General features: G+C 24.1%; 2 protein-coding genes across 2 annotated transcripts; one reads left to right on the forward strand and one right to left on the reverse strand.

Moving 5' to 3' along the window:
• Positions 1 to 16446: 16446 nt before the first annotated feature.
• Positions 16447 to 113987, forward strand: LOC129611059 (protein kinase 4-like). Its single transcript, XM_055523983.1, has 3 exons — positions 16447 to 18988; positions 69475 to 70422; positions 113884 to 113987. The coding sequence occupies exons 1-3, from the start codon at positions 17276 to 17278 to the stop codon at positions 113944 to 113946; spliced, it is 2724 nt and encodes a 907-aa protein (XP_055379958.1). The 5' UTR covers positions 16447 to 17275; the 3' UTR covers positions 113947 to 113987.
• On the reverse strand, positions 20908 to 21834 carry LOC129611060 (uncharacterized). The gene has a single exon (XM_055523984.1). The coding sequence runs from the start codon at positions 21816 to 21818 to the stop codon at positions 21069 to 21071; it is 750 nt and encodes a 249-aa protein (XP_055379959.1). The 5' UTR covers positions 21819 to 21834; the 3' UTR covers positions 20908 to 21068.
• Positions 113988 to 144179: the final 30192 nt, after the last annotated feature.

Raw genomic sequence — 144179 nt, forward strand, 5'->3', positions numbered from 1 at the left:
ATTAATTTCAGTTAGATCTTTCCCAGGCCCTGATAGAATTCCCGAGATTTTTCAGTGATTGGTGTTTTTTCTTAGTAGATCCTCTAGCTTTTATGGAAAGATGCTTTTATTAGAACAATTCATAAGAAAGACAGTAAAAGTGATGTGGCAAACTATCACTCTATTGCTGAACTTTCTCCACTATTTCAAAGGTTTTTGAACTAAAAATGTATGATGACATCAATACTCTCTGTATTTCTTTCTTTTTAAAAAAATATCTATGTTGACTAATTTGGTGGAAGATATATCTATTCAACTAAAAAATATGGAGAAATGCTTTCAAATGGATGTGATCTATATCGGCCTTCGATGTTTTACCCCATGTTGTAATAATTTTGAAGTTTAAAATATTAGGATTTCCAGATAATTTTGTAAATTGAGTTAACTCTTATCTTTTCAGTTTCTAGTAGGAAATTCATAGTTTGTCTTTCATTCGTCAGTGTCAATACATATTTTGGATTGCAGCGCAGTATTAGTTTATGCTTTATTGATATGAAAATGTCAAAAATAGTTTTTATGTCATCCGATCTCTTTAAAATGAATTAAGTGATAACTGTTACGGATTATATGCTAGTAATAGCTTGAAAATTGATGTGATTAAGTGTTATACTATATATGTTATTACATATATAGACTGAGACAGCATGTAATGTCAGATTATACAAGAGTCAGATGACCAAAGTCTTACAAGAGGTAATTCATTTAGGAACGTGATTGTTTGCTTTGATAGTAAATTGACATTTGCTAATCAGTATAACTACATATATGATCGGCATATCTAGTTTCATGTTGGGTTTTTATTAAACGTTGGTCTAAAAGGTTTAATTTAAAAGGCCTTTATCTGGAATACGCTTTATAGGTTTGGTCATCATTATGGCATTCATATTAATTAGATTCAGTAGATTCAAAATAAATTTCTTAACATTTACACTTCGTCACCTACTTTGGGAGAATCCTATTTTCCTCCCATCATATGAGAATAGACTCAAACTAATTAACTTATGGGTATTAAGAAACAGACGTAGTGTCGCGGGTGTGATGTTCATCTTTCAACTTATGAAAGCTGAAATTGTCCCGGTATTTTTAACATTATCATTTTAATCATCGTTAACACTAATTTTAAACCTCGTTCTCCTCATCGTTTTGTTGTCCCTTCTTAATTGAAATCCTTTTAAATTTGCCTCCTATAATATATTATATTAAAATTTTTAATTTAAGTTATATAGTACCCATTTTGTAGACTAGATTTAGTACCCAAATATAGACTCTATATTAAATAATATTTTCACGAAATTTTATTTAAAACTCATATATTAATTACTTCAAGAAAATTATTAAAACGATATATAAGTTTTTCAAGTTCATTTTTATTTAGCCTCATTCAGTTCATTAAAAATAACGAATGTGAATGAAGATTTCCATTATATTTAATATTATTTATCTTAAAATCTATACATAAAATAATCTATATATATAAAATACAATGTTATTTTTTTTATTATATACGTCAAACAAAATAACAGTAAATTTTCAATTATATAATATAATTGATTGCATTATTATTGTTATCTTAAAAGCATTTATAGAGAATATGATAGTACAATTTGTGTATGTATATATGTCTACATAATGTATATATATATTGAACATAAATAATATTATTGCATATGTGTTTATTTTCCGATTTTTGTACTATATGTGGAAATAAAAATGAATAGATTAAATTAACAGCTGTTAGTATAATCTACTGACTAAAAATTAATATTATTGAGTGTAATTATTTTTTTTTTCATTTTTTCTTATTATATTATTATTGTTTTCACGTAATTATTATATTTAAGTTCAAAAGGTTCATATGGAAATATTTCATATACATATGTGTGTGTTAAAATGTAAATGGAAAATGTAACGTGAGAAATTCGCAAAAACAAAAAAAAAGTTTTATTGGAAAAATCGTAAAAATAGATTTTCAATCAAAAATAATTAAAATAAAATTTATTTATTTTTTTTTTTTTTTTAAATTTTCATTTAATATTCTTATTAAAAAAAAATACACAATAAAATATTTTAAATGGATTTTCAATTTGATTTTCCATCAAATATTTTTTTTTTATAATTTTAATCACTTTTACTTTATAATTTTTTTTAATATCAAGATTTAATTATCGTCTCGTTGTACCGGTGTGATTTAAAGCTTTACATTTATTACATAATACATTGTTGAGATTAAGGGTAATTGAAAATTATTTTAATTTAATTATTTAGTTGAGATTTTAGATTTTTTCGAATTAATTAAATTTAATAATAATAAATAATAGCCTATATACAATATGTGATACCAGTTAATACTGGTGAAAATTTAAAATATTTACATCAGTACGAACGTATGTTCGAAGTATATTAAATTTGCCTTATCGTTTGACTTAAGAGTATGCTTTTGATCAGCAACCAATTCTGAGTCAATTTAACTATTCGCCAGTTCATCTAACGGTAACTCAGCTGTCCGTTTGTCTGTCTGTCCGTCCGTTCATTCGTCCCAGGGATAACTCAAATACTAATTGATAAATGTTTTATAAAAGTAAATACCGGAACCCTATATAAATTGGATGTGATCAAGGCAGTGGTTCAAGTAACCTGCGCTACATCTTCAAAAGTTATTTGGATTGATTTCCGAAATTATAATATCTAAAAAAATTCGCACAAAAAAATATTTTATTAGGGCTTTTATATTTGATAAAACTATTCAAAATTAATTCAAAACTATTCAAAATTAAAAAAATTATAAAATTCCTTCTTGTAGTCGTTGTTAGAATCCCTTCAAAAGATTTGTTTCGAAGATTTGCGTATTGTTGTGTTGTTAGCTACTGTATTTTATGTAGTATACTAAAGATGTCAATGATTTATGTTCCTTGAATCGAGCTTTCAATGGACATCTATTTATGGAGAAAAAGGAATATTTTTCGTGATGCCTTTTTCTCTTTTGTTTGTTTTCACGCGTCTTCGTTCAAATTTCGGATGAACTAGCATTAATAAAAACTTATGACAATGACTTGAGAGATTTGATTAATTGATAATTTTTTTGTGTAAATCATTATATAGAAGCTGATTTTATATTCCATTGAGTACGCAAAATTTTTTAGTTTCTATAGCATTTCCAATGGAAAATCCATTTTTCTTAAATGCCATAATATAGTTATTCTATGAGACTTAATACCATAATAATTTTTATACTATGTTAATATAATACGAACTAATTTTAAACATCCACAATTCGGCAAAAACAACCTAAAAAGGTTTGAGTTCGATACCAACAAAGTAAGAAATGATTTAAAACTGTATGATTGTTAAATTGTTCGGATTGTGTGTGCATTTATTATAATAATAAGTTCTAATTCTATTTCTTTTTTGTAAATAGGATGTACCTGAAAATTCTTTTGAGACTCGGAAGAAGTATAACTTGGTTGTGCTAGTTTATTTGCATTTGTTGATATTTTTAGTTTTTGAAAAAAAACTATCTTCGAATTATTTTCTAATTTGTAATTTTTTTGTTTGTCCCTTTAATTTATTTTATTTTACATTCTTGTGTTTTTTATTATTTCTGGAATATTATTGGCTTATTGTAAAATTGAAAGGAAAAAACTAAAGAAAAGCGAAATTTATTTATTTATTGAATATCTACATATTCAATATAATGGCGGCATTTCGGTTTTAGACTTTTTTTTAAATTTTCATCATTCTTAATGAAAAAAAAAATTAATTCTGGTACAATAAAGTAAAATTTTATTTAATATTTATGATAAGAGTCAAATATTTTATTCTAAGGTGCTTTTAATTACAATTGGGAACGGTTAGTTGTTTACAACTCTGCCATCATCGTTTGATGATGGTATGAAAAGGCAAGCAGGTGATTATTTGTGAGAAAGTAAAAATTGGAGGGTGTGGTGGGGGGGTTATGTTCAAATCTTTACTTCATAAAGCAGATAACTTATTGAATTTCTTATTTTCCTTGCGAATAAATGTTAACAGAACGCTGTCGGTCATAATTTTAAATAAATTTCAATTTCATTTTGAACTTAACATGAAATTTTACAATTTTTCTTTAAAATATTTTCTACGAGTATTGCATTCTGGTTCATTTATATAAAGTTTATTGTACATTGGGTATAAAATAATGAAACATAAATTTTATAAGTATTTTTAAGAAGAGATAAGCAAAGGTATAATAAAATAATCTCAGGTTCATTGCCTTTTTCCTCCTGTTTATTATTTTTATTGCTTTTACAGTTATTCTTTTCTTTTTGGTCAAAATCCTTATTCCTAGCGTTAATTAATAAAAACAAGAGCAAGAAAAAAAAACAGGATTCATTTTCTCTTCATTCTATGTGGTTCGTTGGTAATAAAATACAAAAAAAAATTAATTTTCAATTGACGTTGTTACAAGATGAAATTTTTATGATCCTTTTTAAGTTTGTTTTTCTTATTATTGTTTTTTTTTCGTATTTCACACATTTATACATAAAATATACATATATAATTATACAAAACAATAATTCACTCTGAATTCATTACAAAAAAAAAAACAGAAATTATAAAAGAAACAAGAACAAAAATTTTTTTTATCACCATTCCGGAAGGATAATAAGCACAAGGAAATCATCATAATCGAAATATAAAAATTAATCAAGTAATTAACGATAATTTTATTTCATTATTACTTTGTATTCATATTTCCTTTATACATTTTGTATATTAAAATATAAAAATCATAAAATTATTCATTTAAGTTATTAGATAATTTTTAATAAAACGGAAATGAAAATGTCGTAAATTTTAATTTCAAATTATTTGCAATAATCTTCGATTAAAATTATTTTTTACAAATTATTATTGCACCAACTATGTGAAGTAGAAATGAAAAATTGAAGTACTTAAATAAATTACAATATCATTTTGGAATATGTGACGTGCATATATGTTCTTTTATCTTACTTATCTGACTTGTCATATTAGTTGCGCGTCATTTCTGATATTAATGACCGCAAATTGGTTGTTAAATAAAAATATTTATATAAAAATCAATCAGCTTTCTAGTGAAAACTGAAAAGGAGGAATTTATTAAATTTCATGGTACATTTAGAAAATTATTTTTTTTTATATTTCCCAAACTAATATAATTAAAATGTTATAAACCACTTTTATTACTTAACACTTAATGAATTTAAAATCTTAAAATATCTTTTTCTTAGCCTTATTTTTTGCGTCTATAAAACTTTTTTACACTTACCAACTTCGTGGTGTCTGAATCGATTTTGCAAATACAAATTCAATTCTCAGGAGTTTATGCTTAAAGGTCTAGTTAACATCACCTAGATATGTTTCACACAAGATTTTATTTTAAATTTCTAAAGTGCTTCACGCTTCCAAAAACAGGAAATTAAAAAATTTTTCAAAAGCTTTAAGAGTCATAACACCGTGTAACTTAATGTCGGCAGTGTTCCTTAGCATTACTGTAAGCTATCATTCTACGGTAATACCAATATTAACTTACTTTATATTTTTTTGATTATATTTTAATCAAAAGAAGCAAACCTTAAAAACAATGGACTACAATAGAGCTTTAAATTAAAAAGTTGAACATTTTCATCCTATTACCCAGTTTTTGATCCATTAACAGAGAATTTCTCTTTATTTTAAAATCTATTGTATCCTTTTGAGATATAGATACAAACACGCAAAAACAAAATTACCATACTTATTATATATAAATCAATAATATACAAGTACCTCTTATTATTTGAAAAATTTATGTGTATGTATGTTAAATATTATTTTTAAACATAATATTTGCATTTATTGTAACTATATTTACACATTTTGTGCCCGGATTATCCTGGGCCAATTTTCTTAAATATGATTTTAGTTTTTTTTTAGAATAATCATAGAAAATAACCACCATAAATATCAATCCACGTGAATATTATCCTCATTTAAAAAGGAACGTTTTTCGAAATGATAAAATTTTGTGTACAGATACGTATATATTGGATATACATACATATCTACATAATAATTATATACATAATACACATCGTAAATATATTACACTAAACATAGAGTACCGCTAAGAAATAGGTACCTTCTAATAAAAACTTATAGAAATTTGCTTAAATTTCTGCTTTTTATTACGAAAAATAATATTTTCGTATCGCGAAATCAATTTGAACTATACGATTACGTAAACAACACACGAATAAATTTAGTAACAGTTCTATACTTTTACAAAAAAAAAATGATAGAAGCGAGTTCTTTTGTTAAAATAGAAAATAGCAATTTGTTTTGCTCATTACTAACTACTATAATTTGCTGTTAGTCGGTTATTAACTTCAATCAAAACCATATTTGCTTGTGATAATACACTTTGTACCTATCCCATTCTTCAATTTTTAATTTTGGGAAAATTTAATTTTATTCGATTGTAGATTGTAAATTTGTACAACCGGAGCAATAGCGCACCGCAACCACGTATAAGGACTTATTGTGCGTCCCCCCTTCCCCCCTCCTTCCCCCTTGCCGGCTCTACAACACGTGCCTCTTGAAAAACTCAAGCAACTTGTAAGGCCCTGAAGGTATACTGAGGCCACCCACAGAATATGCAAGTGTTTCCATTTTCCAGGACCACTCAACTTAGGTTGTGGTCATAATCCATGACGTGCCGCAGCCCCGGCGGATTCCTGCAGCGTTCCCACCGCTTCCTCTCAGATTCCCTTCTTAGTTCCCAAATTTTATTCGATAACAATTAATATTTAAAGTTCACCAATTCAGTCCTTCGAATAAGAGATTCGAATTACAAAGTCGGTGACATCGACTATAAAAATCTTCTCCTATTTTTATTTATTTATTTTTTTTTTTTTTGACTATTATCAATAAAATTATTTAATTTAAAAATAAAAAAAAAATAAAACAAAATGAGGGTAAAAATATAAAAATGGGGGGAAAAAATTCGAAAAGAATAAATTGTTATTGTTACAATACGATTATTAAAGTTAAACTACGAAGAAAAACATAATAAAAAAAAAGTGGAAAAAAAACGTATAAGAAGATAAAAAAAAATACAAATAACCAAGTCGCGACAAGGATCTCTCTTTATTACTTCTCTATAAGTCTATAATCTCTATAACTAAATACACATATAAATATTTAGACTATTAAAACATCTACACATGTTCATTATTTTTATAAGAGCACATAAATATAGAAAATTTTTCACAAAAAAAAAATAAAAACAAATAAAATAAAAAGAACAAAAACAAAAATAAAATACAGAAAAATTGGATCATAAATATTTTTATGGTCTAAAATTTTGTATTGTGGTAGATTTATGCTTACAGCAAATTTACCATTAATCATAATAATATAATGAAAGTTTTCACCTCAAGACAATGTTGTAATAATAATATGATAAGTAGAAAATTGTTTGTATTTTAATAGTATTGTTGTCGTTGTATAGAGTTTTAAAAGGAGAATAACAGAGTAAAGCGAAAAAAACATGAAAAAAATAATAAATCAAATATAAGGAAAATATTTAATATATTTGCAGGAAACCATTTTCTTTTTTTTGTTGTAATTTACCTATTAAATAATCATTATAATTGAAAAGTTCAAATTTAAATAATTTTACCCAACAAATTTAAATAATTTTGATAAACGGATTCATTTTTTATAATTGCATTGCAATATCGACAATTGCAGCTGTTGAAAGTTCTTTTTGAATAATACTCGCAATTCAATATTTATAGTTATTATGATAACTATACTCGCAATTCAATATTTATAGTTCAATATGAAATTAATTTTCTAATTTTCTCATTACCTTTATTCATAAAATCATCAGAGAAATTTGTGCTATTTATAGTAAGATTTAAGAAAACTACATATGTAAATGATGTGGCAATTTCTAATCTGGATACTAATTTAGGTATTTTATTTTTTATAAACACAACAATTTTACATTATAAGTTTCACGAATTTCATATAGCAGCAATTTTAGTTAAAATTTTGTTTATTATAATTAATAGTACCTTTGGTACTAAATAATTTATACGATATTTGAAAAAATAAAGGAATTTTTATTTTCGGAAGATGTAAGTAAAATTTGAAGAAGAAAAGCTAGAATTTTTTTGTTAAGAGAAGTATCCGAAAATATGGGAATCGGTAACCGAAATATGAGAAGTAAATAAAGTTGGGCCAAACCAATAGTTTGTATTGTAGTACTTTTCCCTTCAACAAGTGAAAATACTGTTTTTAAATACAGTCTATAGTTATTATGAGTGTTCCATACCATACTCTTAAAATTATTTTCAATCAATACGAAACTATTATTGCATATATTTAGGATGAACGATTTATGCAGTCTTTGAAATAAAGCAAATACGTAGATATCTACTTGGGTCATATTTTTTATAGTACTAGCGAGCGAATTTCCAAATTTAAATTTCTTAAAAAAAAAAAATTAAAGTAAAAAGCACTAACAATGACCTTGAAACTGGAACAAATATTTAAACCACTTGGAATACATACAGAACTGGTTGAAAAATATAAATTTCGAAATTAAAAAAAAAGACTTGACAACCAAAAGTAGACTATGACACCCTGTTATCTTCGATTTTTTATTTAAAATATTCTTTATTAATCTATTTAATAATAAAAGAAAAAAAATTTTTTTTTTTGAAAAAAAAAAAATAATAAAACAGAAATCACATAAAAAAGAACTTATTAAAAATTAATTAAAAATAAAATGAATAAAAAACAAAAAAAAAATAAAATAAAACAATAATAGAAAAAAAAAAGTTCTGAAAACTTTTAACACTTACTATGGAGGAGAAAGAGAGTATAAAATTCTCCACCCACCACAAAAATTCTCCAAAAAAAAAAAAACAAAACAAAATCATGACAGAGTTTTCTTTTTTCTTTTTCTCAAATGAAATATTCAAACACATACTCACAAACATATAACTACAATATTGCTTATGTCCTCACGTACACGTAAGGGATATTGTAGGGATCTACACATATACAAAAATTCAAATGAGATTTTCAAAATAAAAAACGAACAAAAAGGAGCAGTCTAAAACAAAAACAATAGTACTAAAAGACCTGTAATTTTTCTTTTTCGTATATGTGCTACTATTCTTCTGTTATACATGTCATTCACAGATACGTGTGTATTTATATAACAGTTTTATTATTCTTGCTCTTGTATAACAGCAAATATAAAATTTAACTTTAACTAATTGCAAACATACACTTAAAATAAAATTTAGACTTTGAATAATGAGAAATTGAGGAAAAAACAACATTTTAGGTTTTTTTCGCATATAAAAATGGAAAATAACAGTATATTACTTATATTTTCGTGTTGTTGTTATATCTGAAAATGTTTGCAAAAATTTCCTTCATGTACTTTTTTTGTTTGTTCTTATTATTACGGTTATTACTGTATAATATTCTTATATTTAATTTTAGCAAAATATCGAACGCGTGCGCTACAATTATTGATTTTTATACGTGTAATTCATATGTGTATCTTTAATAAAATAAGTCCATACACATAATATATAGGTGTACCTACATGGACATAGATATGAAGGAATTATATAAAGGAATTTATGTATACTTATAAATACATATTTTTATGATATTATTTACTTGTATATTATATTCATATTTATGTCCCATTAAAATTATATTAAGAAAATTCTTTTAATAAAAAGCTTTTATAAAAGAAGTAGGAAAAACACAAACTTTTTGAGAATTTTCATAAGCTTTTTAACTTATAAACTGAAAGATAAGAAACACCAAAAAAATCCCTTACTTGTCTACAAAATAAAAAAAATTATATCTAAAAATTATTTATCGAAATATATAAATAGTGAAAATCCGGCAGAATTACAACTTAACACGACAATGTTGTTGGTTGTTGTAAGAAGAGAGAACAAAAATATATGAAAAATTTGTTTTTTTTTGTGTTTTTTTCTGTTATACTTGTTTCTTTTTTTCGAAGTTTTTCCATCATAATGAGAGAAATATTAATATTATAATTTAAAATTTTTAGTTTATGAATTTTTTTAAAATTTACTAGCCGGAATAAAATTTAAAGACTAGCTATATGAATACTTTACAATTCAATGAAAATATATAATACAATAATTATGTATGTATATATGTATATGTGTATGTATATCTATAGTTCTTGCATATTTTATTAATTATTTTCAGCAATTTCCCGATAATTTCTACAAACAAATTGTCGTTTTGTTTGCTATTTTAATTTCAGTTTAATTTTGTCACACCTGAAAGTATGCAATTTTTTTGGATTTTTATATTTTCTAAAATTTTTGAATTTGATTTAAAGTGTGGATAAATTAGCTAACCAGAAATAAAATAAATAAATAATTTATATTGTAAATATTCTTTTATAAGTATAATTAATAATTCGTAGAACCTTATTACAATTATAACAGAAAATCTTTTAGAAAACGTATAATATTTGTCACCAAAGTTCTTTTATATCATAATTGTTGTTTAATTGAGAAGAGTTCAAAAAATGAATGATTTTTGTATTTTACAATAAGAAATTCAATCCTTCCATAAATTTCTTTACCTTATTATTTTATTTAACAAATCTATTATTTCTCTTATCAATGTTATTCAGTTGTCTTGCTATAAAAAATACTTATGTATGAAATGAAATTTTCAACAAACAAAATATCATCATAAAAATCAAGTAAAGTATAAAATACCAACACGAAATATTTTAATCCGTTATCAAGATTATCATTTTTATTTTCAGCACATTATTGAAAGGAAGAAAATATTAAAGAGAATAATATGTAAGAGAGAGAATAAAAATGAAAATGAGAATAAAATTAATTTAAAGAGAAATTTTATAAGCGAAACAAGAATTTTCTTTTTATTGCTTTAAGTGATAAATTTTGTATAACACAAGTTTATGTGTTATAATTTAGTATAACACTTATAATTTTGAGAATCAAAATTTAAGTAAAGCTTTTTAATTTCTTGTTTTTTTTTTTTATTTTTATTTTTGAAACCAAAATGTATAATGTGATAATGGTGATGGGTTTTTCCTTTTTTTCCTTCCTTTAATATTTTTTTTTTCAAGGGAAATTTGCATTTTCCAACAAAATTTAAAGGATGGGGAAAAATATACATAATTTAACAATTTTTCTAAGTTTTTGAAATTTTCATATATATTATAATATATATGTTCCTAATATATATTTATATATATATATATATATATATATATATATATATATATATATATTAATATTGGTTTTATTATTATTTCGTCTCTGTTACACAACTTTTTAATCACTATGGCTATATAAGATTTTTTTTTTTGAAACAAGCTAAAAGTTAGTAACCAAATTTCAATTGCTTTTTAAAAATATCAAAAAAAAAATATTCCAAAGTAATCAAAACTATTATACATTATGATATACATTATAATTTAGTACACAGTATGTATTCAGATGTATGTATGTATATTAGTACAAGTGTATGTGTACATAAATTTTGTGCTCACAGAAATATGGTTTCGTTAAGTTTGATTTAATTTTCCAAAGCGCCATCTAGATCATATTTAGTGCCATTTGGGGCCAACAGACGAGAAGAAGCAGGGTATACGGTGTATCCTGCAATCGCGCAAACGTTGGTCGTTTTTTATTTTTTCATTAAAAAAAAAGAAAAGCAAAAAAAAAATTAAAGTTATATATTAATATCTATAAAAAAAATCCTTTAAAATTAACATAAGCAAAATAAGAATATTATTAAAAAAAAAAAAGATTTTTAAATAAAAAAAAAGAAATAGATTTAAAATAATTGAAAAGTATGGAATGAAAATTTCAAAGGAAAAAAAAAGATAAAAGATTGAAGTTAAAAATTTTTTTATTAAAACCATTAAAAAGTTCTATGTTTTTTTTTGTTTTTAAAAAGATGGTGTAAGAATTTTTGAATAAAAAAGGAGCACAAAAATTAAAAAGAATAGAAAATACAATTTTTTTTTCTCTATAAAATTTTTTTTTTTATCTTTTCGCTATTTGTTTGAAAACCCTTCCTTAAAGAAAGACTTTTCTGTGCAAAAAAAAAAAAGTTTTTTTTTTTTTTCTCGAAGCAAAAGTAGCAAAGAGAAGAAAAAAAAATTAATATTTTAAATTTCTTTCTTTTGCTTTAGAAATTTCAATTTTGAAGAAATTCTTTTTTTTTTTTGCTGTCCTGTCATATTTTACATACTTTTAAGGTGCATAATTTTTTTTACAGCTTGTAATTTTAATAATTAATAAAATAATTCATATAATCAACGAATGTGTATATAATATGAAACGAACGAATCTACATATATATATCTATGCATAAAAATATTTCTTATAGAAAATATAGGTATATATATATATGTGTATGTAAATAATATATGATAATATTATGTATGTACATGGAACAAGGATAATCACAAATGGTTGACGGATCGTTTTCTAAACATATATATATATATATATATATATATATATATATACTTATATGATATATATATATATATGTATATTTATTTTTCATAAGTGCAGGATATATATATATATATATATTTATAAATTTTTAAAAGAATATATATACATATATATGAATATATGAATATAAGAATTAAAAATAAAATACAAAAATTCATTTTAAAGAGGATCAAAACTGAAACCATAATTCTTAATTATAATTTTATCAAAAATTTATCATTTTCCTATTCTTATAAATTTTAATAGAATTGCGAATTTGATTTCATAACACTTTGAAGAAAAAGAAAATTAAATTGGAAATATTGTGAAAATAATATTGAAATTTCATCCATTTCAAATTTCGCATAATAAAATTTAAAATAAAACTATATAAAATTAATAAAAATAAAAAAAAATAACTGCTTTTGATTAAATTAAAAAAACTAACAAATTTTCTTTAAAGTATAAATAAAAAAAAAACAACAGAAAGTGAAAAATTAACAAAAAAAAGAACTACTTTTGGAAAATGATCATGAATTTTCTTATTGTTTTTTCCCCGTTTAAAAATTTTTTATTAATGGCTGAACAAAAAAACAAGAAAATTTCTTAAATATTAGATACCTACAAAATCACGTAATCACTCAAAAAGTTTGCATGATATTTTTTTTCTTTTTTTTTCTATAATAAGGAATATTTATGATTTATATTTAAATTTATGTGCATATAATATTAATATGAATAGAAATTTGTATATATATATACTTAAATATGTACTTAAGTAGTCATTTCAATAATGATAATGAGAAAAAAGAAAATTTTATCATAAAAATATAATATTATTTAAAAAAAAAAATTAAGTGAAAATCCCAACGTTTCTTTTTTTTTTATTTGTCTTATTCTATACTTTCCAATTTGATGTTTGTTTTTGTTGTTTCCTTTAGTTTTTCTTTGGTTTTTTTTTTTGGAAGTGGAAAAAACAGATAGAATAAAATGATACATCTACATTTATATATATATAATTATATATATAATTATATATTAATGTAGATAGATATATACCGTAAATAGAAGCAAATAACATTTTGTATTATACATAAAAAGTAATATTATACACGATATATACATGCACATGTACATCATATGTATATTAAAAATTGTATAAATAATTTATATAAGTTATAGAATTATTTTTAAAATTATTGAAAAAAGTTTGTATAACAGTTTTGTATAACAGTTTTTATATAACAGTATCAGTATAATACTTTCCATTTTCTTTTTCAAATTTCCATATGAATTATCCTTTTTTTTCTTCATTAATTTTTTATATAATAATTTTAATTCTTTTCTCTGTGTTACTATTTTGTAAAATGTATTTTAATAGACCAAATTCATTATGTACATACCTTTTAAATTAAATTGTGAAACTAAAATTCATTAAATAATTGTAAATAATTTTTTTTTTATGTTCCATATAATAATTAATTTCTTTTTATTATAATTTTCGCATATAACTTTAAAATAATGCCATACTGTTATATAAGTTATGATATAACGGTTTAATTTAATTTTATGGGGCAAGGAAATTATATTTTATTAAAACAAAATCTAATTTATAATATAAAAATAATTTGATTTTCATAAAATATTTTCTTATGAATTATATTATTATTAATGTCGATCATAAATGAAGCTTTGCCGGACATTCAATTATATAAGAAACGAGAGAGAGAAAAAAAAGAATTTATTGCAAAAAGAAATTTCCAGAGTAGCAAAATTTCAATATAAAACTGATTATACTAATACATTTTGGACAATATTACATAATTCAAAGCACAGAAAAAATCAGTTTACATTTAAATAAACCGTACATGAATGAAAAAAAGTGTACTCTTATGTTAAAGGGTACCATGTTTATTTAAATATCAATTCCTCTTAAAATCCATTTCAAATATTTGAAATATTTAATACTTAAATAAAAAATTTTTAATTTTTCAAAATTAGTTTAATTTAACATTGTTCATTTTTAAGATTTTAAAGAAAATAAAATGATGAAAAGTTTTTTTTTCTTTCTTTTTTATCAATGATAAAAAAAGACGAATACATTTATTTGTTTGTATGTATGAGTAAATATGTAGTTAGTATAATTCCATACGTTCGTATTTGTGTATGTGTGTGTTGCTATCAAAAATAATATTATAACACACATATACACAAACTTTTAATATTTTACTTTTTTTATCTGTACTTTATTGTTGTTTTCTTTTTGTTTTTCTAATGTATGCGTGGGAGAATAAACTATATACTTATTATTGTAATGTGTACATTTATGTATTTATATGTGTATTAAATAATACCAAATATAATATTTATGCTTATCATAAAAAACTATAAATATATTTTATACATTTATGTTTATATAATATAAGTGTAAATGGATATATATCAGGTGTTTAAATGTGTCTGTAATATAATATTATATTTTACTTTTCAAAATGGCTGCGCGGTTTTACACCGATTTTTTCTTATATTTTAATAAATTTTTAATATGAAATATTTAAAAATTATATTGTGATAATTTGTTTAATTAAAAAAAAAATTCATATAATTTATTATAGTTAAAGAATTTTAAAATTTAAATAGTCATTTGACTTTAAAATTTAACTGAAAAAATTTTTTTTTTAGTTTTTTCCTCTTATACTTTCTTATTTGGAAAATAAAATAATTTTATAAAATTATTTTACGAAAAAATATTAATTAATAGTTTTTCTCTTATATTTTGGAATATTGTGGAAATTATGTAGATCATAAAAAACTAAGAAAATATATTTAAAATCAAAATTGAAAAAATTTTAAATATAAAATTTAACTGTTATAATTTATTACTTTTTGACAGAACAAATACATATACAAATTGGTACATGTCAGTTGTAAAATGTATAAAAGTTGTCAAAATTTTTTTAACTGTGAAAAAAATGGAATTCTTTGGTGAAAATTTTAAAATATGTTAAATAAAATTATAAAATTAATAATTTATTTAAATTTTACTTTAAACAAATTTCTATATTATTTATTTAAAAACGAATCTTGAAAATGTTTTTGATATACCATTAGAAAAGTCCCTCTGATATTTAAAAATAATTTGATTTTTATTAATAAATATGAAAGTGAATTGAAATTATTATTAAAGAAAACATAATAGCAAATTTCAAATAATAAAAATTAATGCATAATTAATGCATTGATAGTTATTATTTAATAAAACCAGTGTATTACAAAAAATATTTAATTTTAAATCTGTTTTATTTAAGAATATTGAACTGAAAAATTAATATATTTTCGCACAAGTAACTAGTTATTTAAAAATTAAAAAAAAAAAGAAAGTAAAATATGTAAAGTGTTATACAAATGTTATATAAAACAAAAAAGTAAATTTTCTAAAGAAACCTAATTGCATTTATTTCTATATTTATATATCAGTTTTCAAAATTCAAGGGAAAAAAAATATATAAGAAAAGTAAACAGATATTTGGAATATTTAAAATAAATACCTTTTTTGAAATAAAAAAAAAATATGTTAATTTTACAGAAAAATGAAAATTTTTATTAAATAATTAAAGAAAAACAAGTGAACTGATCAAATTTATAAATGAAATTATTAAAATAATAAAAAATAAAAAAATCAATAGAAGATTACATAAATAAAGAAATTATATACCATCCTGTTCGTTAATTAAAAAATTATGTTATTAATTAGATAATAATTAATTTTATTAATTATGATTAATTAATTAAAATTTTTTTCAGTGTAAAATATGAAATTTGTTTTTGTTCATAAATATTTAAATTTCATTTTGCCTTCTATTTTGGCAGAATTTAATATAATATAAATTAATAAAAAAAAAAAAAAACAAAAAATTTATATATCTAAATTTTCTAATTTCATATTTTGGATTAATATAGTTGCAAAAATCATTAAAAATTTAATATTAATAAAAAAAAATTGGAATCAAAAAGGATACATATTTAATATTTGTATTTGTTGCATAAAACTGTTTCAAACATTTATAATATAAATACATGTGTACTTCGAATTTTTTTCGTTCCGTAAGAGAAAATGATTACCTGTACTCTACCGGCCGTAAAAAGCGCGAAATCGGTTTAAAATATATTATTATTACATTATAAATTATCGTAACATTATATAAGCTAAGATACATGTATTTTAGAACATAGTTGTTATTTAAAAAAAAAAAAAAACAAAAAGATAATTGTAATAAAGTTAATTTAAAAAATTATTATTGTAGAAAAGGATTAAGCTAACCATAAAACGCACAAATTTTCAACAAGAAAATATTTAAAAAATTAAAAAATAAAAATTATTTTTTTTTTTCAAATATCGAATTAATTTCAATGAAAATTAAAAAGGGCAAATAATTAAATTCGAAAAAAATATCGAAAAGCATAATAATATTATTCTAAAAATTAAAACAAATTGTGCAAATATAAATCAAAATAAATAAAAAAACAAAAAACAAAAATAAAATAAGAACAAATTTTATTTAAAAAAAATGATGATGGGGCCATGAGCCCATCATATCCTCAAATCAATTGGAGTCGCAAGCGCGTCTCAAGCGGGCCTGCACCATGCTAGCACCGCCGAACCCGAGGTCAATATGCGGCCAGGACCCGGGCTGGTCGTGATGGCGCTTGCGTTTATTTCGGGGGCTCGGCGTGGCAGCAGCACCAGTCAAACATCTACGCAGTTATTAACAACAACAGCAACAACAACAACAGGAACAGCAACAACAACATCAACTATATTAACAACAACACAAGGTATAGATACAATTATACCATCGACAACTTCATCAATAATATCAACAATAAGGGATACATCTTCATCATATCCTATACCAACAACTATATCAACTACGTCAACATTCTCTTATCCAACGTCAACATCAACGGGAACAAGAATAAAAAAATTAAATTCAAAAACAACAATTCAAGCAACAACAATTGCAGAAGATATAAAATTTTCTGCAACAACATCAAGAAATTTAGAAACAACAAAAAATTATCATACAACTACTACAATTACATCAGATAACATTGGAAGTAGCAGCAGCAGTAGCAGCAGTAGCAGCAGCAGCAGTAGTAGTAGTAGTAGTAGTAGTAGTGGTAGTGGTAGTAGTAGTAATGAAATTTTTTCAAATAATAATAATTTCAATAATGATGAAGAATTTATAACAAATTATCCAAATAACTATAATTATAATAATAATTATTATAATAATAAATACGATAAAAGCCAAGAGCAAGAGCAACCAAATAATCCATCGAATTATTTTTATAATCCGCCATTTACGCCCAATAACCGTTATTATAATTCAAATAGTTATTATAATAATTTATTTATAAATAATTTATTTGAAGATACAAACTATAATAGCAAAAAATTGGGTTATAATAGTGAATATTTAAATAAAAATACCCATAATAGTAATAATAATAATAATAGCAAGAATAATAAGAAATTAGGTGGTTATACAAAAAGAAAAGAATTAAATAATATTATTGATTACGATAACAGTATCAGTATTGATGCTGCTGACAACAGTATTGATGATAGTAATGTTTTAATAGTTAATGATGGTTATAACAGTGAATTACTTAGTGAAAATAATTATAATGAAAATAATGCTAATATTAATAGCGAAAGTTTATTTAAAGAAAATCATCAACAGCATCAAAAGATTACAAATAATAATAATAATTATAATTTATACTTTAATCAAAATAATCAAAAATTTAATAACGAAGAAGAACAAGAACTGCAAGAACGACAAAACTATAATAACAAAAAACAAGAGCATTTGCAATTGCAAGAGCAGCAACAGCTACAACAAGAACAAGAAAAAGACTTGCAGCAATATAATAACCAGGAGAAGGAAGAAAAACAACAAAAACGAAATAATAATCAAGAATTTAATAAAAACATAAATGATAATAGTAATGACGAACTACAGTTAAAGCAAGAAGAACAGAAACAATATAGTTTAAAAAATTTAATTAAAGAAACTGAAGAAAAACAATTATTATTATCATCGTCATTATTATTAACTGAAGAAGTTAATTATAATCAATATACAAATAATCAAAAAAATAAAGACAATAGTGACGGTGGTGGTGGTCGTGGTGTTGTTGATAATACTGGAAGTGGTAACAGTATTGAATATAATAATATATTTGGTGAAGGTGATAATAATAACGATTTACAAAATAGTATTAGTACAACAGAACAAATTTCGGCGCCTTTGCGACGACTTAATCCTTGGTTATCTGCTTGCGATCTGGAACCAACAAATCAAACACCAGATCTACAGGTACTTATAATAATATTAAATAATTTTTTTTAATATAATATTATAAAGTGTTATAGGATTACAATTTAGAAATGCCTGAATCCTCTTTAACTTAAATTGGTTTGAAACATTGCCGTATTAGATCAGAATTTTGTTGACTATATCTCACAAATTACTGATTTTGCAGTAATAAGATTTCGAAAATATCATAGAAAAATTATAAGATTGTAATGTTAAATATAGTTTAAATTTTAAAGATTGTGTAAGTCTTTATGGTAGTCAAGATCATATTGCAAAGCAAATACATATTTTAGCTGATTTTGAGATTACATAAATTTAGAGCTACAGCCTGTTCCAAAAAAATTGACTCATATTTTTTATTCATAATTAAATTAATAAATTATATCAGATTTATTATTTTTAAGAAAAAGTTACAAGAGAGAGAGAGAGAGAATATTGGATTTTTGTTTTTAAATTTACTTTAAAAAACCCACGAATTTTCTCAGAAAGTTTTGTTTACAAAAACCCTCCATAGAAAATTTTCTTCAGTGCCTTATTGTGTTGCTAGTAGAGCCTGTTAAATGAGTTTAAAAATATATGTGAAAAATATTGTGCGAAAAGTGTCATAATGCACAACTCCGAAGTTGATCTTCTTTTTAAGATCCACTATATTTAGAAAATTGTCATAAAATAAATAATTTTGAAAATATCAGTTAAATAGTAAGTTATATTATATATAACATCATACAAATAAATTGGTTGGAGGCTATTTAGATTAAAATAAAAATATAAAATTATCAACAATATTTTAACTTAAAATGCGTTATCTTTATTTATTTATACACTCATTGTATAGTCCCATTTTTTTAATTGAGTTGAATCCAGTTTATTTTTTAATTAAAATGAGTCTTGACGTATAGATAATTTTAGAAACCCAAAGATTATTTCAATGTAAATGGGAAAACATAAATTTTCAACGTATATGTACACATATAATATAATAGTAAAAATTTTATAAATCAAACCCATGGTTTGTATAACATCGCCCTAAATAAATAATAGAAGAAATAATTGTATAGCTTCCTGAATTTTCATAATTTACAAATTAAAAATGATGGTTTCATGAAAGTTTCTCAAGAGCAGACTTTTATATGAAAGTTTCTCAAAAGCTAGCATGCTTTTTTTGGAGTTTTGTAAACCAACATACAGAATGAAACTGTAGGCGTATTTTCGTGAAATAATTTGCTGAATGCTATTAATTTAATGAATATTATTATAGAGTGCGCTGAATATCATTAATTTAATTACAGATTAATTTCAACTAAGTAGTTTAAAATTTAATGTCATGCAAAAATTAAGGCAATTATTTTAATTTTTTATTTTAATTACTAAACACTTGTGATATCAAAATATGAATGAATTTTTATAAAGTGTTATTATTAATATTATATATTTTGTAAGTGTTATCACAACAATAAATAGAGGTAATAAATCTTTCAACTTAAATTACCTAGATAATGTACAAATTAAAAACCGTAATTATACTCTAATAATTATCTCTTATATAGCTTCATAAATATATTAATTACCAAATTATAAATTTTGAAATATTCATAAAACTTCTGCTATACTAATATACATACATATTACATATTATACCAATACATTTCATGCTAATTAAACAACAATCTCCATGTGATTCATATCGTGTTTGTTTATATATTTTTATGTACATACATATGTAACAAACTATTCTCTTCGTTCAATCAATTGCAATTCACATTGTATACAGATAATATACAGAGTATATAGTATTTATCTAGCTACATATGTATATTTATGTCTCTATTTCAATTATGATGCATATTATACACCTTTGTTTTTACGACTAATGAGATATTCAATTTTCAATTTAAATAGAAAAATTTTTTTTTTTTTAATATTATTCTTTCCTCTTTATAAAATAGCCAATTTAAATCAATAAACTTATAATATACGTAACATTTTTATTATATTGTTTCAATAATGTATACATATGAACATATATATGATTATTATTACACCTTAAATTCTGTATACAAATACACTTATATAATACGAATTAAAATTCTTTTTTTGGTTCACGGAACTCATAATTATTATTTGTTGAATTTGTATTCTGTTCAAAACAATCTCTCTTCGAAAAATTAAAATATGTTCGTCCCACTAAATTTGCAGCTGGACCTTCAACACTTTTTAAACAATTATAAAAAATATCATCACATTTACAATGTAGTTTTGTAAATTGTGATGTATTTGTTATATTAAAACGTGTCTCTTTTCCACGTATTTTAACTGGACAAAAATCATGTGCACGACAGCAACGGTCCAATTCAGATCTCAGACCAAGATCATGATAACTTTTAGCTAAATTACTGCTACCACACCATTTTGTGCCGGGGAAAATTCCGCTTACAATATTTAATGTTTGTTTACTAAAAATTGTATTCTTTTTCTTTTTCAATGGTAAATCTATATTATCACAATGACTTATCAATTCATTCATTTCATCAAAAGTAATTGGTTTTGGTTCATCAATTATTAAACCAGTTAATTTATTAAATGTACTATTATCACTTATTGATACTAATTCACATCCAATTAGTGTATTTTCATCATCCCATTCTGTAAGTGCTGCTGTTCTTTCATGATATTGTACACGTAAATCTGAATCTACGCTAACACGTCTCTCACCGAAATTCTTTTTTGTTGATGATGCAGCTATTGTTGGATTTATTTTCAATAGTGTTGCAAAAATAATTGTTGTGAAACAGAAAGTGAATATTTTATCATGAAATTTTAATTGTGACATTTTAAGTCTTTTTTATTCCTTTTTCCTTTCAAAATTGTCAAAGCGCAATTTAATTTTTGCTAAAATTCGAAATATTTTCTTAAATGTCTGTTTAATGAAATTAACTATGTTGTTATCTACATATATGTAGTTTTGATTATTTTCTAATTTTGGCTTTTTATACTTTTATTTTTTAATTATCACATAATGAGTCATTGGAAAAAAATTAAAATATATACACTGTCCGATCACTTGCTTTGCTATATGATGTTAATGTGTAATGATATGATAATAAGATGCTTTCAATTCAAAGTAATGAATTAAACTGAAATTTTTACCGTATTTGTTGCTCTTTATACGAAAACGTAAAATGAGAAAAAGATTATAATAGTGGTTCTTTTCTTTTATTATTGTTAATCAGTATTTTTAGCGAATATAAAATTGAGTAGAAAAATAATACATAGTGTATTTAATTTGAATGTAAAATTATTCTCAATAATATTATTAATTATCACTCATTTATAAGATGTTTTCTAATTAAACTGTGAACTTTATCAATTAGTTGTTCTCTCTTGTCGTTGAAAAGTTTAACATTATTATGATGCTGAGTAATTTTTGATTTAATATGAAATGAAAAATTTAAATTGGATTTTTGTTTGGATCCAAATTTAAACTTTTTTTGTGAAAAGACCAGAAACTAGCTAATACGTATTTTGATAGCCTGAATTTGTTACTAAAAATTTTTTATTATTATTGTGTATTTCGATTGAATAATGTGATTAAATTTGGTTTGCGAATTAAATTTTGGTTTTTTGTCAGTCAAAAATTAAATATAAAAAATTCCGTCTAATCAGTAAAATATGAACTTTGAACTATTTTTTGTTTTATTGAATTCATTTTACGTTCATATAATGTATGTATTAAAATATCTATATGCAAATTCGCAAAAGCAGTAAAGCAAAATTTTTTCTGAAGTCAGTCTTATTAAAGCGAAACATGTTTTTAATACTCTATTATAAACTGTATTCTATTATAGAGGACACTGTGGTCGCCTGTTTTGATATAAAAGTGAACTGGAAATATTTAATTGATTATATCAAAATTATACGTAGATATGTAAAATCTGTTCAGATCGTACGTTTGAATTAATAATTTGAATTATTTATTTGAATTTTATATGCTTTAACATTTTCATCCCGCTTCCTCTCCCATACAACTTCTATCTATTGATGGATTGAGTGGAAGATAGATATTGAGAGGAAGTGAGATATTCAGAGGAAGAGAGATATTGAGAGGAAGAGAGATCACTTCTATGTTTTGATTGAAGTTGGATTGGAGGGGGAACAAATAAATATGCGATTCAGAAGAAATAATATCTCCACTAATATGTATATGTGGTCAAAATTTCATCTTTTTATTGGTAAAAGGTATTGATTATTGGTTTGCCGATATACCCTTTATAATTTTTAAATTTTGAATTTTGAAGTAAATCTAAATAATAATTTTTTAGCTTATTAAATAATTTTAAGCTTATGAAAAACAAATCCTGTCTAAGAGTGACATTAAATTGAATTTCGGTTTTTTTAACTTTTGAATTCAGAAAGCAATGTCCACAGTCATTTTCTGAATAAATTTTGTTCAAGGTCATTGTCTAAGTAAATTTGCTACTAAAAATATATTCCACTTACCTATACATATATATTTTCATATATACTTGTATTAAAATGTAATATTGCATACGTATAATTATTTGTATATATATACATATAATATTACAAAAAGGATTCCCCTACAAAAAAATTCCCTATTTTTGTTTATAAAATTATATTAATTCTTTTTTCTCAACCACAATTGAACTAAAAAAAAATAACTTTCTTAACTTTGAAATCTATAAGAAAACTTTACACTTTTGCGATTATGCAAAATATATGTAAGTACAGTCGAAGCTAAATAAGAAGTACCGGGTAAGAGGACAACCTCTTTAAATGAAATTATTTTTCTGGTCCCTTAAATTTTCTAACAAAATCGCATTCTATAAGAGGAATTCCCATACATTCTATAGAAGTGCAATAATTTTTTGAAAATTCTGCGCACTAATTCAGTACATTTTTTACTCTATAGAAAAAATGTCTTTACGTTTACCGCTTTAAATGGAGTTTACCTTCTTATAATGGTTCACTGCTATTTGGTTAAAAATTGCTCTTGAAAAATGTTGCTAAGTATTTGTGTGAGTTTTGCTCACAATTTGGTTTTCGTACAATTTCGTTTTTCTAAAATTCTACCAGGTTTCAGAAAAGCCTCTTTAAGCGGAAAAATCAATTTTTTAACAAGTTACGTAATTAGAAAATATTTAATCGCTTTTATGTGGTTAAAATTTTAATTGCTAATATTTTAACAGTTTTAACTTTTCGGCTAATTACTTCTCGATTTACTTAAGTTGTTTAAAATTCAATTAATGAGAATAATTTTCAGCACTTTTCCAAAAAAAAATTTGAAAAAAATTGCTTATTAATTTCACTCTGTCCAAATGTCCTTGGACCCGTAAGGTGGCCGTTAAAATTTACCGTTATCTAAAATACTAACAAATAGATCATTTTGTTTGAAAAAAAGTTTTTTCTCCAATACTACCCCCTCTCAAGTTATCGCCTCACGAAACCTCTAAAATTTGAATTTTTGATACCTTATACGTATTTCCGTAACTGCAAGTTTTTCCAAATTTCTATAAATGCAGAATGCTAAAGGTAATCTCCATGCCATTAAAATATGTAACTTATTTTCTTAACTCACGTAATTAACCCTTAAATTCGAGCATTACATCAACGCGTCTTTAAATTTTTTTGTTTTATTTCAAAGAGTGCGCCCAATCCTCATTCTAAAGGTATGCAATTTTTGAATGTATTCCTATATGAATGAAAGTAATTTTGGTAATGGAGTACATAGTCAGATTGTTTTTAAAAGCAGTATTTTCATTTGTTGAAGGGAGAAGAGTGCTACATTACAAATTATTGGTTTGACCGAACTTTCATTCTTTATTAATTTTCGCGAAGTAAATAAATGATGTTTATTAGGCGTGGAATTCATTCGTTAAGAACATATCAAGAGTTTCATTTTAGAATTATTTAAAATTAATGATGATCGCAAGTATTTAATTTTTCATATACATATCTAGTCATTATTTATAGTTTAGAATGCTTTATGCATTCAAAGTAAAAAAAAATTATTATTAATTAGAAATTAGGGAGATAGTTTAGAAACACTTAAAACATTTTATACTTTGTATAATAATTAAAAATTTTTATGGCATAATAATTTTAATTTCAATGCATAAAATTTCCACCTTTTTTACAATATAATTACCATACTTTATAAACTATTATTTAATGTGACTTTAATATTAAAAATAATTTTTTTGTAATAAAAATCATTGAAATAAATTTTTTAATATAAAATATTTCGGCTTTTTGAAAGTGTAAGCAAAAAAAAAAAATTACAAAATAAAAATCCTTTGAAAAAATTTTTTTATAATTCACAATGGTTTTTTTTTGTCCCATTTTTTTTTTAAACAATAAAATTAGTACTGCGCCTATTAACAGAAATGATTGTAAAATTGTTAAAAGAAAAAACAATAACAATTACTGTAATAATATAAAAAATTTTTTTTCCTCATTTTTTTGTAAAAAATTAAAAAATATTACTTTAGAATCCGAAATATTTTATAGTACAAAGGAATAAATTTTATTATAATTAAATTAATATACATATGTACAAAATATATATGTACATAATATATATGTCTACATGAATATTCAATTCATAAGTATAGTTTAAAAATCCTTTACTTAAACAGAAAAAATTTCTCTCGAGGAATAAAAACAATTTTGGAAATAAAAAATTTATTTTTTATACCCTGCACCTTCCTGAAGAGTATATTAACTCTGGTTCTGTAAAATGTTGCGTTGATCTAGGTATAGCCGTGCGTCTGATTATATGGTAAATCAAAAACGAATAAAATAAACTTCAGTAAGCTTTCACAACTGAAAACTAATGTTAAATATTTCAAAAATTAGTACTCAGGTTTTCGAGGTGGAGGGTGTAATTAAATCGGTTCAGACCGACTGAAACATTTTTATTTGTTTTCTCTTTATTTTTCCATTCTTTAAAATTTTCTGTTTTCTGGTAATTTTATTATTATTGTAGTTTTATAGAATTTTTTTAAAAATTTCACTAAACTAATTAAGAGTATAATATGCATAATATAATATGTATGTATATTATAATTATACATATTTCATAAATATGAAAAAATATAAGGTGTTCCGTTCGCAATGTGATTAATTTCAATTAAAATATGGATTTTAATTATAAATGAAAGATAACAATTCGGATTTCAATTATGATTTCTTAAATTCTTTCTAAATTTTAACTATAATTAAAGTATAGATTTATCAATTTGGTTATATTTGAGTAAATCACCACATCTATAAAGTGGACTTGGAAAATTTTTAGTTTGAGAAATAATGCAATTAAAATAAGACACTTGGTTCTTGAGAAATTACGCTGCCTAAATTTCGGGAATGTCTGAAGTTGTTCAATTAATTTGGAAAATTAAATTGAAAATTTGTAATATGCATAAGTTTTCAATAAGTTGTCTTATTATACCTTTTCCTTTTAGGATTACTTCTTGCAAATAAAAAGTAAGATTAATTATATAGGGCAGTAAAATGAGTCTTAAGAGCAGTAGTAAACTTATGTAAGCACTCAGTGGAAATTAAGCTGTTTCCGAAAAGTGAATGTAAATTGGATTTTGTTCCCAAGTACTAGAATTCTGATTTTAACCACCCTGTTTAAACATAGTATTTTTAATTGCATACATTTATATTTCATTCAATTTATTTATACCTGCATATTGTAAAATATCAAATTAAATTCGAAAAAAATATCCTAGATAATATTTTATCTACATACATAAAATATAATAAATTATATCATAAATATTGTATTACTAGGTAATAATAATTCTTTTAATTATTTCCACAAAATGAAATTAAGGAAACCGAAAACAAAAAATTAAAAGCAGAACAAAAATAACTACTAAATCCTCTTTCACAAAAATATTTAGAGAATTTTATTTTTTGTTTTTTTTTTATTGTTATTATTTAAATTAAATTTATATGTAATTTATATTAAAGTATTACCGATTATATTTTTATAAATAATAATCATGTAGTATGCCTACATACAACTATAACGTGTAATAATTTATTTATTTATTTTTTTTTTATAATTTCAGGTAAGAGATCAAAATCAAGGATACACACAATTAATGTAAAAGTGGTAAAAATTTCATGTAAAAAATTAAAATTTATAAAATAATTATTTTTTTAATTACAACATGGCCAACTGAAGTCCTTGTCTATTTATTTGTTATTTTTTTTCTCCTTTTTTTTTCAATTTAATTAAAATGTTTAAAATGACCTTAAAGAGAAGCTTTTCTTAGTTCACATTTAGGTTTTTCAATACTTTGCTGTTCTTCTTCTTCTCGTATATATACAGGTTAGGTACTTGAATGTTATGTAATGTACTTATGATTCAATTCTTATGAAACATGCGTATTTTCCAATAGAAATACTTATATCTTTATTATTATTTGCAAAATAACACTTGGTACAAGCAAGAGAAAATACTGTCTTTTAAAGCAATTTAAAAGACAGTAGAATTAAAAGAATGTAGTTGACACACATTGTTTAAATTACTTTCGTTCATATACCATTTATTATGTCCATTTATTGCATATATTTATACTTGAGAGATTATTGATGTGGAAAACGAGTTTAGCTATACTGTATCGCACTAGAAAAAGCAAGTCACTACTTCTTCGGATTTGCAGTACTTTAAAAATGTTTGTGGTTTCGTTACAATAAATAGTCAAAAAATATTCTTTTCAAGGCTTTGATGTAAAAATTTTGTTCAAAAGAAATATGTTTACAGTAAACTTGTACACAAAATTTCGGGATTGAGATACAATATTTGTATACAAGATTTCAAGATATTTTTCTCAAAAAATGTAGCAGTTCTGTAAACAGGCACACGGACAGATGAAGGGACAAAAAGTGAAACTAATAAACATTTTTTCTTTCATATTTTTATTTGGAAAAATGCTTAAAAGAATTTCTGTTAAATAATAGAGAATTAGAATTTTTCTCATAGTAGTGTAGGATGCATTGAGTTTGTCAAAAATTAGAGACTTGAAATCTGAAACAATAATGGTTACTTTTATTCATGTCTTTAAAATAAAATGAGGCACTTTGCTTAAGTTTTTGCAAATTAGATTAGAAAGAACTATAGGGGAATATTTATAAGAATTTTAGGAAAATTTCTTACTCTTTTGAATAACCAAATTTTTTAATTTTAATTAAGTAAAGCGTATAACCAAATTGGTAATGAATGTAATAGGTTAAACAATCTTTGGATCTTCATATTATTATAAAGTTAGCAATTACAAAATTTGATTTGCTCACTTATTACAAAATCATTTAGCGTTATTATACATGAAGAAGAGCCCCCATATAATTTCCAATGTATATACTAACGAGGGATGTCATCATGCGAAGCGGTTCCTTCGATCGTGCTCAAGGGAGTTCTCCTCAGATCTGCTTTGGATATAGCGGAATGGGGTTCGTGATATTGCTGTTTTTTTCACTAGACAATGTCTGGACAAATCGGACTACCTTTTGAATAGATTCTGCCAGGACGACAAGGAAACGGCTACACATATATTGTGTGGCTTTTTCTGTTCTGTCTGTCAAGAGGGGCATATAGTTTGGGCGGAACTTTTTCAGTGTTGGGGATCTCACGTCCAACTCCCTGAGCTATATTTCTGGTTATTTATTTAGAACCGGGGTAGGTCAAGTGGGATGTGGGCGGGGCTACATAAACCATGATTGGCTGCGGTGAATTTCATCAAAGGTGAATACATAAAATTTTTTTTTTCATATGTATAATAAGTTAACCAATTTTCTTAATAAAAATGTGTTATTAAATTTTCAAATTTATTCGTTTTAATATTTAAAAAACGTTTGCAAAATGATTTATTAAAGTATAATAACCAATATTGAAAATGGCTAGAAAAATATTCATAAATATTGTTTTAGTGTAATTCAATCAATTTAATAACTTATATAAATAAATATTTTAATAATTTATTATTGGGAAATTATTTTCAATATCTTTAAAATGGAATTTTCATTAAAATTATCATAGATATGAAATAAAATTTAAAAAAACTTTTTAGAATTTAAATTGAAAAATATATTAAAACTATAAAATAAATTAATTTTTTCTGTTAAATGTTTTAATTCTTATTTCATTTTTGAATTTTCATTGAATTTTTACATTGATGACCATATTAATTTCTAATTAATTTTACATTGAAATCCAAACTCACGTTCATATCCCATTATTCTATAATTCTATATATGTGTATGCATAATATATGAATGTATAATTGATTATTTATATTATACGATCATATCATATATACTAATATTTACATACATTATAACACCAATATCTGTTTGTTATATATGTAAGTATGTATACATATTGTGTATGTAAATATGCATTATGAATGCTTTTTTAATGTTATTATTTAATTTTTATTGTAATTATATTTATTTAATTTCCTTCATTTTTCCATATCCTCTTTTGAAGGCAATTATATAACAACAAATATTATAAAGAATGCATAAATAACGGTATATGTATATGTATATAGCATTTGTATGCATATATGTAATATTTTGTTTACATTTTACAAGTGTTCAATTATTATTAATTGAACCATGTAATATGACTTATTGCAAATTTCAATTTACAGATAAACGATATTCCTCTATATAGAAAACGGACACACATATAAGTATGTTATTACAAATGATTTTCTTTTGTGTAAGAGAGTGTGCCAAGTTTTGGAAATTAAAAAAAAACGAGAGAAAAGTTTATAATTGTCCCACTTAATAGAAAGTTAACAGTTTCTTTTTTATATGAAATATTGCAAATTACTGAAATTTAAAAATCAATATTTTTTTAAAATTTACATCTTTATCAATGTATAGTTCTCCTTACTGAATAAATTGTCAAAAATTAATTCTCAGCAAATAATAATTGTGATTAACGAGAAAAAAATTTTATATGAAAACCATTGGTTACCGACTGCATTTTATACAATAAGTGATTGGTTTGTGATGGCACCAAATTTCGCATATCGAATTTTTGACGGAATTGCGTTTCCCCATGGTATAGAAAGTGTCTATAATTATTTTTATCGAAATGACGATCGTTCGGACTGTGTGGACATAAGTGTATCTCAATTTCAAATGAAACGATTTTCATGAAAATTTATATCTGATTTACTTTAATTTTTTGATTTAAAAAATTAAAGTAAACTTAACTTAGCTTATGTTAAAGCTTAGTAGGATGTTAACTAAAAGCATAGTGTATTTAAACTTTGTAAGAAGTGTTCAAAAGATATTCTCATAATCGTGTACAATACTTTCCCCAAATCAAAAAATGCGTTTCGGTATACAAGTCGGTTACGTGCTCAACAGTTCAATTTTAATTTTTGTTTTTCTCTTCTTATAGATTACATAATATTTAAGTATATTTTTATTCTGTCTTCATATTTCGCTAATAATTTAAGTTTTTCTCAATTTACATACATGTTTTCACTAGCGGACTTTGCATTTGTCGTTTGCGCATTTAAAAATGAAAACCGCAAAATTGCGTTAAATTTCTTGCTAATCTCAGTTCGTTGCTGCATATTTCAAATATATTGAGCATTATTGTAGAATATTTTGTCAAATGTTCACATTTCACTAATTTTTTTTCAAATTCTTATTCATATGAGACTTGTTCTATTTATCTGACCTACCTATTACCATACATAACATGTTTATTATAAATAAATACATAAATATTGATTAGTTATATGCCATTATGTTTACACGCAAACTGGGAACATGATAATAATATATGTTGACAATATTGTTCATAATTTAAGACAAGTTATAAAGTATTTGGAAAAAGCACTAATGTATTATTGAAAACGGAATTATTACTAATAACATGCAGTCAAAAAATTTAAAATATCTAAATTCATGATTGATTTATCACAAGAAGTCTCAAGCATTGACAAAAATTTGAGTTCGATCATAATTGGTATTAAATTTTTGAGGGTGTCCGTCTCGGACTTCATTTCTATTTAACCTGTGGCTATGGTAAAAATAACAATTCGATTGTTCTTGTTATTGAAATGAATTTCTTTTTAAAAAATAAATATGAGACAAAGTGGCAGACTAATTGTCGAAATATTTTTCTAAGTATTTTTTGTTATGGGTTTTTACATAAAAAACAATATAAGAGAAAAAGAAGGAAATCAATATTTAAACTAAGAAATTATTATTATTTTACTATTAATGCAATTTGAAACCTGTGAATATACAAAAACATAATATGTACATATTACAGGACATTTATTATATGTGGCATATCCTATGTCCTTTGTTTTCATTTTTTTTTGTTTGATTCCTTTTCTCCATATATGCTTAATATATGTATGTACATATAAGCATATATTTGAAATGTTTGTACTCTTCAATAATAAAAAATTATCGTATCAATATATATTTATTATTTTACATTTATTTATCTTAAAAATGTTGATTATGTGGAAATTATATATGACATTTATAAGTCCACTACAATGCAAATATAATGTATATATACATTATGTATAAACATTACTCAACATTGAATAAATAAACAAGAATTTATCATCAATTAGTAGTAAGTAAATTTGAAGAGAGATAAAATACAATAATTGAATTTGGATTATAGCAATGGTTTTCAACAAAGCACATTTCACTTAAATGTTTAAGTATTTAAAATAGTTTTTCATAAAATAAGCCTAGGAGTTTATTAACTAAAATATTATTATACTCATATTATATTCTAAATTCGCGCGTAATTATGTCAGTGTATACATATATTAAAATTTCGTATATTTCTTAAATTTAAGTTCTTTCTTATTAGCAAAATCCTTGTGTCATGTGATATATGTATATATAACATCTCTAATGGGCTATTGTACAAAAGTGATGCTAGATTGCCAGATTTATTTGCAAATTCCAGATTTTTGCCAAATGAAGATTCTTGCTAGATTTTTTACGCCTATAACTCTTAAATGAAAATAAAAAATTACTATTGCAAAAAAAAATAAAAATGAGTGTAATTTTTTCCTGCATTCTGGCAATGCTAAGTGCAAATTCAATGAAAGACGATTTCATTATAATAAATGATTTTAATGAAAATCATTAAACTAGTGGAAATATTTTTATTTTTTAATATTAATTAATGTTCTCTTCCTTTAATTTGAATAAGAAATTGAAATATAAAAGCTATTTTATTTAGTTTTGTAATTCAAATAATTCCAATTTTATAAAAGTCGAAATTATATAAATTTTTGAATAGTAATATACTTGTAATATGACTTTAGCAATTTTCCAGATTTTGCCAGATTCCCAAGGAAAATGAAGATTTTCAGTCAATCTTATCTAGCAACTCTTCAGCATACGGTAGTGGTATTCTTGAAAATGAATTATGTGTGATCTTGTAATCATATCTGTTTAAGTCCTACTTTTACCAATTTTGTTATAATTAACCGATTCAATAATTTTCTTGCTTCTACTATAATTGAATCACAAACCACACAGCCCTTTTTATTTTTTTCTTACAAACTGTTCCTGATTTTCATAAATTAAAATGAAGTAAATTGCTTAATTATTTGTGACTCAATAATGGTGAATTTTTAAAATTACATTTAAAAATTACATTTGTTTTAATACAAATAAATGTACAATTTAAATATGCATGTTCTTCATCTGGAATAATAAATATGTATACGAATCAAAATCGTGAATAAAATTCAATGAAGAGCAAGCAAAAAAAAAAGGAAACTTAGTAAAAACCACAAAAATTTTTCCCTTAAAATCTATGCATAATTCAACACCCACTTACTGGGAAAAAAAAATTGTTTTTCCTTAAGTCTTCAAAATACCTACTTCACAAGCAAATAAACAAACAAACAAACATAAACTTTAGTAATAATTAAAAAAAAATTTTTTTACATGTAGGTTAATTTAACCTTTTGTATGACTTTTATCTATTTCTTAGAAAATTTTCATTTTGTATAACAATGTTGTATAATATTGCTTGGGTTATTCTGCAAACATAAAAATTTCAAAAAATAAAGAAGTTAAAGAAAAATATTTTGATGTTCTGCTTATTACGCTGTTCCTCTTATTCGATTTTTCAAACTGAAATTTAATTCTAAGTTATTTTTCTTCTATAAGGCAACTTTAATTTATGAAAGAAGAGGCTTTCTTCTTTAATAGAATTTAGAAGTAACAGAGTATAAGAAAATTTGTTGTGAGATCCTTTATATTACAAAGCTGTAGTTTTTAATTTTTATTTTAATGGAATAACCCATGTTTACGTATATACGTTCCAAAATACCCACATTAATTTTATTTTCTTGTTATTAAATAAAAATAATTTTTTCTTTCTTTTATTTTATCAATAACATTGCAATTTTAAAGGTCAAGGGCTTGATTGCCTTTAAGCATTGACTATTCAGAAATTTTAGCATAAGCATGGCATATATTATAGAATTAAGTTCATATATGTATTATAAGAATGTACATTAAGTTTATATAAATATTTTGTATATATATGTTTATGTCTTTGAATTAAATAAAATTAATCATAATATTTAATATAAAAGTTGGTATTTTAGATGACAAGGCTTATGTTAGGTTCACATATAAATTATGTATAGCGATCTCAAGTAACTACGATTAAAATATAAATTAAATCTAATTAGATGTATTAATGTTTGTATTATGCGCATATAAATATTTACAACTTCTTGCTAATAACTTAATCAGTAATAATTGGGTGGATCAAACCAATGGTTTGTAATGCTGCACTTTTTCTTTTGACAAGTGAGAATACTGGTTTTGAATACACTCTTCGTATGTCTACCACACTATTAAAATTATTTTCATTCACGTCCGTAGATATTTCAAGGATTGCATATATTGAGGATTGCGACGAGAAAAATAAATATATTTTTTGGTGGCATCGAATTTATCTTTTGCTTTCTGCATTTACGGAAATTTTGTAGTTTTCTGCATTACGGAACTCATAGTTTTTATAAATATAGCCGTATAAATATACATTCAAATATTATAAGTTATGACAGTTTAGATATTAATAAACTATTTGTCTAAAAGCTGCAAAAATTTTGGGATCCTACAATTTATTGTCTAGAAGAACAACGGTCTCAAAAACTGGAAAAAAGACTGGTTTTAGATAATGGTAAATTTTATTATTTAACAACCATTTTCTTTTTCTAAAGTTTAGAAATATTTTGCTGCGGTAGAAAAATCCCACCACAATTTTTTGCTTTTTCATAATTTGAAAAATGTTTATTGTTTTTTTTAAAATAAATAATCTATGGCATTTTTGGACTTTGAGGGTCTGTAATTTTAGTAGGGGAAGAGAGGTAAAATTTTTATTCTACGGAAATAAGATTTGGCTAAAGTTTTATTTATATGTGAAATTTCAGCTTCACATTTTCAAGGGTGTACAAGTTTTGTAATTATGTCCACGGAATGGATGGATGGACAGATTAAAACTGATAAGCACATTTTTAAATTTTTTTTAAGTAAAATAAATAGTACTTCAGAGAATGATTGAGATTCTTAAACCCCAAAAAAAAGCAAACTTCCATCGCGAAAATGCATAATTTCGATATAGGATGGTATGATCCTGAAAGTATGCAATATTTTTCTTTTTTCATAATGCGATACCGTTTTTGAAAATGTATACATACATATTTACTTCTGTTTACTCATATAACTAAATTAAATTAATGAATAGCAACGCTATTATTTGTTCGCATGGAAAATGCTGTCTATTAAAAACTTTTATTTGATCTGAATTCCTTAACATTATGGTATAATTCAAATTAACAATGTGCTATTATAAAAAGCCTCATGATTACATATATTCATTAATGAAAAAAATTAATTTACCACTCTAGAAATTGTGATCACTACTAAATTTCAAAACAAAAAATTTCAACTTCAACAATAACATAAAATATAAAAAATATTCAAATGAGTTTTAATATTAATATTAAAATTCATTTGAATATTTTTAAAATAATTTGCCATAATTGGATATTTTTTACTATTATAGAAACTAAGTACATATAGTTTCATTTATATAGAAGAGAAGACCAAAAGAAAAATTTTAAATTTGAAATATAGGGATGCATTGCCATGCTAAAACATTTCGGTTTTTTTGAGTATCCAAATCACGGCAGCTAAGATGGAACAAAAACGAAAGTAGAAAAAACATTCGCTTCTAACTTTGAAGAAAAAAAGAAAAATTTGTTCCACAAGAATAATTTCTTTCATTATTCAAAAGAAGTAAAAAAAAAAAATTCCAGTTTTTTTTTCATCCATTCTTTTATGATGGCAATTTTCTACAACAAAAGGATTCGACCTTTCTATTTTTTTAAAATTGCGTTTCAAAAGTTTTAAAATTTTCAGGTTATTTTTCAAAAAGGAATCAAAAAAAAATTGTTTTTCTTTTTTTATTTGTTTTTTTTTTTTGTTTTTTATCTTCTGAACAATTTATGTTTGAAATCTTTCCATTTTTTTTGTTCCTTTTTTTATTGTTGCTTTTGTAAAAATTTACTAACTTGTATACAATATTTTACTGCCAAAAAATATTTTAATATTTGTGATTCAAAATATTCTGATCGAAATGACCGACCAGTGTTTATATAGTTATATAAATTATGCATATACATATATAGAAAAAACCCAACATTTATCATAAAAACACGAAATCGACCATAAATTTATTGACTTGTATTTTGCATAGGATACTGAAATTCTTTAAGGATAATTTTTCAATAATTCATTTTCCTGGTCTTTACATCTCTTTTTTAATAAATCGAGCTATAATTTTCTAGAAAGCTTCAGATTGTAAGGCAGTTTGAAACTTATCATAGTTTAAAAGCATTTTAAAACTGGTATTCGAAATTAATAGTAATAAAGCATTTGAAAAATTCAGTTTTCTAGTAATTTTAACTAAAAAATTAGTTAAAGCATTTTCTGGATCAATATGCTTTAGTAATACGGTTTTTGAATCCAATTCTGATGTTTAGGGCAGGGGAAATTGGCTTTATTAATTTAAATGTAAATCATGCAATTTTGATCCTTACGAAATTGAAAATTATTTTAATTCAAAACTGCGCAGTGGAATTTCCATATAATTTTTACCAGTTGCTTTATTATAGTCAAAGTGGATTGACTTTAAAGTTTTATTCAATTACGACAAACGGGTAGAGATTTGTAGCTAGTTAAGTAAAAAACTGTTAAGTAAAAAGCTAGTAATCCTGTGGGAATGGTTTTAAGTCGAAAAACACGAAAGTTACGTATAGATCAAAATAGAACTCAACTAACGAAATGCCAAAATTAAGGAAAGATATTATTGCATTATTGAATTCAACATGTTTTAACTGTATTAAATTCGATTAATATTGAATGCTGTGTTATTAATTAACAGAATTTTAATTAATATTTAGTGAAGGAATAAATATTCGAACGATATGCGAACATATTCTTTAAACTCAGCAAAATAAAATTAAAATTTCTTAATATCAGAAAAAAACAAAAATTTATTTTCTCTTTTATTTTTTTAAATTAAAAAAAAAATTAAATTTTTTATCTAGTTTAATAAATTTTCAAATAACTAATTTACTTGATTGAAGTGAAATTTAACTAGCATCACATATAAAATATCAGCAAAGAAACAAATGCTCAATTTCAACTATTTGATTTTACCATTTGTCTTTTACATTATTGCCATCTAACAAAAATTTTACATATAAAAAAAAAAGTCAACATTGTATGCAACATCTTAAAAAACTATGTATGTAGTTGCATTCAGTAATAATAGCGAAATAAAATAGAGAAGATACAATTAGAAAAATTGAGAAGGGGGAGAAAATAAAAAACGATATTTAGATGGGGATGAAAACGAGAAGTAGGTAAAAAAAAATAAAGGAACTTGAAAAGATAGAGATAGAAAGAAATGGAAAATTATTTGCCTTTACGATCTTGAATAGTTCCATTTGGATTAATCCTATTCAGAATTGTTTCAATGTGTATTTTATTTTCATTTTTCTATTTTAAATATTTGCAAACAGCACAAAAAAAGAAACACAAAAATTTAAGTAAAGCGAAAACAAAATGAAAGAATTTACGAAGAGTACAAAACATTTTTTAAAAAGCATCAAGTTAATTTGTTTTTTTATTATAAAAAATTTATATACATATATGTATATAAGAAAATAGAATGAGTGTCGGTTAAAAAGCCCCAAGGGTTTTTAACCATCTTGTGAATTTTCTAATTTGGAAATCTCCTTTTGTAAATGAAAATTTTGCTAAATTTAATATTATTTAATATTTTATTGAGAGTTGAAATAGCTGAAATCTGAAATGTGATAAAAAGTTTGGAAAGGATGTGGAAACTAAGTATAACTATGATTTTACAGGTATCCACCATAACACCCCAATTTTATTAGCCTGAATATTTTCATGTGGCTGCATGCATGTCGTGGACAAATTTAAAATGTCATGGAATTTTTCTTAAATTTTTTATATTCATTTGCATTGGACGAAATCAATATATTAATAGGATGGAATAATTCTATAATTATTCGTCTACAATTCGGAATAATTTAAATACTCACAATTAAAAAAAGTTTCGTTAAAGTTTGTCGTTGACTAAATTAATTAAGAAAATATGTTAGATTAATGAATACTTTTATCTTATTTTTCGGCTCGTTATTTTTCCGAAATTTTTCCGAATTATCGAGTACGAAGTTTATGTTAACGAACAAATAAGTGCGATTATATGATCATTTTCAAATATTTCATATTCATTAGAAGTGTTGCAGAAAATGTTCAATATTTTCTGCTATTATGATGTCCTAGTATAAGCTAGTTAATAATTAATGATAGAAATAAATTATTTTGGGGCGGGTCATTTCTAAATATATGCATACATATTAAGTGCTAAACAAAATTTATTATTTCACGTCCAAACTTATAGAAAACCTAAGTTTTGTCTTATTTTATGCAATTGTTTTATACTGACCATATTATTTAAAATTTTACATGAGCCAGAGCCCATTTATTTCATTTTATTGATGTTTTTAACGAACATCCCGATGTGCTCATTTCGGTTACCATTCTAAATTTTTGAAAATGTAAAAATTTTAGCTAATTTGAACAATTAAAACTAATTTCTGTTGACGGTTGTTTAAAAAATTTAATAATTCATTTCTTCAAATTTATTAAATTATTTTATTAGGGAAGTTTTTACAAATCATCAGATACTTGCTAATAAAATCTTCTACTTGCCAATGAAATCAAAGCTTTTCTTAATAGTTATGTATATTTTTAGTTCATACGTTATTCATTTTATTACCCAATTAAAATTTCTTGTGGAATAGAAATATCAACAAATTGAGAAGGGGTGACTTAAATCCATTTGTAAAAATTAAAAAGTTTATCAAATCAGGATGTCCCTGATCTGGATCTTAAATCTGGAAATAAATATTTTAACTTTTTAATTAAATATTGTTTTGATTATCTTTATTACTTTCAATGGCAACACATCACTGGTTTCAAATTTTGTAAATTGTGCCAACAAAACCTTCCTACGTCATAAATAGTAAATGAATTAGGGAAATTTAAATTAAATTTCATGATTACATTCCATCCCTTTCAAATTTAATACTTTCACTAGAATAGTTGCTATTAACACGATTCATTACATAAGGTCTTGCAAAACTATTACAATTAAACTTTCATATGACTACAAAAAATCTAATATATTAAACTAAAATTGTCATAATGGTGCTTATCAACTCTTGGACTTGTTGTTCTGTCACTAAAATATAAACGATTTTACTTTTTTCATATTTTATTTTTCTCAATTTTTTTTTAATTTTTTTTTTATATTTCTGATTATTTATGTTTTTAATTTTTATTTCCATAGAAAATTACATAAAAAACATAAAAAACGATAAAATAAAATGAAAAATAATACATGAAAAATAACAAATTGCTACATACAAAAAAAAAATGGAATACGGTGTCAAGGACATAACAAGAAAAAGTAAAACAGAAAATAAAAAAAATTAGTGAATGTATAGCAGCTACAAGAGAATAGCTACAATGACAAGAGCAAAAAAAAAAAACAACATAGAAAAAATGTGTGAATGCATGCATATGCGCGCGGGGTACCTACACTACTTATACTACATTTATAATATATGTAAATACGTGTAAATAAAAATGTCCTGCAGTAAAAATTATATAACAAATCAAATAGTTAAATATAATTACATAATATCACTGTGTATATAAAAAAATATTCTGCAACCGATTCAAATAGAGTATGCATGCACATATTATGAATGTGCTTTAACTAATTTTGCAGTACTCATTCACACTTAAAGTTGCATTATTTAAAATTAAACGGGTATATGTTTGCATTTCTTTATGAGTTTTTCCACTTATGTACAAAATATTTTTCTTTTTTTTTCATTTTTCGAGGATTCTATAGAATTTTCTTGTTTTTTTTTTGTTTTGCTTGATAGATTTCAATAAAATGATAAAGTAAACCTGGTATTGCGGTGTATAAGGTTAAATGAAATACAATATGTGTATGTATATGGGATGCTCTATCAATGGTGCATTTAAAAAATATTATCGCGAATAATAATTATATGCAGTCATTATGATCTAAACATTTTTAAATTTGGTAATTATTTTTTTTTGTTTGAATTTTTTTTTTTTGTTAAAACTATTAGAAACATTTTTCATCATTATTTGTTTTTAATTAGGAAATTTTGATGATATTTTGTGGTACATAATATTACTATAGAATTTTTTTGAAAATGAAAATTAATAAGGGGTTGATTTGAGTATGTGAGATATTGTTAAAGTACGCGTCTTTTTCATGTTTATAATAAATAGGTGTATTTTGGAAAAATACATCTATTTAAATTTAAGGAAAATTTAGATTAAAACTTTTCTTAAAATTCTAGAAAAATCTTGGTTAGGATCTATGGTAATATGTGAATTTAAATTGGATTACTCTAGATATGTAGATACAAAAGAAGAATGGTGGGCGAAAACAATTTTATAGATTTTGTTCTCATGTTTGTTGAAGGTTGGTTTAATAAATTTTGTAGAAACTATAAAGTCGCCATATTGCACATTTTACATTGAAAAACTAATTACGGCAAAAATACCACCGGATTATTCTGAATTCCGATTTCCCCCAAAAAAAAAAATTAAAATTTTCAAAAGTACAAATAGCGGGTAGGCGCAATATAGACCGATTTCTTTATATATTTTCTTTAAGCTATATGTACTTAAAACATCAAAATTGGGTAATATTACAATTATTAAAATTTTAAGAAGTTTTCCATTCTATGATTTTCTAGGAAGATTTAGATCACATAACCGATCGCGAGATGTATTGTCTAGTTAGTATAGCAACAATGATGTACAAAATTATTGAAATGTTTTTTAAGCACGCGAATACGAAGAAAAATTTAAATTTAGTTTTTAGTAGAAGGTCATTTTTGCCATTCGAAAATATCGCCTGTTCGTTCCGATAGCAAACCTGATTTCAAATATTAAATTTCAACCAATTAGATTTGGTTAAGGAGTAAGGAGTGATTTTAGCAAAATTTTAAGTAGGTTATCGTACTGTGAAACGAAGATAATCATTTTATAAAATTTCATATGGATTTGTCAATATTTTTTAATACAAATAATGAAAAGTATAAAATTAGCCCTTAGTTCCTGATATATCCTAAAAGTTGATCAATCTGCGATGTAGGCAAAGTAAACCCTTATTAATATAGTTTATAAATTTTCGTCAAAAGCGGTTCAGCCGAAATTAACATACCCACATGTACTCACAGACAAACAGACTGACTTCCCCTTTAAAATATCTTATTTATGCTTCTTAGCATGAGAAAGAGCATTTCAATCGAAAAGCCGTCCTACGAAACCTGTAGGATATCATTTAAGTTTCTATAGCGTTCCTTTTTTCGTCGTTTTTAGCTGTACTTTGCTTTATTGTTGATTTTTAATTAAAGGCAAAACATTTGAATGATGTTTTTGACATTAACCTAGAATTTTAAATCTTCTCTGTCTTTTATAAAATATAAAGTATCACTCTCTAGATATTTCGTTAGCCCATTTCATTAATCATTTCAATTACTACACTACTTTCATACGTAACAGATATGATGTGAGATTTCTTTGGATTTAAACATTTCAATTACGCCTGTTTTAATTTTTTTTTTAATTAGCAACGTGAAAGATTAAGTATTGAGATTTATACTTTTCTTTCAAAGAATTTTTTTTTCAATTTCATAAATTTCATATTTTTGCATCATTCAGTCAGCATTCTTGTACTTTATACGTGTGTCTATTACATTGTTTTTTGAGTTTTTCAGAAATGAGTTTTCCATTAAAAGTTTTTCATATATTTGCTTTTTGTATAGTTTTTTCAACATCAATTTCGACCTCATATATATGTATATGTATAAGTTGTTTAATGAAGATATGTAGATTTATTTAAAATAAAAGAACACAAAAAATTTCATTGAAATTTTTGTTGAATTGAAAAATATTTGAATTTTAAATATTATTCAATCAAAATGTTCGAATATGAATTTACAAATTTATGAACCTATACCATTTACAAACATACATATATATGTACATTTCTGATTTAAAAGTTTCCGAGAACAGTAAAGGAATTTTTCTAGTTTTAATCAGATTTACATGAGTTAATAGAAACTTTTTTAATTAAAGTCCAAAAAAAGTAGAGCAAATTGAAATGTAAATAATGAAAAAGATGTTAAAAATCAAGATAATTAATATTTTGGAAACCTTCAATGTAACCAGATTAATCATTCCATTTTAATTGAATTGAAATTTTGATTATGATTTGAAGGAAAACCGTATTAGAAATGATTTCAATATGTTGAGTTAGAAATTAGGTTTTTTTTCTAATTGAATTTTTTATTTCTGAAAATCTTTTTAAGTCTACAGTGATAATTGCATTTCTTGACTATTGAATTCTTTTAGTGTGCAAACTAATTAAGAATCATTATATTATAGCTCTAAGTATATGGTAATACGTTGCAATTTTTTAATTATAATTAATTTAATATACGGAGACCGTAGCGCTTAAAGAATGACTTTGATTTCAGTAAAGGAAGAAAACTATATTGCTTCAGAAAGTTTATTTCAATCCTCGAGCACTGGGACAGTAACTAGCACACGTAATAATTTTCAATTTTTTTTAAGTTAATTTGATTGAAGTAAACTATCAACAGGGCAATTGTACCGCATGTTGAATGTATTTTTTAATCCCCTGTATAATTATTATAAAAAACAACTATATATTTTAAGTATTATCACAATCGTCGGAAAACGCGACCCGTTCAATTTCTAAATCTGAGAAGGAAAAATATTCAATAGATAATATAGATATAGGTACATAAAATTCCATATAAATTTATTTGTAAAAACAAAACAATGAATAAAGTCAGTTGAAAATTTCGTTTCTTCTTGTAGGTACGAAATGTAAGAAACTCGAGTGGCCCCATATTCATACTCACATAATACATTTTTGTCCATCATCTACAAAATTTTGCAAAAGCGGTTGAATATATTAAGTGTGCGACGTATAGGATTTAAATTTAAAATGATAAAATGAAAATTCACAACATTGTGTGTTATGACGGTGAAAGAATTTTCTTCACATTGCTAATTTATAAGAATTTCATAAAATTCAAAAAATTCCATTGAATTTTTATATTACTTTTATCGATTATACAAGATAACATAAAAATTAACTGCTGTTATACAAAATTTAACCAACGTCGTATTATTATTCAAAGGAAAACAAAAAAAAAATATATAAATTAAAAAAAAAATACTGCAGTATCATAAGTCAAGTGTTTACTCTTTGGTCAGAAAGGGTAATAAAAAAAAATCCACATATATTATATAATAATATGTAGCTCTGCATATGAGTGGGTATACATATATATATATTTTGTACAAAAATAATTTTATATTGTATATTTGTATGTGCGCCAATATATTTTATTTTTACTTTTCATTCTAAATTTTGCATACGTATACCCCTTAAAACATAAAAGGACACAATGCAAAGATAAAAGAGAAATATAATCATCAAACTAAAAATCTTTTATAAAATAAAATATATACATATAAAAACCAAAAATTTATGTGAATATTTAAAATATACAAGGTGTTCCTCTGCTAAACATTCCTTCTTCTGTTCCTTGTAACCGGAAAATATTCCATAAGATTTGGTAATTATTTCGAAAACTTGTCCAAAAACTTTTTAAACCAGTTAGTGGCTGCGCGTCTAAGCACTTGATACGCCCGTAATAATGAAAATTCTGTATAACAATATAAATTTTACAATATGAATAAAAATGCTGAAGAATATTACTTCACTTTCCTTAAAAAAGTGTTGAGTTACGCCGCAGTTCTTTTAATAATATAGAAATATGTGGTCGATCACAGTGCTAAACAAATTTTTCGTATTAAAATGGTATGCAATATATTTAGAAATGAATTATAAATTAAGCAACATATAGGTATTTCTTTCTTGAGCTTACAATGAATCACGTAAAGATTTTGGTTAATGATGAAACATCTTGTTGTTGATTTAAGTGGATATTTAAAAATATTACCACCTTTTCATATACTTATATATATATATATATTTTTTCCTGTTTTATTAAAATTTTTATAGGACACCAAAATTTAAATGGCATCATTGTCAAACAGATCGTAAAACATAAATTAAACATAGAAAGAGGAAAGACAATAACAAAAATAAATAAAGCAAAAAAACACGAGCAGAAAAAAAAAGAATTAAAGGAATTAAAAAAAAAAATTAAAGGATATTATTAACCTCATCTCTTTAAATTCATACTTATATCTTTTTCATCAAACTGCCGCCCACACTCTGATTGTTTTTCTTATTTTTATTTTTATACTCATTTTCTATTCACAATTTTTGTATATGCATAGCGTTTAACTGTACACAAATTCATTTTTTCTTTTTTTTTTCATTTACGCCTATTTAGAACCCCCTTTGGACTAAATTTATTTCTTTTTTTTTTTTTCTTTGTATTTTGTGCGTACAAGTATGAAGGAAAATTAAAAATTCAAAAAGTCAATGTAGAACAGGATAAAAATAAAATAAGAACAGTAAAACAAAAAAAATTAAGAATACTCCAGCGGATTTAATAGAATTGTATGTATATATATATTTAAATCATGCGTACATATTTACATATATACTATTATATAATAAAGTATATATACTTACCTACTTTATTTTTATATTTCTGTATACATAATATATAATAATATTAAATTTTACATATGCTATAATATATTCTTATTATTTTTCATTTGGGGTCCGAAGATAAAGGCATTATAATATTCTGCATACATATATGTATAAACTATATCCCATATGTAATATTATATGTTTGCGCATATGTATATATACTATAATATGTACGAGTATATTATATATTATTTTATTATATTGTTACGAAATAAAATTCATTTGTATTTTATTAAGTTATAATAATTTCAATCGAAATGATTGCAAAATTAAATAAATACAATAAAATCAAGGATATTTTTGTGACATGAGAGGGATTTAATAACATATAATTAAAGTTTGTGATCTCAAGAGTAATTAGAAAATTGAATGGCATACTATATAATTTTTTAATTTTTATTTTTGATTTTCGAATTTTTTTTTCTGCTAGCTATATAGAAGAATCGCGTGATTGTACATATTTGTGTAGGAAAAATCTATTACAGAATATAATGTAGAATAATATAAAACTAAATTATATAATATGTAGCTATATAGAATTGAATAAATTAGCCAATATATTCAACGAATTATAAAACAATTTGATTTAAATCGGAAAATTATCTATAAATAGTTTTTTCAGACTGTTGAATTTTAGTTATTCAAATTGTTAGATATTATTATATAATTGAGAGTTAAGAATATTTATTTAATTATTAATTATTATTTTTGGAATCATTCAACCCCTAATAAACAAATTTTAAAATCTTCGTATATTAGTATTGGTTTCAACTTCATAGTTCTAAATAGTTTTTAATTATCCGTTTTAATTTCTAAAACTTTTTAATTGTTTTGTAATATTTTATAAACATAATATGTTGTAGAAGACGCCCCTAGAACGAAGGGCTCTAAATTCAAATATGTTCGAAAATATTTAAACAAAATTAAGAATACATAAATAGTTAATTTAATGTATAGGAAGGAAAATTTAAAATTAAATCAGTTTGCCATTAACTCACAAGTTGTAAGAATTTATATCGATATAACTGCCCAGCAATTGTCATTATGTAGTTGAATTGATGTTATCTGCAGTTTTACATTATAATAAATATAAAACCTTGCAGCTCTGTAGGCTTTATCGTTATGTTTTATTATAGTATGTTTAGTACAAAGTACTGCAAGAATACATTCATATTGAAATCAAACTGCTGTATATGTCATAAAAAAAAAGTATGCTGGATGTTAAGAGACCTACAAAGCAAACACAAAATTTTACAGGCAAAGTGATAATTTGTATGAATGAGAAAAAATTTTCCGAACACAACATTGTTTTAGCTTCAACAGCTTCGAAGCTATAATAAATATTTGTCGCAGACAATTTTTTCAATCCGATTTTATTAACCTCCAAGACATCCGAATTCAGTGTGTTCTAAAAGATGAGAATTTCTTTATTTCACATGCATTATGAATTATGATTTCCTAACGAATTGTGTTTCCTTGCTGATTTTCTTTAGTTTTAAGAAACTTTCAAATAATACTATAACAATATGTATTAAAAGTGAATAATATGTAATTATTTTTTGTGTGTAACAGGCTTATTTAGTTTGTAAACAAAACCTGTATACAATTTATACGACACGATTTTACGAATACGATATGCATAACATATTACTATGAGAAATTATTGAGAATGCATTTTGTTTCGTTTTTTTTCATGTTTGTTTTCTCTTTGTTTATGACATTTCCTTTCCCTATAAACCTGACAATAATTATTTGTATTATATAGAAGATATTCTAATTTTGCATACTTTAAGTGCATGAAAAACTAAAGAATAGACGAAATTTGAAAGTTTTTTAAATTATTTTATTATTAATAGTTATAAAAGTTTAAATACATATTTTTACTCATTCTAATTTTTTTATATAAAGGATTTGATAACGGAATAATGAGTAAAATTGAATTTATTTGGATGTTGCTTTCACGAATTTGTTCAAACTAGAAAAAAATATTGTGCTAGTATTCTCAAACCATAGCAAACTATTCACCGGATATAGTTTGCTATAGTATGAAACATTAAATGTTTTCTTTTTTTGAATTTTATGAATGGAATGGAAATTATGTAATAAATTTTTAATAGAGTATTTTTTGGCCATATTCTAAAATTTTGGTTATAGAATATATTAAACAGAAATTGATAATCAACTTGGTTTTATAATAAGGCGGATTATCATTTAATTTTGAATGACATTAATCGATACAACAGTTAATAGTACGTTGTGTTCATTATATGAAGAATAATTTTGCTTATTAATAGAAAGAGTTTATTTTATTTCACTTCGCCACCATTATAATAACTTAATAATGCCAGTATTAAGTTGTTACAAATGAGATTTTCAATTTCATGTCGCATTGACTTCCATTATATCCATTCTTATTACCTATTTTTTTACAATTTCAATGTTATATAATCACGTACAATTTATTCATGATAAAATTTCATTATTGTAATAATATTGAAAATTCAAATATTCTTTTATTTATTAAACATATATTTTTAATTATAATATTAATTAATACCTTAAAAATAATTTCGTATTTATCAGAATATGAATGAAAAAATAATATTTTAACGTATTTATTAAAGTTGTTGAACAAATTTACTCAAAATAGCAATTTACATTAATATTAATATCCTATATTAGTATTAAAGATTTAAAATTAAAAATTAAAAGAGTACAATTTTGTATTAAATGACTTACTTTACTAATATTAAAATATTATTATAGTTTTACAATATAATATCATTGCATCGCACATCCATCACATAATTTACAACTCCTCCGTTACAACCATTTAATTATCAAAAAAAAAATTGTATACATATATATATATATGTATATATATATATTGCAAAATTTAATGTTAATAAAGATTTAAATATACATAATTAATTGATAAATATGTATATAAATACTCATATAAACTAAATATTCGAAGAGATACGCGCATACACATAAATGTAAACACGTACACATTTAAACGCAAATATATATGAATACATAAATCAAAAGAGCATCAATTTGATTATACAACAATATTATAAATATTTCAAGAGTTTTTAGCAATGACATTCTCGTCTTATATTCTCTTACATTATTTCTAAAAATATTTTGTCATTGTTTCGTTACATACTGTTGTAAACTTTTTTATTTTACTCTGCTCTCTCTTTTAAATTACGAGGAGAAAATTCTCTATTTAATTAATTGAAAACGTTTTTTATTCATTGCTAGTCTTTTATTTCTTGTTCTATTATAATTTTTAATAAATTAAAAATTTTCAATTTTTGAAATTCAAAATTTTTTTCTGGTAGAAACACGATTTTTGTTTGTCGTTTTAAGACCATTATCATATTTGCTCTTTGAATGTCATAGTCTAAAATATTATTGTAATGCCAAGGATTATAATATCTATTTAAATTTAACACAAATAAAAACATTGATAGATAAAATTGAAGTTTATAGTATATAATACTTTTAATATATAAGAAAAGGCGTATAACACTTTCAAAATTCAAATACAATCAAACATGGAAAAGCTACACGCATATCAAATTTTTTTTTTGTTAAAATCTTAATAGTATTTAAGGTACCGCGTTTCTTGTAGAAATTTTTCCTAAATGAATTAAAAATTACACAATACATTCATAGTAATAGTAATAATGTAAAAAAATAATAAGTATATATATATGAACAATATTAAATTGGTAACTGTTATACAATTTTATATTTTATGTATTGATAGAAGTTGATTTCTCATTAAAATCGAACCCGAATATTTCAATGAGCTTAGATTTAAATTTAGTTAAATGTTTATGTTTTTTTAATATAAAACCCGAAGAAAAAAAATTAAATCTTTTAATTATCTGTACATGAAATATGCTTTGTATTCTCCCATGTTTTTTAAATATTTTCAATTTATTTTTTATCCTTTCAAAGTTACTATACAATAAATAAAGGAAAGAACACACATTCAGATAAATTTGTTCATATAATTAATTTTTATCTTTGTATTTTGCCCACAAGGATTTCAACTATATGATTTTGTTATACAATTTTTATATATTGCTTTGATTTAAGAAAAATTATTTTTCAGAATAAAATTTTACTTAAAAATGTAGAATAATTTAAATTTCGAAATTTGTATGTAGAAGTTGAATGAAACCAAAATTTTCAACTGGCAACAGGAAATCTCGAAGCCCGAACGTTTTATGAAAATTTTTGCATTTGCTTTGAACTGGCCTTGTTTTTAAAATAACTGCCCTACTAGATATGCAATTTTTCAATATTTTAGAAATTTTGTGCTGAAACTGCCTCTTACAAGTGCCACTTAGAAATCAGAATATTATTTTGCTTCTTACAGTTCGGTTAACTTTAATTGCGCTAAACTTCCATAGAATTAAGTAATTTCAAATTGAAATTTTTGTTGACATATCTCAGGGAGTCTTATAAAATAGCTGATATTTAAGTTTATTGTAAAATCTTATAGATACTTTTGCTTGGTTTTCGAAATTATTCGCAATTACAAATGAGTAAAGATAGTTTTTCACATATCTTAACAATAAGTAAAACTAATAATTGCATTCGTAAATGGTTTTAATATGCAGGTACAGCTTTAACGAAGCGAATTCAAAATAAAGTAAATTGTAGCATTTTCAATATAAAAAGAAACAACAGATGCAGCTCCTAATTGGGTTATGTACAAATAAAATAATGTTATTCTACTGTTAATGAATTTGTAAGCACACATCCACTTCCACTGTATTTCATATGTGTTATGTATGAGCAAAATTCGTACTAAATAAATTTGGTACAAATTCCAAACTTAAACATTAGACAAAAAAGAGCATATAGGGAAGATATGGCAACAAAAAAAGTTTCGATTTTATATAAGAAATATTAAATAAAGACTAAAATGGGAAATTATTCTAAAGCAAAATCTACTCCAAATCCATAATTCACCTATATGAGTGTGAGAATTGTTTGTAAGAAAGCAGCTGAAAAGATCATGAAGCTCTGACCCGAAACTCTGACTATTTCAATTTTCTTTTGTTTTTAATCTTAAATAATGTCAAAATTACGTAATCTGATTCAGAAAAAAAGATTTTTTTTAATGCATTATTAAAAATGAACTTAACACAAAACAGGAACACACAATATAATAATATGGAAAAGCACTTATTGAGTTCCAAATATTAATAACGAATATATTTTCTAATTCGATAGAGAAAAAAAAACCCCTTCCCTGTTTAAAACAGATAAAAGAAAATTGACCTCAATATTTATATACAGTTAATTACAGAATATAAAAAAAAATTATTATACTTTGAAATGAACGGTTTTAATAGTTCAAGGATACTTTCAAAAAAATTTAATAGCAGCAAATTTCACTTCCTGTCCATTTTATATCGTTGTAAGAAAATTACAGAATATTGTTTTTTTTTTCTTGTAAAATTCTCATACTCTAAATACATAAATTGATGGTTATATAATGTACAAATGTGTTGTGTTATATTTTCTAAAATATGTAATTTTTATGTATGTGCATATACGCTGTCCTACATGGTGTAGATGAATATGCGTATATAAGAGAGCAAAAACTAACGACTGTAGAGCAGAAATAAAAAAAAAAATAGCCATAAACCTTGTTAAGAACAAAAGCTATTTCCACCCTCAAAACTATGATTGCAAATGCATATACATATAACTATAGAATTTCTAAATCATATTGCTTAACACATACTTATCTACATATACATGTACGTTATATGTGCATATTTAGGTCAATTTTTTTTTTCTTCCTCGTGCCTCATAAATAAATATACGAGTAGACGTGCGTGTATACAAATTATGTTGTTTTAAGTTATTCTAAAGTGGCTACTAATTTGCCTCTTAGTTAAGAGTTTTTGGAGCTCCTTCAAGTTAAAATAATTGTTTTTTATTATATACTTATTTTCTATTTGTTATTTTTCCTTGAGTATATTAAAGTGCGAAAATTTTATTATAAACCTATATTTTAACGGTAAAGTATAATAATTGTAAATTTACTGGTCTAATAGGCATTTTACATACACCTGTTAAGACATTAAATTAAAGAATGTAATAAAAATTGTTTTTTTTTAGTACTTTTGAAATTAGTGGCGAAAACAAAAACAAAAATTTGCATTATTTTAATTATTATTTTTTAAAATACGGGAATTTTATTTTCTCATATTGTAAGTATTTATTGAATTAACATAAGATTTTCAATGATTAAGAATGATAATATTATGGTTAATATATATTATGGTTAAATAACTATATAGGTTGTGTAAGACTGAATATTTTTCGTTATAACGTAAATAACCAATATTGCAATTGAGCTTACAAAACTTTCTTCTTAAGAAAAAAGATTAATCTCGAGAAGAATTTTGTATATTTTATTGTTATAATTATAGATTGCTCTCAAATTAAAAATTTTGATAATAACATAAGGGCGTTATACAAGTCTGAATGAAATACATCTAAATGTTATATTGTAATGAAATTTGATAGCAAGCTTAGAAAAGAAATCAAGAAACATTTTTTATTAATTAATGTGCATTAACGTACAGCTTCTTTAAAAATATGTGATAAAATTCTGTTTCCACTGGCGATTTGCGTGTATAACTAAAATTTTTTGACTCTTATAAAAAATCAGAATAAATTTATGTTCAAAATTATATTTTTTCAAAACGAAACTCAATAAATTCAAGAAATCAAAAATTTGTATAAGTTTCAAATCCGATTTTAGAATTGATTTTGTTTTACCACATTTTGAATTAGTGAAGTCTTCTCAAGATGTTTACTATAGCTATCCATGACCTTTAAATTGAAAATAATATTGGCATTGCAATAATCTATCAATTTGCAAATATTTTATTTAAAATCAATTTCTAAATCAGCAAAATATCGACTTTTTCTTTTTTAAATTAACAATACTTTTAAAAAATTTTCCCTTTTAATTAATGTCTTCAATATAAAATAAATTAGCGTTATATCAATTATAAAACAGTATAACATTATTCAATTAGTTTTAAAATATAATTAAATGTTATATTTTAAACCATTTCCTTTTGCATTTCTTCCTTTTCTAAAAGTTGGAAAAAGAACGAAAAAGAAGAAAAAATTAAATTTCTTTTGTATTTGTAAAAATATTTTAGAGCAAAAATGAAAATATAAGGTAAAAAATGTAAGAATTGAGCAATAAAATTTTTCAGAAAAAAAAAGAAAAAAGAAAATTTCAACTTCTTTAAAATATTTATTTCAATTAGGAAGAGAACTGAATAAATAATAAATTAATCCATTAGAAATTTATTAAAGGTAAAATAAATTAGATCGAAAGGGAATTTTCTTTTTTTTTTTTGTGGAAAATTTCTATATGGCAAAAATTAAAATCTTCTGAACCTTTTCTAACTAATAAGAACCATGTATACTTGTTCTTATAGTTCGCTACGCAAACCTAATTTTGAACTGTTGGAAGAAAAAATAAATGGGTTTTCATTTTAAAGTTCCTTTTTTTTGATTTCTTAATATTGTAATCAATATGTGAGAGAAGAAAGTTATTTAATTCAATTTATAATTCAGTTGTATTACTTCTAAGTTTAAAAAAAAATAAGAGAAATACTCTTTTCAAGAAAGCAATAATTTTGTCTTATAGCCATTGAAAGTTTACTACATAGCTAGTCATTGAAAGTTTTACTAGATACATAAATATAATATCTACATGAGTATAGAAAACTAATTTTGCATACAGTCGGAAATTTCATATACAATCGAATTTCCATAATACAAGTCATCATTTTCCCACAAAATTAGTTCGTAATAGAGAGCATTCACGTTAAAGAATGGGAAAAATAAAATGCATATTACATAATTGCATGGACCAAATAATTTTTTTCTAAATGTGAGTGTTTGTTTAAGTTTTATATGAAAAAGCAAAATTAAGTATATACTTTTAAAATATGAAAATCTAAAATTTTTTGGTTACACAAGTCTTTTGTCTTATAATAGCTTGGTTTTAAGTGAATTTCGGTTTATGGTGAATTTGTACAACATGCTAATGTCGTGTTGTAGAGACAATTCTCATTAAAATAATGTGGAAATTTTTTGTAATAGGTAGAATTTCGGTTTATGACGGTTTCTTGTTCAGCCGTTAATAATATAAGAAAATTAAGTTCGTGATATAGCAAAAAAGTTTAGGTTAAGGTCAATTTCACCTTAAAGCGAAACTTGTAGTAAACGATTTTGATTGTATTTAGTATGAAATGAGTAAAATAAAATAAATAAAAAATGAAAGAGAAAAAATATATGCGTGCTTTTCACAATTATGATAAAGATTTTGATCTTAAAACGTGTATGCCGTTTTATTATATTCCAGCAGATTAGATAAGAATAAAATACTGTTACATCAATATTTTGCATTGAATATAATGTTAAAGCTTTGATTTAATTTGCATCAAACTTGAAAAATTAACATTCATACAATAATGAAGACTATAACTTGTATGAAATTCGTGAAAGAAAATAACTAAAACTTTAATAGAAAATTGTCTCAGATATATATGTAGATGAAACGAATATATTTTTAGTGCACATTTTTTTATATAAAGGTATTTAAAGGTTTCTTCTCAGTTTTTCGTAAATACATACATATATTACAAATGTACACAGTTTTTATAATATGTACCGAATAGGTATATAACTGCAAAATACATATATAATGTACTACACTACATTAATTTATACAATATTATTTTAAGACTTATTAATTACGGATTCTTAAATACTCAACAAGCCTTTTAAATATATAGTACCGGTTTAAGGTGCAACATGACAACAAAAATGGCAGTGAAAAATATTTCAACACAAAAAAAAAATGAATGTGCGGCAAAAATTTTGCAATATAAAAATATATATGTATTTATGTTTGTAGGCTATGATAATTGAGACAACAAATTTTTTTAAGGTATAATAATGTGTAAGTATATATATGTATGTCATAGTCATTTTTGCATTATATTCTAGGCCTGTTTATTGTACTCGTATATTGCGAGAGTACCATAATAATCTTAAATATACAATTATACAAAATGTTTTGCTTATTGGCATACAAATAATAAACATATATACATTTCTAATATGATAGAAAATATATGTATATGTGTGTGTATGTATGTTTATATAGTTAAAAATAAAAAGATGAAATAAAGTCAAGTATTGTGCTAAATATAAAATATAATTTCTATTGTGAATTAAAGTTGAATTTAAGCTGTTCATAATAGTAACACAATAAAAGGTGCCACTTACAGAAATAAACAGGATAAATTGTGTCACGCTGGTAGACATAATCATCATAATCGTGAAACAGTATGATAAGCATTAGTACTCAGTTTTACTATTTAATTTTTTCCTCTCTCTAAATTTTGTTTTATTTTTCTTTTCTTTGTTATTTCTTTTATTTATTTTTTTTTTCTCATTTTGTTATTGTCATAATTATTAAGTGTTGCGTGAATTGTTTCACATTTTTATTATTTTTTATTTTTGCTTTTATTTTCACAACACAATATTATTATTATTATTATGAAAATAATATTTCGGAGAAATTTGTTCACTAAAAAACAGAGAGAATAAAAATATATAGAAATTGGAAAAAGTGTAATGAAGTTTTCAACAAAAATTATGAAATCATAATGGACATTATTAGATAATTTACTATTCTTAATAATGGTAGTAAATTAGTAACAAAAACAAAAAAGAAAAAATAAGAAAGAAAAAATCGACATAAAAATAATTCCATCTATAATTTAATCTTGAAAACCACAATATTTCTAATTATTGTCGATAATTTTTGAAAAAAAAAAAAGGAATAACCAATGAAAAGTTAACTATCAATTTCATAATTACAATCGCTACGTATATAAAAGCTAATTAAAGAAATATAAAAAAAAACGATTAAAAGGGAAATTGAAATTATAGTCGCATAAAAAAAATGGAAAATGGCGCCTATTGAATTCCTATTGAATAATTAAAAGTAAGAATATATAAGTATAATGTGTGATATAGAATTTTGAAATTTAAAATTAAAATTGTTATTAAAAATAAAAAGGTTGTGATGTGATCAGTACGTAATCGACCGCAAGGTGGATTATCTAGTTTAGCAAAAATGTTGCACAAGATTGTGAAAATGCATTTTAAACGTTTATTTCAAATTTTAAGGACACTAGAAAACTTTTAGCTAGAATACCTAGAAAAACATAATTTTGGCTTTTAGTAGAGTTACAATTTATACCATCCGAATTCCCTGAAAAGTTCGTCACTTACTTGCTGTATGAGAAAAACCCAAATAAAAAATTTCATGAAATTCTGCCAGTTAGTTCTTCAGCTATGATCAAAAATGTAAATTTGGTCCGTTCTGAAAGTTCAATTGCTGACTCCTAATCAGTTCCAAAAGTTATGCGGTTTCTTTTATTATCGAACGAAGCTTATATATAAAATATCAAGTTAATTATATGAACATTTTCTTAAAAATGATCAAAATTGTGTTATCGGCCCGTGAAAAAAGTCTAGCTCCTGGAGCCTGACATATTGGAAAAATTGATCCTGACTTAACCAAAATAAACCCGTATATAAAGTTTCATCAAAATTGGTTCAAGTAAACTTGAGATACTGATATTCACAGACAGATTGATTTTAAGCCCGACAGACAGACAGAGAGAGGGACAGAAAAAGAGTTTTTTAAAAATATTTCATTTGCGCTTCCCCGCATGGACAAATGTATTTCCGCCGAAAACTCGATATATAAAAGTTGATTTTAAGTTGGTTTTGAGTTGGTGTCGTCACATTACCTTCTTATTGTATGCAATGCGGTTGGTAAAAATATAATTGTTCGCCTAAATATATGCAATTGTGTTTAAATGATTTAAAATAAATAGCCTGATTTTGTGAACAGAAGAAAGTTTCCGTTTTTTTTTCATGAAGAAACTGTGATTAAAATGCTTGCATTATTTAGAGTTGTACAAATGAACTTTGATAACAGCATGCAAAATTTAATTTAAACAATCTTATTTGTAGGTAGCTACACGTTATGCGCACATTTAAAGCTCGCAAATTTCCACTCTTTTTCTAATGTGGTTTTTATTTCGTAAAATAACATTTTTTAAATTTATTCTTCATTCAATTTTAATTTTTTTAATTACCATTAAATTTAAGATATTTCAATTGGATTTCTATAGTTTTAATTTATAGCTGGAAAATTTTTTCAATAAATTAAAATTATTTTCTTTTATTTAATCACTAAACATTTGATCCCTTTGATTTGCCATTTGCGATAAATAATAAATTTTGATTCAAGATATTTTACATGCTTGCACATACACATAAAATTTTACAATCGCATAAGTATAATTATAAGATTGTACACTTATTAATGTGATAATATCTTCCGTATCATTTCTTAAATAGTTAAAAGTACAATTAATGAGTTACAGCAGAGAGCCAAAAAGTGATCAAATGATGATCAAGTTATTCTTGAAATTATAATTATATATACACACTTTTGTATTAAATTTAAGTAAGTGTGCGTGGATAAAATAAAATATTTTTATAGAATATAAAACCCCCTCCCCTAATGTACGATTAAAAACATTTTTGTTCATTTAACTTTTTATTTATCTTTGACTTGTATACAATATTTTCTTTGTTCACTTCACAAGAATTGAAAGTGTTATAATAATTTTTTTTTTTTATTTAAAATATCAAATATACTCTTATGAATCCTTATTTTGCATGCATATAATGTATAAATTCAAATAACACGTACACAATAACACATACACATATTTATATATTAAAATATATAAATAGGAACACATATATATAATATATATATATAAATATATACGATGAGTATTATAAAGAGTATATCGTTAAATTTTAATATGAATGATTTTCCATCCTCAAGTGTAATTTTAAGGAACAAAAATTTTCAATGATTCTTAAACGAGTGTTAAACGTACTTTCAATATAATTTTGTAATTTTATATATAGTGATTATTATATAGTGTTGTAACTGTCCTTAAGGATCTCTAAAGGCGTTAAATTGTACTAACTTTATATACATATATACATTTAAAGATAATGTATGTTTATATTATAATGCTTTTATAGTTCATGTGCATCTCGTATGTATGAAAACGTGAAAAATCAAAAATGTGAATAGCCCCATTCTTATACGTTTCATTCGCTTGTTTTCACATAAAAGTTTAGTTTTCACATTTTTTATTGGTATATTTACATATATCATATACATATAGTCAATTATATTCATATATGGTCATATCAGGATTTTTCACTTGCGTAACCACATATATATGTAGATTTATATGTGAGTATGTATGCATTCCTGAAGCCTTAATAAATACATTTATAAGCGACCAAAGTGTAATTGCAAATTGGATTTTTTATTTTACTGGTTTCTTTTGTTTCACCGCATATAAAATTTTATATTCAACAGAAATCAATTATGAATAGCAACACATATGAAAAAAATTTCTTTTTCATGAGAGTATTGGGACTTATTTAAAGAAAAGATGAGGAAGAAACTGAATTTATATAGAATTTTTATTTTAAATTTGGTGTCCCTTCACAAGATTTTTTTTTGTTTGTTTTAAGATTTTATTGTGAATTGATTATAAAATATTAATAAATAATTTCTTTTTATAAGTTGATAAGTCAAGTGTACGTAACTTTATCACCATTTATAAATAACGTAAAATTTTAAACGCATTTTCGCGATTTTAAATTTTTTATATTATAATTTTTCCCTTAACTGGTATTTAAAGAAGTAAAGAGATTCAATAATTTTCTATTAATAAAATTCGACTAAAAAACCTTTTTAAAAATTTTTAGTTAAAGAATCTTAAATCTACAAAACTTGATAAATTCAATCTATATATACCAATACAAGGTATGTATTTGTTTATCTTTATCATTAACTCTTATAAGGATAACTAACGAAAATTTTTTCATACAACTGCAGAGCAGATGGTTGACGTCATCGAAGGAACACGTCAATGCAGAGAAACTAAAAAAATTTTTCTTTTCGAACTGGACTCTAATTAGTGACTTATCCCTTTCTAGGCGGACGCTCTACCAACTTGCTGTAGTGGTATGAAGAAATTACGGGCAAAAGGTGGTTCCCATTGCTTTACAGTAATGTGAAGGAATTTCAATAAAAAATTTTTAGTTTTTCGTATCTATATATTCCTAAATCAAAAATTTATAATTAATAATTATTTTAATAAATTTTAAACTTTACTATAAAACTGTTAATATTAATTGCCTTTATTTCCCTTTAATTTCAATAAAAATGCATATAAACGCATCATACTTGTTTAAAATAAAGTTAGGTCAAGCCAACGGTTTGTATTGTAGCACTTTTCAAATTATTTTCATTCATACACGAAACTATTTCTAGGTTTGCATATATTTAGGATGAACAATTTATGCAGTCTCTGAAATAAAGCAAAAATTAATATAAAGATGGGTTAACACAATGCTCGATTTTAAGGGTTAATTGCATGAGTTACGAAAAGTAACGAAATTTTTTGATGGCATGGAACTTTTTGTAATCATTTTGCATTTAAAGAAATTTAGAAAAGCTTGCTGTTTCGGAAATATAATACGCAAAATATTCAAACTTTTACAAATTTCAATAAGCAATAACTTAAAAGAGTGTAGAGTTGGAAAAAATTTCATTTTAAAGACATGAATTATTTATCAATATCAAGAAGCTCTTAAAATTTCAGGCTAATACAGCCTGGGGTCTGGCAGAAAACCGATATCAAAAATTGAAAAAAAAAATTGAATTTTAGATAACGGTAAATTTTAACGGCCATTTTGTTTTTTTAAAGTTCCAGTATAGTGTGCCGCGGTAGAAGAAGCAACCCCTGCTTTTCTGTGTTTGCGAAATTTGAAAAATACTTATAGCTACAATAAATAGTTGAAATGGGGCTTTTTCGAGGTTTTCAGGGTATATGACTTTTAGAGGGAGGAGACAGGTAAAAATTTTTTGCTACGAAAGTAAGTAAAGATCTATCTAAGAAATTTTGTAAACAGACACACGGACATACGGATGGACAGAGTAAAACTAATAAGCACTTTTTTTAAAAATTTCTTGGAAAAGTGCTAAAAAGCAAATGAAAAATATTTACAAAAATTAATAGGTATGGCTTAAAATACTAATTTGCCCTTTAATTATTTTCAATTGTTGCGATAGTAAATATATGACATACAACAATAACATTTTAATGATGTTTCATCAGATTTATTTTATAATACTGCTTGTCTTATGTGATTACTGTCAGGGAAAAACTGGAAAATTTTGACATGAATAACGTTAATAAAATATTTATTCAATGGTTAAAATAATTTGCATGTCTGTTGTGTTTCGCATTTTGTTTTTATTTTTATAAACTTTATGAGAAAAAAATATTTTCTGTCATATAAAACAAAATAAAAATTTTCTGATATTGATAACATTAATTAAAATTTTTTAGTTTCCTGTTTTTTTTTCGTGTGAAAGAAATTTAAGGAAACAAATTGTTGTGGCACAAAAAATATGAAATTTTGTGTACAAAATGCGGTAAACTTTTACTGGTTCTTATTCAGTAAAGCAGTAAAAAGTTACTATTTTTGATATTTTTCGATTTCGAATTAGTTGTTTCTTTAGGATTGCAATAAATTGTTTATTTGAATTTATTTTTGGTCGTTAATTGATCTAGTTTTGTTTCTCTAATTGGGTCTTACTATTTTGTCGTATTTTGGTTTATTTAGCTTGAATAATTTTAAATAAGTTAAATGAATTTTGGGACCTGCAAAAATTTCTAAGGTATTTTAGCGTGATAATAATTCCAGTTGCCTTTTTATGTTATCCGCAAAAATCTTCGTATTCGCAAAAATTATAAGGTAGTTACAATCAATTTATGTAGTACTACCTTCCGTTTTGTGCAGATACGAAAATCATTTCACGAAAATTGAATTACAAGTAAGGATATTGAGCATTGTAATACTTGCACTTTTTAAAATTTTCTTTATTCCCCTATTCAACTATGTAATTACAATTTTAATGAATTGTAATGAGATTTAATGGAGAAATAGGTGGCTTTTATGCAATTAACAGAGAAAGAAAACTTTAAATTTATATTCAAGAAAGTGTTTACTTATGGTAAAAAAATTGTAGCGATTTGGTATTTTAGTTGAATATTAAAGTACAAAAAAAGTATAAGAATTTTCTTTATTTTAAATGAACGCAAGAAAAACAGAACAAAATTATGAAAAACAAACGAAAATACAAAGGATAAAAAATATTATACTTTTTTTTTTTTTGATTATCATGGCGATTCATGAATAAATTTATTATTTGTACAACATAAAAAAAAATATTTTTATATTAATGTACACACACACATACATACATATACATATAAATTTTAATGAATATAAATTTTCATAATTTATAAAAGTAAAAAGCAATCGCATAATAAAAAATGAACAGAAAAAAAGAACCAGAAAAATAAAAAAAACGAAAAAGAAAATATAAATATGTTCATGTCCTTTTTGATATCCGACATCATTAAATATGAATTCATTATTTAGCGGCATTTTCATAATTATCTAACGGCTAAAACCTCATCCACCATTATTATTTTCTTATATTGATTTGCATAAAGAAAATAAGGAAAAAAAAATTTCAAAGAAAAAATGAAATTTTTTATGTTTTTTAAGCGGCAGAGAGTTTTTTTTTATGATAAAACAAAAAATATAAAATGCGTGGTATATGGTTGACTCTCAATACAAAATTGCGAAGCGTAAGGAGTAAGTAATATTAATTTTGTTTTTACCGATAAATATATAGCGATAGATGTATGTAGTGTACCTTTCAGTCTTTTATGATAATAAATTCGCCCTCAAGTTATCAGCCATCAGTTAACATATGTTTTTTTTTTATCATTAAAAATTTTAGTTGATCTACTACATAATAGTAGCATATAAGCCATAAAGTTCTTTGAAGGCTAATTTTCAATTAAACGAAAAGGAAATAATTTTTCATATTTTTGCTGAAGGTTACCAAAATACAACTATATGGTTAGTATAAATCAGATTTACTAGAAGTATTTAAAGGTCAAATTCAACTATTAAATTGCAGTTTTATAATGAGTTACAGTATTAAATATAAAACAGTATCTCGCCTGAATTACTAGTGGAAAATACTGTGAAATGTAGCTCCAGGAAGCATCTGAATTATTGAACGAAATCCCTTCTTAGTTTTATTGATTTTTTTAACATTACTTCCTTGATATTACATTTACCTACTATGATATATGAAGCAAGTTTTTTGCATTGACCATCCATTCCCTAATTATAGCAATTATCATTATGTTTTTATTAAAATATTTATATTGATAACATTTATTAAAATCCAAATGAAATTAATGACAATACAAATACGAAAAAATGATGGGCAATGATAATAATTGTGATAATAAGAAAGGATCAAATATTTGGATTTTTTCTAATAGATAAGAAAGACTGCTATTTGAAAAATTTGCTAAAATATAATTGAAATTCGGAAGATGAGCGTGTTAAATACGTACGAAATATTAAACCTTCGACTCCTATTCAGTAAAGTCTATGCCTTCACTCATTTTTGAGCTTTTCCCGCATTCCAAAGTACACCTGGTGGCTGCAACAGTACGATTTTGTCCTCTTACATTTACCTCATTATTTGTTTTAAATTCATAGAGTTAAAGTTAACTTTGTAATAACCGCTGGGGCTAGTACAAGTATTCTATTATGATTACATACTCTGTCTTAAAACAACTATAAACTGTCTTAATGCAGCAATTTTCATTTTTAAGGAACTTAAAAATGAAAAACTTATTCTTTGTGGCTTGAAAAGTTTTCGAAATATATATGGTTTGAATACTTTTTAATTCGAGTAATTTTTTGGTAACTGCAACATCTCAAAATTTTCTTCTTGCGTAATCAATTTTTATTGTGTTTTTTTATTAAATAAAGATTGCAAAAAATGATTTTTATAATTGAAACTGCTTGTTCTCTTTGCAGTCTCTAAATTATACTTGTCCTTCGGTTATTGTGCCTGTTTCAAAATTTTAGACTGTAACATTCACAGTTTCATTAAACAATTATCTTTAAAAATTTTAGTATTTAAAAAATTTTTTGAAAAATAAAGCCTGTATGTGGCACTCCTCAATATTTTATAATTTGAAAACTAAAAACTTCAATCAAATTATCATGAACTGGCGAAATTTAAAATTTTAATTTATGCCAACGTAAACACATGGTAATTGCTAAGTCAAATTTTATTAGTTATCATTTTGCTGTCAAAATAAATATTTTTCTTGTTCTAGAATGATTGGTGTAATTGATTCAGCTAATTAACAAGCTACTACAGTTCTTTTTTTTTTTGATTTATATCATAAGTCAACTTAAATTATATTTTGATTTGTTGGCAAGAAAAATATTACAATCTTTACAATTAAAAAATATAATAATAAAACAATAGGATATAATTTTAGCATTTATTGAAACAAAAACTAAAATTTGTTGTTATTCAACAATTTTTAAGTATAAAAAAAATAAAATGAGAATTTCAAAATTTCCAACATAAATTGCCATAAAATAAAGGACTAAATTATATGCCGCTGCTTATAAAAAAAAAATTCAACTGTGAGGAATAACGTAAATATAAAAAAAAAAAGTTGGGATTTTTGCCAGTCCTCTGGTGTTTCGGTGTAGTAAAATTTTTTTTTTATTTTCCTCTATTTTTTAAATCATATTTCATATCGCTGTTCATTTTATCCTGTTGCATCCTGTTGTTGATTATTTAATTCTTTTTTAAATGAAAAAGAAATTTTATTTTGTTTTGTTTGTTTTGTTTTTTTGTTTTCTTTTCTTTATAGAGATGAAAAAGAATTGTCGTAAAGCTAGTGTAAAAGGAATTGTCCTTTGCAAATAATGTTTATAGCAGAGTAAAACGTTAAGAGTAAATGACAAAAAAAAAAAAAAAACAAAAACTGTTAACAATTTTGAGATTCTTTTCATAAATCTTTTTACATTTTTTTTTATATATCCTGGCTGTATACAGGAAGAGAATGTTGAAAGCGTATATACATACAAAATAAGCACGTGAATCAAGGATTAAAATAATTTTATTGAAATATTCTGTTTTCCATCTTTTATTCTAAATGTTTTTCATATTTATAAATCCTCTGTAGACCCTCCATTTTCAATTCTGTTTCGTTTCAAATTATTGCATATATTTTGGCAGAATACCAAAAAAAAGGAATTTTTTTTTCTTTTTATTTTTTTTTTAGTTTACATAATTTATTATTATTATTTACCGTCTATTTTATTTAAGTTTAAAACATTATTTATTATTTGAATAAAATGCAAAAAAAGAAAAAATATTTTTTTAATATTTCATTTTTTTTCCATAAATTTTTAATAAGAAAACATTTAAGTGCTTTGAATTCAAAAAATGTGGTTGAATTTTTTTCTCTTTTTCGTTGTTTTGTTCTTCATTTTTAGTTGCCTAATTTTATTTAATAAAATCGTTAAGAGGGCAATCCTTTAAGTTTTTCAATTTTTTTTCTCTTTTTGAAAACAGTTTGATTTAATTTTCGGTTTTTATTTAATTTTGAATTTTCCTTTAAGAAAAATCCGAAAATTTTCTTTTATTTTATTTGTTATGTTTTTTTGGAAATTTGAAATTTTTTTAATATTTTTCTTATTTTGTTTTAAATTTTTTTAGTTTTATAATATAAAAATATTGCAAATGTTTTATATATGATAAATTTAAGCTTGATTCAAAAAATAAGAACAGAATATTAATAAAAAGTATAGCCATAAAAATGGCAGTAATGACCAAAGAACAGTAATCTTCTTGTTTTGTAATCTGAATCAAAAACTAAGTAAAGTTGGCACAAGCCATAGCTCTTTTCCCTCCAACAAGTGAAAATACTGCTTTAAAAAGCAATTAATTACAATTAAAATTTGAATATTAATTACAATGAGTTTAAACTACTTTCGTTCAAATACCACAATATTTCAATGATTGCATGCATTTGGGATGAGGAATGTATGTAATCTTTGAAATAAAATAAAATAAAAAAATTTAAAGAGGCATTAACATAAAACTCGAATTCAAGTTCATTTAGCTTTCTACATTCAAGGGTAGAGAAGTTTTTTAAAGGGGTTTCATGGATTGGCGCACAGAAAGGGAGAGTGAAACTAATAAGCACTTTTAAAATGATCACAAAAAATAAACAAGAAATTTTTTAAAATTTCTGCAATCAAATACAATTTTGAGTCAATTTTAGATATAAATTTAGTTTATGATAGGTTTCCATAAAATAAAACACTAATTTGAAATATTCATTCTGTAAAATGTGCTTGAGTGACCTAAAATTGTAGGTGATAAGGGAAAAGGATTCTAAACAATATTAGAAACTGGGTTTATACTGTCGGTCAAATTTTATTTTTGCAAAAATTTTTTTAGCTGGGTCGTTATTTTTCATAAACAATTTCCAACAGCATTAAAAATATTTTAATGAATAAATTTCGTTTTGTTCTTATTTTATTCCAAGAAATAAAAATTTTAATTATATATTTTCTTTAAATGTACCCACTTTCCAAATTTTCCTAAACGCTTGCATTAAGCATTTTACATTTTCGTCACTTCAAATTTAAGATTAAGATTAGTGGTATAAAAATATTCCCTGTAATATTATTTTTTTAATTTCCAAACGAGTATCTCCTTAAGAATGAAAATAATTCATTCTTCTTATTTTTTAATTATTGATATAAAAAATATTTAAATCAAAATAATAATTTATTGAATATATTGCAAAAATACATTAATATAGGAAATACATATACGATTATTTTATAATACTAAAATAATCTATTCTTAATATTAATTTAATTTTGTATACTTTGAATGGAATTATAGAGAATTTTAAGTATATATATTTTGTTTGAGTGGAATATTTAATAAAATTTTACATAAATATTACATTTATAAGTGCATCAAAATGTTTCCGTAGAGGATAAATGAATATAACATCCTTGAATATTTTAAATAGTAAAATTCATTTCATACATAAATGAAATCTAATGAAATTTATATTAGAGAAACACATTATTTTATTTAATAAATTTATGATTTTAGAATAGTCATGCAACTTTTTAATAATTTATTTATAATAATAATTTTTAGAACAAAAAATAACAAGTTGTATACACAGTTAAATCTGTATTGTATTTCAAAATTTAATTCACACAGAATAAAATCAAAAAAATATTTTTTATATCAGAAATTAAAAAATAATTTAATATTTTAAAATTTAATTCTATTTAAATGAATTTATTAATTTTAACTTAATTTGTCATATTTCTGAGTTATATTTTTTAATTTGCATCTTAATTCAATCGAAATATTATGCAAGTTTATATGTGTAAGTTTGATACTCCAAACAATCCTTATTTATAAACTTAAGTGATTAGTAAACAATTATCTGAAAACTTTGAAATTATAAAAGAAAAAAATTTTACTTATTTTAATTTTAAAATATTGTCGCAAAACTTACATTAAAAGTGTTTTTCTGAAAGAAAAATAACCAACATCATAAGATGTTCCCTAAAAGTATGCAATTTTCATTAGACGTGGTAAAATACTTAAATTTCTTATAAAAACTTAACAAATTTATAAATGCTGCTATGAAAAAGAAGAGGAGAAAATGGTTACCCACCTTTGATATGCTCATATAAGGCACTGGCGAACTCCACTCAGAGATTTCTAGGGTTTTACTTTTTCGGGCGCGCTACGTACTTAACGAATGTGAACGTAATGGATTTCAACCGGTTTTTGAGGAGCTTGGGCTGGTTCGAATGAGGTACAGGGAAGGATACATCCAGCAGTACTACAACGAGCCTAAGTGGCCTATGTTTACCCTTCTGGGGGACCCCGACACACTAACTTAATCTAACCTATATTATAATGAAACTTCAAATAACCATACTATTAATTATAATAATAATAACAAATATAATTAGTTTTATATAGTTAAACTCCTTCAATATTTAATTTCAAGTGTGGAAGGATTTGCTAAAATATTAAAAATATTATGTTGATTTATTACTAATTATTTGTCAGAATAGAAAATATTCTACATTATACCGGAAATTTATATTTATTATGAAAAAAAAAACAATTTAAATTGCTATCTAAATAGTATGAATAATATTGAAATTCACCACTGTTAATAAATTGTAATTAAGATTATTTTAATTTTGCATTTTAAACATGCAATTTTCAAAAAATTCTCAGATTCCATGGCAAAATTATTAAAATGGTTCATAAATTAACCACATACAAATGTGAGTTAAATTTATATGTGAAACTTGTTTAAACTGAAAAAAAAAATAAAATTCTTTTGTATTTCTTTAATCTCTACAAAATATTCGGATGCTGTGCCATTCTTTTTTACCGACCGTATTGTGTAAACAATAGGTAGGTTATGTGATGGCAACAAATTTTGCATATCGAGTTTTCGGTGGGAACGTACTTCTCCATAGTAGGGAAGTGTAAATAAACTATTTTTAGCAACCTGTCGGTCTGTCGGTCTGTCGGTCTGTCGGTCTGTCGGTCTGTCGGTCTGTCCGTCTGTCGGTCTGTGTGTGCACGCGTGTATCTCAAGTTCGGCTGAACCGATTTTGATGAAATTTTATATGTAAGTTTATTTCCACCATGGCACGGATCGATCAACTTTTGGTATATATCAGGCCTCGGGAACTGCACTTTTTAGCGGGCCTGTTTTACATTTTTGAGCATATTTAAGAACATATTCAACCGATTTACTTGAAATTTTATATATAAGCTCAGCTCGACCGGCGATGAAACCTCCTAATTTTTGGAAGAAATCAGGCGTCAGCAACTGGACGTTCACTACGGGCCAAATATACATTTTTGTGTATATAAAGAGAAATAATCAACCGATTTCATTGAAATTTAATATTTGAATTCCTTGTATTAAAACAATGAACATGTAAATTTTTTAGAAAGATCATGGCTCGAAAACTGATCTGCGGGCCGATTTTACATTTTTCACCATATCTACGGAACGAATTGATGCAGTTTCTTGAAATTTGATATTTGAGTTCTGGTTGTTACCGAAACTAACTGGCGAGCATTTCAGGGAATTCGGGTAGCACAAAGCGAAACTCTACTAAGAGCCAAATTTACATTTTTCTGGGTATGTTAACTATAAGCTTACTAATGTCCTAGAAATTGGAAAGAAGTATTTAACAGACATTTTTATAATATTCTGTAACACTTTCACTTAACTAGACAATAATCATTGCGGTCGGTTATGTGCTGACCACATCAGATTTTTTTTATGCTTCTTTAAAAAAAAGGAAAGAAATAAATTTCATTGTTAACATTAATTCAGAATTGTTAATTTTCCTTTTTGTGTACTGGTTTTTATTATAAGAAAATTTCATTATTTCAAAAGTTAAAATTTTATAATGCAAGTGTAGTTTTATTTTAAAGACAAAAAATAAAAAATATAAAATTCAAAAATTAAATAACCTCAAAAGAATTAATTTCAAAAAAAAAAAGAGAATTTTCATTTTAAATTCTTCAGAAGGTAAGAAAAGAAATAAAAAGTAAAAAAAAAAAATTCTTTTTCTGTTATACCGGAGAAATAAGAACAACAATAAAATACATTTTACATACACACATAATACATACATATTTATATTTTTATGTTTTCTGTTTTTTTCTTCAAAAGTCCTTAAAATGTGTACTTATATTATAATTCTTGTGAATAATCTGAAGAAGAAGCATATTAAATTAAAAATAAAAATATAAAAAAATAAAAAAAAAATTTAAGAATATGAAGAGAAAAAAACTAAAAATATAAGGTAATTTTTGATACCTTTACTTACCTTGTACTAAATAAAAAATTCTCTCATCTTTATCCTTATTTTTTATATTTTTTTTTTAACTATTTTATCTGTAGATTTTCAAAAAATTTATGTAAGAATATATGTAATTTAAAAAAATATACATAATTACATTTTGAGATATAACAGTAAACGTTACAGTTTTCGAACAATTTTGCAATAATTTTTGCATTTAAATTTTCATTACAATATAAATTTTATTAATGTCAGCTACATTGTGTAAAATACTTATGCAATATTGTAACTGAAAATCTAAAAATATAAATTGCATATTATGCAGTTGCAATTCAAGATAGGCTCGATTTTCAAAAGTGATATGATTATTTTCCTTATCATTTTGAGATATCATAATTAAACAGTATATACAGAATAATTCCTCTTAATTATGAGATACTTGTCAAAGAATTCTAGTAGTCCACACCTTTTTGTTATAAGACATATGATATTATAATAGAGAAATTAAACAAGTCAATGCTATTTACCATTCTAGAACTTAATTTTCTTAACATAATTCATAATTCTGTTCATTATACTACCACTAAGTTAAGAAATATAGCCTAACGCGTATTAAGCATAACTACAAAATTCTGCACAAAGGAAATTTAATTCTCAAATTGAATTAAAACAAAAAATCATTTATTGAGATAATTGAGTAAATAATTGAACATATTGTACCTGCCAACAATTTATTAAGATTCCCTTCTATTCCTTGGTTCCGTAAAGACTTTGTCACTTCATAATGACTTCTTAATTAATTGCAATTACCATAATTTGAAGAAATATTTTGAAATATAGTTATAAGAGAAGCAAAAAAATTTTTTTGTCCACAATATTTTGTAATAAAATATAAATGGCATTTTTAATGAATTCTACTGTTTGTTCTTCATATTATTTTTATAAATTTAAACTTATACTATCTCTAGACAAGTACAGATACATACATAAACAATAAATAAGTATAGCATTTAATCCTAGTGGAATTTAAAATATTTTTACTGTTTTTTATATTTTTGTATGTAATTTTCTTTATATGTGTATAACTTCAGCCATTATATGAAAGGCAAAGAATGTAAGTTAAAATCACGTGAATCAAGGATGCGTGAATATTGATATTTTGTTGTCTTTTATTGTTTTTTTTTTTTGTTTGTGGCTCTTTGAGCGTTTTACATATGTATGGGGGCGTTTTGTTAGTATGTATAATTTAATGTATTCTATAATTTAGAAAAAAATTTTTGTATACCAATTTATTTTATATTTTTTTCATATTTTATTTCTTTACTGTAAGCTATTTTGGTTGTTCATATTGTATATTTTCATATGAAAGATAAACTCTTTTTGATCCTTGTATCAGAATAAAATTCATGATTTTATATAGATATGTATATGTATATATTATTTGAATTTTTATGAAAAATATTATTAAATATTATTATGCTTATTTATACTTACAAACATTTATGCATATCGAACATGGATTTCAAGTAATAAGAATATTTTTGAAGTAATATTTTATTAAATATATTATTATAATTTCAAAATGTAAGCAAGAATATGCAAAAATATGACATTTTTCATTTTGAGAAACTGATTTTCAAATGTTGTTTTAAAAGAACTAAAAGTGGCTTGTTAGAATTAGTTCTAATTTATAATTTTAATGCTTTCATTGCCATTCCAATTTGTGAGCTGTATATAGAATTTTTCAATAAAATTGAGTTTAGTTTAATTATATTATGCGGTTTTGTATTGAGGGTAGCTCTTATAAATTATATTCAAGTTAATATCCTAATCTTTTAATATATAAATCCAAATTAATTAAATTTTTAAATTCAATAATAATTATGTAATTAACTTTTATGATAAATAAAATAATTTTAAAATAATTTAGAAATCAAAATATGTTAATTAATTAATTCACATTTTTTTAAAATATTTTCAGGGTGAATGCACGGCGTCTATTGTAAATAGGGTGCAAGAAGGTCCCGGTCCACCAAAGTGTCCCCAATCGTGTAGTAGTATTTCTATTGATAATAATTATAATGAAGATACTAAATTAAGTAATAAAAATACAAAAACTAATAATAATAATAACGTTGTCATAAATAGTCATATGAAATTAAATAATTTAAATTATATTAACCAAAATTACAAAATTAGTAATATTGATAGTGAAAATAATAATAACAATAATAATAATAATAATAATAACAATAAAATGATGGGTAATGAACACCAACAATTTCAACAACAACAGCAGCAAAACCAACAACAATTACATAAAAAACAACAGAAAAATAATAATAATAATTATAATGAAGAGGAAGAAGAAGACCAACAACAACATCAAGAAAGGTATAAAAGATCAAATAATAATGAAAATAATAATTATGAATCATCGAATATTGATATAAATGATAATAATAATATGTATTATGATGATTATAAAGAAGATGAATATTCAAGAATAGAATTTTATCAAGATCAAGATAAAAGAGATTATAATGATGAAAATAATAATAGTAATAATAATAATAATAATAATTATAATCAGCAACAACAGCAACAACATTCACAGTGCCTTGATTATTTGGGCGATGGCGATGAATTTAAGCCTGAAAAACTATGCGAAAAATCACATAATGAATTAGTTCATTTATTACGTTCAATACGTTTAAGGACATGTTGTGAACGTGATTTATTTAGTGCATTACATACAATTGCATTAAATAAAACATTATCAAATCGTAATGAATGTATTGATTTATTAACATCATTATTAGAATTGGATAATTTAGCATCACGTATAGTATGTGAATTTACAGAAATATTACAGCGTTATGATTGCCGACAAGTATTTTCATTAATACATCATTGTGAAGATTGCAAGGTAAGTTAATTATATAATAAATTTTTAATTTTTAAAATTTAATTCAAATATAATAATAATTACAATATCTTTTAAATAATTAATATTTACATTTACCTTATAAATTATCATAATTTTAAGCCTCTACCAAATTTACACCTTAAGTTCAGTTTTACTCGCTTAAGACTGCATTAAGGATAACAGAAATTCGATAATTTTAAAAATATATGGAATCTACAATTATTATTTTTTAATGTCTACTTTTGTAAACATTAGTAGTAATATGTAAATATAGTTAGAACATTATTATTTTACTAAATATAACAACTGGTATATCATTAATAATTTAGTAATGCCATGCCATAATAGAAGAAATACCGATTTAATTTATATAATAAATGTTGCTAAGACATCTAATTTAAAGCTACCAGCAATTGTGGCAGCCTTAGATGTCTCAGTATAAAATTTAAAAAGTAATAAGAAATATGAACGTTTTTACATCACATGTGCCAAATACCCAAAATACGAATAATTGAAATTATATGAATATTTTTCTTTAATTTGTGTTTTAAAATTTAAATATTCCTTATAACATAAAATAATAATGAGGTCTTTCATTTTCTTCACATAAATACCGTAAAGACTATTTGGGTTACCTTTCTTTACTTACTCAATAACTTATTTGTTGGTCGTATTGAAAGTTTAAGGAAGAAAATTCATAGCTACTTGCTATGGATCCTTCTTGCGAATTTTATAAAATTATAAAAATATTTCAAATTCATAAGTCGTTCTTTGTGTTGGAAAAAGGAAAAGTTTTTAATTAAAAAATACAAACTTGAGTTGTTTAAAAAGTGAACTAAACCGCAACATAATTCTTTATTTGTTATAATTATATTACGAATGTTTACAAAATATTAAAAATAAAACTAAATAGGGTGTTTCACTCTTTGTTTTTAAAATATTTAAGAATTTCAGATATTTGGCCCATTGATTTTAATTTAGGAATTTTTTATATTTGAAATGGAACAAGGAAAGGAAAAAATTGAGCATCGCTTTGCACTGATTATTTGTAAAATTTTTATGTACAAAATAAAATTCGGAATTGAATATTTTAATTTTTCCTTTAGTATTAGAAGAGAATCAGTAATAATGAGAGTAACATATCAGTTTTTTTAATAATCATTTAGAGCAATCAATTTGTACACAGTCTGCTATTTACTGCCTCAAAATGTCTGTCCATAAATAAATTACTAATATTATAACAGTTTCAATAATTTATTATTACTGCAATTATTTTAAATAATTATTTTGCTCATAAAGCGAGAAACACCTTGTAAACAATGTTGCAAATACAATTTACTTAATTTTAACTTTTTAAGTTAAAAATATCGTTTTAGAAAACCAATGTTAAAGTAACCTCCATAAAATGTTAATTAAAAATAAACAGGAAATTTTTTTTTTAAATATTTATTTTTTAACTTATTTGAAAGCATTGCTTATTAGTAAGGGTTTTTTTTGGAATTTAACAAATACAATGTTTGTTAAGGGCTGTATTGATTAAATATTATAAAAATAGATTAGAAATACAATTTTCCAGTGTGTGAGCTAGTTTTGAAGAAAAAAAATTTTAAGAGAATGAACGGATTATAAAAAAAAATATAAATATTTGATTTATTTCTAGTGCATTGTAAATTTGCCTAAGAAAAAAAATAATTCTATTAAATTTTAAAAATTTCAAAAAAATAAAAGAATTTAGTTTGTATTAACTTAAAAATAAAATTTAACACAAGCCTCCAAACAATAGATTTCAAACCGGTTTCGATTAACGTTCATCAATTTAGATTAATTTAGTCTCGATTTCGTTAGTTGAATAAATTATTCTTAAATTTCGAAATATCTGCGAAAAATTTAAATTGTAAAATTTAAGTAAAGTTTAACAAATTCAAATTCTACTTTTTCATATTATAAACAAAGGGTAAATTTTGGAAATCAGGGCTTGATTTAAGGAAAGAGATGAACTTCAATTAAAATTTTCCTAAAAGCAGTTGCATCACAGAGCAACTTCAATTTGGAATTAATTTTAGCATCTTATTTATAAAATTGAGTCGGTTTGAAATTTTTAATTCAGAAATTTATTTATCATGCTTATTTCCCTTGAATTTTCTTCCATTTTACCTACCGTTAATATTCCCCCATATCATTTGCATATTTTTTTTTTCATTCTCCCTTATTTTTTGCTATGTTAAATTTAATTTTTTCCTATTTTTTTTTTCGTTTTTTTTTTGGTTTTTATTTTTCCCGCAAAAACTCATGTTTTTTTCCGCTTCAAAAACCACAAAAAAGGACTTTTAACTTTATAAAAGTGAAATATTTATAAATAAATATTTTCAGAGCATCATGGAACTATCAAAGTAATGCAAACACGCAAAAAACAGAAAACAAAAAAAAAACATTTATAAAAATTTTTACTGCAAATAATAAATAGGAATATGAGAAAAACAATAGGAAAAATGTTAATTTATAAATTGGTAAAAATTTAATTCTCTTTAAAAAGAAAAAAACAAACTCGGAGAGAAAATCAAATTTAGTTAGAATAGAGTACAAGGTATCCAGATTTTAAGAGAAAACCCATATTTGTAACAATCATATTAGAGAGGAATCCAAGTCGTGTAAGATTTTAGGGGATATTTGTTAAAAGCAAATAGAAAATTTCTTCTTATTTGAACAAGAAAATGTGAAATCATCCTTTCAACAAGTTTTTAGAAAATATTCAAATAAATTTAAGATAAACAAAATAGAAACATAAGAAATTTTGATAAATTAGAAAGCAGCTCACCTACCAACTTAATCCTTGATTTATTACAGAATCTAAAACATTAAAGAAATTCCAAAAATTGGCACTGTTTTTTGTGTAACTTACTCTTGAAGTGGAATCGAAGGACTGTACTTTTAAAACATATATTCTTATATTTATGTTTTTCGGCAAATATAGTAATATCTTTTTCGTATTATGTTTATTCGAGTTATGTTCGAGTATTCGTATTCGTTTATTCGTATTATGTTTTATACAAAGTTTTACTACAGATCTTTGAGTGTATTCGTTACCAACTATATTAATCACATGTTTCTGAACATAATTAAATTATTATGAACAATTCTAACATTTCTAATCAAAAAGCATACATTTTCGATTATAAAAAAATTAAAAGAAAAAGAAAAATTCTCGATAATCTGTCTCAATTACAAATAATTTTATGTGATTGAGCAGTTGTCAGGGTAATTAGTAAAATCGCTCCATCGCTATATGAGGAATATGGATCCTTATGAATTTATGTTATGGGACAAAATGTTTTATTATTTACACATCTTACTTTCATGTACAATATTTTTGGCTAGTTTAACACTTTTCATCAATTTTTTTTTTTTACAAGAATGATGGGCCGCATGTTGTCTATGGGTCGCACTTCACCTACTGCTGGTGTACGGTATTCTTAATGGATAGAATAAATTTTGTAATAACTAATAGTTACAAATTAATTTATGAATCATATTTATTACATTATAGTTAACTGAAAAATTTTGCAAACACTTTACTCTATTTTTTGAAACTAAATTATTGTCAGAAAAATTTCGTACTACTATTTGTAGTATTTAAAATTAGAAGTATTTAAATATAAAAAGCTATTTCCAAAATTTATTTGGAATTTGATTTATATCAGGGGACTATTTCTAGTTACTGATTAAATAACGATGAATAAAATTGTAATCCTAATCAAAATTAAATTTTAATGCAAGAATTTGTGTAAAATAAAAATTTCCCTTAAAATTAAATTAATTTTCATAGTTAAAGATTACCTCTGATAGCTACAGAATATTTAAACAAAAACCATTTAATTCAATTTCATTTCGATTTTCACAAAGTCATTTTCAAACCATTTCAACTGAGCAGAACACATACATTATGTAATTTTTATGAATAATGGCAAATGCCGATTCAAATTGAAATTCCCATTAATGACGTAAAAAAAAAATATAAAGAACAGTAAAATAGTAAGTAATTTTTTATACTATAAAAATATTTTTTTCATTTTTATTTTCATTCTGCTAAAATATTCATTATTTTGCTGGAGAAAAAGTAATCACACAACTTTTCTAATAATTTTTTTGCAAACTTTTCTTTCTGTATTTTAAATATTAGGTAATAATTATTATTTTTTTTATAAAAATTGGAAAAAGTAATAAAAATGAAAAAAAAAACAACGAGAACTTAAATGTAAAATTAAATAAAAACAAAAAAATAAAATGCTGACGTCTCTTCATTGAAGATTATAACATTAACAATGAAAAATTTCAATGGTTATGACCTAACAATGGCTGTTGGGTAATATTAAACAAAAGATTTTTTCTTCCTTTTTTTTCGAAATATTCAAAAAAACAAAAAGCATTTTTATAAAACTTTTATCGAGTGCATTATGAAAATATTTTTTTCGCGTAATATAAAACTAATTTTTAAAGGACTTATTTAATTTACTCCAACTCTAGGATATCAAAATTTAAATTATCAATATTTGTCAGATTCTTAAAATCATTCTTAAAAAGATTTTTAAAATTATTTGGAACGAGTTTGAAGAGCTCGTGCGTAATGTAAAATTTTCATGTAACGTTTCATAACAATAAGATACCTGCCTTATTGTTATACCTTAAAAACTGCAGTTATTTTAGGAAAACACCAAAATAGAAAAAAAATTCATTGTATAAATAGTTGTAATATCTAAATTAGGTACTATTCTGTCACCCCATCATCTTTCCAGTTACTATCTATAATAAAAATTCATTATGTCCAATAAAGCCAAAGTTACAGTCTACATTTATTAAAGTCAGACAAAAAAAAAATTCACTTTATAGAGCCTCGTAACTCTTAACCGGTTTAGATAGACGCCTATTATGAATGCCTACTATGAAACAATGTTTTTTCTTTACAAACGAAAATTTACACGCTGATATACATACTGTATTCATCAATATTCGGAAATACTCTGCAGTATGAAGCAAGTAAAGTTTTTTTTTTACAAAACTGATTTATAGCTCTGCAACGTTGTTTGCAACGTGCTTGAAACAAAAAATGAAAATGATGCTTGCAACGTTGTTTAAAACAAAACATTGCATGAATTGGTAATAAGAAGTACTGTATATTCCAGTTATTAGTTATTTAAATATTTATAACTTTTTAAGTGATAAATTGAAAATCTGAAAACCAAAATAAAAAATCCAAAAATTGCATCTTATGTGACTAATACCAACCCCACAATGCCTATGACATAAAATAAATGCTCTTATAAACGTTGCAATAATTTTATAATATATTTTTATATCACCAGACTCTAATCATGTGTTCATTGAATCTTCTATGGTATTTATTCATATATTTATATTTTATATATGAAATATAAAAACTTTTACGTATTTTATAAACGAATTTTTTAATCTTATTGCAATAATTATTATGCAAAATCAAAAGGATAATATAAAAGCAAAAAGTGATATTGATGAAGATGATGATAATGATGATAAAATTGTGCAACAACCTATTTGTTGCATTGCATAATTTTTATATGCATTTTACACTTTATATATATATGAGACAATATTTCACCACTAATTATTGTTTCGCTTTTTTTAATCTTATAATAAAAGAAAGAACAAAGCAATATTCAACAATATTTTCTATATTAATTTTTTTCAGATTAAAGTGAAAATATTTTTTATAAAAACAATTTAATAAGGACACTATTCATATTTGTGTATAAAAATAGTGTTGAATATAGGCTTTAGTGTTGAATATTCTTTTAAATTATTTTATTAAACCATATGGGGAGAAAAGCCATGAGTAGAGAAAAGATGGTCCTAAATGAATTTATGCAAAATAAAAAATATTTCTCACCCTTCTTAGTTTTTGAAATTATTTTAGCCAGGGATTTTTTTTTCTCTCTCATATTAAATTATTCAAATTATGTAGATATTATTTATTTGCTTTAAGCTACCAATTTGGGAAAATAAAAGAGAAATTAAAATTTTTTATTTATGATAAAATAATTTAATAATTACAATTACACACACTTTATCTTAAATTTAATTTTGAATTTATTGCTGAAACAATACGAAAATAAATCTCATGTAAAATAAATTATGCACAATAATAATTATTAATAAATAAATTTTGATTGAATATTAAAAATATTGTAATGAAATTTTAAACTAAAAATATAAAATTTTTAATTAATTTTCAATTTTTATTGTAATTGTGGTTTTATCTGTATTATAAAGGAGAAATTATTGATTAATTGAAATTATAGACTATTTTAAAATAATTTTATCCTCTCAGAAAAAGATCTTTTTGCTAAGAAATTAATTATATGAAAGAAAAGAATTTTATTTAAATGTGCCGTAACTAATATTAGAAGAGAAGGTTGCTTAAAAAGTAATTGTAGCTTTTAAACTGTAAATGAATTGACTTTTTTGTATTAAAAATTTTGTTATACGAGAGTAGAGGCCTACAAATTCAGATAAATAGAAAAAAAAACTGGCTCATTTAGGTTTATTTCCACATAAAAATATTAACAGAATATTTGAGTATCTCGCTCTTTCATCTCACTTTTTATCCATTTCGTTTTTATCCGTTTTAACCGCTCTCGCTTTTTTATTGGAATTATACGTTTTTCTGATGGGTATTTCATTTGTTCAATATGATTACTCATTTTTTGAATTGGATTTCTTGTATTTTGTTCTCAAATTATTGACTAAGCTTTGCATATTCTAAAACTAAGAAAATAAATTTTGTATACATTTTAGAAAACAACGAGATACAAAGTACATTATACAAGTATATGACAGTTACTCACTTTCTTATCATCTGGCGAGTAAAATAGCAAGATACACGACTAGGTTCTGAAATTTTTGTTTGAATTAGTTGCGTTTGCTTAACTTACTAGTCTAATATAGCTAGAAAAGGGAAGCAAAATAAAAGGAAACAAGACTTCTTTTGAAACTCAAGACAAAATTCTAAATACATTTTATGTATAGAAAAAAGCATCAGTCTTAAAATCATATATTGATGGCCCCGAATTGTCTAAAACTCTTCTATTTGCGATTTTGTAAGTTTTAGAAATACTGACACTTCTCACTTTTTGACATATACGTACATATCCATGTATATGTAATAGCTAATAATTGTGATATTCAAACTTCATCTCCTATAAATTCTGTAACTTGAAATTATTGTTATATACAAGAAAATTAAATGAAATATTTACAACTATCCGTGTTAATTGCATGAACCACAATTTTAAATAAAATTCAAATTCATTTATATATATTAATTAAAAAATTTTACTTTAAATATAAATAAATAATAACAATTATTATAATATACAAACCATATTATAAAAATAATATATAAATTTATTATGACATAAAATATGATATACACTTTATTTATGATAAATTGATGATGATGATGATGATGATATAAAGTATAAAATATTACAAAAACAACATATTATAATTCTTATTATGAAATTAATTTGTCATTAGTAAAATAAATAAATATTAGAGAAACAAAGATCATATTATAATTATTATTGTAAAATTATTGTTATATACATATTATATAAAAGAAGAAAATACGAAAAGATATGAAATTATTGAAAAATATTTTCAAGGTTTTTTAGCACATTTTTAACAAATATAGAAAAAAATGCTTTTCTTTGACAGTTTGATTCTGTCCATCTCTCTGATAAGACTTCCAAATTGTTCTTGATCAAAATCTGTTATATTTTGGTTATAAATAATTTTGTCCTGTGAGTAATTATAAAATAGACGTTGAAATTAAGCGTAACAATTATACCTTGCTTTTTGTAACATAGAAAGATTATGTTATATTAGACGGTAAATTATAGAAGCCTGTAATTTTAACAGTTTCTAAATATTTGGCAACTCTCTCCAAATTTTGACAAAACTTCGAATTTTCGATAACTCTTATGTATTCGTAGCTCTTAGTTTTATTAAATTCCTATAACAGCAAAGAAGTATTAACAAACTGTTAAATTTAATTAACAAACTGTATATTGCCGTCAAAATATTTTTATTTTCAATTTATGTTCGCTCCCTAAAAGTATGCAAATATGAAGAGAATTATGTAAGAACATTATTGTAATTGTTGTTTTTATTAAATTAAAACATAAATTATATAATAAATTATTTAAGAGAAATGTGCTACTTTACAAACCTATTGATCTTAATTTATTTTCCTTTCTCCTATTCATCATGTAATAATGTTTAACCACAAATAATCAATTAAAAATCCTCTTAAACCCTCTTAACCTTAATAAAATTTTATTATATTAGTAGGTATATATAATATTATTATTATACATATAATATACATGTATATAATATCGACTTTATACTACATATAGTACATTATATTTTGTGTGTGTGCTGTGTAATATAAATAATAATATTATTAAAAGTCTAATATTATGCAGATAGAATGAAATTTTAAAATATTATGTTATAGCTATATATGTGTATATATATTACTTTAATATAATATACATTTTATATTTTTATACAGATGATATATAGAAAGAATTTTTCAATTCACAGAATTTGTTTTTATAAAATATTGCACATTAATTTTTTTTTTTTACAAAAATTTTTACTTTGTTTTTCAAATAAACTTGATATACGGTACTAATGTATGTATATATCTATAAACATACGATGTTATTTGGTATACTAAATTTATATAATTATGTAACAGTACATATAACATGTAGATTTGTATTATATTTCTACATAATATTATCAAAAATAATATTATATATCACTTGAAATATTTCCAATATCAAAATAGTATGTAACACCTATATGTAATTTTTACTGTATTATTATAAATATAAAGGAGCAGAATTACAAATTCTGTAAAAGTCATTAATATATTGATGGAAATTATTTCATTGGACTCTTGAAAAAAAAAAATACAAGATTTTCTTAACAATACATGTACAATTTATATTGTACATAAATACATATAATATTTATTGTGTATTTATATGTGTATATGGCATTACTTTCGTTTTTGTAAGTTTTATTTATGCGATATTTACAATAACAATATGGATAAAAATCATAATTGTATACCCTTATCATTATCATAATCATCATCAATATTGTATTTTTCATTATTATTATTTTTATTATCAATATCAATATTAATATAAAAATACATATATATGTATGTATATATGTATATGACTATAATTATTATCAACATCTTTTGGCTCTTGATCCTTGCCTGATACAGTTGTCAACAATTTCAATTTTTCTGTTATTATTCTTTTCCTTTTTGTGTTTTTTTTTATTATTATTCTGTTATTGTTTTTGTTTTCTTTGTTAATTTTTTTTTTCTGAATATATATATGTATGAGTAAATGTTTGTGCATATAAATAAAAAACAAAATTATGATGCAAAAAAAAAATTATAATAAAATTTTTTTTTTTCCGTTTTTTTGTTGTTTTGTGTACGTAATATAAAATAAAGGTATAAGTAGATTCTCGATAATTAAAAGTAATGAATTCGAAAAATGTTCGAAAACGGATTTTTAGGCAATAAATATGTAAAATTTATATGTAAGGCCTAAATTAGAAGAAGAATTTTTGTTTTCAAAAGTAATGTTTTTCGAAAAACAATTTTCCAAATATACTCTCAGTCATAGAATTGCTGAGGCGAGTCAAACGAAAATGAAGTATAAGGGCACAATTTAGTTTTTCTAGAAGGGCTGCATTGTTTCCTACTGTTATACTTTTAGTTTTATTGATATTTAAAAACTCGTTATTTCGTAACTGACTCTCTCATGATCATAAAAAATTTATAGGGCATTTCCTGATGTCCCACAAAGCGTTAATTCGGTATATAGACTAGTGTTAGTATACAAACAAGAAAAAATTAATTACCCCTTTAATTAAAGATTAAAAAAGTTTTAAATAGTATATACGTGGTCTTAAAAGCAAAAATACGTTCGACGGAGTTAAAACAAGTAAAAACGTTTCAGTTGCTCTAAACCTCGACAATCCAAGTACAAAAACTCGTTTTCCAAATATTTAAAATTAGCTTTCATGGTTGTATGGAAAACATTCCGCAAAAACTTCACAGATATGGCTGACCTATATAATTGAATCCATGACTGCCGAATCTCATGAATCTATCTTTATTATTTTTCCGAATTATAATATATAAAATTATAAAATAATAATATATAAATAATATATAAAATATATAAAATTAGTTATGAAGTTATACCCGTATGGCAGCTACCGGAACTCATTCTCTGAATTGGTCGAATTACAACAGGGTGGTCCGTCGTTGAAACAAAAGAAACAACACTGATACTTACTTTCAAAATTTGGTTTACGAATTTGAAAATTAGCTAGATTCTACTGTGGATAATCACACTTTACGAATATATTACATAATATACATACATATGAGAATAAATATATAAAAATATCACAAATAATAATAATATGTATAATGTATTTACAATAAATAATGTATATACGCCAGAACAAAGTGTACCTTTTAAAAAAAAATTATTTTTTCAAAAGTATATTCTATACACAATACGTATGTATGTAAGAATTTGACTATATGTATATATAAGTCTATGTTGTATATGGACTATATGGTATACAAAATTTTCTCATATTGTGTTTATTTTATACATACTATCATTAATACAGTGTGTGTAAACCTTATAAATAATATTTTATATTCAAATATGATATATGTTTGCACATCACAATATTTATTATGTATTATATTGTACTACAAATATTATAGAATATAAATATAACAATTATACCTAGTAAGGAAAAGGCAACATTTTTCAATCAATAAAGGAAAAAAAATATTCTGCCATACGTATAATATAATGGATCTATTGTTATACATATTTGGAATAAAATGTGTTATATTGTTGAAATATAAATACATAATGTATGTAACATATAAAGTTGTATAAATATGTATATGTATGTATATATGTATATAAAATATAAGTTATTATTTTTATAAAATTTTTTATTATACGTATATGAAAATGTAGCTATGTATGTTATACGCTTGTATATATTTGGAAATAGAAAAATACAATTTTGATATCGCATACAGAACAGAGTGTTACGTAACATATGTATAACAAATATGTATTAGGAAATTATTTATGCTACTTATTTCATTTCAGAGGGTAGGATTTCTAACAATATGGTATTAATAGAATTTTTTTCTACATATACCATATTATATGCTAAAGTATTTTGGAATATGGTTTTCTTAGCAATTTTCCAAAAAATTTTTGAAAAAAATTGTTTATTAGTTGCATTCTGCCCACCCGTCCGTACCTCTGTCAGTGTGTCTGTTTACGAATCTTCTACACCCTTGAAGATAGATAGCTGAAATTTTATACGTACATAGATCTTTACTAGAAACTAATTTTGTAGAACAAAATTTTCACCAATCTCCACCCCATACCCCCCCCCCCCCCCCCCCAAATCCTAAAAATGCCATTTTTCAACTACGTATTGTATTGAAAACTAATATTGAAAGAGGATCTTTTTTTGTTAAAATATAAACTTTTTGATCAAAAATAACTCTAGCACTGATCAAATTCGTGGAAATGCCTCAAATGGAAAAAGGAAAAGGTCTTCTTTTGAATCAAATGATCATACATAACTCAATTTAGTAATTTAATTGTTCTAATAATATTTGCAAATGTGTGTACTCCCAACTCTAAAACAAATATTTGCAAATGCTCCCAACTCTAAAACATTGTAATTGAATAGATTTCCGATATAAAAAAATGCATCTAAAAATTTGATATTTTGTGCATTTGTTAGGATTTTAAAATTAACAAGAAAAATATTTATAAGACACGAATTAGAAAAATATTGTAACTGAACAAGGACAAAAAAAAATAAAAAAATTTAATATTAAAAGGAAACAGAAGATTTATACGTTTTTACCGACCGTATTGTGTAAACAATAGGTAGGTTATGTGATGGCAACAAATTTTGCATATCGAGTTTTCGGTGGAAACGTACTTCTCCATAGTAGGGAAGTGTAAATAAACTATTTTTAGCAACCTGTCGGTCTGTCGGTCTGTCGGTCTGTCCGTCTGTCGGTCTGTGTGTGCACGCGTGTATCTCAAGTTCGGCTGAACCCATTTTGATGAAATTTTATATATAAGTTTGTTTTCACCATGGCACGGATCGATCAACTTTTGGTATATATCAGGCCTCGGGAACTGCACTTTTTAGCGGGCCTGTTTTACATTTTTGAACATTTTGAAGCAAATATTCAACCGATTTACTTGAAATTTTATATATAAGCTCAACTCGACCGTCCGCAAAAATTCGTATGTTTTGGAAGAAATCAGGCATCGGCAACTAGACGTTTACTACGGGCCAAATATACATTTTTGTATATATAAAGAGAAATAATCAACCGATTTCATTGAAATTTAATATATGAACTCCTCGTATTAAACAATGAACACATAAATTTTTTGGAAAGATCAGGGCTCGAGAACTGATTTGCGGGCCGATTTTACATTTTTCACCATATCCACAGAACAAATTGATGGAATTTCTTGAAATTTGATATTTGAGTTCTGGTTGTTACCGAAACTAACTGGCGAGCATTTCAGGGAATTCGGGTAGCACAAAGCGAAACTCTACTAAGAGCCAAATTTACATTTTTCTAAGTATGTTAACTATAAGCTTAATAATGGCCTAAAAAGTGGAAAGAAGTATTTAACAGACATTTTTATAATATTCTGTAACATTTCATTTAACTAGACAATACACAATGCGGTCGGTTATGTGCTGACCACATCAGATTTTTTATTTTGTTTTTGTTTTATTCTCGAAACTTCAATACAAAAAAAAATGTCGTACACAAAATATGTTTTTGTAAGGTCGCATGTTGTATAATTAAAGTTACACCTTTTTGTCTACATTTACCTATATTTAAACTTTTTATGTAAATGCTCTTTTAGATTATGTAAGTGGTGTGCTTTCACTCTAAGGTAGTTTGCTTTATGACTTTGTTCTTCGTATATATATATGTATGTATATATAACATTTTAATTAAAAATGATCGATCTTAGTCCTTAAATTTGATTAAGATATTCAATTTTTTCATATACTTTCAAAACATATAATATAAGTGTATGTCTAACACATATCCAAGAGTGTATTGTGTTCCTATATCCGAAAACAGTATTGTAGCTCAGTGCTATAAAGAATTATAAATGAAAAAATAATTGCAGTGGACAAATCAAATTTTAGAAGGGGTTAAAATGAGGTTCCTTTGAAATTATTTGTTTTCTTTCTTCTTTATGGATCTATAATTTTTCATGTGTTTCCTTAAATTTAGAAAAAAAAAAATAAGTAAAACAAAAAATAAATTAAAATAAACGAAAAACATTTTGAGGAAATAACAATTTATTTTATTATCCTTACTGTCTAGAATACTTATTGAAATATTTTTTATTGTCTCTTGATGAAAATTTATAGACACAAACACACACTTACACATATGCAGATGTTTGTTAGTCGGCTTGAACATAATATTATTATCAAAGTGTGTATGTGTACAATGAATGCATTCATTTAAATGATTTCCTGAAAATAAAAGATTGTATAAAAATTGAAAAGCAAAAAAAAAACAAAACGGAAAATGGAAAATTTTTCCAGTCTGTTCGTTTTATTCGAATGAAAAATATTTATTTCTTTAAGATTTGATTTAGTTTTTATATAATAAGTTCATATTATGTATAACATATTTTTAAATCTAATTTAAAATTTATTTCTAATTCTCATTTCCGATATATTTGTTTTGTTAGAATTAATTTTTACACAAGATAGCTATACTAGAACAATAATGCTATACAATTGTTAAAAATTTCATAAATCAAGGAAATTTATAATAAAATGCTATAAGTTTGGAAAACTGGTTCTTATTTAAACTGAAATTTTAATTTTTCCTATTTAAAAGAGAATAAGATTGCGATAACACAAAATGCGTATATTTGACTTAAGGTATACTTAAGGTAAGTCAAATTTAATTCTAGTAAATTTTCTGACTTAATTTTGTTTAAACTTGAAGAAAATTCATTTTGAACTCTTTTTTTTTCAAAATAAATTCTTAAAAATTAGAGAGTAAGATATTAAATTTATTAGTAAATTTAATTACAAAATTTGTAAGTTGACTATTATGTATAATTAGCAGTCAGTAATAGATAAAAAAACGATATGTGTACTGTAAAAAATTGCAGCAAATAAAATTATTTTTGTGGTTAATTGCACTGATGGCATGAAATATATTTTATGTACTAATTTCACATATTATATATAGGGTGATTCTGAAAGTTATATAACAACTTATCATACCAAAGGTCAGAAGATTGGAAATGGGTAAAACTATTGTTTCGGACTGGGTGTCAAATCTCAAGTGTTTCCGAGTTTCAGGGATTTTAACTAATTTTCACGAAATTTTTACTTATTCAAAGGTTTTTGGATTATAACTTCCATTCTGAAAAAGATAGGAACCTGACTCTGTATTTTATGTACCTTTGGAATATCAAGCATTAGAACTTTAAAGAAAATAAAATTTTTCCCCTTATTTTTTTCAGTTTTTTCTAATCAGGTAATTTCGTAAGAAATTTTTTTATTTTACCCGGCTGCTTAAGCTTTAATTGAAGTTCTCGAACATTAAAAAAATTTTTATGTTACAGAAGATGTAGCACAAAAACCATTTCTATGTCAAGATGTTAAAGACCCTTAAAAGTTTGCTATGTCAAAATTGTTAAATTTAACAAATAATAACAAAATTGAAACGAAATTTTATACAAACTTTTTAATTGAAAAACAAAAATTGATTTTAAAAAATTTTTGAAAAGAAAAACTAGAATTTTGTATTACGAAAACCAAAAAAAAATCTAGTAATCAAAAAATTTTTTTCGAAACTTTTCTTGGTAAAGAAAATTGATAGGTTTTTTATTTTTGCCAATTTTTTTAAGAAATGGTACCTATATGGTTTAAAATTTTTAAATGCATTTTTCTCAGATTGGGTGCAATTCAAAAATTTGAAAAAAATATTTTCGAAAACTAGACACCATTTGGCATCTCAAGATATTAAAATTGCCCAGCTGGAGCGAATTTTTAAAGGCCTCCCATATAAATTTTGACATTTTTATTTTAATAGAAAAAAAATTTTCTTAATAGGAAAATTTAATTTTTTTTGAACAAAATGAAATTTTTAAATAAACTAATTAATAATTAATAAATAATTTAAGGGAATTAATAAATTTTCAACAAATTTTTCAAAAACTAAAATTGGTGTACGGCTGATGCAAATAATTTATGGTTTTTTAAAGTTTTTAATGGCGCCCCTGCTTTTTTTGACCAATGCTCGACCATTGCAAATGCATACTTTGCACATATGAACCGTCCGCCTCTGTGCGTGTGTACTATAAGTAATCAAACTCTTTTTAAAAATTTTTCGTATCAATATCAAAAATGTGACTATTTTCAAAAAATAAATTCAAGCTTACATATTATTATATTTCATATACACCATATAATTGATTTGTGTCTATGAAATCACTTACACATCCACAAACCAATGAATTATACTTACGTATTATATCGAAATCCTTTTCGAATTATAGTTTACTTATCAATTTATATTTTTGTATTGTAATTCTATGAATACATTAAATATATATATAAAAGTAATATTGTGTGCAATTGTCCCTTTTTCTTATATTATAATATTATTTTATCCTTATTTATCTTTAAAACCAATTTATGTGTTCACATATTGTATAATATAAATATATATGTATATATGAGTTTGGTAATAATAAAACATGGGTATAACAATAACAAAACAACTATACTTACTCAAATTAAATTTTCTTGGCTTAAAAAACGAACATGAAATTTTAGCTTTATTTAAAATAAAAATACCCATAATGATAACAGACAAGAACCAAAAACAAAAAAAAACAATAACAACAAAGTATAAGCCAACGAAAATTTATATGAAAAAATTCAAAAAAAAAAAAAAATTAAACAAAAACCAAATATTAAAATTGTATTTAACATTTTATTTCTCTTGTTTTTTTTCTCTATTCAAGTTACCTAAATATTTATAACAGTTTTATTATATAACAGTTAATCATACCATCATACGGCTCTCGTATAAAATTTTCCTACAAAAAATTTCATTTCGTACACTAAGAAAACAACATTATTTTTCCCTTTTTCTCATTTTTGTTGTTTTTTCTTGTTATTCTGATTGTTTTTTGATTCTCTCATCTTGCTCTCAATTCACATTTTTGAACCTGTCAAATAAAATTTCTTTATATTTTTGTGTTCTATATTATTGTTGTTGTTTTTTTTTGTTATTAATATTGTTGTTATTGCTTTTTTATTGCCTCTAACTAAAATGAAAATAATAATGATAATAAAACAACGAAGAAGAAACAAAAAAAAAATCCAAAATAATACCGTTTTGCTTTGTTTTTTTTTTCGTTTTTGACAGTTTAAAATATAATTTTTTTTTCTGTTTCATGTTTTATACTGTTGTCGTCGTCGTTGTTGTCGTTGTCGTCGTCGTAGTTGTTATTTTATTTTTTTTGCTGTTTTCTTTTCTTGTTATCGTAATTGTAATTGTTATTGTTGTGATTGCTATTCATATGGTTGTTTTTTTTTTCCAATTTAATATTATATTCTCTTTGCCTTTTGATAAACAACGGTATTGTACGAAAACGATTTGAACGAGTCGAATTAACGAAACTCAAATTTTCATTAATCAAGATTTTGTTTTTCCACAATTTTGTTGTTGATATTTTCATTTTAATGGTTTTAGTTTTGATGTTTTTTTCACGGGGATTTTATTTGTTTTTCTCTTTATTGATAATTTTTACCGTTATTTTTTCTGTCATTTTCATAGCACCTAAACAACAACAATAATAATTTTGTTGTATTATATTAGAAGAGAAGAAAAGTGAAGAAAAAGATGATGGCAAGAAATTTTTTTTTTCATTTTTTAAAACAAAAAATAATAACCATTTGTATTGTATTTAATATTTAATTTAAGAAAAAATAAATAAATTAAATTTGTATTTTAAATGTGCAATTTATTAACAATATTATTTTGATTGAAAATTTCGAAAATTTAATTTTAAAATTAAAATTCAGCATTCAGTTCGCATGTCCAACGACAGACAATAACGACGATTGAAAATATACGACGAATTTTAACTATCTTTTTCTTTTTTTCTTCATTTCTTTACATTCTTACGAGGAATGCTGTTTTATTTTTAAATTTCTCTTCGACATTATCTTAAGGTTCGTTGTGTATTTGCTTTTTGAGCTTTTATGTAACTTTTTCAGTTATGTGTTTTTGTCATTTAACGAATTATTTTTTGTTACTATTTTTTTTTTTGGAATGTACAATACAACTTTAATATTTTAACTTTCCCTGTAAATCCTTTATATTTATCCTGTATTATAAGACAAAACTCATTGGAATTTCAAAGATTTTTGTGCTTCGATTTTGTGAATAATTTTGTTTTTTTAACGATAAACTGACATTGGAAAGTTAAAGTTTTGATTTTATGTTCTTTATAAAATTTCTTCGTTCAATTTTGACTTCAAATCCAATTATTTTTAGAAAAGGGGATAAAAACTCAAATATAGTATAGGGTAAGTAAAATTATAGATCCTTTTTTCCAGTAAATAAAGGGAGCAAACTAAAAATTTAGGAAAGAAAGCAGAAAATGAATGTATACTCGTATATTAAATGCAATAATCCTTTCTACCGAATATTAAGTTTCAGAATCTAAGGAGAATAGAGGACAAAAAGGAAAAAAAAACAAATTTGAGAAAAAAGAAAAAGCTTACTGTGTGGGTGTTAGAATTTTCTTCTGTTTTTTTTTTGTTTTGGTATTTGTCATATATATAACAGTTTCATATTGTTAAAGCTAGTATTTTATATATTTTGAAAATATATAAGAAATTTTCTTTTTTATTTGTGATGATAAAGTTAACTGTCAATTCATAAAAAAGTAGAAAAGATGAAGGAAAAAAAAAAACGAAATTCTTATATAGAGAAAAAGAATTAAATGGAAATTTTTTTTCTTCTACTTTTTTTTTTTTAAATCTTTAAGAGTTGAACAAACAGAGTCCTTGATAATGTGTACACACTCTTATATTAATATAATAAAAAAAAAATATATAGACTAATATAAATTTATTAGTATAAATATTATAAAAATGTGTGTGTGTGTGTTCTTTGAAACTTATATATGAAATGCACATAGCTATATAAAATTTCAATTTTATATAATAATTTCTTTTATATAACTAATTTATCTATATAATGTATATCGAATTTATATCTATATATTGAATTTCATCTATTTTATAAAAAATTCATATTAAATTTTTTCATATAAACTTATCGAATAATATGTTCATTAAAATATATACAATATTATTGCATATTTATAGGGATTTCATAAACACACCATTTTTTTTTTCAATGCAAAAATGTCTGGAAAACTGATTAGCAACTGATAACGTGTAAAACGGGAACTTAAAAAGAATGGCGTGTCTTTTTTAATATATTATAAATAATAAAGAGCAAATTTTAATTATTTTGTTTAAAATTTCAGTTCATTTTGTAAAAATATGAAGATTATGTTTAGTAATAAACATTTGCTTATAACCGTCATGATATTTAATTGTCATCATTTAGTGGCCGACTATAGTTATTTCACAAAACAATTAAATAATTTTAGGAAATTTTTATAATATCTGAAAGCTGGTATAGTATAATTATCTTTAGCAAAAGTATGATGTAAATCTTAAAAATTTACAATTTTTAAAATTGTTTGGGTAATAGTCATTGATAATGTCTTTAAACCAAGATTGAACCCAATAAATGAGCAATCTAGGTCTTAATTACAAGTAATAAGATATGATTCTATTCAATTTGGACACCTTACCTATATGAAATATAACTTTTAATACTTGTTTATTAGTTTGGAATTTTGATTTCATTCTATTGCATTGTTTCTGTGACAAATATGAAATTATTGTATAATTTCTAGAAAATTTCTCATGGATTCTCATAATTTTAATGATATTTTCTGTTATGCAATATATTTATTGAATTTCTTAATTGTCAAATATGAATTCATTTATGTATACTGCTCTGTGAATGATACTATATGGCGTAATAGCTCTCTAAAATATTTTTGCGTGAATAAATCCAAGTAGTTTTATTTATTTTATTATAAAAAAACTTATGTTACTCCAATAGCGGTACATTTGATGCAAATTTTAATTAGGTGTCTTATTTTTTTTTTAAATTGCCCCTGGTGATATGCAATTTTTTTTTTAAATTTAATTGTTTTGATAAAAAGTTTTCATAACTGATAAGAATTTGAAATAATCAATCAAACACAGAGCTGGAGTTAAGCACACAAGCTCCGTTCTATAATTTTTAGCAAATTTGTAATAGGAATTAGTTTAAAAATCTACTAAAATAATTAATTGAATGTAGGCTGTTAGGTACAAAAAAAAATTATATGAATTTGAAAAAATATTTATGGAATCAAAATTTAATAATTTTGGAATAATTTTCAGTAATTTTGTACATTTACATAAAATATGTATGTAATTGTATAAAATTCCCTATAAAATAATTAAATTTTCCTCTATTTTCTGTATTATTCACTCCTTATATCTAATATTTTGCAATAATTACAACTTTTTATTTGTAATTATAATAATACATTCAATTCATTCTGAATTATAGAATGGATTTACATATTATAAAATCAGAGCTAATTAGTTTTTATTAGTTTTGCATTTAATAAACAAAAGCAAATAATATGCACGTATGTATAAAGCATAATGTTCCTTCTAAAATGCAGATCAAACAAAACAGAATTTTAAAAATGATTTTAAATTTACCATATTATTATTCTACTGGAAAGTTGCATTTTAGGGCTGCAATTGATACCATTCGAGGAAATATTTCAAAAGTAAAAGAAAAATTTAATATGAAAATGGGATATTCTAGTTATTGGGGCTACATATAGCTAGTTCAAATTTTATAAAACCATTCATTGCTTTTTTCAAAGCATAATTGATTTAAAATGACGTGAATAAAAAATTAAGGAATAACAAATTTACTAGACTAGTCTAAGCAGATTATCCAAAATTTTATAAAATTTGTAAATTTAATTTTAAAACTTCTTTAATATTCAGATCGTGATCGTGTATCTCTAATGAGTAACTACCATATATGTATTTGTATAATGTAATTTTCGAGTGAGAAGAAATATTCTGAAAAGAAAGTGAATAAAAAGTGAGACGAGATACATGATTAGGCTGCAAATTTTATATTTTAAGCATTTTTAAAATTTTCATCCATGATATACCAATAAACAAATAAATTGATTGCATGTTCATTTTTTCATAAAATATACAGAGAATAATTTTCATTTTTAGAAAATTATTCTCTGTATATTTTATGAGAAGAACAATGTTCATCTATATTATTCATAATTATAGCCATTACATTATTATTAAAAATTATTTTATCTGAAAATTTTATTAAAATTTTTCATGATTTCATATTATAGTCATATTATTTTAATTATTATATTTTGCATTATTTTACATTATATTAATTGTAATGTTGTCTCATTATGCTAATTACTATATTTTCAAAATTAAATAAATATTAATTATGCAAATATTTAAAAATATTTCTCTCACTATTTATTTATAAATAAAATTATTATTTTTAAAATATTTATAAATTTTCCATTAATATTTGTTTTTTTATTTATATATTATATATAAAAATAATAACTTCATTGAAGTCGTAAATTTCGAATGTTATGTTATTTAAAAATAAATATTTATAATATGATTTAACATTTTTAATCCAAGGCATAATATTTATGTTTGCTCATATAAATACATTGTGTACAATTTTGTATACATGAAATTAATTTATAATTTCTAGAGAAAATTATTTATTTATCTAGGACAAAAAATAATATAAAATAATCAATTCTATTAGGTGCCGTGCTAACACTCAGAATTTGTTAACTGTTGAAAACAGTGACAAATTTTAGTTTTCAGATTTACAAAAAAATTGCAATTTAAAAAATTTTATGAACCTAGTAAATATTTTAGAAAACAGGAATGTTCACTTATCTGAATAAATTTATTTGCAAAAAAATATGTAAGAGGCAAAAAATAATATTTGTAAATGATCGAGTTGTCCGAAAATTTCACACTTTCTCGAATTTCATTTACGTGGAACGTGAAAACCACTTATATGTGATCCACTTAACCATGTTTTACTGCAACTTGATAATTTTTACAATATCTGTATTTGGTTCTGTAATTATTTGAATAAAATGTACCTTTAGATTTTGTATTGACGCTATTTATCAACAGGTTCACAAAACGAATCACATACGTGAATGCAAATACACAAAATTAAATTTTAAAACAACAATTAATTTCGAACAATTTTTTGATTTTATTTTTTCATGTTGAATTTGTTATAATGTTTTCGAAATTATTATAAAATTTAATTATGATTTTATTTTAATCTTCAACAAGGCAAATCCACTGGAATTAAATGACTTAAATTGTAATTTTCAGTTTAATTTTTAAATCATTGTCATGCAATTTTTTTATTTTTTTTCTTGTTTTCTCTATTTAATTTTTTATTTATGAAAATCAATATCGGAACTAAAGTATTGATAAATAATTAAAATTTTAAAGTTTTATTAAATATTTAAAAATTAATAGTTTTGGAGAGGAAGAACCATAAAATATAATATGCACAATAGAAAAAAGACCCAACGGGAATTAAAGTTTTATACAAATTAGAATAGATTCAAATAGATTTTTAGATTCAAATTATTTTAAGGATATAATATGATTTTCAATTGGGTTTTATTCGAGATCATATATTACAAAATTAAAATTTAAAAAAAATCATAAACTGAGACTAATTTTGACCTTTTTTACAAAGTTGTAAAAGTGGACACAAAATATCGAAACGAAGAAAATTTTACAAAGGTTTTAACTGTCCAATAAGAATTACAATGCAACTTGCGCTACTTAAATCACTCTATATCCTAAAAATAATTTCGCTTTAAAGGAAATTCAAATACAAAATTTTCGCTTTTTGGAAATCAAAATCAGAATCCATTTGGGAGCGTTAAGTATCTTAAAAAAAACCCTCATATTCGAATTGCCATTATATTATATTCATTTTTGAAGTATAATTTTTAAGATCAATAATTTGAGTGCCCCAGTTAGTTCATGTTTTAACTTTTTGTAATGACTAAAAATTCTTTCTACTGAAGTGTTTGAATGTGGTAAACTCAGTAATAGCATAACTACTATTTAATTTCCAGTTAAATTTTTTATTTCGAAAACTTTCTTCCAATAAACTTCTAGGAGTAAATTTTAATCTAACCACGCTTGAAAAATGAATTAATAAAGCGTGCTCTCTGCTAAATCTTGGACATCGTTTTATGGCAGTATTAAAAATAAATACAAAAATTATTTGAATAATTTGACAAACTGCTTTTGTGTTTCTTTCCATTTGTACTTTAAGTATCTTGTTTTTTTAAATATTTTTTCAGATTTAAAATTTTTTTATATTGAACTTGATTCCGTAAGAGTAAGAATGAGGTTTCCCGAAGAGCGAAAAATTTCCCGCAAATTGGCAGCACTGCATCTAAATCAAATAATCGTAGAAAACAATTCAGTTAGTTGGGTTTTATTTGCATTCTGACACCCATTGTACGCATACAAACCTATATCTACATATAATAAAATTGAAGAAGCATGTCATATCAGCACTTAACTCTAAGGATACAATGCGGAATATAATACAAGAAACCTCAGTTTAACCCCCCTTTTAAAAATTTATTTTGTTAATTTTTATAAGGCATTCAATGTATGCCCAATTGTACATAACAGAATCTAATAAAGTCTCTGTAAGTATTCCGTAAAACAAAAAAAAAATTTGAATATATTAGCAAAGAAACATACATATATTTTGTTATACGTATGTATATGCAACATGTATATAGGTAAAACAATAACACATACCCTGAAATTGAAGTGGAAAATGTTCGCGTTCAGTTTTCAATTCTTTTGGTTTTTGTTTTATTGTGATTTTTACTTTTCTCTTTTGATTAAATATCTACTTTCTGTTTAATATTATTATTTAGTAGAATGAATTAGTTGGAAAATTTTTATCTTCTTTTTATGATTTTTTTTTTGTCTTTTTGTTCTTGTACATTTTTCCTTGTGATGTTGCTTTGTTGATTGTACATTTTGTTTTTCTTTTTGTTTTTATGCGAAACGCCTTTTGAAACATAAAGAGATCTCCATAAATGCCTGGAATAATGTAAACTGACATAAAATTGTACCTACATATATATCACACATACTTAAAGTATTATTATTTATACAATATACATGTACAAGTAAATATGTAGTGCCAAGATTCATACGTATACAAAGTATATCTGTTATATAAGAAAATATAAAAAAAAATAAGTAAAATAAATATATACAAATAAAGTAAAATTAAATTATCACTTAATTTACTCTTGGTGGTGCGTGGTTGATGGTCTTATAACAAAAATAACAAAAATTAGAACAACAAAAATTCTTTCTTTCTACATAAAATTTTAATTCTGTTCTACATAAAATAACACATAGAAAAAAAAAGAAAGTAAAAAAATATAAAAAAAGGCAACGGTGAAATTACAGTTAACAAACAACAAATTCAACACAAAAATGTGAGTTAGCAACACACACAAAAAAAAAAGAAAAAAACCAGAGGAGGCGAAAAGGCAAGTAAAAACACCGACAAACCAACAAACAAAACAAACAAACAACTAAAACATTTAAAGCATTTACATTTTATTTTAGGGTTGCCAAAAATTATTTTACAGTTGAAATAAGCTAAAATTTATTATGGTTTTTTCTTGGAATTTCAACTTTATGGCGAATGTTTTATTCTGATTATTTTATTTTCCGAATTTTTTTTTTTTTTTTTGTTTGACATTACGAACAAAAACGTTTTGCACACAAATGTACACAAATTATACATTAATATTAAATTATGACATAATGTGAAGTAAATGTATCATGAATTAAGGAATTAAATATAGCACATTTCCATAAGCAAAGAAGATTCATGGTGTATAACTAATGGAAATTCTTTCATACAACCGCAGAACAGATGAATGACGTAATAAAAATAATGAGTCAAAGCAGAAAATTAAAAAAAAATTTCTCTTTAATTGTTAGGAAATCAGTAATATTGAAAGTGTGATTTTCAATAATATTTGCAAATAGGTGTCATTTCTAAAATATTCAGCCCTCAGTAGAGGCATTATAGATGGTACAATCAATTATCTTAATTTCGATTCGTTATTCAGCAATATTCCAGAATTTTGAATTCATTCAACTAATCGATGTAATTTTTTAACATAAAAAAATATTTTACTATTGAAATTTTTGAAAAAAATTCACTGATTCGCAAAAATTTGTACTGAACTTCGACAACAATAGTAAAAATTTTACAGTCTATAAATTGTTTATCTTAATTTTTTAAATTATTATAGTCAATAATTATTGTCAATTAATAATTGTAATTTCCCTTAATTAAAACGATTTCAAACAATATTGTCATTGTTGTATGCAAACCAGAACTTCAATTTTATTTTCTTTAATATAAAAAACGAAAGCTGTGTCAATTATTTGATGCGCTTTTCTTATGAAATTTTTATTTTTTTTATAATTTATAAAAAAAACAAAAATTTCGAAAAATAAAAAACAATTTTTGTGATCTTTTTTTTTGTTAAAAGAATAAAAAAATTAAAGAACATGCTTCGTATACGTTATATGTTTACACATGTACATTTCTACAATATGAAAATTTGTGAAAAGAAGAGATAAAAGTAATACCATATTATGGTACCCTTTTATCTTCTATATATACTGCGTAATATTGTTTGTAATATTACAAAATTTCTTGAACTAGTTAGGTAGTAAACGGACACCTATTTATCCTAATTTTAAATAAAAAAAGTCGTCATCTTTCACTTAACTTGCTAAAAATGAACATCTTAACAATTAACAACAACAATTAGTTTTATGTACATAAAAACAATATTCTATAAAAATCGAAGCTTAAATTTTTGAACCAATTAGTTATTTAGTTAGAAAGAGGTGGTGACACCCAGAGCGCTGCTATCCAGCGTTAGCCCAGCAGAATAACCATCAGCATCCCTCCACAACACACCCCCCCTCGCTAAATCCCTTGAAGTCCCTTGAAAAAGTTTGGAAAATCACCTAATGGCGCCTCCGAGAATACCTCCAATCTGTCGAAGCGATTGAAGCGATTGATCTTTTCAAAAAGCGCCCCCTCCTCGGTAACAGAGTGGGACACTTGCAAAGCACATGCCAAAATGCCAAACGAAATACAAATATCCCTCCTTCTCAGTGGCAACAGCTCACTTCTCTTTGCTGCGTTCATCTTCGGCCAAACGGCCCTTGTACTTACAGAAGTTCACTCTCTATACCAAAACAATGTGAATATTGCGTTGCTAGTACAATACATAAATTAATTTTTTTTATTTTCTTTGAATTTGTAAAAAATTATAATTGGAGCATGGAATTTGAAAAACAAGTTTGAAAGCAATTTGCAATTACAGGCATAAATATTTTACACTTATTCCTTTGAAATTCTCTATTGATACTATATAAAACTAATGAAGATCTAATAAATTAGAATTTGAATAATTTTATTATGTTTTGAGGTGTACATTATTATTCAGAATAGCTACACGTTTTTCTAATTCATATCTTTTGATTAAATTTGATATTGTTTAATTGTTATATCTTTTAAAACTATATTTGATCATTAATATTATTTTGAACTATTAGTATACTAAATTATTATTAAAAAAGCAAACATTTTGGTGTATTTGATGGTGTTCCCTGATATTACTACACTATATCTTTAAATATTTTCAATATCAATACCCAATAACATATTAACTCTTTACATACTAACAAAATGATGGATTGCATACTTTTAGGGAACAAAAAAATAGTAAGAATATTAAAAAATTCTATTAAAATAAAAATTATTTTATAATTTTATTAAATATGTAATACAGAGTTAGTTGTGCCTACATTGTATAGGTTCTTTAACTAATTAACAATAATTATTAATTTCTAATTGCATAAATTTACTATATAGGCAATAAAAATATAAAATAGAATATTCATTCCGTATTATTTTTACAAATGATTAGAATATTCATATATAAAATTGCATATATATAAAAAAATTATTATCCCCCTCTTACTAGAGAGCAAAAAAGAATTACTTCGGAAATCAACGATCTTTGTGAGTCAACGATATTTTCCTATCAAATATCCTGAGCTTAAACACACTTACTATAATCTTGCTTCTATTTCTTAATATTTATTGTACCGAGTAGTACCAATGTGTCAAATTTACAGAACCATATACATACAATCATACCATAATAAAATTTTCTTTACACAAAATATTCTATATTCAATTTCGCTTCACTTTTAAGCACCATGTATATAAAAAATCAATGAAATTATTAAAAAAAAAAAATATTTAAATAATATTTTATTTTTTTCTTGTTCCTTTTTTTTGTTTCTCTTATATTTTATACACAAAAAATAACTTTAAAACTTCGAAAATTTATCGATTTTAGTAGATTATCAAAGAAAAAATACATAAAGAAATCGTTAGGATCCTTATAAATTTTAATCATGACAACATTACACAAAAAAAAAAAATTAAAAAGCGAAAATGGAAAAAAAAGGAACATGTAGAGTAAAAAATTCAAAATTAAGGCAATTTTCCTTTTACACAGTATTTTTCGTGTTATTTCATTCTAATTTCTATTGCAAAAAAAAAAAAAATAAAAAAAAAATAAATCCTTAGTGTAGGCGAAAAATATTTTTTTTTCAAATTTTTCTTTTTGGTTATTTTAAATTTTCGTTCTCCTATTTGGTGTTTGTGTTGTTGTTGTTGTTGTAATTTTTGGTTCTTGACTCTTAGGAAATAAGGAAAGCATAACATTTTCTTATCAAATTTTTGTTGTTTTTTTTTTCTCTAAATTCTTTATGTATTTTTATTCATTTCTATATTTTATTTTATTCTATTCATTCTGTACAGATTCTTCATTGCTCATTGCTTTCTGTTTTCCATAAGGATAACATTATAAATTAAAGAAACATATGTTATTTTTTTTTCCTCTTCATTTTGTTTTTTTGTTTTAAATAATAAAATAAGGATTAGCTAACAAAATTTTGTTTGTTTCATCCCATTTCTATTTTTTGTGTATATGTGTATGTACAAGATATAGAAAAAATGTACAGTAAGTTTTGAAATTTTCTCTTGTATGTTAATGGAAAATAAAAATTTCAGCTAAAAACTATTTTACATAATTTTACATTGATGTTTTAAAAACATGATTAGTTCACTATGTTGTGCAGAAGAAATTTTTAATAACGAAAATTTGCAATTTAATTTTAGGAAAATTCTTGAAATTGCAGCAAAGTAGCCTTGTAGTTTTATAATTTTAAACAAGACTTTTATACTGCGATTTAGATCTACTTGACTTCTTATTTAATGACCAATTTCTATTTGATTTAAATTTAAATTGTGTTTATATGAAGCATGGTATATCTGATTTGAAATTAATGTGTTAATTTTACAGTCCGCGTTTGTTATAATTTTTTATTACAATATCTAAGTACATAAATTATTTATTATAATACCTAAAGGAATTCACTTGTTCAAAATGGATGATTTGATAATTATTATACCAACTTATAATTATTGTATATTGATAGTTAATGTTGTATTAAATATCAGTATGAGGGAGAATAACAAGGTGTTCATAGATTTAAAATGAATAACGCTAGGCAAAAATTTTACAAATAAATAACACTGGAAATATATGAAGAAAAAATATAGGATAAAAATAATTTAATTTATTGGAAAAGTATGGTTAAAAGAGTGATATGAAAAATTGATTAAATAAGGTTTTCCATGCTTTTCCCCACAATCATTTCAAAAAACTCTTTTTAACTCTAACTTTTTGAAAAAAATATTATCAATGCCAATTGAAATAAATTTCGAAATCCAAAATGAAAATAATTATCACACACACGAGTACAACACAGTTAGAAAACTGAATACATTTTCTCTGCAACTATTGGCAATAAATTTGCATCTTACAGTATGGTTAAAAACATTTTTCCAATTTCAATGATTACTGTCTTTATACACATGGAAGTCTTCTCGATGTATATAATCTCATATTATATTTCTATATTTGTATACTTTATGAATTTCTTATTCATTTCGATATCATAGCTATTCTTAACTAAGTAATTTTTTCTTTTTACTTATTAATTTTTTTCTTTTTCTTCTTCTTACATAAGCTTTGATATGTTAAATGTGAAAAAATTTTTTTTTACATATTTTTAGGCGTATTTATAGAAGGTCCTTTAAAAATGAAAATTATTGTTTTTTTTTAACAAATATGATAAAAGTAAATAAAATAGAAAAATATTTATAAGTTGTTTTGTAAATTAATAATTTCTTTTTGTTTTGTATTTTAAATTGTAGACATCTGACAAATTTTTTTTTGAACGAAAACTTCCGACATTTTACATATATAGTCTGTAAAAGGAAATGGAATTCATATTATAATTGTTATTTTATATTCAAGTGTAATTTATGAAAAATTTAGCGTGGATGAGTAATTTATAATTCGAGTAAAAGTTAATTTAATTACAAAATGTTTTAAAAATATCAGAAATATTGAAATAATAGTGAGGTTTAATATGAAATTATGGGAAAAATTTAATACTAAAGGTTGAAGATTTGAAGACTTTGGACATTGTAGATAGATTCTTATTCGTCTTTCAAAATTGAAATTATTGAAAAACGGAAAGATGTTGAGTTGACGGTGTCAACTTTATGATACCCGTACAAAGGAATAATTTAAAGTGCTGTATGTGTAATTTTTCACATTGTTTCACACATACTCCTTGTTTTTAAATGTATAGTGTTTTATACATGTATATGGTAGCTACCAGATATGAACGCATACTATCTCAAGGAAATTTTATTGAAAATAATGGTCATATTACCATATTCGTTTATGCAAAATTTCAGCACTTAAATTTCAGCGTAGGTTCTATAATATGAGACCAAATGACTTTTGAAGTTGTATGGCAGCTGCCACAATCACAATTTGCTTGTGCAAATATTATGCAAATCAATAATTTTTGAGATAAGATCAAATAGCATTTGAATTGTTTGGCCAGTTACCCGAACGACTGCCTTGATTAAAGTAGAGCAATTTAAATAGGATTCCGGAATTTACTATTATAAATTATTTTTGAAAATTTAATAAGCTTATCCCAAATAGTTCTGGAGTTCTAGTTTAGAGAGATGGATGGTTAAATCGCCTCTGAATTTGATGTTGATTAAGAAAATATTGTTGAGTCTATATTTAAGACCGTTATTTCTTACCGTTACAAATGGTAAGAAAAATTTATTATACCTTTCGAGCATACGTTCTTAAGAGTGCAAACACTGTTATATTTTCGGGTAAATTTACCAAATGGTAAATTAAATACGTTAATTTTTCTCATACGTTTTCCAGAAATGTTATGAAAATAAATAAATTTTTAAGATTTCACAAGGATAAAGAAATTTTTACAAAATAATATTCTTAGAGCAATCAAGGAACCCTTTCAATTTAGAGTGTAAAATGAAATATTTGATCAATATGAGAAGTAAAAATTTGAAAAATTAAACAGAATTAAATTATCAATGTTGCGAAAAAATTTTGCATTCGTATGCTAATTAAGCTCAAATTTTTTGCATTTCTCCATAATTTGGAATTAAAACTAAGATTTACAATGAGAAAATCTTCAATTTCTTTGGGAGGAATACTAATTCCTTTTTAAGGAAAGCAGTTAAAACATAGAATTACTACCACTACCCCATGATCACCAGGCCATCATTGAAGATCATCACCAGTTCTTTTGAAGAATCTATCTCAATTTGCGGTGCTAATATCTCAGAACGGGACACTAATTTCCTGGTAGCTACGACATGTTGTGTTGAAGTACAATATAAATCCTAGTCCAAAAATATTTATAAATTTGTTTGGATAAAAATGTTTCCCAATTTTATCAAAAACAAAAAAAAAAAGAAAATTTAAAACAAAAGTTTAAAGAACAGAAATCTTTTTTTACAAATTAAATTTTTCATCCCCGAAACAAAACACAACCAGATAATTTTTACACCGAAACAATAACAACAAAAACAAAGCGAAATAATCAATTTCAAAAAATCTTCAACTTTGGAAAAAATTTTACTTATTTTTTTTTATCAATTTTTTGTTTATTCCTTTAAAACTGTTAGAAACTGTTTTTTTTTTCACATTTTTCTTTTTTTCATTTTTTCCTTTCCTTTGAAGAAAATTTTCAGTATTGCTACCCGTACATTTTATGGTAGAATACTGCAATATTTTCTAAAGTGCTAAAATATACGATTATAATTTTTTTTTCTTTTCTGTGTAAAAGCAAAAATTTTCCGAGGAGCCCCTGAAATGAAACGAAATGAAAAGGAAAATTACAAAATTACAGCAAAATACAAAAAAGGAAAAAATCGCGAATTTTTCGAGAGAAAAAAGCAAAAAAAAAACGTTAAACATGAATAAAAACTCTGTGATAAAACAAAAAACTGTTTACCTCTGCAAGAAAATCTAAAACAAAAAAAAAATTATTCAAAAAAGAAAACAATAACAAAAAAAAAGTTATGATAAAAAAGAATTTTTTTTCCTTATTTTGGAATGCAAAACAACCAACAAAACAAAGGATTTTTGGAAGAATAATTTTCTTTTTTGTTTTTCTGTATTAAAACGACAACTAAATCAGAACTAACAAAATTTAGGTGCTAGAAGCGATAACAAGAGTGAAAAAGAAGATTAGACATAAACACCTAGCAGAAATAATAGAAAATTTGATTATTAGCTAGCAATACTAGGCTTTATTTTCCAAAATAGGCAAGAAAAATTAAACCATTATGAAGAAAAACGTATTTTCTTTATAGCAATTTACTTATATGTTGTTCAAATGGCCGAGTTCTTCTGGCCCGAAACATAGAAAATTCCATGTTAATTTGATGTTGCATATTTTTAATGATTTGCTAATAATAAAATTGAAAATTACCGTTTTCAAAAATTTGTGCCAATAAATTTCCAAATTGGCACACTATATAGTACTTCTACTGTATACCGCCTTGTATTTTAGAACTGGATTTCATGATGCTTGCATCAGAAACTCTAAATCGTTGGGATTAATGATAGTTATTCAAATTGTTTAGAAATAAACTTCTTATGGCAAACGCCTATTTTCTCATTTATTTCATCACCTAGTATACATTCAATTGAAAATCATCAAATTTTGTAAAAACTCATTCATGTCCAAAAGCAATAATTTAAATATTAATTTAAGTAGGAAAGTAATATTGTACTTTTCGTACTGTACGGAGGAACACCCCATATACCAAAGCCTGATTTTAAAAATTAAACAAAAAAAAATTTGGAAACCAAAGCAATTTTAAATAAAAAACAAAAATCAATCAATAAAATTTTATTATACCTTTTTCTTTTTGTTGTTTTCGCTTTAAAGAATCCGTTCAGATACTGTTACACAAAAATAATAAGGATAAAAAAGAAGAGAAACAAAAATTAAAAATCTGTGCAAAAAAAAAACTAAATAAAAATCAAAACCGTTCAAAAGTTTAACAGCCGGAAAATTTCTACCGTTTTAACTTTTATGAGTGCAATACACAAATAAAATTCATAACCAATATCCTATATTTTATACATACACAGCGACACACTCCAAATGGTAAAATACTACATTCAATATACGCATAATGTATAAGGCTATTTGAATATCATCATATCATCATTATCATCATTGTCATCATCTAAATCAATAATCATCATCAATCATTTTTTTTTTTTAAATAATAAAAAAAATTATCAATATTTTTGTTTTGGTACGGGTATATGATTTTCATAAAAACACTAACTAATATTTTCAATATAGCATACACAACACAATTATGTATCGTATTACCGCATTGATAGCTGTTAAGCATCAGTGGTTAACTACAGATATTTTTCTCTCTTTTTTTTTTATAACTGTATTTTATGTACATAAATAAAATAAGTTAATAACAATAAATGTGAAATAAAAGAATTTAACAAAGACTACAACCATTAAAGGAAGATTTCCCGTTCTATATTTCTTATGGTCAAAGTTACCGTAAACGTTGCTGATACGAAATTTCAAATATAAATTAATTCATTTATTAATTGTATTTTGAAACTGACATTCTTAACATTTATAATCTTGATTCGAGAGTATATTGGTAATATAAGTGTTATAGCAGTTCAAATGTGATGTGAGTTCAATTCCATAGTTTTTATTATTGATTATAGCCTATTTATACACAAAGTTTATAATCGAATTATTGAGGACTTGAAATATTTGAGTTATAAGGGCGCGTTTCACATCTTATAGTGGGAAACAGTAGCTTGTACCCTAACTGTACGATCTACAATCTACAAGGTCTGAGTACTTAAATTTACGCATAGACAAATTGATTGGTATATGTAGAAATATTTTAATCGCTCTACTAAACGTTTTATGTATGTATAATTTTAAATTCCTGACTTTTAATTGATTTACTTTAGCTTTTAAATTTCACGCAAAGGGATCATAGTTTTTTGGTTCCAAAAACTCATAAGTTATAATTCTTATGCCTACGAAACATTGCATGTACTGCCGAAATTAGTGTCATTTAATTTGTATCGATTTGTAAACTGTCAGACAAGAAAATTATTCAAGAGGGATAAAAGTAAATAGCAAGAGCAAGCAACTAGAGTCAAAAAATCTTTGGTGCCTTAATTTTTCCTTACACTTTTCAGTTAATAATTACAATTTGCTCTATACATGCCGAGAAAATAAGCAAACAAAATAAAAAAAAAATAATAATAATAATAACAAGAATAATTCGCAGTCTTAAAGAACTGAATTAAATGGAATGGCAAAAAAAAAATAACAAGGAACGAGCGGAAGAAAAACAAAAAAAAAAATGGCATCATTATGATCCTATTGTTATTGAGATATGGAAACCGTTATATTACTCTCATATTTATGAGCACAATTTAATATTTTTCTCTTTGTCATTGTTGATGTTGTTGTGAATGTTGTTTAAAGAAATTGAAATTTTTTGTTTTAGTCCTGTCTTAGTTTTCATTTTGTATATTTCTTTTTGTCCCCTTTAATCTATATTACTCATTTAGTATGAAGCTTAGAAAATGGATTCATCAGAATTTTTCTATGTTATCTTAACACTATAGAAAAATAGAGTGAATAGAGCAAAGACACCCGCTTAAATCCTATACTTATTTTTCTATGATTTTTTAAATGTCTTTTAAAAATAATTTTTCATTTATTTTTTTTTTGTTTTTATGGAAAATCATTCTCAGAACAAAAGAAAATTTGAAAAATAAGAAAAAATATTAGCTGAATAAAATTATGGAAAGAAAAATATTTTTGCCTGGGTTTTTTTCTGTTATACCAGCGTTAATTTTGGTCAGCGAAAACTTCATGAAATGTCTTTAAACTGTTCGAAATTCGATATAGAAACAATGTAATTAAATTCTAATATTAATTAATTATTTTACATAAAAATTGTGTGCAGTATTTTGTATAACACTTATTATTTTATAAATATTTGAATTTTTTCGAATAATTTCTTAATTAATAATTTGAATTTCAGTCTCAATTATTTGAAACATGGCTAATAATTTAGAGAATAAAATGTTTTTAACGTTATTAATGAGAAAATTCCTTCTTTTTCATAATTCCTTCTTTTTTATTTTTTCGCTGTTCTTTAAAATATTGCTTTTTCCCAAGGTCTAAGAAATTCTTGCTTCTAAGAATATTTTCTCTGATGAGCAAAAATTTGCAAATTATTTAAGCCATAAATTTAATTTTTTAATATAATTTTTTTCCACATACAGCCAATCATGAATTTCGTTCGTAGCTCCAAAATTCGTAATATTACGAATATCTAAAATTTTGCTCCGAATATTTCGTAATGAAGTAATCACAAGTGACATTCGTAGTAAAAATAACCCTCAAAAGTATATAAAAGGAATAATCACAATCGCAGCATAGTAATTTAAAGAGAATGGTAGTATTAAATTCAAAATAAGTTTTACATTTAATTTTTTTGTCTCAGCTTGAGTGTCTAACAAAAAATATCCTTTTGTATGAAAGTGGTTTATTTAAATAGCAACAAAATGTTTTAAAAAACAGTTGATAAATGAATACTGGCTTTGAAAGTCCGAAAAATGGTTCTGCCATTGGTAATTCATAATCTCTGCGAAAGATGTTTGTAATAATTTAAAACTCTACATCGTAGCTAAATTCGTTATTCGTAAAAATCTACGAGTGGAATTTACGATAGGGCTGATAAAAATTTCCTCTTCTTGTAGTTGTAAAAAATTACATAATAAATAATTATTCTTATTATTATTAATGGATTACAACAGGAAATGTGCACGTGTTACACACTTCTGGTTTAGCACTAACTTCTCTCTTTTTTCTTTTTATGTTGAAATTTTTTATAGTTTATATAGGAAGGGTTGCATCACTTATGTGCTATTAAACAAAATAACATTATAAATTTTAGTATTGGGTATAAAAAAAATAGTATAAAAATGAAAAAAAAAAAAATGGAAAATTAAAGAGAAGATCAGAAATAAAAAATTTTTTAAACTTAAAACTTTTTTTTTTTATTTCCTCATTCGTTCTCCAACATTTTATGTGTCAGTTTATTCTTATGCACGCACAAATATACCTATATGCTCGTATATATATATAAATTCATATTATACCCATAATATTGTGTAATGCACTAAGGAAAACATTATATCCTAGTAAAAATAAAAAGAAAAAATCTGAAAAAAGCAATAATAATAAAAACATCAGATAGAGAGAAAAAGAGCAAGAAAAAAAAAATTGAAAGAAAATTTAAAATGCAAAGGGTTCACCATAACAGCACCACGGCAAAACGTTTGCTCTCATTTTCTATTACACGTGAACAATTTATTCCGTTTTGCTTGACATAATATTGCTTAGAACTTTTATAATGAAAAACAAACCTTTATTCAACTTTAAATGAATTTAATATGAAAAATTGTAGAAGCCATTCACCCATAACCCATACAAACATTTCTCAACTTAAATACTCGTAAATCTTAAAGAGAAAACAAAAAATAAAGATAAGAAAAAAATTCATAAAAACAAAAAAAAAATTTATTTTTAAAAAGTGAGAAAAAGTTTGTGTTTCGTGCAAAGAAAAGCAATAATAATTTTTTTTTCTTTCTTGTTTTATTTTTTGTTCTTCTCTAAAGCATTAAAATTTCTTTCCCTTCTTTTTTTGTATTTAAAATTTTTGTTCTTAAAGAAAATAAAGTTTAATTTGTAAACCATATATTTACCGTGTAAATTTATAACTTTAGTAAGTATGAAAAAAGAGAAACAATGAAACACAAGACGTATTCGAAAATGATTTTAAAATCAGCCATTAAGGGACAATAAGATTTTTAACCTTTATGTGAACTGTACATGAAAATTAATATCAAGTAGTCTGGCTTCTTCCGATTTTAATACTACCCATAAAGTGTATTGGAGGATATTTATAAGATAAATTACTAGCTATTAATAAAATTACATATTAAAGCAAGAGGGGATTCCGAAAAAGACAGAAATATGCGCGAACAGTACTTTTCACTTCAACATGTGAAAATACTGCTCTTAAAACCAATTTAATAAATTATTAAAATCACTTTCATTCATGTACCAAGTATTTTAAAAATTGCATACATTTGGGGGCATACAAAAAATATTAACATTATACTCAATTTCTGGGTTTACTTAAGAAAAATACTCATAGTTTTTAAAGGCATGGCATTTTCTGATAGCTTTTCACTTTTATAGTGATTTGGAAAAGCGAACAGTTTTGGAAATAGACAGTGCGGAAAATTCGAATTTTATAAATTTCATAAGGCAATTTTTTTTTGTAACGTAATAAACTATTTATTAATATCTAATAGAGATAAGTAAAAATTTTTTTTCTATGGAAATAAGTTTCTAGTTAAGATCTATGTACAAATGAAATTTCAGCTTTCTATCTTCAAGAGTAGATTCAAGGAGGAACGAATGCGCAGAGTGATACTAATAAGTACATTTTATTAATTTTATTTGAAAAGTGCTAAAAATTAATGTAAATATTGATGATCAATTTCGGCTTTTAATTTGTAAATGTGTAAACTACGCCAAAGTAAATGCTATTTTATTAGAAAGAAACTGAGATATAGTAAAACGTAATCGATAAGGATACCTAATAATAAAGTTCCGACTCATATTCCAGATCATTTTTTTTTTGACTCATATTCCAGTTAATTTGTAGTATACATTACTTTCGAAATTTCATATAATTTTTAATAAAATCTATATTGGGTTAGTCTAAACTAAGAATTTGTCTTGTTAAAGAACTTGGTCATTGCCCCTAGTAGTTCAAAAACAAAGACATTTCATTTTAAAATTACAAAGACAAATCACTTTAAAAATTCAGAATAAAGTGTAGGTATAAAATTTTGCGACTAAAATTATTGTTATAGCAGCTCCAATAGTGTCAAGATTATTGCGATTTTTTCATAATGTAATTATGTAATATTATAATTGACAAAATATATATTTAAAATTAATATAAGTACAGAGGATTTTTTAGCATCGGGGATTTAGATAGATTCATTAAAAGAAACGGATATGTTAGATAGGCCATCTGCAATCGTACGCTCAATGATGGTCTGGTAATCACAGGGTAGCGGTATCAAAACGGTACATTTGTTCTAATTGAAATACAGTGGACCTGCTGCACCTGGCACGTTAATTAACCAACCAAAAAACAGTTAAGTTAAACCTGGTACAACTAATAAGAATTATATTACAGTTTTCGAGAAGTAGATATCATTATTATAAGAAAATCTTGGTATAAAAATTCTCTTTCTTCTTGAATTAGACATAACTGCCTGTTTTTAATTAGCCTACTGTACTCGTTATTAATTGTGCGACAAAGACGTCCAGCATTCGTACCACCTTTTTCATTTCCTGGTTAACGTTTCGAATTCATTGTCACTTTCGCCAGTCGAGTTTCTTTCATTCTATTCACATGATCTCTCCAGTGTCTTCGTCTATTTCGACTCCAAAATTCAAATATTTTAACTATCAAAAAAAAAAAACATTTTCTATCACAGCCAAAAAATTTTCAAAAAATTAACTAGCAATCCTTATGTTTTCAAGATAACACTTTCAAACTTTTGAATTCTTAAAATATTGTTATCTTTAATTTGGAAGTCATTTACAAGGTAATAAGTACACAAGAACCATTATAATTATTATTATCGCAAAATTAAATAAGAAACATGGAAAATTACGATAATATTTTCTTTTACTTAAAATTTAAAACGAAAATATTCTACTTATGTTAATAACGGTAATGAGATTTTAGCCACAATTTAAGTTTTCTCGTGTAATTTCTTGTATTTCTATGCATAATTATCAATCAAAAATCTTAATTATCATTTTTGCAACGGAATGGATTTTCATTTTCCTTTAACCTTTTTTTTTTCGCTTTTTGTTATTCACTTGGTTTTGGATTCTACATTCATATTTTCTTTCAATTATGTTTTTCATTTCCATTTACGTTTCTTCTTACATTTTTGTTTTCTTTTATTTTTCATTTTCCTTAATTTGCATAAACTAATTTCTCTGTTCCGTGCTGCGCTACATTTTCTCTATGAATTCCAAATTGAAAACTTAACAGTTATTGTTTTTATTTTTTTATGTTAATTTTAAAAAATTTTCTCTGTCTATATTATTCTCTTATTCTAATAAACATATTTAAATTTTTTTTCTTTTTTTATTCTTAAAAGCATCTATTTATACTTGTTTTTTTTTATTTTCACTTTTTTAATTTGAATTGTTTTTGTTTTCTTGTTTTTCTTTTACAGCACTTGTTCTTATTTATAATTTGTTGCTTCATTTTTATAAAATATGATGTTTTACAATATTGTAAAGGTTATATTCAGAGCGAGAAAGGGAGAGCGCAATAGATCCTTATATATGGTCGCGGTGTACTGTTATCCCGGTTGTACAAATCTGCAATCTATAAAATATTCTAAAAGTTACTTTTTTCTATAAAAAAGATAAGAGTAAAGACATGAATTATATTTTTTTTTTGTGTTGATTCTGCACGTGTTGGTCACTTTAATCAGATAACAAAATATAATATTATTCAACAGAAAAATATCAGAACTTTGATTTAGGTCTTAAGCAACTTTTATTAATAATTTTTGGGTAAACAGGTATTTTTTTCGAAGTTAATACTTTAATTTCACTTATAATTATCAACTAAGTTCAAAAAATATAAAGTAATCATAAAATTCATGTAAGATTAGGACATAATATAATTGTCTGTGATAAACATGGATAGGCGGTCCTTAACTGTCGACAGACGTATTAATAGTGGAGGAAATTTTACCCAGCCTGAAACGCACCTGGATGATCATAAACTCTTTAAACTAGTCAAACTGACCAATCACTAGTTTTACTCTATCGTGTTTTTGTGTCTACATTCCGTGAAGGAAAGCACGGAAGTACTGTCAGAGCAATTTATTTTAAATTGATGGGTATCGTTCGCATCAGTCTTTTTGTCCAAACCCTTTTCCTTATAAGTCAAGACACCTCGACGTTCACATGCTGTTTCAAACGCGCCCTATGTTTCTTAACCCAGTTCTTTACTTCGTCACTTACTTGGGGGAAATCCAAAACCATATGAAAATAACGATTGCGCGCATACCAGGGACCACCGACCATACTAGTTCTTGTTTTGGTAAACATATATTTCCAAAAGTTCCAGAAGAAAATCTGGTACATATATTTTACACAATGGCATTGATATCACTATTAAAATACTTCAAAGGAACTGCTTTTGGTAGATGAGGGAATATTTTAAAAAACAAATGAAATGTAATTCCTATGTTATTTTATTCTCACAAATTTTACAACAACGTTCAAACATTAAAAACCTTGTATTTTAACTTCTAATTAAACATACCGCTTAACTCAAAAAATTATCTTTGACAATACATTTAATCGGTGTTCTATTTGTTTTATCATTTTGAACTGTTTGGTATTGTGTATTAAATTATAATATTTTGCAGTATCTATTCATTCTTAGTTTCAAATACAACATTGTTCTGATCCTGTGCTGCAGGCAATATTATTGATTCGATCTATATAACAATACAGTCTCTGCGTTATATTCGGTTAAACATTCAATTATATTTGAAACTTAAACACACTATATAAATGCTTATTGATTATACTGCAATAAAATATTAAATCAAATAAAGTTTCAAATCAGCAACATTACATTTTATATGCACTTACTTGTTTATATAAAATTTAAATTTAATATAATTTGTTATCAATAAAAATACCTTTTAAACTAAATTTCGAATACCTATAAATTTACAATACAAATCCTTTATTTTTAACACTCCCGATTTCCATACAATAATATTATAATATTATTTATCCTCATTATTTATTATTGTATTAAATAATAAATCTAGTACCACGAAATTCCAATAAACTGTTTCAATTTCAAAGAGTGAAAATTTCAATAAAAAACTAAATTCACCTTTTTCAAATATAAAAAGTAAAGAAAAAATCAACAAAATAAACAAATCGAATTGAGAAATATTCAAAATTTGCTGTACTTTTTCAATAAATATTTTTCAAATACACACACTCATTCTCACAGCTATAAAAAAATATTACAAAACACCGCAAACTTACAATATAACACACCATACACAGCACAAACATACCACCAATATTACACATTATTATTATTCCATCTCTTTGTGAATATTCAATTGATGATTTAAAGTAAACTAAAAAAAAAAAAACAAAATAATAAAATCAAAAAATAAAAAAACAGCAACTTAACAACAAGGAGAGAATCACTCTTCAAGAGAATTGGAAATAATAAAAACAGCAATAAATAAATTAAAAACAACAAAAATAAAAATGAGGAAAAAATCTTGAGCTCTCAAACGAAGAAAGTAAAAAAAAATATAAAAAAAATTTTTTTGTTTTTATTATTGTTCTTTTTTGTTATAATTTTAGATTTTTGTTTTGTAATGCAAATTTCGCTCATTGTGTTTGTATCCTGACTAACATCGAATATGATATTGGTATATGGTTGAAAAATATACGCCTTACGAGTAATAATGCAATGATGAATATTGTATTGGCACTATGGTTATAATGATTTTGATAATTTTTTAATAATATAAAAATTAATATTTATTTATGTAAGTTCGTTAATGAATTTTAATGACATATTAAAATATACAATGCAGGTGTATTATACTTAAAACAAATGAAAATTTAAATACTATTTTAATTATCAATTTAAATTCGTTTGATCCTTGCTGATTAGTTCAAACGCGTAAATTACGAGAAATAGAAATGAGCCTGTTTTTGTCCTCACCGGGAAACAGAACCCATTTGCAATCTACACAATAAATAAACGAATTAATTTTGAATACATGAATACATAATTCTATGTGCAGTCATAATAAAATGTTGTTTGTTATCCAGCTCTTAATTAAAATTTTTAATTACAATAATAATTGTGAATAACAATTAATTATAGTTCTTAAAATAACGAAAAGATTAAAGTTTGAACATCATATAAAACCATTTTCTATTTAATCCGTCCAAAATTTTTAGCATAGTGCAAAGTAATTAATTGGACTACTAATAAAATTTTCATTATTACTGAAAAATTGGCAATAGTATGTACGATAATTTGTTTTTTGTCCTTTCACGTAATAATCACGAAATTATTGTTCAGATGCTCAAAAAAAAAATTGTAGTTGATTATTTTATTTACTATACGGAATACTAATGTATGTAATTGATCTTATGACAATTCTGCTTTGCAAATTTGGGTACATTTGGCTAATTGGGTACATATTTAATACCATTGTAAAAAAAATAATAATAAAATACAATTAACAATTTAATGCCTTTAAGTAATATGTACTAAATTAGTTCAAGATTATGATATCAAAAATAAAGAAGAAGAATTCACGAAGAATTCAATCAAAAAGAGTCACTCATCTTGAATAAGTTTAACAATTTCAAGAAAAAAGTCCTATAGCACTCTATAAATTTGTTGAAGCTATTTTTAAAATTTTTCCAAAAAAAATTTGGGAAGAAGTACTTATTAGTTCCACTCTGTCTATCGTCCGTCCGTTAGTGGACCCATTTAAAAACTTCTACACCATTGAATTAAATGAATTTCTATAAATGCAGAAGGCTAATGAAAAGGTAAGAAATGCTATACCGTCAAAAAATATAATTATTTTTCTTAATTCACGCAATTAATTCTTGAATTCTCATCCTAAATGTATGTAATTTGTGAAATTTTTTGGTATATGAATGAAAGTATGTAATTTTAATAATGTATTAAATTTTTTTTAAAACCACTATTTTGATTTTCACTTTATTTAGTAAATACACAATTCTTTAAAAGCCTACTTACATTGTGTTTCTGTAAAGTAATTGCAATTTCTCTATATTCTTATTATATGATGAGCTACCCGCTATTGTATTATTAATAATAAATTTTACTTTTTCAAAAATTTATTCATTTTCCGACTGATATCAGCACGTATTAAACACATTTGGTAATTTTGGTGCGATTCTGACCAAAGGATATTTTCACGTCTTAAAAAATAATCGCTATATTTTATTCTATAAAATTTCGTTATAAACTCTGAAATAATTTTCAGTAATAAGCTTTAAAAAAAACATTTTAACAAAAACAGCCAACCTTTTTAAGTTGAAAATTCTTTACTATCATAAAGAATTAATGAGTTCTCTTTAATTTTTACTGTCATCTTTAACATTATTATATTTTGTAAAATATCATTATAAAAACGATTTTTAAATAAGTTTAACGATTATAAAATATTTAAACTTTTAATTAATCAATTAAAGTTTAACTATCGCTACGCATAAAAAACGTCAACATAATAAAATTAATGCTCTTACATTTATATACATATAGTATAGGAAACATAGAGAATGGAAATTTTATTGACACCATGTATACTTGGTGTTATATGTACGTTTAATAACAATCATTATATTACTGGTATGCCATCAATCATTATTACTCTCAATTTTAGCACCTGTATACTAAATATGAAGTGAAGTCAAAATGCCATAAAATGCTTTTTAATCACCATTTTATAGAATTTCTGTTATTAAGGTATAGGTTTTTAGTTTATGTAGTTATAAATGGGATTTTTGAATAAATATAGATAATTATATTCATATATCTATAGATGAATATCTAGTGTATAGTCTAAGTAGTAAGTAAACGTTATAATTGGAACAAAATATTCTCAATGATTTTTTAAAAAGTTATGTATAATTTTAAGTGTGCCTATAATTTCTAAAGTTGCTTATTAATTGCAATTTGAATTGTATTGCAAATTTTTAAAATAACTAACGTATAACTAACGTAAACCTTAATATATAATTGACAAATTCTATAGATATTTACTTTTATGCAGTGAGTCTTGAAGTGGTGTATATACACACGCAGGCGTCCATGAAGATCTGCTAGGGATCTACGAAAAAGTGTGAATTTAATTAAATAAGTTTTTTATTTAACTTTCTCACGTCATAGGTGTTTCTTGTTTCTGTTAAAAATTTAAATCTATCAAAGAAAGTAGCAAGGGGTCTTTAAAAAATTGCTAAACCCGACAAGGGGTTTATGGATATACCGGAAATTATATTACTGTTGAGCCGACTACCCAACAAAATTTTTAGCAATGTCACTCAAACATATACCTCAATATTCGGAATCTGTAATTTTTTTATCCCAGATTTAGAAACATCAAATAATTAAATATTTTCAAAGGCTTATATACAAATTTATTAAATTTTCCTTTTTTTTCTTTACAGGTATGTTTCGAAAACTCACATATTTATAATAAAGAAGTGCATAATGTAAGTTTAACTTTATAATTTTATTTTTTTTAAATTAATGTCGTATATAATATCGTATATAATGTATAAATTGAGATGCCGGAGTACATTAAATTAAGCATAAAAACGTGATTACGTGCGCATCATCAGAGTGCAGTTGATTATATTTTTAATTCAAATACGAAAAATTTGAGATCTAGTTTAATAGTTCCAGAATCTTTACACTAAAATTGAAAATATCTACAATGATTTTTATTTTGTTAAAATTTCTAAAGTTATTGTTGCTAATTACAATATAATTTTGCTATAAGTGTAGTAAATTATCTTATATTTTTCGATTCTCTTATATCTAAATCAATCGAGAATATGAAAGAACCATTAAATAATTTCAATTCATTAAACAATAGGGGAGTAAAAATTAATTTAATTTTAATTGCATTTTGTTTTCTTGCTTCTTTCAATGTAAAATTGATATTATAATTTAAAAATTATTCAAATATTTTTGAGGTTTGAATTAATTCTAAAAAAAATGTTTTTGTTCAAATTTCATGTGTAATATATTTTTCTGCCATTATTTTCAATAAATAATTATAATCATAATATTATTATTATAATTATTATGTATACAGCTTTTTTGATATTCTAATTTAATTCTCATGCATCTAAATTAATTCAATATATGATATCGTAAAGCGAAACAAGAAAAAAATCTGATGTTACAACACATGACCGAATGCAAGGTGTGTTTTCTCGTTTAGCAAAAGTGAAATTTTTAAAATGCATACTTATTTAATATACTACAATAAATGCTTTTTTCCAATATTAAGGAAGTTAGTAAGGTTTTAGTTAATAAATATAAATTTGGCTCGTAGTAGAGTTTAGCTTTGTGCCACCCGAATTTCTTAAAAAGTTTGCCAGTGCGTTTCGGTAATAACCAAAACTGGAATTTAAAGCAATTCCATTAATTAGTTCCGCAAATATGGTAAAAATGCAAAATCGGTTTCTAATTCGAATTCGGAGCTCTCATCTTTCCAAAATAATTATAGGACTATTCTTTTAACAGCCCGAATTGAAATAATGAAAAAAGTTTATTTACTCTTTCCTACTATGGAGAAGTGCGTTCCCGTCGAAAAGTCGACATCCAAAATTTGATGCCATCACATAACCTCCGTTATGGTATGCAATTCGGTTGGAAAACAAAATCTTTATTCATTACAATTTTCAGCCAGAATAAATTGAAAATTATTGAAAAAAGGATTTTATTTTTTTTCCTTTACATTTATTCGGGGTTCCCTCTGATTTTCTCATTCTTTCTATAATTTTTAACACGTGCTGTTATCCTTCTTTTCCATTTTTTTTTTTTTTTTGCAATTTTGCTACTTTAACAAATGAACAATAATAACAAAACGAATAAATAAATAAATAAAATGAAAATATATACAAGAAAAAAAAAATGAAAACAAAAAAGGAAAGAAAAATAATGATAAAAATGAACCCGCATTTTTCCTTAGGATTTCAATTATGAAAGGATAACATTAAATTATTTATTTTAAGAGCATTATTTTTTAATATATACAAGTATTTACATATGTGTGTATGTGCTTACATATTTAGGCACATTTTTATTCTTTCTATATTAATGTATATATGTCAGAGTGTATACAAACGCATAAATATTATTATATTTATAAACAATATAGATAAAGCGTCAGAACACAAATATAAGTTTCTTTTTCCTAAATCTTACCCAATGCAAACAAGTCAAGTGTAATATAATAATACTGTAGATGCATAAATAAAATTTCTGTATAATTATTATTAAAAAGGAAAACATAAAGAGAATTCGGATTATGGTATATTGTAATCACTAAAACAGATTTTTTTATCAGATTGAATATTCATTTTTCGATTTTGAAATTCAATACAAATTATTGTCACGAAGTATAATATAAGAAAAGATTTCTAAGCCCTTAAATGAAATAGAATTTTACATGATTTAATTTTACATTTGAATTCCAAAGACAATCGAGTTATTAACTGTTTATCAGTTCTTATTGAAAACGCTACAACAAATTTGTTATACATTTTTCAACAACAGACACTAAGGATCAACAAAATAAACCTTGAAAATAAAACAAAAACAAAAAATCATTAAATTAATTTAACATAAAAACTAATATCTATTGAAAACGAGACGTCTGAGCATATTCTCTGCTTGGAGAATGAGCCAGGAGGCTATTGGTTCACTCGGTGAGATACGTAGGGCCGTCCTGTGTGGGATAATTGTGCTTGGATCAATCTGTAATTACATGAGGATTTTAGACTTAGCTGCCGCTTTAGAAATTATTGAATGTTACAATAAATCTATGACGTTTTAGTGACCTGATCTAAGGTTGACAACTGCCAATCATATCATCTAATTTAATCTGAGATCTGTTTAATAAGTAAAAATAAAAAATAAAGAAAATATAAAAAAATTATATAAATACTTTAAATATTGAATTGATCATTGAAATTGAAGAAAAAAAAAATATTATTAAGTCAAAGCATTAAGGCATTAGGGCATTTTAAATTTCGTATTTATGAAAACGGAACTAGGACTGGAGATTTTACTCGAAAAAGTGTGATATGTTGTCCATAAACACGAAAAATACCAGGGAACGTATTCTTTATTTGTTCGTTTTATCAAGTCATTGAATTTCTCTAGAAAATCTCGCTTTACTTTCTTTCGATTTAACTGTAGACGAAGTATACACTTCTTAACAACTTCTTCATGTAATAAGAATTCGTAAATCATTTTACTTTAAAAAATAATGTTATATTATTTATTAAAAACTTTTTAAAGCAAATTGAAACCTTCCCACTATCTTATTTAATTGTAATTTAATTTAAACGGCAAATATTTATAATTGTGTGTATACTAGAATCAAGGTAGAAATTAAGTTGCAAAAAATACACAAATTTTGATTACTGCATTTTTAATTCTAAACAAAATAAAACATTTTTACTCTTATTTAGTTACTCATATATTAAATTATACGTTAAAATCCAATGTCACCTTAATTAAACGACCGCGAAAGAAAATATTTTGTTTTTAATAAAAAACGAGAAAAAATAGAGTTTACCTTGTCAATTTTGTGATACTCGTACGAATTTGTTATCCTATGTACGAATAAATATACCATAACTGATTATTGGACAGACTATGAGTTTAAGTTACCGTATTACCATATTAATTTCTGCAAAATTTCAGAACTGCGTTTTTCAAAATACTGTGTGTGCCAAACTACTATTGAAGTTGTATGGCAGCTACCAGAAAGCGCCAAAAAATTTTAACAACTTTTATCAAACACATTATGTGAAATTTCAATACCATAGCTTTTATAGTTTCTGAGATATAGCCAAATAAATTTTGAAGTTGTTTGGGAGCTACCCGAACCGGTACCCCGATCATGTCCAATTTAAATAGGGTTCTGGCACTTACTACAATAAATCATTTGTGAAAATTTGGTGAACTAAGCTCAATTAGTTTTTGAGTTTATCGCTGGGACGGACAGACGGACAGACGGATAGACAAAGCTAAATCAACTCAGAATTCGACGCGTCTATATCTAAGACTATACATTTGAGTCTATATCTAAGACCATTACTTCTTAGCGTTACAAACGGTAGGGCAAATTTAGTATACCCTTCGAACATACGTTCGTACGGGTATAAAAACATAAATGTGTACATGGTGTATTTAGCAATATATTTGCACATACACATATGTATATGTAAATTGTGACCTAAATATTTTTTTGGTTACTTAGTTCTAAAATATACTTGGAATGATTGAAGTACTTCAATATACCTATATATTACTTTTTATATTCTCTGTACATCATACAAGTACTTATAAATTAAATAAGAATTTCTTCGTGTTGTAATTAAGTAACATATTGCACTTAATTTACATTATATATTCATATATACATATATGTATGTAACATAATATTTTTTCACTAAATAAATTATACCACAATTCAATTGCAAAAAAAAAAAAATTTCCATGGACAAATCTCTTAACTAGTGAAGTATATGTAAAAGTTATAAAAATTTTCTCCCTTTTTCCCCATATAAACACTTGAAATACATATGTGTATGTATATATTCTAACAAATAATAAGATTTTTTTTCATTTTTTGTTTTTTAAATGCCTGAAATTTATTTATTTAAAAATGAAAGGAAATTTTATATGAGTGTAATTTAATATTAAAATTTAATGCGATTATCATTGTTGGCATAAAGTATGCAGTATTAAGATTTAAAATGAAAATTTATGTTTTAAGAGATTGGTTATTTTATAAATTTATTAAAAAATTTAATAAAGAAATTAAATTGTATGGTATTAAATATTTTTTTTTGTTTTGGTAGGAGGAATTTGATGATTAAGTGTAAAGATTTTGAATCAGTTAAACTCATAAATTGGATATTGCCTCAAAAAGGTGTTTGTCATTAATTAAAGACCTTGACACCAAATTGAGAGCATATTACACATGATAACCGCATATATCACATCTAAAATTAATAAATATATTTGTTGAAGCTAGAGCAGTAAATTTATTTTATTAAAATATATTTCTAAAGATCGGTTTGGCTACAACAACTAATTAATTACATTATGTGTGACAAAATTTGTTAGCTACAATTAATGAAAATATTTCCTTATTAGTCAATCTATTTTATTCTGCAAGTAATTAGCGTTTTCTAAAAAATTTTTTTATTAATTATAAAAACAATAGTCAGATTTTCATAATTAAATTGCACTTTTAAATGCAAATTAAATGCACTTTAAACGCAGGCATCAGAAATGATTGGGAAACGAAAACGATATTGGTGAAAGATATTGAGTACCATCACCCTGAAAGTATGCAATTTTTTAATTTTTAATGGAATTTTGTAATATTATTTTTATTTTATTTTACATACTTAGCCCAAACATATTACAATATCAATTTACATATTTTGACTTACAGAAAACTCAAATTTATATTAAGTCCAAAATAGAAAATAAAAACAATATAAAAGATTGCGGATATTCTAAATTTACAATGCATGTATTATTATTAATTAAGTTAGAATCGTCTAGAAAAAGGATGAATCATCTACAAGAAAATAACTGTTTTTTTATAGTGTCCTAGTTTTAAAGTGAAGCCAAGTATGTTCTTGAACTTGTTACACAGGTTCAACATTCTGCTAACAGGTTCGTGCTTCCCATAATTAGTTCTATGAAACGGAACTATAAAAAAATCAGGAGAACGGGACCTAACATTAGAATTGATGACGATCTTATTAAAAATATCGGGAGAGATCAAATCAGATTTCATAAGTTGAAAAATTAGTATCACGTCCGCGACATCACGTCTTTTACTTAAAGTGTGTAAGGTACGTTTTTAACTTAAATTGGGTAATTATTATTTGTATTTCAATAGTTAAAATTCTTAAATATTATAAATATATAATTAATATATAAATAAATGTTCGCATTACTTTAAATACATTTTTGCTGCGTTTTTGACCACATTTTCAATTGATCTAGTATTAATGCAGTATCCATGCAGAGATTTCTTGTTTCTTACTTCTTCGGTAAATATTAGGGATCTTAGCCGATTTGTGAAGATTTCGAGCTGGTTCGAATTTCAGGGCGCAACGTTAACATAACCTAACCCAATCTACATATGGGTGACAAGAAAATAGCTATGTGGATCTCTTAATATTTCTGTTATTCATTTTTAAACTCTTTAATATTCAAGAAGTTTTATTTAATATGCCTTTAAATATAAAAGACAATTAAAAATACATTCGACTCCTTTAAAAATATGAGAGTTTCGATTTTTATTTGAGGGTGCCAATAATTGCTTATTTTGGTAGTAACGCAAATAAATTTAATTTTCAATAAAAATAAAATAATTTTCAATAAAGAGAAATATTCAAAATTCCTCGTTATTGAAACGCTCTCAAATTTTTATAATTCTGACGCTCCCAAATTTTTATAATTCTGTATGGGAAAGTTTTATATGAAATATCGGTTAAGAGTGCTAATAATTTGTACCCGGTACACTATAATTAAATGATTTTTTACGAATTTAATTTTAACCCCAAATCAAATAATTTAACTGAAATACAATTAATAAAAGTACGGCAATTGTTATTTAAAATTCAATAATTTTGAAAATTCAATTCAAAAAATCAAAAGAAATTGCATACCTTCAATATACAAAAATTTTTTCAATTTTACTTTTCCTATAATTCCTGACTTATTTTAATCACATTGATAATATCGCATTAATCATTATTTTTAATAGTTTTTCACAAAAAGAAAATTTTATTATGAAATTTAAATAAAATAAAATAACAAAATAATGGCTATGCTCAGAAACAATAAAATTCAGAAAATTACAAAAGAAAAAATTTTAATTAATTAAAATTATTCATTTTTTAACTTAAATAAAAAAAAAACAACATTTTCGGAAATTCAAACAATCAAAAATCAGAATTCAATAATTTTTAAATTAACCATAAATTGTGGCAACTTTGGTTTTCCGACCTGTGATAGTTTGGTTGCGTATGAAATTCCTTATTATTTCTTTCGTATGTAATATCAAATTTTTTATTTAATTTTTTTATTAATTAAGACAAACAAAGTAGCAATTGAAAAGAGATTAAGAAACTTGAATCGAAAACGTGAAAAAGTAGGAAAGCATAACGATGATAGGCTTAACTCCGTGATACGCAATGATTTTAAGTTTTTCAGGGAAATTGGAATTGCTTTGAAATAGTAGACTTGTTTATAAAATAATTGCTGTAAAATACAACCATTAGAGTTTAAATATATTTTAAGTTTTAATGATATTATTAAATTTTTGTGATATAACTACCATAAAAATTAAAAGATTTTCGATTGAATTGCCCAAATATTCTTTTTATTTTTTTAAATTTTCATGGAAATCCTTTCCAACAGCGGAAACACAAAAACTGAAAGAGAAATCACTTAAGCATTAACCGAACCATATACAATTTCATTCTCTTATTCAATATTATATAATTAGTATCATTCTTATTATTATTGGCTTATCATGTTTAATTTTATTACGAAAATTTAAATGTGAAATAATCAAAAATAACATTAAAGAGAAAAAGCAAGAAAAAAATTCAAAAGCACTCAATTTGTGCATATATGGAACTTTCATTATAGCATGATACAAATATACATATATACATAATTTTTATTTTACAAACATATACATGATCCAGTAAAATGTATGCCATGGCGTATTCGTATCAAAAGAAAATATGAAAAAAATATTTTCTTGTATCAAACAATAATTTTCATTGCGCTCTTAAATTAAAGGCTTTTATGAAATTATTGCAAAGTAAAATTTTATGAATATCAAAAGTGAAATTTAAGTATTGATAATCAACAATATGATAACAGTATTTTATTCATTTTAGAACGTTTCCAGTAATATTGGAAAAAAAAAATTGTTGTTTCGTCTTCTCGTCTTTCTATTCATAAAATTTCTTAATTAAAAATTAAAAGTTTAAATTTTAAATGCAAAGGGATCTTTGCAAGAAATCTCTTTCTGTAGAAGAAAGAAATCATTCCTAAAAGTAATTTTCCCTAAAGTTTTGAAAATGCACTCTTTAACAATTAACTGTATCGAAATCATATTCAATTATATTTTCAATGATGCGGACTCCGAATAACAGAAATTCCCTCTTCTATCATAAAACGTTGTAGACAAAAATCAAAAATAATTAATTTTTTTCTTAATTCATATAACTAGCTGGAAAATTCGAACATTACAATAATGTTTTGGTTAATTTTGTTTCTCACCCCTAGAAGTATGCAAAAATTGTTTTTTTTGAGACTATGGTTTTAAAAAATTATTTAAAAAAAAACCTTTTTCTTTTGTCTAAGGAAAACGTGTTGTTTACAAATCTTTGATTTGATCCAAATTCATATATTTTTTTTTTCAATTTATATCCTCGATTCCTTGCAGACATTGTACATTTTTGGAAAAAAGAAATTCCATATTCAAATTAGTTGGATTGTTTAAACGATTTTCGCTTTTAAATATGAAATTATATTATAGCACAAAATCATAATGCTGATGTAAGGGTTAATAAGCATCTTAAAATTGTAACGAATTATACGTTTTTGTATAACGAATATGAAATGAATAGCTATATAGTTGAAAATATTCAAGGAGTGCTTCTCTTTGAATTGGATTTCATCATTACGAGTCAGTGGAATATATTTTTGAAAAACGCAATAAATAACAAAACAAAAACGCAGAAAAATAAATAAAAATCAAACTTTACTTCTGGATTAGCTAATACATTTGCGTTTGACTCGAAATCGACGAACTATATAGAGAATTAGGTTTAGCAATTCATTATTTTTCATTACATTTTCGGATAATGCTCCTAACATCGTACTAGATATTCTACTTGAACTCTTGATGCTACTTTAAAAAATTATTATTAAACTCGTATCTTAAGTCCTTCTCTTTATTATCATCAATGGATTTTGAACATGCATAATATGTACGAATACCATTAACATATCTATTATAGTTAAATATGAAATAAATTTGTATAATATCCTTCGTATATATACGTTTATTTTTAATCAATTTAAATTTTTTATATTCAACTTGTTAGAGCTTCAAACAGAATAAAAATAAAAGATGAAGAAAAAAAACGACTAATATATGAAGATGAAAATATAAGAAGAGTATAGAAAAACAAGAGAACGACAGGAAAACAAGAAACGTTATATTAAAAATTAATTCTTTTATATAGTTTTTGTGTGCTCATGTGTATATTTGTGTATGTATGTGTGTTTGAGCTTCAAGAAGCGCACCTGTAGAGAAAATTTCCGCTTTTTACTCCTCTTCAGTTTTTTTTTTCTCTTTTCATGTTTTTCTTTTTCCCTTTGATTTATATAATCTTTTAATATGGAATGAAGTACATATACCTATTATAAATATAGCATCATACGATAATATACATACATACGTATATTAATAATGCCTATATATATTATAGATGCGCATATATTAATTTAACGTATATCAGGTTATATGGTATAAAAGAAAATGTATAAAATAATGAAGATGTTGATTTAAACAAGGGTTAAATTGAGTTAAGTGCATATACGTGATACCTCATATTTTCCATAAATTATTTCTCTTTATATGAAAAATTGAGAAAAGATGAGAGAAAAAGAGATAGAGAAAAATTATTTGTAGCATTTAGTTGCTCGTAAAGTTTTTTTTTTTCAAAATTATATATAAATGTTTGTAAATATAATATGTATGTATGTATGGAAAATTTTGTTCGGTAAAAATAAAATTGATTTTCTAATCTGATTTATATTCAAAAAAAAAAAAAAAATACAAAATTTGAGCACACACAGCTATTTAGGAATTTTTCTCAAATTTATTTTTTTTTTGTTTTGCATTTTTTCAAATTTGAATATCAAGTAATAAAACTTGAAAGAAAAATATAAATATTAAATTGCAAGAAATTTTTTTAAGTCATGCACATATCTTTATTTTTCTTTTTGTTGTTTTTGTTTTTTTGAAGGCTGAAATTTTCATTTCACATTTAGTTAAGTGCAATTGAAAAAAATAAAAAATATTTATTACCAATGAATATTATTAAATAAAATATGATTCTCTTGCATATAATAGTATAGTTGAAATAAGTCCTTAAGAAAATAGAATGCCCAATTATAAAATACTAGAAGTAGTCCTGTTGAATGCCTTAATTTAAAATTTATTACAAATCCATAATTTAATTTAAAGAAAGAAGTTTATTGGAAAACGTTTTTAATGGTTTTTTCTCAATTCGACTTTGCAACGTCATAGGTTATTACTTACTGTTATTGGTGATCTACAACATTCTACGCGGACGCTCTACCAATTGAGCTACCGTGGCATGAAGAATAATTACCAGCAAATTGTTCTCTCTTTACTTTATTCAGTAACCTACATAATTACCAAGTACTTTTTTACATTTTTCATTTTAAAGTTATTGTTGATGTACAGTTTAACAAAATAATAACTATATTCTTAACAGTATTAAAAAACTAAGTTACGAATTTCAAATATATTTGAATATTAAGAAGCATATAAAGGTTTACTAATAAAAATAAAACTTTTTAAAACAGAAACACTAACCGTAATCATATTCAAGAGAGAGGAAAAAAATTAAACCACAAATAAAACTTCATGCTCAAACGGACGGCTCTAAATGAGCAAAAGGTTTCTATTTGTTTTGACATTTAATTGTTATTCATTGCCATATGTGGTTTGCAAGACATAGGTTTTCGAAAATTATCCAAAATTTCGTATTTCAAGAATTTTTTCGTACACTTTTGCGAATGGCTTTATGTCAAAAAGCTTAATTTTCATCGATAATTATGAAAAATTTGAGAGTGTATCCTATATTCGACAATCCCAAACAAATTAGTTTCTATATTTTTGGCTGCATGAATTCAAATAACAAATATACTTGCAAGTAATTGAAATTATTATAAGGTTTTATAGCAGAAAAACCTTATCAAACTGTAAAACTTTGAGCAAATAGGGAATAAAAAAATGTTCGTAAAATTCATATAAAATTTATGACTGTATTGCCAAAGCTTTCTCTGTTTTTTCATCTTTGTTTTAAATTTTCCATTGTTAGTCATGATTTTTTATCCTTAAATAACAATTAATGTTAGGACCTAATCCTTTTTCTAGTTACAAAATTGTCCCAATTTTTCCTTTTTTTTTCTTATCGTCTAATAAAAATAATTTCTTTTTTTTTCTCTTCTTACCTTATATAACTTGTTTTTTTTTGTTGTTTCCAATCCTTTTAATTTTGTCAAGATTACGAAATTTTTTTGTCACTTCTCTTTTATGTCCCTTTGTTTTCTATTTTGTTTTGTTGTCTTTTATTTATTTTTTTTCTGTTTTCCAAAAATTCTTTTTTAAAATCCTTAATAAAGTTAAAACTGACACAAAAAAACAAAAAAAAAAAACAGGAAAAAAATACTTAAAAATGAAAGTAATAAATAAAGGAAATAAAAATGGAAAATATATTCTTCACATATTCTTCAAAGATTAAGTGAACTGGAATACTGTCCTAATAAAGGAAAAATCTTGAAATAATAAGGATTCTAAAAAATCATTAAAAAAAATCAAAAATGCTTGAGGTCGTAACATAATTTTCAATTAAAGGACTTCTATTTAAGGAATCAATATTTTATTATTCTTTCAGTACAATAGAAAGAATCGAAAAATTTGTGGTCATTTTCATTTTTATTTCTTACAAATAAAAGGAACTATACAATCATTAAAGTCGTAAGTTTTACAATTTTAAAATTTCCCTCTTCGCAAAACTGCTATTTTTTCAGTGTGTGATTTTCATTAAAATCTACTGTGACAGGAATGTCTAGCAGGACCCGAATTTAAAAAATATTTATGATTTCTACAAAAAATTCTTTCAGAATTTCATTAATTTTTCGAGATTTTAAAAGGCTATATAGAGGTAAATTTCTAAAAATTTTTATAAATTTTTGTACATTTTCCTATTTAGATCATAATTAATAAAATACTGCAATTAGATTATCAGAACGACCATAATTAACATACATGCATAAATAAAAAGGGATTTATCGTGATGTATATAAAGTTTGGGGAAACTTAATCAAATTTTTCCAACTGTCTTTTTAAAAGACAAACCACTATTTTTTGTTAAAACGAATATTGCGACAATATTTGTACAAAAATGGGAAGTTTTATGTAATAACAATTTTAAACATTCTTCTTTTAATTTAACATCCTTTTTATTGTCAAAACTTTACAATTTTAAATTTAAAAGAAATATATGCCGACTAACATTAGCATATAATCTTTGTCGAAATAAAATTAAAAGCATTTTTTTCTGTATGTCATTCTAATAACCTTAATGCACTTTCTTGATGCTTTTCTAGAACAAATAAAAAATATCTTGTGTATTTTATTTTCTAAAGTTAAAATTACATTTTTTGTAATTTAATTACAAGTTGATAGTTTTGTACAAATATGTTTCTGTCTCATATCCGTGTCTTCATATTCATTCTATATAAATGCATTGTATTGGAACATAAAGTACATGTACGTGTTCATATATTTGGACAAGAAATAAAAAAATTTTGTTATTGTCCTGTCCTTCAATATTATTTTTTTATCCTTCCTTTTTTTGTCATTTAAGCCGTTTTATATATATAGTCTTGTTTACAATATTTAACAACCTAATTGTAAAATAATTCCAAAACAATAAATATGAAAACTGTTTTGAAATATTTGAATAAAATTCGTAGAGTTATTGTGTTATAAGAAATTATATAATATATGTATATATACATATATAAACAAAAATATTATTTTAATACATAATGCATATGTAAATAGTTTTAATATTATTTTTAATTACGCTTCTCAATATAGAGAGCATAATAAATTATAAATATCCAACAGATATGATAATGTTATACCAATAAGTAGTCCATTACGGGTATACCCAACATTATTGTTATTAGTTTCACTGTATAGATTTTCGATGATTTAATTATAATCAGTTTTAAAAGTAAAAACAAACACACAAATTTTCATTTAATATGGAACTACTCTTGTACACAGAATAAACTGCATAATATGCGAATAAAGGATCAAATTTTAAAGTCCCCGCAAAATGAAACAAAAATAAAGCAAAAAAAGAGTAAAATAAGAGACTTATGACTGAGTTCAGTTGGTACGGCTTTGAGATGGAAATCAATAATAAAGTAAGAATGAAGTTACAAAATTAAAGATAGTTCAATTCTGAATTTTCAATTATTTTATAAAATTTAGGAAATGTGACGAGATTTAAAAATTTAATATTGAAATTTGATTTTTGATATTAATAGTGTAGATCAGGTGGGCTACATTGTTTAAGTTCTTTATTTTAACATTTAGAAATCACCTATATTATTGCATGGTTCAATCGAACCATGATGCAAATCGAAATATTCTTCTAGAATATCTTATTAGAAGTATTCAATGAGTGTTGAATTCAATGTGCACATATTCATTATTAGTCCAAAATTTATTTACTATAATTTTAGATTTCTGAATAACACGTGAAGTGCCTAGTTTTACTTGTGTTTTAATTTTTTTTTTTGTAATTATTTCATACGATTTTTTTCTTTCTCCTCTCAAATATTAGAAAAAGAATTATTAATTGACTATTTGTAGAATAACTATTTTGCGTGCACTTCAATAAAATACTAAAAAAAATTCAAATTTAATCTATTCAATCAGGACTGCCACTCATGAAAAGTTTAATCGACCAAATTTTCGGAAAAAGGGCTAAAATTTAAGAAAAATGGGCAAAAATTAAAAATATGCTTAATTTTAGAAGCATAAAGCACCTATTTATAGTCTAATCTGAAATTTTATTCAAATTTCAGTTTTTTTTCCTCAAATCTTAGATTGCGGTCTATTGTATAAAATCGGAAAATTTTCGCACACGTATAAGATTTGAAGTGAAATGAAAAGTTTTTAGTATTTTACAAATAAAAATACAATCTAATATAAAGAAATGATAATATAAAATCCCCAATACTAAGACCAATATACACCAATATACACAATTTATACCTATATTGTCTGTTTAATGGCACAATTTATTTATAACAAATTTAATCAAACTTTATATAAAAAACTTTTGAAAAATTTCTAAAATGAGCCAAATATGACTAATTACGAATAAAGAGGGCCGTAAAGCCAAAATGATTTTAAACAAGAAACCTGCTGGCCACGCTTAGCTTATTTGGATCAAACTGGCAACACCAATTCACCAACGTTAATCAGTTGATTAACAGTTTAATATATCAAAATATTGAACATTTTTATATTCTTCTTCAAAAATTTGTAATGTACTCCTGTTTTTTAGTTACATGCACAACTTAATTTTAATTTTGTTGACAATTTTTATTCACTTTATAGATTCACTTGTATATTACATAATTGTTGGTAGAGTAATATAATGTTATAATCTTACATATATATATTTATGATTATTAAATATAAACCCACAAAAAAAAAAGAAAGGAAAGAAAAAAGAGTAACTGGTAAAAGAAGAAAAAGTTCGAAAAAGGAAAAGTTCTTAAAATGTAATTATGTATGTATTTTAGGCATTATCATCTATATACATATCTACTCTTATATCCTATATTAACAGAAATATGCAATATATATAATACCATTATATGCGTCCTTGTCTACCTATACAATTACAAAAGAAGAAAATTAAGGACGAACATGCTCATTTTGACCTAAAATAACGCTAACGGTATTTACTTATATAATATCTAAATATGTACAACATACACTATATACATAATATATTTAATAACATTTATAAATAAACTAGGAAAAGAAAATAAGAAATGATAGAATTGGAAAAAGGAAAAAAAAAAGCAAAATGAAAGAAACGAAAAAAAAGTACAAAAACGTTACGACTCTAAAGAACTCTAAATTGGTTTGGTTTTCCTTTGCTGTCCTCTTGTATTATTTATTCTTAAGAATATTTATGAAGTTAAAGCAGAAATAAATATAAAAAAAAAAACCTGAAATTGTTATTAGGACAAAAATGTTCAAGAAGGACATTTTCGGTTATTTTTTGTTGTAATTTTTTCTTTTCTAATATTGCTAAATTCACAATATCTACAACAAGGATAAAAATAAAACTATAATACTAATTTTTTTTTCTTTCGTATTTTCTTAACATCATGGTTATTTTTAAAAATTGTTGTTGTAAATTTTGTAGCCAAATTTCTTCTATCTAAAATATTTTCTAAAGCTTATAAAGTCTATAAGAATTTTTGGTTAATAAAAAATTATATTTTCTATAGCTTCATTTTAAATTTTATGAATATTTGAGTTAAACTGGTGTATAAAGTTCTAAATTGTTTTCTTTAAGTATCTACTATAACAAAAAATCTTAACATTGCATATCAACTGCATAATTTAGTCTCATACGCTCTTATTTTTAAATATGGGCTTAGAGTGCATATGACAGGTATATGGGTTTAGATATTAAAAGAATATGACCTGACTTTACTATAGGTATAGGGAGTACCATCTCAAAATTCGCAGTCGCTCTTCACAAATTTTTTTTGTTAAATATATAGCGGAGCAAGCTTTAGAAATTTTCGTATTTAACAATTTTTGTAGCAAATTTTCCTAAAAAGTAAAATTATTTTTTGGATTTTCTTTATAATGTTGTCTCAGTATTTCAATATAAATGTGCTTTGCGAAAAATATTTTATTATATTTTTTTAGAACAAATTACGAATATATTATATAACTTTGCTAAAATTTCTGACATAATAATCGGGTTTAGCCCTTACTAAAATAATAACATTTCAAATTCAAAATATGTAGGTTTTTATCAAAAACATTTCAATAATTTCGGGCAATTAAAATTCTATTACTTTTAAAACTAAATTCTAAAATTCTAAAACTATAATAATCATGAATGAACTATCCCTGAATAATTTGATAACATAGCTTGTAAATGTAGTGTTCTATTTTGTATAGAAACACTGTTTTATATTAAAGTGAAATATAAAAGAATAAATTCCCTAATTGTTGCTGCTGTTTGTAATTGCTGCTTTATATTGTATGAGATTCGGAGTTAATATCAATTGCGACATATGAAGTCATGACTTATAATGTAATTGATATCATAAATAGATTTTATTTTAATACAAAATAAGTAAATAAATATTCTTATATAGGCATTTATTACCAATTTTACAAAATCATTCCCAACTTAGCAACTTAAGTGTAAATTCATCATAAATCTTTTTTAATATATTGGAAAAAAAATCAAAGTTAGATTTCCGATTTTTAACTCAAAACCTTATATGTATTTTTTGTTCTCAGAATGGCACTCTATAAAATTTAATGGCATCCTATAAAATTGATAAGAAATTCATGAAATTATAAGATTAACAGATTTGAGCCTAATATCACTGAGATTTTTTGTTAACAATCAAATAATAAGATCAGTTAGAGTCGGCCTTTTATTGATTTTACTTTCTTTTTCTATTGTAAGTTTTCTGTTTTTTCTTTTTCTATTTTCAAAATCCTTAAAGTGAAAAAAAAGTATATAATAATTATCCTTTACAACGAAATTTTCATGTTACAACAAACATATACATATACCAAAATATGGTAAAAAAGACGAACAATGTGTTCTCCAAAATTAATTTTCCAAAATATTCGTAAAATACAACATTATTTTTTTGTGTTCTATTCCAACACTCTAACTGTAATTTTCTGTAATTTTGTTAGTTTATCTTGTTCTCTCTTTCTCATTGCCGCTGTCATATTTTTATTTCTTTAGATTCTCTTCATACTAAATTGCGTTTTTTTTCTTCGTTTTCTTTTGTTTTTTTTTTTTTACTTTAAGGACATGAAAATCTATTTTAATTTTCTATATCTTTATCTTTCTACTCCCCCTTTTTTTTGTTATTTTTTTGAATTTTTGAATATTTTTTGTTTTTATTACAAATTTTTTTTTCTATTTCTAACTATAAACTTCATTCAAGGATTTCTCAACCGCTTAAAAATTATTTTATGGAGCTTTCGGTTTTTTAAATTTTTTTTGTGTTCATTGTATTTTTGTAGTTCGTTCATTTTCCTGCCTAACTTCAAATTTTTTTCAATGGAAATTTTTTTTTAGTAAAAAAAAAATTACACAAATTTAAGTACTACAGGACATCACAGGGTGCGAATGGCTTAAAATTGTAATTGACAAAGACGCTTGCCTAGAAATAATAATTAATTTTACGAAAAAATGTTTTAGTAAAACAATAAATTTACATTTTAAGCTGTGAAATTCTAAGGATATTATTGAGAAATTAATTTAAAACTTAAGATGGGTAGGTACAAAGCAGTATTCAGAGCTCAAATTTAAATTTGTTCATAAATTGTCATACTAATCAATTAAAATTTTCGATTTTCACAAATGAGAAAAAAGGCTGAAGTTACAACACATACCTCGCGGCTAAATTGTACGAAAATCGCAGTATAACAATTAAAGAAAATTAAAAATTTATAAGCAGATTATAATTTACGCCTAAACACAATTTCACTAATCTTGAATCAATCTGAAGCAACTTGTATTATTCACAACGTTCATAATAACATAAAATGGTTACACAATCGTACAATACTATTTTTTGTAAAATTTAATAATTTGTGCTTTTCTGCTTTTATTCTAAATTTTTTTTTTTACTGTTGTTCATCTGGTTTTCTTTAGTTACCATTATCATTTTTTTTTTGTTTCATCTTTGCTTTTGTTATTGCTGTACTGTGGTTTTTTTTTTTTACATTTTTCTTCCATGCCTTTTTTTTATTGCAAAAGGATAATGATTATTGCGAAAAAACGAGCATGGCTTTCTTTCTTTTTTTTTTTAAATTTCTTTGTTATAGTCCAAATTTAAAATCCATTCAGTATCATGTTTAGAGAGGCCTCTTTTACTAAGGACAACACAACCACAGAAACAAAGAAAACGGACTTATTTTATAGAATTATCTTATATTTTTCTATTGTTATTGTGATTCTTGAAAGTTCGTTATTCTTACATAAGTGTATAACTGTCTAACTATATTTTACATTGGAAGTACTTAACATTATGTACATTTATATATGTGTATGTGTAAGATGTTACGAAAGTATTGAAGGATAACCAATTCTATTGTAAAAGCAAAACTATATCTATAAAAACCTAGAATATTAGTCTACTTTCAATGATTTAAAATAACCTGCAGTAAATAAATAATATAATATCTACGTACATTACATAAAATAAAAGTAGAATGACATATATACATATTATGTATACAATTATAAATGCAAAAATATTTAGTATATTAAAAGTAGATGTTATATTACAGTATTTTTACGAAAATTTATCACACTTGGATATTACTAGCTTAATAGTTGCCTTAAGAATTTTAATAATAAATTTTCCTTTCGAAATAATTTTAAAAGACTAAAATATTGATTTATTCTGGAAAAAATATTTATTAAATTTAATTATTTTATTAATATATACACATGTATGTACATATAACACTTACATTTTAATGGGACAAAATCAATATTTACTTAATAAAATTAAACGGTAGACTGGATTTTAAAATAATTTATTATAATTTATTAACTTAAGTAAATCAAGTACTTGTATATCATATCAATAGCGATTTTTGGGGAATTTTAAATAAAATATGATTAAGCAAAGAATTTTAAATTCTTTGAAATTTTATATTTTATACAAAAATTTACATAATTAACTATATTATATAAATTGGCCAACTGTATAGTACATACAATTCAATTAATTCTGAATTTCAAAAAATTATAGCACCTCTTTAATGTACTTATGGTGAATGAAGAAATTAATGAATAAATATAGCGATATTTAACTGAATATTTTCATAATCTTTACAACATTTTATTTGAAAAACTTGCTTTTTCCTTTTCCTTGATTATGTTCCTATACCACAAATTTTATTCTGAAACCAATCATTATTTTCAACTTATTTTTTTTCACTATATAGCCGTACAAACGAATGTTCGACGGATATAATAAAATTGCCTTGCCATTTGTAACGCTAAGAAATAATATAGACCTAAGTATATGAGATATAGACCCAAGTATATGCTTTTGATCATATGATATGCATCGAATTCTGAGTCGATTTAACCATGTCTGTACGTCTGTCCGTTCGTGCCCATGATAGCTAAAAGCTAATTGAGTTAAGCTTACCAAATTCCACAAATGACTTAAAATAGTAAATGCCAGAACCCTATTTAAATTGAGGCAATATTAAAAAAGTGATTGACGCAATATTTTGGGTAACTACCATACAACTTAAAAAACCATTTGGTCGTGTATTATGAAACCTATTAAAATTACAATGCTGTCATTTTGCGTAAATAAATAAAAAACAGGTTTACTTATATAACAGTGTGGCAATTAGCACAAAGCACCTAAAATCATTTATTCGTACGGAAACACAGTTGACACAACAACTCTACCTATTCTCGTTTTTCATATTAATATTTAAAATTACTTCCTTTTGTTTAACAATAATTATTGTCTTAAACGTAAAATTTAAACATTCTACACGTAAACATATGCAATGCATACAATATTCATTATTTTCAATTAACTCATAGCTCACTACATATTATTATTTTAGTGTTAATTGTGATTTATATAAAATTATATAATATTTAAATTCATTATAATTTAAGAGCTTTATAATTAATTTGTTAAAAAATGATGGTTTTTTGTTTTTTTTTTTTATCTTAGCTTTTGAAAATTCTTCTGTAATGAATTTTACACATTCTTTTTTTCTTTTTCTCTTATATAATAAATCACAGTGACAGAGATTATCTTATTCAAAAGTTAATTGCCATAGTATTATATAATTTAATTAAAAAATTTTATTATATCCGCATATATATGTGCATATATGATTGTATATATGAAGATCTATGAGTATATATAAATGTATATATATGTGTATGATAGTGTAATATATTTTCTTCTATTTTCCATAATATTATTTCCATAATGGTTAAGTTATTATAGTAAAATTTTCATTTCATATTATTAGATTTTTGTGTAGAACCGCACTAAAAAAAAGAAAAAAAATTATTTTTTTTTTTTACTTTTCATTATAATACTTTATTTACAGTTCATATCATAACTTAATTTCGCATAATATAATAATTTATATACTTATATATATGTATGTATACATATACAATTATTATATTTAAATGTATTGTTCTTTGTAAGAATTTGTGTAGATATGTTAGTGAACATGTTATAATATATTATTTTATTTGGTGATATGTAATATTCTTTATTTTTACTTATATGTGTGATACTAGGTTTTGTAAAGTAGAACTTTTCCTCTGCAAAATACTGTTTTTAAAATCAAACTACTTCATTAAATCTACTTCAAGGTGTTTTTTGTCATTATATCAAAATATATTAATTTATTGCATACATTTAGGATGAACGAAAAAAAAAATTGAAAGAAAAATGTTATTAACATACCGGTTGAATGTGATTTGGTTAAATAAGTGAGTTAGTTCCTGAAATATGAGTGGCTGTAGGTAAAAAATAATTTTCTTAAATAAGTTTCTAGTTAGGATTTATTTGTATACAAAATTAAGTGTAAAAGTTTTGTAAACAAATATACAGACAGACGAACGGACAGATTCAAATTAATATGCACCTCCATTTCAATTTTTTTGTTTTGAAAAACTACTAAAAATTTACCTATAAAACTCATTCATATCATTATGTCCTATCTCTATGTATACGAGATGAATTATTACGATTTCATCTTATAAAGCTCTACTGAGCATTATTTAAGCACAGACAGTATATAGAGTATAAAGCAAAGTATGTGTATGTGAAAGTAAGTTAGTACAATAAGTAGTTATTTGAAATGAGAAAATTCCGAAATTATTTATAATAATTTTAAATTATAATATGTTAATTCATTTAACTATAGGATATCAAATATTTTATGGTATATTTTACGAAATTCAGTTAGGTATGAGATGAGTAAAACAAAATTTATGTTTAACAATTTCATATTATTTCACAGGGTTTAATATCACTATGCCTATATTATACTGAATACCACTATTGGTGACTACCTAGTATTGTTTGTACTAGCGATAATACACCTAGTAATTATTGAATATTACTATTTAATTATGTATTATAATTATGAAGCAACTCATTTTTAGATGCTCATATTCTCTTAACACATTACTACACATTGTAATTAGTAATTAAGTAATTAAAAATAGATATTTACATGTACGTGAATATGGAAAACAATATTGCATTTTACAAAATTTTCAATGTAAAATACTAATAGTGCTTATGTAACTAAAAATGAATAAACCTTTTACTATATATGATACGTTTCTAAATGAAACTGTAAATTTTCTATACCTCGTGAATTATCCATTACATAAACACAAACACACATATTATATATTATGTATATTTTATAGAAATTCCAAAAGTAGAAAAAATTTTAAAAGAACATGAAAATATTGTATATGTGAATTTATGTATGTGACACACTTAAAAGATATGCAAATTTACAAATGGAAATGTATAAATTTATAAATGTATTTGTACATACATATATATATATATATAAACTTCCCGATTTTATGTTAAATTTATGCTCGGGTTGCAATGAAAATTCTCATGCTAAAACATACTATATTCTCATATAAATATATGAGCATAGTATGTTTAAGATTTTTTATATAAAAATATGCAACTTAATACCCAACAACCATATACATACATATATAACCTTAGGAGTATACCTAATTTTTCGAGTTATGTTATAAACAGTGCATCTATATAGATATGAATATCCTTGTATTTAAATATTTTGTCATAAACACAATTTTATTTAACCAAAAATTTAGTACGAGTTAGTGGTACTCAACATGTTCTCGTACTACTTTACTATAGTATTAAATATAAGTAAATACACATACATATATACGTATATATGTAAAGTCATAAATTGCAAACCTTTTTAGCTTGACAAATTTACATAAGCAATAAAAAGCAGGTTAGTTTTAACTTCCTTAAAAAAAAAGTGCAATTTTCCACTTTTCCTCCTCTATTTCTTTTACATCTATACCTGGTATAGTAAAGTATGTCGTACAGATAGTAAATATATAAGTCGATAATATGTAGGTGCCGTATTTTCCATTTTCATCCTTTTATTTTAAATTTTATTTCTTTTTCTCTTTTCATTCTATTTGTTATGTACTTCTCAGTCTTCTTGTTTGTTTTAATTCTTTGGCTCTATAGTTTTATTGTAGAAATGGAAAAAAAAAATTGAATTTGTATGGCAGTATTAAAAAATTGTCTTTTTTTGTTATATTATTTAAAATTGAGGATGATATAAAAATATTATAGTAGGAGAGAGTTAATTTAAAAATTTTCATATAATAGAGAAGTTTTCGCTCTTTTCTTATTTATTTGTTTTAATTTGTTTGCTTTTTTGCTTTGTTCTATTTTCATAGAACAATATTGCATTGAATAAAAATTGCATACAATAGATAAAATAAGTAAAAATCTAATCGATTTCAGTAATGAAAAGAATTTCTAATATTTTCTGTAACCTTTTAAAATTTAAAATAGTGATACTTAAAATTAAGTCATTTATTCTAGAAGCAAAGCATAAATTCAATAATATTAAATAATATTTAAAAAAATAAATTCATACAAATATAATTAAATATATTAAATATATTTGTAACTGAACTGTAAAAGAAAACATCTTCAACAATGTAATAATTCTGTGTGGAGGAGTCATCATTTTGAAAAATATTTCACATACTACAAGTGGGTTACTTCTAATCCTACGGATTGCACTTAATCTTCTACAAGTAAAAGGAAATATGTAATCTTGGTTAAAATTTATTGTCAGCTCGTCAATTAATTTTCAACAAATTCTGAAAAAATTTCTTAAAAATGTTCTGTTTTCAGTGTGTTTTTAATACAAAGTTAAATTTCTCTAAACATTCAACAAGTACAGATTTTTTCAAACGATTTTTTCTACTTAAAAACAGTAATTGGATTTGTGATGTTTAAAAGTAAAAGATTCTGAAATTTTGGAAATTTATTAACGTCAAATTGTTAGTGAAGCAGGTTTTATTTCTAACAAAAACAAGAACGTAGTAATAATTGTGTTTACTTCGAAAATATTCCTTTATGCCCCAAATACATTAAGCATAACAAACACAATTTTGTGAATAATTCTGATGTACATTATAGCTAATCCTGTTAATTTAGTCCTATTAATCTATTATATATAATTTTTTTAGTTATTAAATTTTAGATATAAACTACAGGCCCTCCATTGAATTTAATCAACCATTTTCATTGAATTTGCGATTAATTAATTTTAATAATATTGTTAGAACATTGTAAATAGCAATTTTCCTGTTTTTTTTTTTAACTTTTAAATGTTCATCACATTAATATTCAATTATATTTTATTTTTATGACAAAATCTCGTAGAATTTTATTTGTAATGAACCTTTAATATAAAAGATAAAAAGAATTTAAAATCTTGAAATTCTGTTCTCCATTGTGCATCCAAGTGCCATACATCCTAAAAATAGACTTTTGGAAAATCCCAACTGAAGTTTGCATCGGGATATTAACACAAAACTGAGGCCGAAAACCTATCATTTTAATATTCTAGATTCTTAACGATTTTATTAGCTACCTTTTTATACCAATTTTATTAGGTTCGGTTTAATAGATTCTAGTTAGGTTTAAGAGTTATTTCAGATTTTGTCCAGAAGAATTTTGCGGTATGTGCCATTTTTGTGCTAATTTTTATAAAGTATTACTATAATATTATCATAATACCTAAACTGCATATATATATATATATATATATATATATATATATATACATTATATAAGTCATTCGAGTAACAATTTGCAAAAATAAAAATTGTGGAAAATTTATTCAGACCAAAGATATTTTTTAATACTGTTAATGTTATTTTATTATTTAATTATCTAATAATATTTATTACAACATTTTATATATATACAACAATTTATATTATATACAGCACTATGCACTAACATTATATACTTAAATCATTATTTAGTACACAGCTATCTATTTGTGTAAGAGTGTATGCATACAGTTTAAGTAAAAATTGGTTTTTGCTGCATTCAAAAGATAAAAGTGTGAAACTATTTAAAATTCTAAAACTTTTTACAGATTACACTATGCATAATATAAAATATTTTATTTATTTTCAATTCAAAATGTTATATATAGCTTGAGCAGTGTACACTAATACTTTTCTTACGATACGAGCTACAGAAATTCAGTGCAAAATTGTATTTATTTTTTTAACTAAAGGTATAAATTCCTTGTATTAAAAAAATTTTGAACTATAGCTTCACTATATAGAACTATATAGAGTGTTTCAAACAATACAATTTTTCGAAGAGAGCAAAAGCAGTCCCCACAAAAAGCAGGTTTTACAACGTTGGCTCTATTACACCACGTTTAAAAAAGCAATGACATTTCTATAAATAAACACATAATAAAAACATACCTTAAAATTTGAGCCATCAATCGCCTCTTTCAAATGAATTCGAATGTGCAATTTCATTAAAATCAGTTAGGCAAAATTGGGACGTAGAAGTATATAGACAAATCAAGAGATGTCACATTCGTAATATCGAAAAAATGCTTTTCTGTTGAAAAAGCAAGAAACGAAGTGGGTTGCAGCAAAAACCTCACCTTATTGTGAATCATGCGGCCGATAAATAATCAATTTTTATCAATTAATATTACGTATATAATTTTGTGTATTCATTACATTATTTTTATTAATAAATCACAGAAATTTCAAAAATTTGGCACGAAACCGCTGATCTTGGTGTCGGTATAGTTTTAAAGAATTTCTTTATAATTTAATTTCAAAAATTGGTTAAGGTTTGCAATAGGTTTGTTTGCCGAAAAAAAAAAAATTTTTTTTAAATATTTTCTCAAATATTAAAATTTGAATTTAGATTATGAGGAACAAACAACAGTCACATAATTTTTATAGAATGCAGAAAATTTAAGAAATTTATAACGAAATAAAAGTGTTTAAACACTTTTAGAAAAATCGTGCATAAGAAACAAAAAAAGTTTTGGTAACATTAGAACAAAAGCTTAACTCTTATCTACATCGAAATAAAGGGAAATCGGCAAAGTTTTTATCATTTATTTAATTTTATACATATATTGTTATTCTACACGAGTTGTTATACTTAATTATTTTTCAAGGACATTAAAAATCTATATACTAAAAGCAATGATAATCTGCACAACATTTATTTATACAATTACAACAGTTAACAATAATTTCTGAGAATTTTTCACTTTTCACTTTCACCATAATTTTTCTTTAATTAATCTAATAATTGTAGTAAAGCACTTTCAATTAACCTTGACCTTAAAAATTAAGCTGCAAGTATTTAAATAAATACATATGTACTTGTATATTATAAAACAAAATAGTATGTTACACACAATAATATTGAATATTTCAGTGTTATAGCATTTTAGCTGGCTATATACATAGCAACATATTATCTATATTATGTAACACGATTAATTATTTACATATTACACACGTTTATTAAATCTACATCATTTAATTATACTTATGAGTCTATAAATACAATAAATTCAATACAATAAATAAATCATTAATTATTTTTAAATGGTTTAACGCAAATAATAAAATAATAATATTAAACAAATTCTATATATATATATATATTAGATATGTAATAATTAGTTGAAAGGACATAATCCCTTATTGACATCCTTATTAAATTACATTTCAAAAAATTAATATGAAAAATTTAATTATTAATTCTTTTTTCTTTTATTTTATTCATTTTTCATTTTTCTTGTAAAATTAAAAAGTATATGGGGTTATTGCATGTAATATACACAGTGTCTTTCGCCAGTAAAGAGGCAATGATTGGAAACTTCAAAACAATACTTTCAACTTATATTATAATAAAGTTAGGTCAAACTAATGGTTTGTAAAGTAGTTCTTTCCGTTTAACAAGTGAAAAAACTGCAAAAAAAATCTACATTGTTAAAATTACTTTAATTTATATATTAAAATATTTCAAAAATTGCATATATTTAGGATAAAGCAAAAAAAAATGGCATTTTTTATATCTTTAAGCGTTAATATCTATTAGAGGAGGGTAATAGATAGGTAAAATTTTGTTCTAGGCCCTAGGGTAATAAATTTCTAGTAAAAAAGGTGTTGAAGTTTTGTAAACGGATCCAATATACTGACATAAGCAAAGAAATAAGCAGTTTTTGTTTTCAAATTTTTTTCGGAAAACTACTAAAAACTAGCAATCATACACTTACGTTGACATTTTTTGCACTGATATGAGCGGAATATGTAGATGACAACAGAATTATTTTGATAACGAAGATAATGGAGGTATTTGAAACTTCTATTGAACCAGCACATGCGGTTAATGAGTAAAGATACTTACTGAAAAATTGAAGATCTTATTTGTTATTGAAAAATAAGTTCAAATTCGTTCAGAAAGTTCATGACTCGGAAATTCATTATGAACTTTCCATAGACTTTCAGTAGTGTGACTGATTAATTTCTTCTTCAAAAATTTGGAATATTCAAATTCTTTATTACTTTTTATCAATTTGATAAAAGCATTATTGCAAACTACAAAAATTAATATGTTTGTATAAATGAATTTTATATTAATATTAATTTGTTTGAATTTTGTTGTAATTTTTAATTTAAATAGCTAGAGTTTTTGTATTTTTATGTGACCACTAGATTTTAAACCCAAAATTTGATTCAAATAATCAGTTTTGTACTTATTATTTATAATATTTAATTGTTGTTACTTCATGAATTTTGTATAGGAAGATTATTAAATATTTTCTCCCATTTTACAATAAATGTATTCCTTATATAAATTACTATATTCTTAATTGTTTTATATATGTAGATTGTACGTATACCTACATACATATCATACGTTTACAATTAGTATATTCTTATAAATTATAAAATAGTTAAGAATCTATATGCGTATTATATATATATATATATACATATATGTATATAGGAACAATAATAAAGCTTTTTTGTTAAATTATTTACGCTTAACCGGAAAAATAATTTCTTAAAAGGATCGCCCCAAAATACAAAGAAAATAAAAATGACAACGAAGCAAAAATAATTTAATTGGAACGGAAAATATACAAGAAAAAAAAAATATATAAAAAGAAAAATATCAGCAAAAAAATAAAGAAAAAAAAAACAGAAAAATATAGGAAAAGAAACAAGGAAAGCCAAAGTCCTGTTGACAGGATATGCTATGACATTAAAGAAAGTATCGAAAATAACAATCTATACCACAAATAGCGGAAAATTAAATTATATTAAATAATAATACAAAATGGAATAAATAATAATATTTTGTTATGATAGTTGTACATTCACTTACAGTTAACTCACTTCAAATTTATTATGAATATGGAAAATTTAGCGATCATTTTGTTATATAAATGTGAATTCAATTGTTCGGTCAGTTTATACCCTCTTTCCATTAAAAGTTCCATAACAATATTGTAAAAAATAGAGTTTATCATGTCGGCTCTGTGGTACCATTTTAAGTATAATTGTTAAGCATAAAGCATAAAGTTTTTTAAAAGCATGAAAACTAACAAGAGTTCCCATTATTGGGTATTGTTTTTAATTTTTACAAGATATTCACAATTTTATGAAAATCCTTTGTATCAAATGTAAAAAAATAAGTAAATTGTCGAATTTATTGTTAAGAGAAATATGACCGATTTATTTTTAAAGTTGCAAAAGACGAAAACTTAAATAACAACCTTTATTGATAATTAAGTAAAAAGTTTCGCCAGACTAATGCTTTGATTAATGCTTTGACTAAAAATTTGTGTAATACAAATATATTAGTGAAAGTCTATTATTAACTCGGACGTCTACTTCATTCCGATTCTCGAGATTATTTTAAAATAAGCGAGCAGTAAGTATCAAATTTTGGGTATCAAATATTTAAATAGATAGAAATATTAAAAACAATGGCAACTATAAATCGTAATTCACAGCTATTTCAACGAGTATATTTTAACAACAAAATGCGTTTACGTTCAATTAGTTTCAGTTCAATTATTTAACATACATTCAATTAGCTTTGTTTAAAAAAGTAAAAATTGTTCATCTGGATTCTTTTGGAAATTTTCCGTTTTACGAATTTTAATTTTATTATTTAAGCAAACGAAATTGAATGAAATTAGACGTTTGAAGTCGAAGATTACGTAATTTTAAGAGAGTTTCAATTAAGCGATTCGGATATGTGTAAAGTATATGCAGATTTTTCTTGTAAAAAATTTTGTGAATATAACCGAGTTGCGATACTACACATGGTCGGTACTAAGCACGTGTTTCACTATAATATTGAACATATCTATATACATCTATATAGTTATATTTATATAATCTATGTAATTATATCTAAACCGAATTTTCGTCACTATAACTGAATAATTAATTTTGTACCAGATGAATATCCATCTCTTCTTTTTTCAAATAATACTTAAATATTAAAATATTAAAATTATGAACCATCATATAACACCAAAAATTTCCCTAACAATCACTTCATTTATAGCAAGATAAAATTCATATATTATTCAATAATTTTGAAAAAGTTTTCTAAAATTTTAGAATTAAAATATACTTTATAGTTTTCAAAATAATTTTAATCTATTATTAAATGTGTAATAATATCATTTATATGAAAGAGTGTATTCAAATATACTTAGTAAGGATACGACATACATACATATGAATATTATAATATGTACTTATTCACTAATTCTATACTTTATCGCTATAAACTGTTTTTACAATCTCATATCAAATAATAACCATTTATTAATGAATTTACATATAAAAATCGCTTACGTGAATTATGACTACGAGTATAATTTATATGTTAAAAATATTAAAACATTAATATCGTAATATGAACATAAACTTTTAAAATTTTAATTGTTGCATATAAATTTATAAATTTTTAGAATATTTAAAGGATATTTTCAAAAATTAACGCAAAACTTTTACCCTTAGAGAATTTCATAAAATATCGTTAATATGCAATGAATTTTTAGGAATTTACGAGTATTATAAATTTTAATACTTAATATAAGCTATTTTTTTAACACCTTCTTTCTATATGAAAAATATAAAAGTTGGTAGTTCATATGAAAAATACAGGTACTCAAATACATTTTGAGAAAATTTTCAAATTCCACATTTTATAGAAGCACCAGTGAATTTTATTATAATTAAAATTTTTCTAAAAAATTTATTAAGTATTAAAGTAGATATTGTGCTAGTGTTCAGTATTAAATTCAATTACTTGTACAACAGTCCGAGTCTTTCTAATCATAACATACATAGCCAATACTTACGAAATCAACTACATTATTATTATGATCTAATAAACTAACGCTAATTCTATTAATTAGATTTTAATTAAATACATTTACAGTTTTCTAATGCATACAAAAATTTATTAAATAATTTAAAATATTCCAAATATCTTCAAAGCAATAAAAGTTAGTTACCTGCCTTAAAAACCCAATGACTTTATTAAACTCAGCCATAACTCCTATGATATTATGTAAAAGTCATATGTTCCTTGAAGAGGTGTTGGTTTTTTGGATGATGTGACCGGTTGTTGGATAGTTTGGTCCACCGCCCCAAATGTGCCGTTTTGATACCACTACCTGTGATCAGCAGCCCGTCATTGAGTGTATGAACACAGGTTGTCTATTTAAGCCACTGGTTCTCTTGAACAGTTAATGTAAAGCCCACATGCTAATTTTCGATATCTCGTGACCAGTCTGACCCCGTAAAAAGTAGTCTCATTCATAATCATTTTCCGGCAGCTGCGACACATCGTATTAAATAGCAATCCCAGGCTAGCCAAACGCTCCTCCAATAGCCAGTGTCCCGTGTAGAGTGCCATCAAGCAGTCAAAAGTCCCCACGAGACATCTCGAGGAGCTCATTCGATTTCCTAAGATCGTATTTTGGCTACATTTTTCTTGCCGTTCCGCATGTGAGCAGTTCTTTCCTTCTACCGTTGACACGCGATAGATATTGTCTAATATATTCATTTTAACTGAATTAATTGTAAATGGCTGTAAAAAGGGAATAAAAATTTTAATAAAAATATATATCGCATACGTGCAAGAGCGATAGCTTTTAATCTACATCGTTTGCATAAGAGAAAACAATTTCATATATAAATTTAACCCTTATATTCTCATAAAGTGTTAAGTTTATTACAACACCTTTTATGTACCTTTAAAGATTCTTTAATATAAATATTCGAAATTTACAGATAATCTTTGTATATTTTTCTTTTGACACCGAATATTATGCTTAAAACTCTTATACAATTTCATAAAATTTATTCAAAATCCTGATTATCATACA

The sequence above is a fragment of the Condylostylus longicornis genome, unplaced genomic scaffold (assembly GCF_029603195.1).
Source record: "Condylostylus longicornis isolate FDR11 unplaced genomic scaffold, ASM2960319v2 ptg000048l, whole genome shotgun sequence".
In the NCBI taxonomy this organism is placed as follows: Eukaryota; Metazoa; Arthropoda; class Insecta; order Diptera; family Dolichopodidae; genus Condylostylus; species Condylostylus longicornis.

Coding starts and splice junctions, on each gene's coding strand:
- LOC129611059 (XM_055523983.1), top strand. CDS start 17,276: ATGCGGCCAGGACCCGGGCTGGTCGTGATGGCGCTTGCGTTTATTTCG. Junction 18,989..69,474: donor ATCAAACACCAGATCTACAG/GTACTTATAATA, acceptor AAATATTTTCAG/GGTGAATGCACGGCGTCTAT. Junction 70,423..113,883: donor ATCATTGTGAAGATTGCAAG/GTAAGTTAATTA, acceptor TTTTCTTTACAG/GTATGTTTCGAAAACTCACA.
- LOC129611060 (XM_055523984.1), bottom strand. CDS start 21,818: ATGTCACAATTAAAATTTCATGATAAAATATTCACTTTCTGTTTCACA.